Raw genomic sequence first — 144,179 nt, forward strand, 5'->3', positions numbered from 1 at the left:
AACCAGTATGACCACTCCAAAAACACACAAAGCTTATCCAGGAAGACCTGTTTTGGTTCAAAGCTATTTATTTATTTGTTTGTTTATTTTTCTTGCATCTATTTGTGATTTTATTGGCAGCAATCAAAGTCAGCCCACAGATCTAGGTGTTGTGTTCTAGTGTTAATATAGATTAGTGAGGTAATCTACAGCACTGTGTAATAGGCTGCACAGAAATACACAGTGCTGTTATTCACTGAAAGGCCGGCTGTGGTCAAAAAGTATTTTTTTCTTTCATCACCACTTAATTTAATCTTCTTTTTTAATCTTAAGAGTCTGAAGACACTGAACTTATGAACTTAATGTCTGTGCCCAGATTGCATTTGTACCACAGTATGCGGTTCATTACAGTGTGTACACATTTGATCTCAGCTATCTTGTCTTGATTGTTTATGAGATCAGGATGATTCTGGACATTATGAGAAGCAGAATGTGTAGAAAGAGAAAATAATTTAGACTATATAATTTTTTTTTCAAAAGAACCTCACACTATAGACGGTAGAGTTGATGGACTGGAAAGCAAATACTTATCTGTGAGGCACAATACTGTAGCTGAAAGTGTGATGAGAACAGTAACCATGATGACTCCCTGTGTTGTGTCTTTGCTCTGAATTAGGACAGAGTGGGGGTGTGCGTCTCGCCTCCTCCGTTTGAGCAGGCCACATCTTTCTTGTTGACTGTAGCATACTTTGTCTATTAATGATGTCTTGACATAAGTGATGAAAGAGCGCACTCTAGTGTTCTGCATCATCAAATCCTCTTTTAGATTTTGTTCAGCTGTTCCACCTTTCTCTCTCACTGTGTCTTGCAGCTACACAGAAATATGAACCACTGTCATCTGCTGTCAGGTTCATCACTGTGAAAGATCCATTTGAATAATGTTTTTTCTCAGCTGAATACTTCTCCTCACTGAATGATCCAAAATCAGGTTTGTTACTGGTCATTGTAAACACTATGAGGGTCAGAGACTCTCGCTCCCGTTGTCGGTACCAGTACATCTGCTGGTAGTTTGAATTCAAAGTGTGGCTGCAATTTAAATGTGCAGAATGGCCTGCTAGAGCAAAGATTCTGTTGGGAGTCTGTATAACATCACTTGAACCTGCCAAATGAAGACAGAAATGAATCAGTTTAAAGAAAAATAACACTCAGTTTAGATGTAATACCTTCAGAAATCAGTTACCTGGAGGACAGTGCAGATATGCAATCAATACTATGATAAATCTTTTCATGTTGGTCCTCAAAATAGACAGTCCAACACAACATACAGAACCTTGTTGATTATATGTTTCACAGCATGAACAGGATGTGATGTCACAGCATCAGTAAGATTATATTGCCAGATGTTCAGTATGTTGAGGAACACTGTAGATGTGGTGAGCATGTACGTCCTTCCAGAGACCTCACATCTCATTGTATCTATTACACAGGTGTGAAAGAGCTTCTGTTTGGGGTAATAATACAGTATCGCAGAGTTTTTGTGCAGAGGTGAGGTCATGTGTAACACTGTGGAAGCTGGCAGCACAGAAATACACTGCAGTATCATTTACTGAAAGGTCCCCAACGGTTAGGGAACCGTTCGTAGTTGCATCTCCTTTCAAAGTGGTTTTATTTCTAAATGCAAGTTCTTTATTTTCACGATTATCCCACAGATATCCCAGTAACACAAATTCTTGGTCTGCATTTTTCTTGTACCAGAGTATAACATTGTAATTTGGTATGCTGTGAAGACACTGAAGCTCCACAGAATCTCCGCTGGTTGTAATCACATCGGGAGGGCTCTGCTGAACTTTGTTACTGAAGACAGAATCTGTAAAGGGAGAATAAGTGCGAAACTCTCTGAGATTATATTTATTGTCATAACACTGCATTTTCAACATCCATCCATCCATCATCCAATACATACATACAAACATACATACCTGTCAGCCAGAACAAGGAGGCAGTAATGAAGAACAGAACTCTGACCATATTGCCTTGTAGGACTCAATGAAGGACTAAACATTTTCCCAGTTTTTGCAAGGCCTAGCAGTGTTCAAGCACTTGCTGAATGACTGCATTTCCTCTCTTGCCGTTTGAATTCTTAGATGGAGCATGAGCACCCTCTACCTAGATTACTGATTTGTGCACTGCTGCACGTTTATGTACAGATGTAAGGCATTCACTAACAGGCGGTAGACATGGTTTCATAATCAGGTGGTTGATTACCTGTGAATCAGTAGCTGGATGTGTACTGACTGCACAAAGTCAAGTTTTTTTTTTTCTCCTCTATCAAGTCAAGTCAACTTTAGTCGGTCAGTGATGCAAAGAATGGTGCAAAAATTGTCTTCCTATTTATGATCAGCTGTGGTGATGTAAATAATGGCTGTTGGTGGCCAGATCTGCCTTTTGTAGTGAGCAGAAATGCATCTGCACAAAGAGTTTTTGTCTTGCATTTTTTTTAGGCAGTAGAGACATGACCCCTGGCACTGGTCTAAGTATGACCATGCAAGGGAAGGGGTAAAGGTCAAGTGGAAGAGTATGAGCCAAAGGACTGAATTAAGAAATATCATTAACCATTTCCTTATTTTTAAATCTAAGCTTTTTAACTTTTCTTGTCTTTGTTTCTTCTATTTTTCGATTATCTTATTATTTTCAATGTAAGAGATTTTTGGTTATCCCTTACATTTTCATTTCATGAGTCTTTAGGGTGTGAAAATATATGCCAGGTGTAGTTTTCTTTAACTGTGGTAATTTAGTATGCAGGTATGGAGAAGTCTGCTGGTGTGGCTTAAATTACATGTCTTTTGGAATTGATACCATGACATTCACCAGGGTATATTTTGGTTTATCCATCTGAATTTACATGACCAAATTAAGGCAAATTATTCAGTAACTGCACAAAATAACTGTAATTTTTTATATTATTTATTTATTTATTATTTGTAAAAACTCCCCTCAAATTAACAGAACATGTGTTTTATGATCGTACACATATTGCTATATGCTTACAATTTACTGCTGAAAGTCAAAAATCGTAGACGCTCTTTGTATTATTTTATAAAAATAATTTTTACAGAGTATATCACTGAGGAGACGCCATCTGTTTATAGTTTATAGCCCTGATTTGTGGAAAAATGGGTCAACTTACAGTAGAAAGAAAAATTATGATTTCAGCTTCTTTTATTATAAGGGTTTAAAATTACATCACCCATCTATTTAACTGGAAAGAAGACAATCACAGCTCTCATATGACACCCACCTTTTGAATGTAGCTTATGAAATATGAAAGTTATGAAGAATATGACAAAGTGCATTTTGGAACCACTGGTAGTCCCAGGAGTTGAAAAGGTTAATTCATGTAATATGATCATTTGTATAAAGCAAAGGAATTGTTCAATTTGTAGTTTTATATTAATTATATTGTTTTATATTGAACATTAATATTATGATTTGATTAACTTTGGTTTTATCACTATCAAATTATTATTATTATAGTAGTGGTAGTAGTAGTAGTAGTAGTAGTAGTATTGTGGCCACTACAGTTTACAGTTACATTAATGTGGAGAGAACAGATGAGAATAAAGTACTGGACTACTCAGTAGAGTATAGTAACACCTCACTGCACTGTAAATTCAAAACAGACCATCATCTCCCCTATATGTACCACTTAAAGGCATTTCTTTGCTGTACGCTGTGGTGTTTTGCAGTGCTCACCCTACAAATGGACTAAACTATCAGATCATTACATTAACCTTTTATGATGTTACTTTTACATCATAAAAGGTGTAAAAGTCATTGGACGAGCAGAGAATTATTTTGCTAGACTGTTAGACCACATAGTCCACCTTTCTTTGGGTACAATTCTGTTGTTTTGTACTTCACCCTTGTTAAGATGAAAGCCATTTTGTTGTTCTTCAGGCTGACCTCTGAAAAGTACAACATGTTCGATTTGCTATTTTTAACCAGAGTTGTTTTAACTAGAAACTTCAAATTCGATTAAGCCTCATCACTATGATTGGCTGCTCCTTTCCATAGAAAGTAATTAGACACAGCAAGCACATACTTTACATAACAGAGTGAGAGGATCTCCTCACGAAAGGTAACCGATAGTTACGAACGGTTTTCATTACTCACGTAAGAGAGTTGAGAAACGCTGCCATATTTTACAGGTCTATTTAATTGAGCTGTAAAAATTCAGCGGCTTCTTTCGAGTGTTTCGTTTTTCCAAAATAGAGCTTGTGCTTGTTCTGTCCTTTTTAATGGATCTCCACTGCTAACGAGAAATTCCCCCACTTCGTGTAATCCTCTAATTACTTGAGCTTGTTATAGACAACATAGAACACAGAATACAGCTGATCCATCTGTTGTGCTGCTACGTTCATTATGTGTTTACCATGTTGTGGCATCCATACTAAGGTGGTTATGGAATTCGACCTTTCAGTTTGTGTGCACAAGTTCATCTGGAGTGCTGATCCACATTGTTTCACTTAGTAACAGAATCATTTCTCAAATTACCTACATTAAACACTCCCTCTAGTGCAGATTAAAGTAATCTTGTAAACTGGATTTCTATGTGTAAAACTTCCACAGCAACACTTTATGCCTCAGCCTCATCTCAGTTACTGCTCTGGGTCCTTGATGAACATTTGAGTTTAATGAAAGGGCCCATTTTATGGAAACCTGAACGTGCACGGAAAACTGAACTGAGATCCATTGTAGTAAAACTTTGATGTAGTATTTAAAATGTTTGAAACTTCACCATTCACTCCTCAGTGTATATAGCTGATTAACTGTGGAAAGCAAAAACATCCATTTGGATTCACTGTTTTTGTGATGCCATAAAAATTAACACAGCAGGCTGAAAAGGCAAGTATGTTGTCACTGTTCAAAGAAAAACAACTCCAAAATGGCAACTTTACAGGAGAGGGTAAAAATTTTCTTTATTTTCAATGTACGTCAATGTAAAAATATTTTATTGAAGTAATTTTAGAGCATTGCTATTGGTCCATGCATCATTAAATTTTCACACAATGTAAAGGACAGCCACCGTGTTTAAATGATGCATAAAACAAAAAATCGACAAAAATGGAGATGCATATTTTTCTTTGGACGTCAACGATATGTCTCATTCACACTAAAGAGTGTTTAGGCCTAAACTGCATTTTGAATAAGCCACATAACAAGACAGCCAATCAGAAAAACATATATCAGTCTGAAAGGCACAGTGATCAAAACAGCCTGTTTTATTCTGAGGGATAAAGAGAGGTAGGATGTTCATATAAAATTGAATTAGGACTGTTAATAGCACATACACCAATAAAATAAAGAAAAATGTAGGATATGGGCCCACAGTAAGATACTGTCCGTGCAGTAAGTCAAACTCTTACAAGTCGTTTATTCTTCTCTTTGTTTTCTGGAAAAACTGTATGAAAGGCATGAAGCTGTTGTAATTCCTAAACAAATGTCATCATCTCACCATTCATGAAATCCTATCAATTTTGACTGGTAGTGGTGACATGAACTACTGTATTATCATACTCTTCTATTACATTCACATCAACATTCAGACAGCACAATAAAAAGACCACCACTGTAGGGCACACGTTCAACATCATAGATAGTAATGTTTACTAGCATCACATTTACTGTATACATCAGTGCCAAATTGCTTAAACACCAACCCCTCAAGCTCTTTCTCCTATAGAATTTGTTACAGTAAATGAGGCTTGCCCACACAGGGTCCTGTACTCTTTCTCTAAGGTGGGCAGGGTTTCTTAAACTTGGATGGCCGCCTTATCCACAGACAGCAAAGTGCAGGCAAGAGAAATGTCAGATTTCACAGGCAAATAACAGCTTGAAAAAGTCACTCTGGAGAGGTGAGCCAAGCTCCACAGGAGGAGGCATGTTTATTGGTGAGGTTGCTCATAGGTCTTTGCTTTATGGATACACGTCTTAGGCTCACTGGGTTCAGGCTGGTGATTAAACACAGAGTCTTTTCTATTGTTTTTTTTTTTAATCCTTGAATTCAAATATGTTATTATATTTTGTCTTATTCTTGCATTTTGCCTGCTGCTTGTTTAATTTGCTCCTTTCCTGGATACTTTCAACTATATTTCATTCAATGAGAGGTGACATAAGTGAATTAAGTTATTTCTGTTTTGTTTTACTGAATCACATGGAATGGACTGATTACAGGGACCTGAGGGTCTGTGCTCCTTCTATTGAGTCAGAAGAGTTGTGCTGTGGTCACTGAGTGGTCAGGAGAAAGTATTGAAAGTCGTCTTGTTATGCAGTGGAATGCCCTCAGCTCCACGGAATTCTGCAGCAATATCATCGAAGGTACGACCTTTAGTTTCTGGGAGGCGAAACATCGTGTAGGTGAATGCTATCAAGGCCATGGACATGAAGATGAGGTAGACATAGGCTCCACACAGTTTCTGCACAGGAGAAACACAAATTCAGAATGCATTCAGTTACTACAACATGGGAATAAATTCAGAAATGTATAACAGAACAGTTAAACTTTTAGTGATGACATTTTATAGAATAATTTTAAAGAATAATTGATTTGTATCATTTACCATCTTTGGTGGATCACTGGTCACACAAAATGCACACCATGTGACATTTCCATGGCATTTGTTAGGTGATCTTCTCTAGTTCAAAAAGATGAACATACCAATAATGGTGGGAAAAGCAGGGCTAGCAGGAATTTTCCTCCCCAGTTGAGCATGCTGGTAAAAGCCATGGCAATGGGACGGGCAGGCTGGTCAAAGAGTTCGGCAGCAATGAACCATGAGATGGGCCCTGGTCCCACCTCATATGCTGAGATCAGGAAAAAGATCACCAGCACCTGAATGCTGCGAATGTCTGGGGCAGTGTCCTGAAAAGATAAAGAAAATGGGGGAAGGGGAGGAATGAATGCATAAACTTAATACAATAAAATCTTAATAAGTGTTTTCTCCAAAAACAGCCAAACGTCCAAAGCAAAAAGAAACATTGATCTTACCAGAATGGAGTCAGTGATGGTCATAAGTAAGTTACAAAGTGCTACTGACAGGAAGCCAACAAGGAGCAACTTCCTGCGTCCTGCTCTCTCCACCAGGAAGAACTTCGAGGGAAAAGGGAGTAAAACAAAAACTTATGACAAAATTATAAATACTTCAAAGCATATAATCTTGTAAAATGGAGATTTTAATGGAAACTGGAAAACAAAGAAAACAAATCTGATTGATACAAACACTGTAGAGAAGTTACTCTAATGAATTTATAAAAGAAAGTAATGTACTATATTCCAGAAAATACTGCAACTTGTTGCAAAAACAGGTCAAGAATCTTGTCAAAGAAGTTAAAATGTCAGATTTTACAAAAATTAGCTACTATTTGCACAGCATATTGAGAAATTGTGCAGTTTTTAGCAGCATAAGTTTTGTAGAGATGGGGACGGAGCTTTTCAGCCTTGTAGTTTTGTTAGCTTCTATTAATTAGCTTTTATCTTTTTTAACTCTAGACAGATAGATGGATGGATGGATGGATGGCTGGATGGATGGATGGATGTAGAGAGTTGACTTAGTGTTTGTTAGCAACTTCAGCCTTGTAGCTCCAGCAAAATTTGAACACAAAACATGTCTTGGCTGATTGAGTTATAGAGGAATGGATAGATAGACTCCTACTAATATCTTTATACTGAGAGGGACAGAGAGAATGGGAGAAATTGGCGCAGTGACAATGAAGAACAGGTTCAAGCAGTTTAAACTTATGATAATGTCATAATGGCTCATTGTAAGTCTAAGGGGAAAAAATCTTACTAGTTTTTCTTTAATATCTTAAAAAGTGTGAAGTGTAGAAAGAATAAAGTTATAGCCATCATGCCCTTTACAAAAACTACGCAACAAAGTTTGAATGACATTTCTAAGTTTGGCAGTTCTTGAGTTACTGATCCTGGAAGAGGAAGACAAAGTAGAAAAAGAAGAAGAATACATCTCTTCATAACATGCCAATCTGTGTTCCAAATCACACTGTTCCCTGCATATAATATAAAAAACACTCACAGCCACTATGGTGAAAGCCACATTAATGGCTCCCACTCCCAGCGTCAGATAGGTTGCTTCCTCAAATTTGGCCTTGGCAAACATTTTAGTTGAATAATTTATGATCTAGAAGAGAAGTAAGAGACATGAGTGGGAATATTAACAAGACAAGGTTGCATTAATATTCATGTATCTAGCTGGGATCAACTACAAGCATGGTAGTTCTTCATTCTCATTTGCAATTAAATTTCTGAAATATCGGAATATTGGAAATATCTATACTTTGCAGTAGATCCCTCTAGCAACTACGTAGGTACATCATAAAGTTAAGATTTTTGTAGCTTTTTTACCATGTCAAGCACGACAAGCCAAATCTAATGATGAATACTCCGGTGAGCTTTCAGCTTTGCTATGTGAAAACTAACCGCATTAAATCCGGATAACTGGCTGCCCAGGTTTATGATCAGAACAAGTATTATGGGTTGTCTGTAGCGTCGCTTTATGAAGAATTCTCTGATGGTTACTCCTGCCTCGGTGTGGGATGCTTCCTCTCTCATCTCCTCCATTTCCTGCATCACCTTGCCAGGGTTCCTTCTCAACCTTCTCAAGGCTGAAAATGTTCAGATGAGATGTTAGATGTAAATGTTTCAAGTGACCACTGGCTAATTGCTATGCCTGGATCTGTGACCTTCTATATCTTCTTATACCCACCAGCTTCTGCTTCTTTCTCTTTGCTACGGTTGATGAAGAGGTAGCGTGGGCTTTCAGGGCAAAAAGGCAGGGTCATGTACTGGAGGAGGGCTGGGATGAGGGACAAAGAGAGCATGATAGCCCAGTACTTCTCTGTGCCCAACACTGTTTCTAAACCCACCACCTGAAACATACAACTGAGCAGTCAGGCTTGCACTTATGAGAACCAGGCCACAGTTAATTTATTACTTATTAAAAGCTAAACAAGAGATGAAAAGAACATGTGTGGTCTTACCATGCCCAGAAGAATCCCAGAGGCAAAAGAAACCTGGTTGAGAGTTGCAAAGGCACCACGGAGGTTAATTGGGGAGACGCCCTGGATATACAGGGGGTTCAGACTCATCACCAGACCACAGAACAAGCCAAAAATCAAACGGCCCACAATGAGAACTTCAAAGGACTCAGCTGCCTTGCTGATGAACATCAGGCAGGCGCCCACTATAGACAAAGCATTCGCAATGAGAATGGAGTTCCTCCTACCGAAATAAAGTGAGAAAACAAAGAAAATCAGAACACAAATTCAGGTAAATCAACAGAACTGTCATACCAAAACATTTAATATAAAATAGCTGTTGTATAAACATTTCACAACTAATGGACCAATAAAAATGTTTCAAAACTCTGTAAAGGGAAATCTGGTTATATCTAAATACATTACAGTTAAAGGAATGGTTTGGCACGTCTTGTGTCCAAATTTTGCTTCTTTAGTTCAGTACTAAACATTAGTTCAGTAATGTTGACAATAAACACTAGAAATCAATAGTCCCTTTTATGTAAATACATCCCCAAAACCTCTCTCAACCTGCTCAAACTGCATTCAGGTCTTTGTGCAGGTCGCACAGACTCACTGATGTGCATTAGGACACTATATAGCTTACTGTGAGTTTGAACAGAGCTTAACCATGAAGCAGAATGCAATGGGGAGTCACAACAAGCAGGTGCTATATTTGTCATCCCGCATAATCTGACTCCCTTCATATTCACACATGGTGCAGGTACATGGATACATGAATGCTATATTATGTTCACGATTTGTGTTGGTTCTATTCAGAAACATATATCATCAGTTAAAAATGAAGATTAACAGTTGTTTATAAAAAGAAACAACAGAAATTGCGAACCTAGCCTACATGACATCACATGCGTGCAACTGAAGAGAATTCGGCACACCTGTTGAAATGGCCTCTCCGTTCAGCTACATGGTGAAGTTTTGTTCATTTTTAGAGTTCACAGTAAATCATACTGTCATAACATCAGCTAATCTGCACAACCTTAAGACAGGATGAGGTATGAGCAGGTTGACAGAAGTTCTGAGAGGGCATTTACAGAAAATATTTGGGTCACTATTAACATCTAGTGTTTGTCAGCAACATCAGCCTGGTAGCTGCAGCTCCGGCAAAATTTGGGCACAAAACTTATCTTGGCTGATTGATTATATCTATGGTAAGTGGAAAATATTGTAATGTTTGCATGTTTATCGAATCATTCCTTTAAAACCATTTACCATGAAGAGAATTTCTTACCTCCCATAGGAATCAGCAAGGCCTTTGACCCCTAGTGACCCTAAAAGGGCTCCAAAGTCCTTAATGCTGACTGAGAGAGACCACAGAAAGGTGAGACTATGGTCTGGCATGGATTCATTGTTTCTTGATTTCCATGTTGTGTTGAAGAACTCCTCAATGATCTGAGCACAGAAAGAACAGCGAACAAGAGAGAATGCAGCACATCTTCTTTGCCTAGAAGTTGTTGTCATTTACACATTTACACTAAACTACACAAAAACTCAAGCAAGCAATCAATCATTACTCAGTTACTCAGCAATATTCTTAGACAATGGATGTGAGTATACATTATTAATGTATTAATGAGGATCCTTATATATTATATCCTTATGTATCTAACAGAAATTATATAGTTATGTAGTTGCAATATGGGTAGTACAGCTCCAGTCTACTAGCACTTAGCTTTGTTCAACTCTTGAAACCTTATCTGAGCTTTCGCTTGATGTGCTTCTAGTTCTAGTGCTTTAAAATACAGACGAGACAGCCTACAGCTCCTTAATAACATACAAAAATCTATTGCATATTACTGGAAAGGTTGTAAAGGTATCGTGTTTTAAGAGTGCACCACAATGAGTAGTTTCTGGATGGATATTGCAGTTGTGACGTCAGATGCCATTTGCCTCCCAAACCCAGTAAATTTAAGAAGCTACTTTGTGAGACTGCATTTCACCCGCTTGACAGACATGACTAATAGCTGGGAAGCCATCCTGATGGGTTTGGAACAAAATTCCAACTGGAGGGGGCTGCACACTATCCCCACACAGAGCTGATAAATCAACAGAGTCCAGACATCATAGCTACCTGTCTGTAAATAGAAAGCCTTCCAAAACCACAACGGCTGAATAGAAACATTTCATAGCTTTGTACAGTTTACCCAGTGTTTTCTGAGGACAGCGAGATGTGCATGCTAGTGTGGTTGCCTCTCTAACCAGAGTCTGTCACTCTTAATCTACTTACTCTGGCTGGAGAGTTGACATTGCCAGTGTGATAGCCAATCTGCAGGGAGCCAAACACCGCTGCCACCACGGAGGTCAGCAGTGTCGCAGTCAGCTGACTCTGAGCACAGGTACATATATTAATGCATTTAGTAAGCCAAATACAAACATGAGTCAACTCAAGTTTGTTCTCAGGAAATTTCTCACCAGACATCCTGTTTCTAAGCACATTCAGTTTATTCTGTGCAAAATTTCACACACAGTGCATAAAACATTTGTAATTTAAAGTAGTAGTTTTAACCACTTAATGGCCAGGACCAGCCAGTGAGTCCAGGCTTCTGTTCTTCAGTCCTAGAGCATAAAAAATAACTGAGCCTGTTTGTATTGTGAGAATAACTCAGCCACTTCTATGTAGTTGTTAAATAATAAGCCTTATGATATATTAAAGCCTGAGAATTTAAGAGGTTAAGAAGTTACATAAACATGTTTTAGCTGTATATTATACCCAATATTGTTTTACCATAATTGTTACCACTTTTAATATTACTTAGTCACAAATAAATAAATAACAACAATGACAACTTAATTTTGCTATTCATTTGGTATGCAAATCAGCAATTTATAAAGAAATACTAACATGACAAATGGATCAACACTAACCTCTTCGAATGCCATCAGCCTTCAGACGATTCTCGCTCCCTGAGGAAAAGTTGATAATCTTTCTTTACTTTAGATCTTGAATTTCCAGCTTAACCACCTGAAGTCATTCACAGTAACACACACAATTCATATCCCATGTGACAGCTATGCAGTGTTCACTATGTATCAGAAGTAAAGAGAACATTGCATATGAATACATGAAGCAGCATTTTTAAGACTTGAAGTTCACTAGTGCATACACATTCTTATATTCTTAAATAGAAGATTTGGACATGATGACATGACTAAGAAGATCACTTAATTAGTATGGAGCGTTTACATTATGTGGAGGTTCTCTAACCCTTACAAAAGGTTCTTCACCCTCACACCTCCTTTACAAAAACGGTTCATTGAAGAATCAACTGAGAAAGTGATTCTTAATGTCATCGCTCCAAAGATGACATTTTGAGAGTTTAATTCTTTTTAAGAGTGCACTTGTATGCGTCCCTTAAATTTTCCTTTGGATATAAACTTCCTGGCTGAAATTAAAGCTTTTACAGGATAAAATCAAACTCATACTGAAAATGGAATACCTTTTCTGACAAAACGTTCAGGCCCTTACCTGTACGCAGGAGTGGGGAGCAAATATAAATGTCACAAATTCTGCTCGAAAACAGCCTATTCGACATCCAGATGTCCTGTTTTTCTTAGTACTTCTTCTGTATCTATAGATTTCATCTATGAATTAATACTATTCAGTGGCTCCTTCAGTGGTCCTTCATTTCTACCCCACCCCCTCGTGCCCTTCTCCTGCTCCCCTCTGCCTGATATCTCTCCAGTAAGCCATCACTCACACACATGCACCTATCTAGGGCCATGCGGCTGCCTCGAAAACCCCATGTGATCTATGATGAAGTCACACCGGCTTGGTGAATTTGAGCTTGGTCTGAAAGAATGGCAGCGATGGGCCCTCAGTGGGCAAGTTTGGGTTGTTTCAGGCATACAGACAACTCCCTCTCTTTGCCTCCAGAAAACACATTCAGTGTATGCTTCCAACTGTGTTGCTCCTTTTTTCTGCTTTTTTTGTATTTAAAACTTAAAGACTTTATAAAAGAGCTGCTTTAATCATTGAGAAATGCTGCAAGCTCAGTTCCATACTTTTCCATTTTCCAGAAGTGTGCTAAGCATCATGTTCAAATGGAATTAAACTGTGTGATGGTCACTGTCTGCTGCCTTTCACATTGTCGCATGCACTTGTCAGAATTCACAGTAATTGGGGTTTAATTGACTGCTTCCAGTAATATGTGCTGAACATCCTTACATAGGTCTGAGGAAGCATGTAGGCGTGAGAGAAAGAGAGCGAGAGAGTCTGTTGCCTTGTTGAACTTCTGTTTGGCAAAATCATGACTGCAAATGTGTTATGTGTATTTTCATATACTTGTGTTTACATGAATTCACATGATACTCTTTGTGTTATATACTATGATGTGATATAACATTGTGTTTTGTTGTCATATCTTTTTTGTTGTCTATCCAGCAGTAGGCTTGTTGAATATCTTTGTGGTCATTAACATTATAACAGTTCTCACCACATCTAAAGAGAGCACTCACAGAGCAGAGGGGCAAAAATAACCTCATGGTTTTAAAGAGTTAAATCATTAAAATCGTGAGGTGTAGTATTTCCCTCTGTCAGTTATTTAATACTATTTCTCGGTCAGTTATTTCCCTCTGAAATCAGAATACGGAGCCAGTTATATCAAAGACATGACTGTTAAACGCCAGAGGGCGCTCTCGCGACTGAATGGGGTGAATAGAGTTAAACAGCTAAAAACAAAGAGCTAAAATAGTTTCTAACCACGTCAAATGACGTATTTCACAAAATAATCAAAAGAAAACCTACCTTCATGCTTCTTTTTTCAACAACAAACCGGTTCTAGGCAGTAGAACGCTAGCATTACTGCTATTGAGTACTGATTGCTTGGTAAGCTGGAGCAGCTCTTTGGCAGAGTGAAGCGGCTCGCGCTCACTAACATCATAAACGTCTATTAGGCGCTGTTATAAATTCATATAATCTGGAGCTCAAAAGTGCTTAAAAGATGTAGCAGCAGTGTTCAAATGTTTTGTGCTGTTCTGTGTTCACGAACTGAACGCCGTCTTCTAGATAAAAATAATTCCATATTAATTTATTCATTTTGGACGCGTTCGCTGGGGAGCGCCCTCTAGCGTCTAGAAGACATTACTGTTTTGATTAAATGCTCCATATTAACCCATTCGTTTTGGACACGCTCGTTCTCTGGCAAAAGCTGGGCCTCGTCACAACGTAACCGTTTCCGGAGGATGGAGTCAAACCTTCAAATAATGTGAAGCATAAACATTCATCGGTAAAAGTAAGTGAACTCTTTTGAGCGTGTAACTATCACTGTATTGTGATGGGGATTAGCTGCAGTGTAATTGTAAAAGTATGTGTCAAATAGCCAGGTTAACCATGAACTTACTGGAATGTGTCTGTGGTCTTATCAACGTCTGTCAGTGATTTTTCATCATAGATATTCCATCTCGTTTTCGAGTCTTCCAGTATTTCCGTTATGTTGCGGCCCACTTCCGTTTTGTTGTGACTGGCTCTGCAGCGTTTCTGAAGCTGCGTGTGTTTTCTGTGTTTGTGAGTTTGCAATGCGTTTTTCATTGCACTGTGTCTTAAAAAGTTCTCATGCGAGGTCACTGCAAGAGTATAAAATGTGGAGGGTAAATATGCCTGGGTAATGAAGCTGGGTGTGGGGGCATTCCTATGTGCAGACCACATCACAAGTGGGCCGAGAAACCACTACAGTAAAAGCTGACTTAAATACTATAAAACTGAAGTGTCCTGTATTTGCCCTCAGAGTTCCAGGTAATCCCCTCTGCATCCCCCCAACTGACTTCACACACAAAAAATGATTCATCGCATATCCTCTCTCAGAGTGACTAATACAGTTAAAGGCACACTTAAGATACAACTGTTTTGTGTTTAACCCCAATTGTTTATTGAAATATAGTGTTCGTCTGTGGTCAAAATGTCAGAAATGATTATTAGACACTAAACAATGTCATAAAATGGTGTAGTGCATTTTAGGAACAGTTTGAAGAGAAAAAAAAACTCTTGTTTTTCTTTCATGTTGCCAGCAGGGGGCTCACTCTTACACATAACCACGCAAGGATCTTTGGTTGGTCCAAAAAAGTAGGATTTTTTTTTCCTTCCCATGTAAAAATAATGGTAACCATTACCTTTTTGCAGTGCCAATGGACCATGAATATAATAGCATTTATTGCTTTGTCTCAACACGAACACAGTAAATCAACCATTTACAAAATTTTATTTAAACCTTATTATGAATCTGCCTTAACACGCATTCAGAATGAGACTGATCTAAAGTCTTATAAAAAAAAAGAGTTGAGCGCATGGACAAGAAAGTCTGGCCTAACTCCTAATGATGGTTTTGCCCTTGAAATTAACAATAAGAAATGTAGTGGGAGGAAAAATCTCCAAGCTTTTATAACCAGCAGCAGTGGAAAAAGGCTGGAGTTCAGAGTCAATCAAAACACAATCAGTGCTAATCCAAAATATAATAGAAAACAGACGCTCCTAGGCCAAATCATATGGTGAGTAAGGCCTCACAATAGAAGTGCATATACTGTTTCACTGACATATCATTTTTTGTACATTGTTCATATTTAGTAGGATAGTAGCATAATTTCATGCAGACCGTACAAAATTCCACAGTTCAGTGCAAACTGAGAATGCCTCACACAACTCATCGCAAGAAATGTGAAGGAAGAGGGGCAGAAAAAAAGGCAGACACCTGCCCTGATTAGGCCAGCTGTATTCTCAATCATTCATGCCTTTCTGAGACTTGACCTTTGATCCTGGGCCTTGGCCTTCTGACAGGTGACCTCTGGGCATGGAGAGCAGGTGCTGCTGTAGAGAGTAAAGCAGAGTATCAGCCACAAATGGTTCACACTGCATGGTCTGACTTCTAAAGACCCCTTGGTCCCCATAACTATTAACAATGACTGCCTTTAATAAGTTCTAATGACCGTTGAAATATCCTTAAGGATTGTTTGGTCTTGGCCTTTTCTAAACGCCTTTGTTTCTTTCCAGATAGGGTTAGTGAAATGGGTACAGACTACTCAGCTTAAGAATTTCCTTTAAACATTTCTATTTCATTATTATTGGTAGTGCTAGTTGTAGTTATTTATTTATTTTTAGAGAAACATAGAGCTTTCTTTGAAACTTTGAAACTAGACATTTGACCTATTTCTAAATATACTGTTGTTCAGTTGAACTACTGGGCTGATTAAATCTCTTGTGCTCTTGTGTCATTTAACAGTAGAGATCAGGTATTGACAAAGTACTGGTATTCTTGATTTGACTGAATAGAAAAATAATGAATACAGTACTGTGCACAAGTCAGACTGTGCTTTATTTACTTTTCAGTCAAAAAGGACTTTTAAACAAAAGGTATTCCTTTATTAGCATCAGAAAACATCTATTTATAGAGAATTACACAGAAGCCTCAACAACTAAATATAATATGAAATATTTCAGTCTGTATTGTATCCACACTTTGTCTTTGTTACAGCTTCCATTGTTTTCAGGGGGCTTGCTTTCAGTTTTTCAAAGAAATCTGCAGGTATATTTTTCCTCCATAGTTCAGTCTTAAAAGTTGGTTGCCTTTTCTTCTTCTCAAAATCCAGTAATCCCAAATGCATTCAGTAACATCAAGGTCTGCTCTCTGCGGTGGTCAGTCCATTGTTCTGAGAACAGATTGTTTGTTTAATTTACACATGCTCGTTTTTGTCTATTTCCTTTTCTCAGTAACGGCTATGCATCCTTTTGGACTTTCGGAGTGTTGGGTTGTCTTCTCACAGTAGAAAGATGGACAGAAACACCTGTGGATTTTTTTCAGATCTGGTGCAAAAATGGACCTTGATTTTCTCCTCTCTCTCAAAGGTGAAAGCTTTAAGTACTGTTTATCTGGGAAGAAGTTGCCATTTTCTCTGCATCTTTTATTATTTTTTATCACATTTTGAAATCTCCTGAAAAAAGAATAGTTTGTATTTGGCTGATTTGACTTGAAATGAAAGAAATACAGGTAGATCTCTGACTTCTGCACAGCACTGTAAATAAATAAATAAACTCTTTCTACCTCATACGCTGCTTCAACAACTTCACCACACGCCCGCACACTCTCACATCTCTAAGCAGCTGCGTCATTATAAAACTCTTTTGAACTTCACACTGGAAGTCAAATGCCACATGTGTCAGTGTAAGACAGATGTACTGCAGCTGCCTGTAAGCTCCCTTTTTTTCATCTACCCACCCACCCATCTCCTTTCTCCAGCCCACCCCCATCATCAACACCCTCAAACTCACCTCCGGCACCACCAGCATCTTTATCTGCAGATACAAACCAGCATCACTCAGTAAGGCTTTGCCCTAAGAGCTCTATTAGCACTTTTTGCTCTGAAGACACAGGGATTTTACTCTCAGCTTCAAACTGTATTGCTTGTTCATGACCTCCATGTCCAGTTTTCCAGGCATAGTATAAGTTTGGTCATAGAGTGAATTAGAAAGTTGGGGCTAAGACACAGACCTGGGCTGAAAAGGCATTAACTTGGGATGGGTAACTCATTTAGGGGACTATCTAATAAAATATGAGATAAGAAGAATTTTAATTCTGTACATGCTTAAAAACCAAGTGATTCTTTAAGGGTTCTTTAGTAAAGGCAAGGGTTACATACTCAAAAAATGAACTGTTGTATGAATTTAATTATGCCACTTATTTCCATTCAGTCAAATTGAGTAGAGTCAGTATACATAAACTCTACTGCCTTAATATAAAGTTGAGTTGTTGATGGAACAAAGTTGAAACATTTCATTGCAGTTTATTTGGGTTTGAAATGTTCTTTGTATTAATGTAAATAGTTTTCATTCATTAACATGTTCTTTTATACAGTTTTATTCATTTTACGTAAACCAGCTACTTTAAGGCAACACGACTCATTTCTTTAATGTCAACACATTTTCAGTTTGTAGGTCATACTACTCTATTGGTTTATTTTTGAGTGTATATAGAACCACAACAGCTCAAAGAACCATGGGAATGCATATGCAGTTCTTTATATGGTTGAACAGTTCTTCTCTATGATGTAAAACCTGTTGTATACCTTTTATAAATGTTCTGTTAAGCACATAAAGGGTTCCACTATCATTACAAGTCATTGTTTGTTTTTGGTAATGGACAGAACTCCTATTCTAAGCATGTACACTCCAAACTACAGATTAATACCTGGACTAACTCCTGCAAACTAAATGTAATTTGTGAATTTCTGAGGGATTCTTCTGCTCTAATGTGTGTTATTTGTGTTGTGTAAATCATGAATGGCTTCTGTGTTGGGCTTCACTCATGCTGATACATGATACTGTTGATTAAAAGTGATTTTAGTTCTGATTTCTTCTAACTCTGGTGGAAAGGTGGCTTGATATTAATCAGCTGTGGGTATGTTTGAGATTTCTGCATCCTCTTCCTGTAACTTTGACAGTAATCTATGTGCCTTCGTCCTGATAGTTTGATTAGCTGTGATTGCAGCCATTCTTTCTCAAATGATTCGAAACGTTTAGAGTGAGATGGTCGCTCAGCTGCGGTCTGGAAGCACTTCTGGGGGCACACAGACCTACTGCTCCAGGTGGGGGTTGGAGAAAATGGAGGGCAGCTGTGAGCAGAGGTGTGGCCTTCCTCTAAGGGTTTACCCACCAATAGCTCCATACAGTAAAACCTAACTTGATCTTGCTTCGTACATATGTGTATCTTTGGAGATTGTTACTACTTTGCTCAGTAGTTTGTATGATTATATTGAGTAACACAGCATGCAACTGATTCCACTGAAAGAGATGAGGCCAGCAGCATAAATGAGAAAAGCTCCCAACACAGAGAAGCAGAGATGACTCATCAAATATGCACAGAAACAATTTAGAATAAACAGACGGACAAGAAGTTACATTAAAACGTGTATTTTCAAATGACAGTCATTTAAACGTGATGTGCAGAGTTTGAAACAAATTTATGATGAGAGCAAAACATTTTACTTACACAGGTAACTCAAGAAGTCTCTAAATGATGTTGATGCTGTACTTAGAATTGCCAAAGATTGTTGCAAGACTGATGACGTAAAAAGGAAAGACCGAAAGCACATATGATACATATTTACAACTTGAATGTTTCAATTTTTCTCTTCTTCCACAAGCCAAAGCAATGGCGTCCAAGGATATGTCCATAAACAAACAAATACGCACAATGGCAACCAACAACAAACACACACATACACAAACATAAACAATAACAAACCTCATCTTTCCTGAATTAGAAAAGATAATCACATCACTGTTGGGAGACTTTATTTTACTGGGTTCTGGGAGAATTGCCATATTGATTTTCTGATGGGGAGAGTATTATTATTATTATTATTATTATTATTATTATTATTAAACTCTTTCACCAAGTACTGATATGGGTATTGTACTATAAGAATATATTTGTGATTTAGTTCCATCAAATCTGAAAAAGAATAAAAGAGAATTTCAACTGTAATTAAGAAATAACACACCAAAGGCCAAGTTGAATCTACTCTGGAATAACCCGCCCATCAGTGACAAGCCAGACATGAGCACAGGGCTGTAACCATGTTCTCTCTTGCAGGGCTGATCTTGGGTACAGACTGGCTGAGGACAAAACAGTTTTCAGTCTATATACATATGGGACCCAAAAGACCATCAGGCATCTCTGCTGAGTTTCACTACAGTTCATAGCACATCCCAGACTAAGCAAAAGCATTGTGGCTCTATGACTATAACATAACTTCATCACCTTCATAGACATTCATTTTTTAACCATAATTATGGACATTTTAAGGCTTTTTTCTAGTAAAGTAGGAAAGTACAGAACCTTTACTTTTGATTTTATAACAACAGATCAGTGTAGTGACTTGTATATGAATCAACATAGTCATATCCACACATTCTCTACATTTTCCTGCAAATTTAGTACACAATTTCTATTTATTTGATTTTAACATATTTTCAATAATAATAATAATAATAATAATATAAAACTTTTGCCACATGGCCACATTTTATGCCTTATTTTTCCTCCAGTATATTAAATTGGTCAAATAAACAGTAACTATGCATTAAAATGTGCAGAAGTGTGTTCTCTGTAGAGGATGTTTTCACTTATTTCCACTTGGAAAATCAACAAAACATATAGCAGTTGTGTCAAAACCTTAGTATTAGACTGTATGCAAACAGACATAGAAATTCCAGAAATAGATGGAACCACAGGCTCATATGATACGTTAAGATACCTTATTATCTTGAAGAAAAAAAGATGGAACAACACACCAAGAACATAACCTACAAAACAGAGTAAAGCTAACAAAATCAATTTCTGTAACATTGGGATGATTAATTATAATGTGTTTAAATCTGAACCTGCAACTACTAAAAAGTTTTAGTTTGTATGTTCCGACTATGGTAAAGGAGATATAAGATGTACCCCAGGCAAACCGTATTGAATGAGTGATGATAAACCATTTTCTGTTCAGTTTATGACCACCAAAAATGCTCTACTAGTTATGCAACAAAATAAAAATGAAAACAACATCATATAACAAACTGGCCATGTGGATCTATTACTGAAAAGCCCTAAGAAACCAACTCCTGGACCCTAATTTCAACAGACTACATGGAATGTTAATGACTAATGACTTGAATGTTATGTATTTCTGTACTGTATAATACTGACTAGAACTTGTGAGTTTAGTTTTCTTTAATAAACATAAGAATAAAAGAAGTTGCGTTTTTTGAAGCAGGTAGTCAGTCACATGTACGAGTGCCATATTACACAAAGTTTTGTCAACTTACACAAAAATTGTCATATTCATAAAATGTTTACAACACAACTAGAGACAGAGAAAATGTCTACCAATGGGAGAAGAAAGTGCAAATATTTTGGCTCCATGTTATCATTTCATTGTTTTTTTTAGGAACCTCTTTTTTTTTCTTTTTTCTTTTTTTTCACTCCAAAAATTCTCTCTCTTTCTGTTCAAGTCGCGAGCAGATGCCTTCCCTCTGTGCCTTCCGCTCTTGGCTCATCTTCTGGAGGCTTCTGTCCTCACACCAGACGACCTACTGGGAACACACCGGGTAAGAGATGGAGTAAAGAATACGTTCACATCACTGGCCGGCCAACAGATGCGCTAACACACTCATTGCGTGACAAGACATCAGCATTCCTGAGCCAGCCATACCTCATGCAAGAGAACACACACACACACAATTGTTTTTGTACATATGTCCCATCTGTACCACTGTAGTGTCTATATGTAATAATATGTCCCATATGCAGTATATATACAAACCTCAATTCCATAAAAAGTTGGGACAGTATGTGAAATGCAAATAGAAACAGAAAGCAGCACTTTGACCTCTGTTTGAACAAAAATAGTATAAAGACAAGATATTTCAGCTTAAGAAAATGTATGCTGATTCTGAAACTGATGCAGTTTGGATGCACAATTGTTTGAACCATTATTTCAATTGATTGAAACATTTTAGTTGATGCGATCATGCTTGAGTTTGAAAGGATTATCCAGGAAAAGCCTAGTCCTTTATGAGCAAAGATGGGTCGATGCTCACCACTTTACCAAAAGCATCAGTGAATAATCAAGCAGTTTACGAACAATGTTCATCAAGAGGCAATTGTAAGAATTTTAGGTATTTCATGTCATCAAAAGATTCAGGGAATTTGGAATAATCTCTGTGGATAAAGGGCTCCACAACCGAATGTCAGTGATCTTTGATCCCTCAGATGGCACTACATAAAAAACAACATGCGTCTGTGATTGATATCATGATATGGGTTTGGGAATACTTGTCAATAAACACTGTTTTGTACACACAGTAGAAGCCATATGTCAACAAAGTTCAGAAACACAGCTTACTTCTCTGGGCTCACATTTGACATTGACATCTGACATTGATTGACGCATGGTGGCAACATGTATTGTAGTCTGCTGAGTCAATCTTTCAGATTTTTCAAGTTTATGTAAATATTAATAATAATGTTGTGCTCTTGAGACAAAATAAGAAAATGACCATTCAGGATGTTACCAGCCTGAAGTCCAAAAGTCAGTTCCTATATGTAAAATGTCCCATATGAATTACATATATTTAAGTACTCATATGTAGTAACAATATGTCCCGTATGTATTTTACAAGCAAGAATCGAATGTATATAATAATATTTCCACTATGCATTATATATTTAAGTATCTATATGCAATAATAGTTAAACTAGCCCTAACTTTAACCTTAACACAGACAAACTAACCTCAGTAATGTTCTCCAAAAATGTGGCATTTAGGGTGAAATAAAATTATTCTTGTCAAGATGTTCTTATAAGGACCGTCCAAATGTCCCAGTCCTATCATCGTGAAGACATTTGGTCCTAACAAATGGCTAAAAACAAAAGTGTGCACACACACTTTCACCAAAAGGACGCTACATCTGAGAGTGTATTACACAGGCAAACAGGGAGAGAGTGATGGGACACTGCTGACCTGCATGCTGACAGGATGAGAAGTTGCTACAGGGCTACTGTGAGTTTGTGGGATACGGGAGGGCTTTGGTTCTCCAGATGCACACGCTGCACATGAACCACACTCCTCATACAGGATGAACCCATTGACGGCAGCTCCCAAGATGCACTGGATCCGAATGGAATGTACTGAACGCATTTACATGTTGTCTGCGTGCGTATGCGTGTTTCTGTGTGTGGGTTGTGCGAGAAAGGAGGAGGATGAGAGAGTGTACTTTCTCTCTCAGATGTCATGTGGGAAACAGATCGTTCCTCTGTGGTGAAAGCGCAATTCTTTCTCTGCCTTTACCTTCCTGTGCTTATCTCTCTCTCTCCCACTCTATCTCTCTATCTCTCTCTCCTGTTTGGGCTCAGAGACTCGACTTTGTGCCATGATTTTAAAAAGTACTGATAAAAAATTCAAATATGTACATCATTTCCACATAAAACACTGAATAAAACACAGTTCAGTACAGCGCAAAAGTTTTAGGCAGTCACAGATATAGTTTAAAAATGTTTATCTCAGCAGTAAATGTGTTTTTGCCATTACATGATATTTTTTGTTCTTTAAGAAGTTATCAGTGACTTGGTTAGAGGAACAAAAGAACAAGTTTGCTTCCTGATTTCTCAGTGTGCATGAATTTATTAAATTCTATAAGCAGCACATATTTAATTTATGGAGAACTGATTAGCCAAACTAAAGCTACAATCAAAATCACTCCTTATAATAGACATAGTGCAGTGCAGTATATAATATATTCATGTTTTTTGAACAGATGAATGCTTGCTGCCCAGATAAATAGCTTTCTCAGATGCAGACTTATGCACCTAACTGTATACTGTTACATCAGCACAATTTGTTTTTTTTTGTCTTTAATAATATTTGTGTTGATATAGTATTTGTATTCATGTGGAAATGATATTTGGAATCAAAGTAAATTCAGTGCATCACTATTTTCAGAGAAAAGGATGTTTAAAACCTTGCCACTGTCATATGAAGACCTTGTAACCATGTATTTGAAAATACAAGCTGCCCTTTACATTGTGTAAACATTTCATTAGGGTGGGCCAGGGGTCGGCAACCCAAATGTTAAGAAGAGCCATTTTTCCTTTCAACAAAAATCAAAGCACCTTGGGAGCCAAAACATTTCATGTCCATTTTTACTATTTTGGCTGTAAACATGTCTCAGTATGTGCTGATGTCCTAGTATAGACTGAAAATATAAAGGAAAACGCAGACTTACTTTGCTCTGCTTTAAGCTTTAGCTCAGCTATAGCCGCTTTTCTTGCATCTCCGGCAGGAGACTTATCCACAAAAGTGGAATAGTTTCTTGTTAAGAGGCTGACGTTGCTTCTCATTTGCCAGCTTCTTGTTCGAATTTTCCTGTTCCACCTTAAATGGCGCTTGAGGCACCAGAATGCAACTGCTGCACAATTTAAGGTGGAACAGGAAAATCTGAACAAGAAGCTGGCGAATGAGAAGCTCTTCAGCCTCGTGACTTTATACTGTTTGACAGTTTCTTGTTGCAGATTAAATGTATCAGGATTCCAGCTGGAGTGATTATAAATGCCAATAAGTCCAATCATCTCCAAATTATCCATGTTCATCTTAAATCTTTCTCTTTGCATTTTCATTAGCTACTAGCTAGGCGAGATTCTTTTCTGCATTGCTATGGTAACCAGCAGTCTGCATGCTAGTCTTAAGGGTTAAAGGTCGGTGAATTAGCAGTTATACATTAACTCCAGAATTTCAGAGCATTTGTTGTTAAAACTGTGTTAGAACGATCAGAAGAGCTTTATTTTACTTTAAAGGATGATTATTTTATTTTTACCTAAAAATCTAAATCTGCCGTGGGGCTGCAACAGGGTAGTAACAGAGCTGCCTGTTGCTGACCTCTAGGCTAAGCAGTTCCCTGCCCAGGCAAGTGCACCAGTCTATAACAAGGCTCCTGACACTACATTTGCCTACCTGTGGTTAAATGTAATGAACTTACATTAAATTTCTCCTAAAAAATTGCCATTTAGAAGGTACATGTTTTGTTATGACAGCAGCAATATTTACATTTGTCAAAATATGATGTACTGTAAAGTATACAACACATGACAAAACCAATCTTGTAGAAGTACCATCAGAGTCAGCAGGATGGGGCATGGGACTCCTTTTGGGCCCATTAATCACAGCAAAGCTGAGGAGATAGGTAGGGAGCCCAGATTGCTTGCAGATGGGAGTAGGAGAGTCAAGCCCCCTCTCAAAACATAGCCCATGGGGGAAGGGCCTGCAGGGTAGAGGGGTCTTTAGCCCAAGAGAGCCCATCAGATGTCTAGGTCTATGTGTGTGTGTAGAAGAATGGAAGGTTAACAGCAGGTTTCTGGGGGTGGGGGTTATGCAGGTGTGCTCCCAGTCAGATCCTGGTATGTTTGTGTTTTATTACACCAACCAAATTTACTGCTTACAACAACCTTAGCTGAAATGTAGATGCTTTGTAGATGTATCGCAACAGACAGTGCCATCAAACACAACTATATATTTAAGTCATCACACGATAACCTGACTTTTATATCCATTATTTAGTGTGATGGCCTTTAGAAGCTTTCAGAGAGAATCTGAGAGTTTGTCTCATTTGTCCACTCGCTCCAAGGATCCTCTGAGGTCTCTGTTTGAGTGTCTGTGCACTCAGTATCCTCTATAGCCCGTTCCCTTCTAGCAATTAAGAGGCTCCAGCAAAGCAGTCCACTTTGGCCTCTTCTCATTCAGCGGGGTAAAGTGGTGAAATGACTGTGCCATTAAGGACACAAAGCTTCTCCCCGGACACCCCGGCCCCTCATCTGATAAAGCGCAGAAACCAGATCCATTGTGCCTAAGAGCAGCCTCACCTGACTGCTGATCTCTGATTAGAGTCCAGTGCAGGCCGAAGGCCGGGAACAGACACTGCAGACCAGTGCAAGAGCACGGATCAGTGACACTAAAGCTCAAGAGCCCTATGTTCAACATATTATTCCAATATCTGTAAATGTATAGGAACACCACAAAGGCTACTTTCAGACTACGGGCGAATCAGATTTGCTTTGAGACAGGTGTCCGCACTGTTATTGCAAGAGATCCAGGAGATTTTTATGTCCAGACATCACCGACCTGCATGGGTTGCTGTGTATAACAACGTAGGCATGAGTGACTACGAAGCTATACTGGTGACGTGGATTTCAAACGCAGATGCAGGAGAGATGGAGGAGCATCATCGCACCCTCCAAACTCTCCAAAATTCTCTGGCATAAGCAGGAATCTTTGGCACCAAAGATACTTTGAAATCTGATTTGAGCGGCCAGAGCGGCCAAACTGAGATGCGTCTGTAAAACCATCTCCAAATGTGGTTTGGATTTAATTTGTAAAAACTGGATTTCATGCAGTGTTTTGCTGTCCAGACTATCAAAAATCAATCTGGATAAAACCTGGATATGCCAAAAATCTGATTTGGACTGTCAGTCTGAACAAATATCAGAAAGAATATAGTGACAAGTCACAAACATCAAATTTGTTTTACAGTATTTTTAGTAGAGTTTAATTAGAGAATAAAAAATACTCATGTGATCTTGATGGTTTATAGTAGAGATGTTAATCTTTGGCCTCAGAATGATTTGATTAGATGATTATTTTTTAAGAAACAATTGACTGTTTGCTAAATTGTGATTGACACGTCTTAGCCAATTACAAGTGTCTCTAAACACTACTTCCCCCAACAAGCAAAGGGAAAATTCTGGCAGAAGTTCAAAGAATAAACCTGCAATGAGAACAGCCTTGACAGTAAGTTAAACTAAGAAATGGTGAATGGTGGCGCCATATTTAGGACTGTTCCTTGGAGAGGATGTGTTAACATTTTTTTACATAGAAAATCAGCAAAACATATATTTTGGCTAGGAGTGTTGCAATTTTTCCATACAAATGTACAGTGCAGTAATGCTTAGAGGAGTCCACATAATCAACAGAAGAGACTCAATTCAAAATAGCTTAAATACCTTCTGATCAGGCTTACAAAGAACTGTAGATATTAAGTGAGATTTACTCTCACAAATTGCTGAATATTTCAGGTAAGACATTTCAGCAAGCAGGCCGCTTCCATTTTCATAACTCTGCAGCATACATCACCATGATGTCACTCGTAATTAACAGAAAAAAGTCTGTGAGGCAATTGCTACCATGCAAGTGCGTCAGTGTCTCTGAAGCTTTTGGGCTGCCTGATGCATAAAGCTTCTCTTTCATGGGGCTAATGACCAGAAGCCAGACTCTGTCTGTCTCTTACAGGTACATACACTCACTCGCTCTGCCACTCGCCCTCTTTCTTCTTTCACACACATGCTCCCTAAACGCCTAATGTCTCTAGCTCAATAAATCAAAGTAATAAGGTTGGCATTGGCCCTCTGATTTTGGTGGTACTCTTTTTGATGATGTATAAAGTATAAAGTAATATAAGAGCTTTGCGTAAGAGCACAGTCTACAAAGCATTTCCAGAAGTTTTTTTGTTAACTTTGTTAAAGTACCAAACAGTAGTAAGAATGCACCTGCAGAAACTATGCAATGTGTAGTGAAATGTGCAGATGAGTCACACACAGAGAGAGAGAGAGAGACAGAGACAGAGAGAGGGGGAGAGGGAGAGAGGAATAACTCCCAAAACAAATGGTCTGGAAGGATTGGCCACCCTTGTTTAACAGCCCTCCTAATTTCCACTAAGACATAAAAGTTAAGCTGTCCCACTGGAGGATAATAATTAATGCATTTAGTGGTCTGGGTTTCTGCACAGTAAGACGAATGCACAGTCTTACAGAGATGATGAGGTGACATTTTGTCCAAATCGTCCCATAAGTTTGTTACCATGACGCATTATGACAAAATTGCATATACAAATACATACAGTACTGTGTAAAAGTCAGAGACCACCCTTCATTTATTTAACTTCCAGTCAAAACAGCCATTATGTTATTCATTTTTTCAGGAAATATTTCTGTGCAGATTAGATATAAGCCTATAAACTTGCACAAGGAAAAGGAAAATCAAAGAAAAATCAACGGAAAAACAGGAGGTTACAAAACATTATTAGAAGATATTGAAAAAATTGGACTCTTAACAATGTGCAAGATCTGGCAGACCACCAAAACAGTCACCATCAGATAAACAGTACTTAGACCTTTCATCTTTGAGGGAGAGGAAAAACTCAAGCTCCACTCTTGCTTCAGATCTAAAAAAAAATCCACAGGTGTTTCTGTCCATCCTTCCACTGTGAGAAGACAACTCAACACTTTGAGTCTGAAAGGATGTGTCACATCAAAACTGGACATCTGAGTGGATTAAGGTTTTGTGGACTGATGAGTCAAAATTTGCAATCGGGACTATTTGTATCGTGAGAAGTAGAAAATGCAACCAACTTTGAAGACTGAACTTTGGCAATATTGAAAATATAACTGCAGATTTCTGTGCAAAACTGAAAGCAGGTCTACTGAAAAGAATGGAAGATGTAATAAAGGGTGGACACACCCTAATTTTGTCATTTTCTGTTGAATACTTAATGACTGTTTTGACTAGAAAGTAAATAAATGAAGCATGGCCTCTAAATTGAGCAGTTTTATAAGCTTTTCTGTATAGTAATCTTTAACCTTTGATAGATAAACTCCCATCTATACATATGTCGCTGTTGTCGGACAAAACCTCATATCTCGAAAATGGTAACTTTACAGGAGAAGGAAAAAACCTACTTGACTTTTAATGTAAGTCAATGGAACCAGACTTTTTTCCAAGTAATTGTGGGCCATTTCTTTTAGTCCATTCATCATGAAACTTACTCATAATGTAAAGAGCCACAGGTATTTTTCAAAATATGTCAAAACTTGAAAAATGACAAAAATGGAGATAAGTCCTAAAATAAATAGACGTTTCTTATCAACTTAAATGTAAATTGAAAGCACTTCAGATCAGCTTGACATGACTGTGTAAAAAGCTCACCCAAGGAAAAAGGTGTCTGTTGCTTTTACATGTACGAAATGTGCATCCTTGACCCTTCTGAGCTAAGAAATCATATACTGATTGGATATCTTGGGTGTGAGACATGAAGCTGTAAAAATTTATCTGCACTGTGGAGTTTGGTGCTATTTTCTGTCCACAGTAATGATTTAAACCGACTTCCTTGCTGTGCTCAGAAACACAACAAAAGTGAATGCTTTGGATGAGTAATGTCTTGTGATATATTCTTTGTCAAATTCGGCTGCTGCCAGATAAGTTCAGGAAATGTCTATTGGCTTCCATCATTGTTTTAGATGTTTTGGCAGGGGTTATTACCCAAACCCCGTCTACGCTCATCAATTTTAAATTCAGCGTGCCTCAGCGACATGACATAAAACTGTCTTTTAGAAGAAGCCTGGCTCAATTTAGGGGGGGGGGGTTGTCTGTCCAGGGGGGTCTAAAGCAAACCCTTTAGCTGGGGGGCAGAAGAAGCCCCCTCAGCTCTCCGAACAAGCCTGATGTTTATTCTGGCAGTGCTACCCATGGTGCGCCGGGCCTGACGTTATGCCCACTCCCAGCCACTGTTTTTCAGCTTGAAGTGGGCAGCGCCAGGGTAAACACATGATCTCAGCCCTCGGCGGGCCTCTGCTGGGCCTCCGCTGGCCCAACACGGCCCACAGGCCAGGGTAAACAGCCGCGACGCGACTAATAACAAGGGAATCCCACCAGAGAGAGAAGGAGAGGGGCGTGTTGTGGGCTGATTGCCTGTCATCACACAGTAACCACCTAAGTATGAACAAGATAGTCAGCTTGAGAAAACTAGACTCTCATATGATATGAAAAGAAAAGAACATATAGTGGCTTCTTACTTACATTATTATTCTGGACAGTTAGACGTACGAAATGTTTATCTTCAGATCATCAGAAAAGAAAAAAGACAAATCCAAACTGTAAACATTCACTCCTCTGTCTTAAAACTAAGGTGGTTCTTCGGAGTGATGCCAGGAACGAGCATTAAAGAACCTTTTGGTAATGCTTTACAAAAAAGCCCCTAAAAATAGCAAATTGATCATTATCTAATTGTTAATGATTATTAATGATAAAATGCAACAATTACCATTAGAATTATTAACCATTCACTTTCATTCAAATAACTAAAGGACTGAAAATGCTTTCCAAAAATGTTCAAACTATGCAAAAAAGTAAAAAAAAGATATGTTAAATGAAATGAAATGAAAAATGATGAGATTATTACATGACAGCAACGACATGTAACTTCTGTATAATTATTAACAGTCATTAACAAGCTATTAGATAATGATTAAGTTGCTGTATATTATGGCCTGTTATTCTAAAATGTTAGATGCTTTGTTTACAATAAATAAATAAATAAATAAAGAACCCCCTCAAATTAAACAACGAGGCCCTTTGGTGAACCAAAAGTCCTTCTTCTTTGACATCGCTCCAAAGAACATTTCTTAGCACCTCTGTTTTTAACAGGACTCAGTGTGAGCTCTCAGCACTGTATTGATGATGACGTCTTGGAGACATCAGGGAAGAGAGAAAATCAGTTCCTAGATCAGCACTGTTACTCAGAGAAGCCCTCTGAATACCGGCCCAAGAGTAATTTCAGGATTGAGAGAGAGAGAAGACAGAAGACAGAAAAGACAGAAAGAAAAACATATCAAATCACAACTGCGAGTCGTTTTTTTGGAAATTACATCCTCATGATTTTGGATTTATGATAGTGGAAACATTTTACTGACACTCTAATGGTCTGTCATTTCTTATCTATGAGGCAGGACAAATGAACTGTGCCGAGAAGAGTGCTCCGCTATGAACACGAGCAGGTTTTAATCCAATACAAACTATGGAACTTTTTTTCTTATACCACAGCCAGAAATGTATTTTTTCTGTCGTAGAGCATTTAAGGCATGTTACCAGTCAAAAATATGATTAAACCTGATTTCACCCTTTAGTGGAGGAGCAGGTGCATCCACGTCAGGCCTGCCAACCTGGTCAGGTCAACTGAGGGCATGATCTATTCATTCTCCAGCAGCAGAACACATGATAATCCTGTCTCACACAGTTCCACTACCTCACTGCTCAACAAACTCTGGGCCTTCTGCACTACTCACCCTCACGTCACTTTGTGTTTACCTGCATTTTTCTCATTTGATTCTATGTATCGCAAAGGGTCAATTATTAATCACTCTTTTGGTTGCACAAACAGTCACAACGTAATCTAAGCAACATCTTTACTATGACACATCAAAATATGTAAATAATTGTTCACAACATTCACATATGCACACACACTCGTCAGCTCAGTTAAGCATTGGAATGAGGGCTTGACCAATATGAAAACTTAATAGCCGATGCCAATACCGATTTTAGGGAGCTATATAAATTGTATATATTTTATACATCAATAGTTCTGGTTAAGCAGTACTTTACTGATAGATATGATTATCAGTGCTCAATGGTCACTCTTCTTCAACTCAAATAAGTAGCAGAAACACACAGTCTTTAGTAATAAATTATAGCTCTGGGGGGGGGAGACTCTTATTTTGTCATATATTTTATGTTTCATCGGTTTTCTTCAAATAAAAATAAGTGCTTTTTGTGTTATGTTATTTTCAGTCTAAAGGTAAGGAAGGCCCAGATCAATCCGTGTGCCCAGGGGCCCTGGCTACTAGGGACCTCCAGGACCAACTATGACAAAATCTAATCTGTCTTGACTAATTTGTAGCAGCGATTTAGCATCTCTGTGAATGTACTTTGAATTTGAAGCTCTAGATGTTCAAAAGATGTGCCTGGGAGTCCTGTAAATGCGAGACCTGATACCCCAACAGAGTAGAGGACGATCATTTTCAAAATCAGATGCAAAATGTGGTGTTGTTGGCAGTGATCTGCGAACTGCGAATCTACCAGTTAAACGTGTCTGTAATCTCGCTATTGTTATGTCTGGATTGGAAAAAAATATCAGTTTATAGTGGTGACGTGCTCAGCACCGTGGTTAGTATGTGGCCGTCATGGTGCTGCACAGCCCTCATGTGACCTGCTGTGATATCATAAACATTCCTTGACCACCAAAAAAGGTAGCCAGTTATAGCTCAGGGGCCGATACTTTGGCCTGAGGATTTTTTTGTAATATGTGTTCAGATTTACCAGTTCAGCCTGTAATGTTATCATTTCCTTAAACAGAGTGTGCCTCATACTGTCTAAGATTTTGCCCTATCAGGAGAGTGAGAGTTGCAGTCTTGGTGTTGCTCTAACCAGAAAAGAGGTGCTAATTATCTGCAATATTATTGGCCGATACTGATAATACAGTGGGTGACTGTCATCAGCTGATATACTGGGCAGGCCCTCCGTTGGAATATATATTGGCAATATTACACACTTTACCTCAGTGTTGATTAGCATTACTTACAAGTGATTGAGAATGTTAATGGATTATATATGGAGCCATCTGCAGCAGCTGAAGCAAATGTTAGTGAAAGCGATTAGTGGGGCCTTACTGAACAAATTTGTCCCTTGCCTTGTCCCCTGACTGCTGGTGCTGCTGGTGTTGCTGCTTGTTGTAGTACCTGCAGAAGAAGATAGACATGTGAATTAGCCCATGCAACACACAGAAAACAGATGCACATACACACATACACTCTGCCTGGAAGAAGTATTATGGAGCATTTTTTTTTCCCAGGCAGGTCCTCTTACTATCAAGACCTTTTCCATGAGTGCTGTTTTCCACTAGTGAGATGAAAATGTTCATACAAAGATGCCAGTGTGCAAGGATTTCACTCCTGGGCTCTAGTCACTGTTAAGGGCCCAGGAAACCTCCAGAGGCCTTCTTTTCCAGTTTTCTTTCCTTACCCTACATTATGAAGCATTAATTGGCGGCTTATGCGACTACTTTTATTTTCTAGTGATGCTGAAATGAAGGTTCTGTAAGTGGTAGAACCATCCTAATTCCTAGAAAACCGCACTAGCTGATTAATCAATTCACATGTTTACTTGGAGAGGCACTCGTGGCCAAAAAAAAAAAATCTGATCATTGCTTCATCTGTTGTAAATATAGCTGCTCGCCTCCTCTGATGATGTATATTGAAGGTCAGAGAATTTTTGAAAAACTACAAGCATGTCAAAGTGTATTTTTAGGAGGTGGGCATCAAATTTTCATTTTTAAAAGAATTTATTTTTTCCCACTAGCTGGCTAATGCAGAAGGAAACCAGATGCTACAGCTGGGAAGCCTAATGCCACATCAGTGTTTATTAGCTGTTACATCAGTAGCATTCATTCTTTATTGCAGCGGAGGGTTTCCCATTGGTTATAATATAATTCATACTGGGGATTGCTGTGATGCTGTGCCACAAAGTATTATATAACATAATAAAAAACTTATTAAATGCTAGTTTTATGGTGGAATGTCTTTTCATTTCCGTTTCCATACAATACCTACGCATTGTCCAATATTTCTGACACCATGTTCTTATTTAAATGCGCTTACAGGAATTTCAAAAATCATTTGCACAGATCTCCTTCATTTAACAGGTTATGTCCATTTATCCAATAAATACTTTCATCAACAGTCATCACCTTCTTTATTGACCCCAAGGCATCCTTTCAGCTCTTGCAGAGAGATGGTCTTGTCCTTATTGAGGTCGCAGTAATCTGTGAACTTGCGAGCACATCGCTTGGGCTTGGCTTTCTTTTTCACGTAACGCTTGAAGGGCTTCATCTCCTTTTTGTTGATGTCATGGCTGCCGTTGTTGTCCAGCTGAGCGAAGTACCAGTGCACTACCCGCTCCTCCAGCGTGTGGCTGGGGTCAGGCTCCACAAATCTGCAGGTGAGAGGTGCTGAGTAAGGGCGAGTCGTGCAATATATACACATTACACATGAACTGCTGGGTCACTGAGTTGTGCTACATAAACCATTTACTCAGACTACACAGAAAATACTATCTAAACATTATTTGTTAACATATTTGACATCAGTGAGTAGAGTGTGTGCAAATTCATATTTCATAGTTGTTTTAGACTACATAATACTGTACCGTACACATATAAAGTTAACAAATGACTCATATTAGACTGACTATAACCTCACATGTTTTTAACAAGATTTCAAAGCTTTGATGGCTCTTCTTACCTCCCACCACCAGAGGGAGTTGGCGAGTTAATGGCCTGTACCATGTCTGTTGTGAGGGCATCCAACAAGCTGGTTATGAATTCTAGCTTCTTTCCCTCTGGACAGCCTGTCACATTTAAACAAAGGATATAAATGACCACAAGCTTACACTGAGGGCTCTAAATGTCTAAATGTCTTTGCTCTGAACACGCTGTCTTTGCTACAGTAAGAAATGATGGCCTTGAGCTAGAGCAGCTTAACACTGAGCATGATTTGTTTCTTTCCCTCTATGTGCTGATCTATATATGTGGTCAGGGGGCCTTCTTGTTGCCTTAGAAATATGTTTGGAAAGTGCAGCTATACACATGTATGAATAAAGTATAAAAGAGCTAGACGTGCAAGGTGACATAAGTGGTCGTCGAGCACCCAGTTAACTTTTACAATGCATTGCCAAACACCTTGGGTAGCAGCTTTTAATTGCCCCAGATGCAGGGCCATAACAGCAGTCCACCAGTCCAAATGTTCCCGTCTTAACTGTGTCTATTAAAACATAACTTCAAACAGGAGAATGTAATAAGCTTGTTATTTAGTTTTACATTTTCACCTCTCTCTCAGTCTCTTTTGCTTAATCTGACATGCTCTCCACTTCACTGTTGCCTCCTCATTCTCCATTCTTTTTTTTTTCTTTTGTCCTCCGGCAGGCCCAGGACACTGTGTGGGCGGTGGGGTCTCGTGGCATGCCAGGTGAATTCAGTTAGCATCAGTGGGGCAAAGACAAGCGCTGTGACGCGCCGCCTCACTGCCTCTCAACCTGGGTGTTAAATCAGAGCGCGTGGAACTGAACCTATCCATTTTAAACCCCTGACACTTTTACAGTATAGTGGAATAGCGGATGTGCAGAACATGAACTCAAGCTACATTTATAATTTTACTTTCTACAACAGTCAGATTACCCAGCTCTTAGTCCTAATGCCATAAGAATGACACCACGGAAGCTGTGGAGCTCTGTTGTGAAGTGGCGGAGCATCAGCAAGAGTACGTAAAAATAATTCCCCTCAGCCCCCCACAGGCAGCGACACCCCACTCGATCCCCCCTGCTGCAGCCCCTCTCCACCGGTCCAATGAGCCATAAACCATGGCACACATCTGCTGCGCAGTCAGGAGCCATGTTTTACTCTGTAAATGTACCAGATGGGGAATTAAAGAGGGGTTACAATGAAACTTTAAATGAAGGGGAGAGAGTAGATCAACTAAAGTAAAGCAACAGAAAGCAGTGAAAAGGGTTGGGAACCTTGTGAAAGCCTCTCTCTTGAAAAGAAGACCACCTTGAGGTGGCAACACATGGGATGTATAATCTCATAACTCTTTGTCAAACAATGTTCCCGAGCACAAACAAATACTGAAAATTCTTACTGAATTCAGATGTTCACAATTAAGACCAGCACCAGTAATATTCTTCAGGCCAGATGAACTTTCTTAACCCCTTATACAAAAGATAATCGTCAGTTTGGACTTTTTCTCTGTTCTTCTTAAGCAACATGATCTCTAAATGCTGTCGTGTGCCAGTTCTTCAAAGGCAAGAAAATGGTCTAACAAAGCCTAGAAATCCTAGATTTCTGTGACCTTTCTGAGCAAACAAATGAATGCATAGCAATTTATTTAGTCATTTCCTATTCTTTCTCTGAGTATGTTTCCTAAATCTAAGGTGATCTGTTCATAACCTGAACCCCAGTCTTATGCTGATTCAGAAACAGTTACACTACATCTAAAACCAAAGGCACAGCAAAGGCTGAGGCAGCATTATGAATTAGATCATGTGAATTAATAAGTTTCAGTGCCATGAAAAATGTACTTGTTGCCCTCCTGATTTTTTTGTGTTTTGTCACACTTGTTTCAGATCTTCAAACAAAATGTAATATAAGACAAAGACAACCTGGGTAAATCTAAAATACAGTTTTTTAATTGATCAATTCATTACTGATAGAAAAAAAAAGTTGTCCATGTGTGTTGGCCATGTGTGGAAAAAATAACTGCCCCCTTAATTACTCAATCAACCAAGTAACCTTGATTACTGCCAGCCGTGTTGAATAAAATAGAACCGGCATCTACTCCAAAAGAGGGTCTGCATGAAGAGGATATAAACTAGGTTTACAGTGAGGGATTTTGAGGCTTCTCTGCTCACCTGTCAGGTCTCTGTCTCTGAAGGGATCCTCCATCTCGGACACCCGGGAACGGGCTGCACTGTCACATTCTGGCTTCTTATATCTGAGAGAGAGAGAGAGAGAGAGAGAGAGAGAGAGAGAGAGAGAGAGAGAGAGAGAGAGAGAGAGAGAGAGAGATTAATTCAGCACTCCTGGAGCAGTTTTGAACCCACAGAGACTCAGTGTCAAGTGTAAAATCCTGGAATCCAAGAAATCAGGGGAGGGGAAAGAGGAGCCAAAATCATAAGAACACAAACCTTTAAATCTTGTTATACCGATTCTGAGAAAGCAAACTGAGACTGTTCAGGCTTTTTAGGAGAAGCTGCAAAAAAGAACAGCTTCAGTTTGGTTTGCAAAACCTGGTTTGCCTTAGTTTTACACTATCATTAATACTAACAGAGGGGGAGAGAGAAACAAATCATTCCCAAACACCTCTCTGAAAAGGGGGAAGTGTGAATGAGCGCGTTCCTTGTGAACACGGCCGGTAATCACTTGCGTTGAAGCTTTGCCGGGGCATGTGTATTTCATCTCACAATTCGATCAGTGGGATTGCTTTGGTTTTTTTTTTCCTTCTAAACCTTCACTGTGTTCCAAAAACGAGTGTTTGAAGCATGAGAATGCAGTTTGTCTCACATCTGGGGTAATGAGAGAGCTAAGCTATAACCTTTAAAAGATCTGTCCATCACTTCAAACTCTCAGCACAAGCGGCGGGGTCGGCTCAGTGCCTGAATTCAAACTGCAAACTGCCTTTGCCTACATTTAAAATGCAACCTTTTAAAACACACTTCAGGGACTGTTTGTTCCAATCAGTCTCGTGGGAAAAGGCATGTACTGTGCATTTCTCTTCAGGAAACTCTAAGTGATAAAAACCTGTTTTAATTAATTCTGTATAAAATTAGGTTGCATATTTTGCAAGTTTGCAAGACTTGAAAAATAAAGAAAAATAGTAGAAACAAATAGTAGAAAACATAAAAATCTACAAACAAATTTAAAAAAAAAGTAATGGACACATGTAAAACCTCTAAAAGAGCCCATATCCTACATATTTTCTAATATTTTATTTTAATTTCTTTACCCTTGAGGTCTGCTTAGGAGTTTTGCATGGATTTATATATCAAAAAGTCATAATTCATTTTTGATCATTTTTTTCAACTTCTCTATCTCTTAGAAGGCTGTTTTTGTTGTTGTGCCTTTAAAATTAAGTTCTGTTCTGATTGGCTGCCCTGTATTACGCCTCTATGATAAAGCCCTACAGGCTGAAACACTCCTTATAACTTCAACATGAAGGGGCGTGGCTCATCTTCTTAAGATGAATAGGTGTATATATGTAGATTCGTTGAATGAATTTGAAACAGACTAATTTGCATCTTAGTTCCAATTTATGGACTGTATTGCACTTTAACAACAGTTGTTTAAAACAACTGATGCTTCCTTAAATAAGTCTTTATAAATGTTAACATAGGTTTTTATTGGTTGTCATAGGCTTTTGTAGCCTTATGACTTACATTCAGTAAAATGTTACTCCTCATTGTATATTAGTTTCATAGTAGTTAGTGAATATCTAATTGAAACTACAGAAATCTCAAAAATAATAAGAGTAATAAGCCAAAGGAGTGAATAATAATTTACCGCTCTGCAAATGTTGTTTAAACCCTATGCTTACCTGGCTGAGGTTCCAGGTATGGGCCGTCCTGTGTCCACCAACACGCACCAGCAGTAACCAGTGGACTGGTGGCACTGGACAGGCTTGTACAGGCCCAGAGGCCCACAGTCCGGGATGAAAATGTCCTCTCGTGGGTTCTGTCGAGCCTCGTCTAGTGCACTCTGTCTCTCCTGGTCACAAGAGGGAACTTTCTCTAGAACCACAAGAAACACAGTCAAACCAAAGTGTGCTGACAGAGGCAGATCTTGCAGAAACAGAATGGTCCTAATAAAAAGAAATTACTGGAACTTGAGAAACTGCAGTTAAAAAGGACAAAAAGGCCATCTCTACAATATAACTATGCAGGACACAGGGGTAGAATGTTAAAGCAGGGCGCTGAACACTGCAGATCAAACTGATACAAATACATGCAAATTTACTACAGGGCCTACATCCAAGTCATGATTACGCAACACGTAACTATACATTCCTTACAGTCTACAAAGCTGTTGCCTAGCCCATATTGACTAAATTACAGCTGCCAGATGAAATCCACTGTTGACACAAAGCGTTTGATGGAAAGTGGAGGTGCTTGTTTAAATTAGGACAGGCAGAAGCTCAGTGATGGAAACGCTCTTGAGAGGCGTCTTTGACCTTTCTCCGAGCCCTGACACTTCACACAAGATTTCGGCTCTCCGTTATTTATTAACGGAACGGACACTTGAGAAACGTACATTTAAATGCTTTAACGCCTTGTCTCATAAATCTCTATTTATGTTGAAATCCATTTAGCGCATCACTCACTTATCATAGTAGGGCCAAGCACGTTGCAGCTAATCCAGCTAGCGCTGTGCTGAAGAGGGCTTTTTACCACCCCTAATTCATGTCCTTTTTAATCAAGTATGTTTATGGAGAATTAAGCTATAACAACAGCCCTCTGAACCACTTTCTCCTGCAATGCTCTCCCCCTCTGCAGAGGCTTTGTGACAGAACACATGGTTCGAGCTGTTAAACAGGTGGACCAATAAGACAAATTTGAGCTTCTGAAGTGTGTACAGACAGCATGCACATCCAAGATCATCCCCCACATCCATTGACAAACACACTAACTCACCAATTCCCAAATCCCTAAAACAATTCTAATCTAATGACCCCAATCATGTCATACTAGCTCACATTACTCCCTGGAGTTTGTGTTGTGGCTAGGAGAATTTCTCGGATAAAGAGGGGGGATAAGGGGCTGACTCTGGACTGTGGGAGATTTAAATGGTAAAGCATGCCACGGTCCAGCCAAAGGCTGCAGAAGCCAAGGGTTGTCTGAGCCTCCAAATGAAAAGCATGATATACAACCTCACTGGCTGTAACCAAATACTGTTGTTTTTGCTTTTGTGTCCTTTGCAAACAGTTCTGGTACAGGGACTGACAGTGTTGGCATGCTCTGGAACAGGCCTGGGGCGTTTTAAGTGGGACCTGGCTAAAAGAAGGTGGGGGCGTGTGTGTGTGCGTGTGGGGGGACCTGTTTCCAGCAAGCGTTTGCCATCGGAACGCCAGCGTGAGTCAAAGCTTGTGCTCTGCGCTCAAGTGTGCTGAGCTGCTCTCACTTCTGGCCAAGGCTCTTCACATCCAAATTATTTAGCAGTGTTTATTATAGTGGGGGTATACTGGCGCCAGGCAGCTGCGATTCCCAAAAGAAAATAGTTTTTCTTATACACAGAAATGAAAAAAAAATTGCTGGACAGTTACAATTCAATCTTCTCTTCTTTTTTTTCCACAGTGTGCATGTGAAACCTCATCTGTGACTCTTCTCCTTCTGTCCTTCATTTATTTCTTCACTTTCTGCCATTTTGGTGCCAGAACAAGAGATTTTGAAAGGATTTCTGTGCAATAGTGTACAAATAAATAATGAGGGAGAGGACGGCTGAGGTGAGAACTCATTGCTTCATGCTTTGTCTCTGCTGTTTACAGGCTTGAACTGATTAGTTGATACGAAGCAAACTGTCTGTAAACCCTTCTGATTCCCTCAGAATCGCTGTAGAAAATCTGTGCCAAATAAAACAGCTCTGAAGTCTGAAGTGCTCAGACTTATCAGTCTCCTGTAAACATAGTGTTCTCTCTCCTTTCCTTTCCTCTTTCTATCTCTTTCTCTGTCTGTCACACTCAGACACATCCTTGCACGCTCCAGGCCTCTCATTCCTGTACTGTCTGTCGAATCATTTTCAGCTATTGTCACTCTGCTCTTGTCCCAGTGCTTTGTGGAAGCAGGCGTGGGATGGTAGAGAAAGAGGGATTAGGCTCATGAGGTGCTCACAGATGTGTGGACGATATAACTTTTTTTTTTTCATCTTTTGCAATGTTCTCCACTGTTAACCTTTTAATTACCTTTCGTTTGTCAGGAAAACCTTGCTGCTGCAGGAGCCTCCTGGACAATATTGGCAGCAGCACATATAACAAATTGTTCACAACATAGATGAATAAAACATAACATTAGACTAAGAACAAGAAAGTCAACCATCATAAAGCCATAGCCAAATCATCAAATCATTGAAAAGACTGCCAGCAGTTTGGCCCACTTCCATTCATATATTGCATATTAAAGTGCTCTGCCTTGTGTGTTGTAATGAACTCAATTTGATCCAGTAGTGAATCATGACTATTAGAGCTAGGCCTTCAAAGTGAGCAAAAGGCTAAGTTCTGCCATGGGAACACCTTATAGGTTTTTCAATAGTATGTTAGCTCTAAGCTAATGCTGGTGCCCAATAACATTTTTTGCCCACTCAAGAAGAAAAACATTTTATTTGAAGCTTGTAACAGACACTAAAATATATATTACCTTGTATGTACTGGTTTAACACTGACACTTTCAGCAAAGAGCCCTCAATAGATCTGCTGCTGTTTTAAACTGACTGAAACCTGGTTGGACTACAGCTTGTATTTGCAGTTAGTGACATCTCTAGGACTTCCAGATAGCCTAGAGTGATGTTTTCTTCTCACAAAAATGGGTCCCTCCTATTGGATGTCCAAACATGATTGGCTGATTGCACTGTCACTTTCTAATTATATTGATAGTCAGTCAAACACATAAGGCCTTTTGTCCAAGTCCCACACTTGACGTCCTAACCAATGAAAAAGATCATTTGGCTTAATTCCACAGGTTCCTCAAGGTCTTACATGTTTGTTTTAAACCTAACTTTAACAATGAAATAAGAGTATTCCTGCAGAGTTTTACAACAAGGAAATGTGAGGGAATGAAGGTAACTTATTTAACATGACCCCAGTTGAATGGGAATAAATAAAACTACCACACATAATCTTCAGCTCAAAATCTAAATGAATGTGAGGAGAAAGTTTTCCACTACTATAACTACTTAACTTACAAAAGTTCCAAAATAGTTACTGAATAATTTAGAACAGTTGCTGAATAATAAGTCTGCAAAGTAAGTGGTAAAAATCACCCAAACGATGGCAAAGTGTGAACCACCTCTTCGCCCTGGGCTTTGGAGCATAAACCTGACCCAAAAACTACCAGCACATTCCCAAACTGAGGGCTGATGGTTTACTGTCTTTGTCCTCCCAGGACACTGGATGCTAATTAGAAGCAGGAGGAGGCTCAACAGGATCCCAAACAGCTGTCAGTACAAATCAGTCTCTGACTGTTTCCTGCAGAACAAAATGCCCACTGTCAAATCATTGTTTTCACTCATGTTTTTTTTTTCTGTGGCAGAGCGAGGAATAAACATCTCGGCTTTCTCTCCACCTACTGAGCCATAAACACATGCGGCAATACCACCGTCATGTCTAAGAACAAGCGGTCTGTTCATGTGCTACTGGAATCGCACACACACGGACACACGCTATAGACACGCAAATGCAGTACAATCACACACATGCACCTCTGCTCTCAATCATGAAACCCACACATCTCCTGCACTTCCATAATTCAATCCCCTCTCCTACACTTTCCCCGCTCATGCATGAAACTCCCCCAGCTCTGCGGAGCTGACTAGGCATGCCCAGAGGGTGCCATGTTCATCTGAAGGAAATTGCCGGGGAGACACAGAGGGCTAAACAAATTACACCGAAGAAAGCTGCACGAAAGACAGGCGCCATAATCCGAGTGGAGTTAGGTTTCACACTCCTGGACTTGTTCTATATTGAATCAAAAACATTGCGCAATCAGCATCACTTGAATGTCTTGGCATGGATGCCATTATGTAGATGCTTTGAAATATGTCTATAGGAGCAGAGCTGCATGGCTGCGAATGTGTCAGCACAAAGTTTGATCCGCAGACACATGCGTTACTGTTACTGCTACTGGCACTGTGTAGCAGTACACTACAGCTTATTCTCACTAACTCAAATCAGCACAAAATAAACCAGCAATATCAGACTACAGTGTTTACTGTGGCGTCAGGTAGTGCATTCATGGCGAGTAGTCTTGTTTACAGGTATATTAAGTTTTTACAACATTTTTGTGGGCACATTTGCTTCTGGCTGTTAAAATAGCTGTGCCCATGCAGGAGCTTGTCATACAATACGGATAGTAAACAAAAGCTTGTACTCCATCCATATCTGTAGTAAAACAACCATGAAAAAGTGCTCCATTTGGAACATTTTTGCTTCTTTTTTTCAGTTTTTTTGTCTTTTGTTTCACCTAAGAAGCACACTGCAAAAAAATGGTATATTGTAAACTTAATTTAAGATTATTTAACTTATTCCTAGACATTCTTTACTTGTTTTAAGTAATTTTATCAGGTAAAATGATCTCACTGTATTAGCAGATAAGTTTGCTTGTTTTAAGAAATGTGCTTGAAACCAGCAAAATTATCTGCCAGTACAGTGAAATCATTTTACTTAATAACATGACCTAAAACAAGTAAAAAAAAATCTGTAAATAAACTAGATAATCTTATAATAAATGCACAACCATCTCAAAATGGGAAATGTTCGATATATCGACTAGATTTAAGATTATTTCACTTGACAAGATACCATTTTTTGCAGTGTATGATGGTTTTTCTATTCTAAAAAATAGTTGTATCTTTTAATATGACAATTTTACCTAGCTTTATTCCACAGAATTTAACAGGATGTGCCTATAAGACTTCAACACTGTTCATTTTGAAACTTTAATAGTGTTTACATATTACATAAAAAACCTATTTCAAAAGGAGGAAGAAAGTTCAGTTTTCCATGATATGAGCCCTTTAAAATAAATAAAACATTTTTTTGCACAATTTTCATGATGAACAGACCAACTTTCCTTCTGTAAAGTTACTTTTTTTGGAGATATGTTTTGGTCTGACAGTGACGATGTGCAAGATACACATACGCAAGAAAGAATGAAGAATAATGTTTAAACATGACTATAGCGACGATTACAGTGACTACAACAATGAAACAAAGTGCTGACTTGTACCTGGCCTTCTGCTGCTGGAGCTGTTCTGCTTGTCTTTGTAAATCAGCTGCTTGATCCAAAGCGTAGGGGCAGTGATTTCTGTAACCACCAAGAAACAAAAGGCATGGCACATGGCAAATGCACAAATAATTCAAGACCACAACAATAGTATTTTAATTCTTATTTGGGAGTTGTACTTACCATCCCCCTCTGAGAGAACATGGGTCTCCATGGTGGGTGTGGGTTTGGAGCCATCATCTGGATTGAGAGTCAGAAAGAAATGGAAAGAGACTACCATTATTGAGGTTAATACAATCTACTCTCCAGAACTGTTGAATGGTTGGGATTTGCACATGGCCCGGCCAAGAGCACAGAAAACAGAGAGAGATAAAGGGTAGGAGGTACAGAAAGAGAGAATATATAGATAGAAGATACAGAGATGGTTCAATACAAGTCTACACCTTTCTCACACACTCTATATACCTCACTTACTCACTCAAACACTCACACAGACACACAACAGAGCACACAAATAAACCATTTGTAAGACCTGTAAGCCAATAAGTCTCTTATGGTGGAGTTTTCTGTCTTTTATATGCAGATTCAATTTAGCAATTCATTAAAACCTATAGCAAATGTGCTGTATCATGGCTGTAGTGTCCTACAGTACTTACCCAGACATGTGGCATTGCATTCGGCCCTCTCTCCTTTTGGGCCCCATCAAGCACATGCAAGCCCTGGCAAGGGAGCGGCCATGCTAATGCTAAGATCAGGTGGTATAGGAGGTTGGGTCACAGAATATCATCATTTAAATCTTAAACATGCCACTCCACTGGAGGACCTCACAGTGAAAAACACTTTTTTTTACTAGTCTATCACCAAAGGCAGTAGCAGTAGTCAGATTTAATCAACAGCACTCATATTTAATATATAATTAGACCATCAAAATGAATTGAACAGACAGACTCTAAATAAGCTACACTATGTAAGCCTTGTGGATTTAGAGATGTCTCAAGTGGAAATGTAGAATTGCATGCAACATGGGGAAGAACATTGTCGGTTGTGCTTTGAGCCCTTCCCCAAGGAGATGAATCTGATGATTGTGAGCATGGAATCAAAGAGAACTCATGTGAAAGACGTGTCTTCTGAGGATGTGAATGAATCATCTACTATTATCATCATATCTTCATTAGTATGCCGTTGATTTTTGAGATCTAAACATTGAACCAGACCTTCTTCTTGTGACTGTTCATGTGATGTTTATGTATAAAGATGTATAACGTGGCCCAAGAAACTCACACGAAACCTAACCCAACGCCTCTGACTTTTAAACCATTATTTTAGGCTTTACAGGCCGACTTGCAGCAGCGCACACATGCCATATTTTAGCACTTTCTTTCCTGACTCAGTAATGTTACTTCATCTAATTGTAACAAAAAAATATTTCATAGTGCAGCTCTAAATATGCACTGATAGCGGGACTGTGGGCCGATGCTGATATCCAATATTTTTAATGTTCATATCTGTCCATACTGATACATAAAAATGTAGAAAATGAGAATATATCCCCCAAACTAGATTAATGGAAAAATATAACAATTTGTTTCTGTAGAGTTAAAAATGAAGTAAAATGAATTATTTTAGCACAGTAGCCCCACATTGCTTAAACATTCTCCTCTTCTGAGATGCAATATACATTATAAAATATTGGTTTGAAATATCTGTTCAATGCCACTATTTTTTAACCAAATATCTATTGGTATTGATATGATTCCACACATTCCCACTCAAAATGACAAAACATACTGTATTTTTACTATTTTGGTAACCCCATAACCCCATCTAGGATCATTATTCAGTTATCATAAAGCAATAAAGTATTCATACAGTTTTCCTTTTAACACAGATGCTTATCATCAGCCAAGACATGTTTCATGTTGAAAGTCTGCTTCTTTAATTCTACACCACAGCTAAACAGGAAGTGAAGCCAACAAGGAAGAGAAATGTTTTACCACCAACTAGCACTTTGCAAACTGCATGCGTGAATCATTGCATGCTTGTCTCAAACTATAGATGCATGATAATATTAGAATCTTGTTGGTATCAGCAGATATTTACTTAAAAACAGAGATGTTTAAAATTTGTCTGATATTTTAACTGATGTCTTTGATGTACTCCAAAAGAGCAAAATGTTTCAGTGATGCTGAGCTGCTGTGCTAAACTGTCAATATAATTTGTTTGTTTCACTGCAGAAATAAAAGTTATATTTATCTTTAATGCTAATGCAGATAAATTCCAGATCCAGATCAATTTTATGAATACAGTTTTGTTCCAAGATGCATTATAGACCACTTTCAGAATTCTCTGTTTGTTGTTGGGAGTGAGCTTTACATTTACAAGAAATAGCAATGGTATATAACGATTAATACCAGCATTTTTGGAGAAATAAAAATGTTCTCCATTTTACATCAGCTGTTATTCTTTCCAAAAACTTCTTACAAATAAAATTCTTAAAATTCTTACAAATAGATACACAGCATTTTGGAATTAAGCATTTCAAAAGTTTATGAATCAGCATTGGTAGATATGTACATGAAAATGTAGGATACTGGCAATGCCCATATCGGTGCATCCACACTTCAGACCATTCTGTTCCAGAGTTATTAAGCAACTTCAAATAGGGCTTCCTATGTCATTTCTGACACTGTATGACATACTATTATTGTGTCCATTTTTTAAGTCTGTAAAGTGTGTCATGCAGTGTCAGAAACCACATAAGCAAGTCTATCTGACCCCTGTGTGGTTTGAGGCAAGTATGTGGTAATTTACACATGATGCTGTTTGGCATAAGCTTTTCATAAGCTACCATTACTTGTTACTTACAATAGCCTTGTGGATCCAGTGCAAAGCTAAATAAGCAAACATTAAACAACAAACATGACTTTTAGCCATTTGACTATGTTTGGGATAAAGGGAAATACTGTAAATTAGAGCAAGCAAGGCTTATTATTCAGTAACAAGCAAGTCTGGACCTGCTGATGATTCCTTACTGTTTAAGGGGGAGCTCAGTGAGACTAGGCTGAGAACAGAAAGTGCTGCATCATCACTGTGTGCCTGGCTGGTAGTGTCATCTGTTTAACGAGCGCTCAGCCACAGCCTTGCTCTGAGAGAACAGCATTATGTAGGCAAAGTGTAACACGATCTGAAAAATGAGAGCCAGAGCCAAACCCTGAGTGCACTTCACAGTCGAAACCCCCCTCAAACACATAGATGCACCCCCTTCTGCCCCCGTGGAGTAAACCTCTGGCCACACTCGCACCCCGCTACACTGCCCCTGGGGCCTGTAAACGACAACCTGGCTTTCCAGAGTTAAGAGCTGAAAGGCTGCATCCCGCTGCCGTTGCTGTTAACGTCTGTATTAGTGGTTTGAGATTTCACTGCTGTGGTGGGGACTGGGGAGGCACTGGCAGTTGTGGCAGAGAAAGGGGAAGGCCTGCAGATCCCAGCCTTTGATCAGAGCTAAGTCTTCACACTGGCTGTAAAACCTAACAACTGGAATATGTTTTCATTGTTTATGGCCCCAAGAAGCCAAGCACCTACTTACAGAAACTCAAGCCTGGAGTCAAGCTTTGACACAAATAAGCTGCTCTTGTCAAATAGGAACAGCATAGCAAGTTGGATAAATTAATGTGACAGGATAAAAGAAAAAAGGCCTCTTTTCCTGCTAGATCACAGCCTACAGTAAACACAGGGAAATTGGTACACTGAAAAAAAAAAGGGGGTCCATTAAAGTTCTTGGTCAATGACTCTCCACTTTAACTTCCCAGTGTTACTGTAACAAATAAATCAGACCAAATACATTTATAGACGCACACACACAGACATGCGCAAACACTCAAACTTACACACACACACACACACACACACATAAAGGCATGCGAATTCACATGAGAACACACTAGGCCCTGGCTGATATATCGGTTAGACGATCACATTGGCTGATACTAAAGTCCCATTGACTTGGTATTGGCTTGGTAAAATTCCTACCAATAAAACCACTTCTGAGGCTGCTTAGCTGATGCTTATTAATACGAGTATATTCATACGCGTGTTTTTTTCTGAAACCAGAAGCTTTGTTTGACAACTGAAACCTGACACTGTGGTCTGAAATCTAAAATGTACAATATATATTATATATATTTTTTTGGTTTTATACACACACACACACACACACATATATATATATATATATATATATATATATATATATATAAAATGTTTACTGATTATCTTTAGCCTCTTACAATCGGTATTAGTCACAAAATGAACACATCAGTCAGGCCCTAATGCACACAGACACACACATGCATACACACTCACACAACACACACAAACACATCTAGTGGCATGCACATAAACATGATCGCATACATCACACATACACACACTCACAGGAATACACAGCACAGGCTCTGAGGATCTCAACTCACCTTTTCTGCCAGAGCTAGGGGGTCCTGGAGGTTTATCAGTTACTGAACCTTTAAAAAGAGAGCACAAGTTTTATAAAGCCCTTAAAATGCAGGATTTACATGGATTATACATTTTGGAAACAGAAACATTGATTAGAAAAGTCCCACATTTGTACAAATTCACATTATGAAGAAGCATGCATACATTCTACTATAGTCAAGAAAAACAATGTTTGTAATATCTGCAATATCATCTGGAACTTGACACAGACAAGACACGAGCAGGCTTAAAAGAAACTGATAGAACAATACAGTTCTTTATATATAACAGACTGTTATGATTCTGCCAATTCCACCAGAGTTCTCTAAAATATGCAATATCATCTGGTTATTTATCAAAGGGGAGAAATGAAAAGGAGCAATAATACATTTTGTCATCAAGATGCTGGACACCTGTCACTTATTCTAGTAATAATACTTATTTTATTCATGATACATAATCTGAGACAAAATACAACACTGAGGAAAACATACTGAGCACAGACAGTTATAATATTTACAGTTACTATGTTCAAGGTCAGCAGTCAGTGGACAGGGATCCAGGTACGTGCAAGCATTCAAGTTGGCATGCATGAATACACCAAATTAGACAGTTACACCAATTAGAATGCGAAGGAGAGAGGAATTTGAATGAAAGGCGATCTGGAATGAAATTTACTACCTGTCAATCCATTTGTCCCAGCATGAGTTCCCATAAATTCACGGAAGTTTCCTGTAAACGTGTGTGAGATGTTTCACTTTTGTTATGATTCATTTCTCTGTTTTTTTGTGACAGGTGTCCATCATTTGAAATAATAGCTGGATTTAATGAACTTACTGGAATGAAAGATCTTAGTTACAGGATTTAGAGCGTAGTTTTAACTAAAGTTGTGAAATACAATATTGTTCTTGGTTCTCAATGTTGATGGAGAATGTCTTCGAGAGCACACATATAAACTGCTGAATGATTCCTTTGCAAGAAACAATAATGAAATTATTGGATCTTATGCAGGAAAGCAGGGTAACAGGTAGACTGAGTTAGAGCTTACTCCAAAACAGCACAACCTGCCACCTTCAAAGTAGTTGGAATACTAAATTTTAAGCAAAAAGCTTTAGAGGTGTCTCTGACCCACAATGTGTGCAAACATCATGAGGTAACACTTTACTGAAGGGCAGCATTTTGTTGTAAAACACCTACATAAGCAGTACATGACAAGTGACCTGTATAGATACACTATATAGACAAAAGTATTGGGACACCCCTCCTAATTATTGAGTTCTGGTGTTTCAGCCACACCCACTGCTAAGAGGTGTATAAAATTAAGCACATAGCCTTGCAGTCTCGACAGACAAACACTGGCAAAAGAGTGGGTCGTACTGAAGAGCTCAATGACTTTAAACATGGCACTGTCATAGGATGCCACCTCTGACACAAGTCAATTTGTGAAATTTCTGTCCTGCTGGATCTGCTCCTGTCAACTGTAAGTGCTATTATTGTGAAATGGAAGCATCTAGGAGAAACAACAGCTTAGCCACAAAGCGGCAGACCATGCAAACTCACAGAGTGGGACTGCAGAATGCTGAAGTACACAGAGCCTCTGTTCAGTCATTCACTGAACAGTTCCAGATTGCCTCTGGATGCAACATCAGCAAAAGAACTGCATGTTAGGAGCTTCACGAAATGGGTAGTGTAAAGTTTGCTGGAGGAGGGATAATGCTATGGGGTTGTTTTTCAGGGGTTGGCCTAGACCCCTTAATTCCAGTGAAGGGAAATCTTAATGCTTCAGCATAACAAGACATTTTGGATGATTGTGTACTTTGAACTTTGTGGGAACAGTTTGGGGAAGGCCCTTTTCTGTTCCAGCATGACTGAGCCCCAGTGTATAAAGCAAGGTCCATAAAGGCATGGCTGGTTGAGTTTGGTGTGGAAGAAGTTGACTGGCCCTCACAGGGCCCTGACCTCAACCCCTTCTGGATGAATGGGCAAAAATTCCCACAGACACTCTCCAAAATCTTGTTGAAAGCTTCCCAGAAGAGTGGAAGCTGTTATAGCTGCAAAGGGGGGAACTTACTCCATATTATTGCCTATGGATTTAGAATGGGATGTCATAAAAGCTGGGGTAATGTGCAGGTGTCCCAAAACTTTTGTTCACATAATGTATTTATAAAGGCTTATTCCCACATGCATCAGCTGTTAAAACACTTGCTGAGGTGAAATGACATCAAAATGGACAAAGGCAGCCTTGGAATAAGCTTTATATAGATTTATGGCAGTTGCTATGAAAGGCTTACGTAGGTGTCCATAGCCTACAGATGCTGCCTTTTCAGTAAAGTGTTACCAATCATGAAGTAGTCCAGAGAATCTGTAGAAGCCTATATCAGTATAAGATATCCCATCACTACAACATGTATAACCACACGGAAAAAAAAGAAACTGGACTAGAAACAGGTGCTCCAATCATAGTGCAATCTGGTTCTGGCAAGGGTCCAGGGTATTATCTTCAGCAGGGAAATTATAGCCATTACAGTAAAGTATTCCCATTCACTTTCACAGAGAACGGCTCCCCTCACTCCAAGCATCTTCCTCGGAAAGCAGTTGCACGTGTGCGTATGTGTGTGTGTCTGATGGTAAAGGGGGTTGGAGGAGAAAAGTTATGGAAAGAAACTCTAGCGTAGGCAGATAGAGAAAAATTGGAGAGAGAAATGGCTGAACATTTTAAGTCCGAGAAAATCCTCCAAGAGATCCATCAGTCCTGGACGCAGCGCACAAACAGAGGACATGTAAAATAAACACAGCAGTAGCTAGACTTTAACAGCTTACTGAGTCAAACAAAGAGCAGAACCTGGAAAAGTCTAATAAGTCTCAAAGTTATGATGCACAGACGCTGCTGCTATGCTACAGCAGACAGAGCATTCAAACACAAATGCAGTAAAATCATCAGTGCTGAATTTAATATAAACTGAATCAAAGCCACTGTGTACACTGTATCCTGTCGTCTATCCACGCACGCACTGGAGTACCTGAGCACACTGGAGTCTTGTTGTGCACCGAGGACCCGCTGACAGGCTTGCCATCTGTGGTCACACACCAGCAGTAGCCTGTAAGAGTGTGGCACTGGACCTGAAAGCACACATACACACAGAGGTGAAGGGAATTCAACACTCTTTAAGCCTTAAGATTCTTCACACTCTTTTTCAAACATGGTTACCTTGGGAACCAAAATTTGAGTGGAGGTGTGACTTTATCTCTTTTTTTTATTTATCATGCATTTTCTTTAACATTCTTTAAAGAAAGATGCAGAAAGGGTTTTTGCATTATGGCATATAAACTACTTTTGGTTTCCCTAAAAAACGTTTCAATAAATGGGATGTGTGAGTGCCATACATCTTTCTAAATAATATATATTCTAGAAGAATTCTAGGAAGAATCCTTCTAGAATATACATTAAAATACATATACATTAAGTTGGTATAGAACCTTTATATAGGTTCTTAAGTCCTTAAAAGTTTCTTCACAATCGAAAATCTCTTTTTTAAAACTTTTTTTTAGGGAACCAAAACTGGTTCTTCTGTGTCATCACTTAAAGAACCTTTGCGGCACCCTTTTTAGAAAAAGCATAGGGCTTTACAATATATTGGCGATTGGCATTATTTGCTGATAAATTGAAAAATATAATAATGATCATTGGTCTTATGTTGAAATTACAGCTGATAATCACAAACTTAGTGCCTCAACACCATCCTACCACTGTAAGACTAAAGGTTCTTCAAATCATTTAAAGGCTCTTTACACACTTAAAAATCTCTTTTTCTAACATGATTTTTTTAATTTTTTAATGAAGCAAATGTGCTAGGCACAAAGAGCTTTTTTAAGAGTGTAATATAAATATGATAATATGGTAAGATTGATAATAGTAGTATAGTAATAGTAAATAGTAGAGTTTTGACTTCTTTCTTATCAGTCATTGTTATTGGTACTGGGCACAAAAAAGTGCTAATTCTTGTTTTAATTATTATCAACAGAAACTGTTTGAAATTCTATATCAGTGCATCCTAGCAAGCTGTCTAGCAGTTCCTACACAAAACTATGTGAAAAATTCTGCTGAAGATGTTCAGCTAAAGAAGAGTAACTTTCAGTGATATGTCTTATTCACCAACAGCTTGTCTGGACCTGGCAAGCCCTGTTTGACAAATTAATACATGAATGGACTGAGTGGCTCTGGCAGGTCTCTAAAGTGAGTTAATGCACACTTTTCCACAAGCATTCTCAAAGTTCACTTATTGATGAGAAATACAGAAAAGCTCCATGTTCCTTGGACTGAGATCAAGGCCCTGAGCGAATCTCAAGTGGCTCATTTCTCCTCCACAAAATACTCTGCGGACTGCACCGTGTTCACTGGTGTCAAAGGTAATCTATAGGACACGCTGATCCAGATACAGACCTGGGCGAATGTCCCATCCTCATTGCACTCTGGGATGAAGATGGACTCCTGGGGTCTTTTGGCCTGCTCCAGAGCCTGGCTCCTCTCCACCCGGCACTTTGACTGGCCCGCGTCTAAAAGACACCAACAGATGGATTTACTCAACGGTCTACAACTCTTATAAGCTGAAAGAAACACATTGGAATGATATCTATATTACAGAAAGACTCCAAATACACACATGATGAATACCCTAGTATGGCAAGTCTGAGGTGTTAAAAAGTGTTGCAGTATTGCACCCAGAAACTGGCAGTTACAAAAATTAGCCATATGCAAAAGTTAAAATTTTATGCACAATATCTATTTATTTGCTAAGGGTAACATACTGGGGAAAAAAGACATCTATTAAATATAAAATACACAAAAAAGAATATTTGCACGGGCAATTTTCTTTTATTTTGATGGTGTGCCGAAAATTTAATTGAATTCAATAAAATACCAAGAAGTTATTAAATGATAAATAATATACTGTAATTATCTTTTTATAGTAATTATTTGATAAGTTAATCTGCTTTGAGACTTGATCAGCGCAATTCAAATATGATGGATTTTGGATGTTAATTCTATTCTCTGTGTTATACAGCTTTTTCAGTCATCTACAGCTCTGTACATCATTCTGGACACATTCAAATTTCTTCATGTTTGACATCTCCCCACAAAGTAGTTGAAACCTATGAAGTTGTTAAGCAAAAGGATCAAATGCCAGCACTTGGCTGCTTAATACATGGTGATGGTAGGTTATTTTGGACAAATAAACAACAGTTAAACCCTGGATCACAATGCTGGAGCACTCCCAGAGTGAGGAGAAGCTAACTACTATAATAGCAGCTAATTTTCACCATTAAACAAACAAGTTCAGCCTTTTACAAACTGCTCACAAATTGGTAGACACACTGAAGGTATGTGTATGTATGTGCCCTAAAAACAAGACATGCACTCACAAACACACACACACACAATCTACACAAGTGAGACACTCATAAATTCATGCATAGAAAGAGAAACAAAGAACTCTTGCTGGACCAGGCGTGTGGAGTGAGTGAGTGGCTAAAAACAGCAGGTTGCAAGAGGCAGCTCTAGACTTGGTTTGGACGTCTACAATTCATCTGACAAGTATGACCATCGTTTTCCTCCTGTAATGATCTAATATATTAGGAGTTTAAAGCTGTAAGAGCTAATTCAGACCAGGAGCAAGGTGGAACTCATTTGGGATGCTCTTGACTGGGTACACTGAAGGATAATTTAAATATAATTTACTACTGCTTCACCAGCAAATATTTCCCATATTACCAGCAACAAGGACTTCTTTTGACAGGCAAAATGTAATTGTCAACACCTCGTCTAAGTCATAGTTCTCACAGTTGCAAGTTTGTAAGGATGTAAAGGATCCAGCTTGAATGAAAAGCTACAAATTGTCATCAAAAAAAGAAATATGTATTTCCATTTTTCTCAACCTTTATTTTTCTACATAATTTGATCAGTACAGCTGCCCCATTACATTGTGTGAACTATGATGATGAATAGACCAATAGAAACACTCAAGAATTACTTGGAATAAAATCTGCATTTTTTTCTTCTTTTTCTGGGAGACTGTATTAGTCCAAACAGTTCTGTTGGACTGCCTAGACCAGTTGCGCTCAAGATGAACTACACTAGAGCACCACGCAGCCACCAATACACCATTAATATGTGAACAAGACCCCCTTTGTCCTCTGAATCTCTAGTGTGATTGGTCTTCTTAAAGCATATACATGATATACACATAATACATAGTATTTTGGAGTGCTTCTATTGGTCTATTATCACTATAACTCATACAGTGTAAAGGACAGGACAACAGCTCTGATCATATTATTTAGAAAAATAAAGATTGAGAAAAATGGAGATATGTGCTTCTGCAGTTAGAATTCAGGAACAAACCTGTGTTCTTCAAACTGTATTCATCTAATCAACATATGAATACCTTCACTGACAAATACGATTCTTTTCCACTGCACCTTGTGTTTGTGTTTATTTGCTTTTATTTGTATTTATTTCAATGTTATATAACAAACCAAATAGTTAGTCTAACAAATATTTAACTTTAGATGCTAGTGGGTGGAGCAGCATGCCTTGAGACATAACAATACTGGTTGGAAGAGGAATTAAATGTTTTAAATCCTAGTTACGCCACTGGTGCTTTGCATGCCGTTTAACTTTCACAACATCTCTCCATCAAGTCTTCATCTCAGAACTAATGTTGCACACAGTATGTGGACCATAAAACATCTTACATTTTTCACTTTGATGGCCTGGCCTGACCCTGTCCAGCCTAAAGCCCATGTACTCCACAGCACACTTACGTGGCCCACATGAAAAAAACCTTCTCACTTATAAGCATACAATTATGAAATCTGATAAATTGTTCTAATCTAACCCTATGTAGCTTATGATTGCATATTTGGTACTTAACTACTTTTGAAACCTCAATTAAAACAATGTTAAAGACAACAACCTTGGAACCTTGTAGATCTGAATTCAGATGCATTTGCTATTTTGATTACAGTTCACCCAAGAGAATACATTCCATTTGCGCTCGCCCGGAAAACATACTTGAGACAGGAAAAAGAAATAAAATAATGTTAGAGGCCTAAAATGCTGATGCATAGCTTTTTCTGCTTTTGGTCTGAAATAGCAATACATTTTGATATTCACTGTCTTTTTATCTAGACAGGCTACTTGAGTCGGTGGCTGTTAAGGGAAAGGCAAGGTGAAGAGCTAAGGAGAGTCAACAATCAGTGGTTCCACTTATTCTTAGGTCTGATGGTACTTATTTGGCTAATTCTGATTTTAATCTAGTACTTTAAGAATGCTTTGTAAATAATGTTTTAGAGATAAAGTGAGATGCGAACCATAGCTTTGAATTCCTTCAATCTTTGGATGAAATTCCTGATATCCAGAGGTCTGCGAGAACATGGTCTGTAAACACTTACATGCATACCAATGGGCATAAAATGAAAACCATGCTCTACTCTGGTAGTTAGCTGTAATTCTCTGGGGACTGCATGTTTCCTCTGATCTAACACGTACATCTGGACACCTGTCTTGTAAAGCCTCAACAGCTGATGTAGATACAGCTTCCTTTGCACTGACATAACCTCACACACCTTCACTCTTAAAAGAAAGATGATTCTTCAAGGGTTCTTTGAGAAAAGAGAATGGTTCTGTTTAGAACCATGAGTTCCGTATAGAATCATTTCATGCTTAATTGGTTCTTTGCATTGTATAAAGGCTTCAGATTGATGGAGAATGTGTTGCATATGGTTCTACATAGCATCAAAAAGGGTTCTTTTGTTGCAACAAGCTTGGCATCACAACAATAGCAGAACCCTTTTTTGGGCTATATGGAACCATTTTCAAAAAGGTGCTATATAGAACCATATACACTCTTAAAAAAAGTTGGTTCTTCAGGGGTACTTTTGTAAAGAAGATGGTTTTATACAGAACCATGAATGCTCAAAGAAACCTTTGCATGATTAATGAATTTGCATCATGAAATGGTTCTTCAGGTTGATAGAGAGTGTGCAGAAGGGTTGTACTATTGTAACAGTGTCAAGTAACAATAGAAGAACCCCTTCTGGTGCTATTTAAAACCCTTGCCAAAAAGGTTCTGTATAGAACCATATACAACACATTCTCCATCAATCTGAAGAACTGCAAAGAACCCTTTAATCATGCTGTGTGTTCATGGTTTTACATAGAGCCATTTTCATTACTAAAGAACTGTTAAAGTGCCAACTTTTTAAAGTGTGTACAACACATTCTCTATTAATCTGAAGAACCATTTCACTATGCAAAGAACCATTTAAGCATGAAATAGTTCTATATAGAACCATGTATAACACATTGTCCGTCAGTCTGAAGAACCATTTCATTCTTTGAGTGTTCATGGTTCTATATAGACTATATAGAACCCTTGAAGAACCATCTTTTTAAGTGAGTACAACACACAAGAACCATTTCACCATGCAAAGAACAATTGAAGCATGAAATAGTCCTATATAGAGCTCATGGTTCTAAATAGAAGCCCTCCCTTTACTAAAGAACCTACCATGATCTGAAGTCCAAGTAAACCCACTGAACTCCACTGAATGTTGCATTTCTTTTGTATCAAGCATTTCAACATAAGAACACTAAACTGAGATCAAGTCTCATTATTTCTTTAAATTCTATTCAGTGTTTTATAAAAGTCAATAAGCAATCTTACTCTGAGAAGTGTGATAAATATGGGTTTAGGTGTGTTCATACCTTTAAGCTCCAGCTCTTTCCCCTCTGAAGACAGTGTCGGAGCAGGAAGCATTGGAGGCTGGTCAATTCGTGGCCAATTTTTACCTTAAATGTATTAAAACAATAAAACCATCAGAGTCTGCAGTTCTGCGTTTAAATAATGTAACATAAATAGTCTCCTAAACTGTAGGCTAATCCAGTAATTAATCTCAAGCCGGTATCTACTATTCAAATGATTAGAAAGGCTGCACAATATATTGTTTTCAAATCATTATCATGATATTGGTATTTAAATAGTAATGCTACAATGCTGCGCTATACAAATGAGCCCTCTAACCAATCACATTGTTTCTTCACTGTGTGCTGTAGGCATTCTGACTAAGGTTACTTTTAAAATGTACAAATTTGGATTATACCTACCTGAATTAGCATTATGGAGAAATATGAAAAAAAAAAACATACATATTATATATTGCTGCTGTCAGAACAAAAGCTTGTATCTCCATTTTTGTCATTTTTAATTTGAAAGGATCCATGGTCCTATACATTGTGTGTAAATTTCATGATAAATGGACCAACAGAAATGACCCAAAATTATTTGGAAAAAAGTCTGGTTCCATTGACTTACATTAAAAGTAGAGTATGTTTTTCCTTCTCCTGTAAAGTTCTCATTTTGGAGATACAAGGTTTTACTCTGACAACAGTGGTATGAATAAAATGGAAGACACTTAAGTACAATCATCCAATATGATGCCTAAATGTTCTGCTCTTCTGGAGTACAATCAAAACGTCATGAATTATTGCATTGAATTATTGCCCAAATCTAAGCAACTGTCAGTTGCTAATTTTTTTTTTTTAACTCATTATCTGCCAATATCATTGTTCATCCCTATTTCTGAACAATCACAACTCCAGATTAGTGTAAGTTGAAATGTGGGCCTACACAGGGTTTAAGGGGTTAATATCCATGAGAACAGATGCTTTCTTGTGCGTAATTGTGAGACTTGAATATGTAGTTACATCTGGGAGAATAACACCCTAAGAAAGCACAATCTGTGTAAATACCCACCTCTGCATCGGCCCCTGTAGGCTAGCGTGAGAGTGCGGTCTTTGCATTTTGCCCTCTGCAGGTCACAGCTAGTATCATAACTGCGTCCATCTGAGCCACACACAGGCTTGCCATGTGTCTTGGAGCAAATGATCGCACACTGGTTCTCTCTGTCTCCAATCAGCCACTGCACATACAGAGCACAGTTAGACAGATAGTTTGATACAGATCACCAAATATGGCCACAATATGTGTATGTGTGTATGTTATTTATTCCTTTTATTACAGCTTCTATTCTTTTCGTGAGACTTGCTTTCAGTTTTTTCAAAGAAAGCTGCTGGGATATTTTCTACACCTCCAAAGTTCAGTCTTCAACGTTGTTATTTAGAAGTACTTTCCCAAACACATTCAATGATGCTGAGGTCTGGGGTGGCCAGTATTTTGTTCTGAGGACATCAAAACCTCCTTTGTTTAATTTGCAGTTTTCTCCTTTTTTCTCTTTCCTTTTCTCAGTCAGGGCTTCTTTATAGCTACACATCCTTTCAGACACACTACATTGAGTGGAAGGATGGACAGAAACACCTGTGGATTTTTTTTTCAGATCTGAAGCAGGGGTGAGGCTTGATTTTCTCCTACTCTCTTAAAAAAGATGGTTCTTCAAGGGTTCTTTAGTAAAGAATATGGTTCTACAAAGAACCATGGACACTCAAAGAACCCTTTGCATGATTAAAGGGTTCTTTGCATCATGACATGGCTCTTTAGATTGAAGGAGAATGTGCTGTATATATGGTTCTATATAGAACCTTTTTGACTGTATAGCACCCAAAAGGGTTCTTCTATTGTTACAAGCTTGACATCATAACAATAGAAGAACCCTTTTCAAAAAGGTTCTAAATAGAACCATCTACAGCACATTCTGAAGACACCCTTCACAATGCAAAGAACCATTTAATCCTGCAGTGCTTTTTTGAGTATTCAAGGTTCTTTATAGGACCATTTTCTTTACTAAAGAACCCTTGAAGAACCATCTTTTTTAAGAGTGTATCCTTCAAAGATAAAAGCTTTGAGTACTGTTTATCTGACAGTGGTTTAGTGGTTTACCAGGCCCATTTGTCCCATTTTCTCTGTATCTTTTAATTATTTAATATATTTAATTATTTTTGTTTTGGAAAAACTGTTTTTTTTTATTTGTTCTTTTGACTTTTCCATTTTTATGCAAGTGGATGATCTTATATCTAATCCTCCTCAGAAATATCTCCTGAAAAATGTGTGCTTAAGGTGGTTTTGACTGGAAATTGAATAAACGAAGGGTGGTTTCTGACTTTTGCACATTACTGTAGCTTTTACACAGGTGTGCAATAAAGGAACAACAGAACACACAAGTACACGCCCCACATGAATGTGGTAATGTCATAAACAGGCCTTCACTGAGGGTATGAATATTGAAATAACAAAGCATGAGGTAGCTGAGCTTTAAAAGACCTTAATGAGTTGCACAGCTTTAAAAGATTTCCAGTAGCAGAAAAATCACTCTCATCCCATCCATGCAACTACCATTTAGATGAATCATGCGTCTGGGAAAAGCTGAAGCAAAATGATGCATAGTGTTATTATGAGTGATGTATTGAGAGTTATCAAAACAAAACAGGAGATTTACTAGCTAGTCAGGCAGTTCTATTAACGTCAGACTCCAACAGAGATGCAGGCTCATATGTTTCACTGATTCACACAGCACGCTTAAACTTTCTCCAACTACAGACAATCCAGCAGCAAGATAAAAGGCTGCAAATCACCCAGAAGACAATAATAATAGCACTTTTCTCTCCTCCAGATTCGTCTTACAGCAAGGCTATCATTCCTTGTAGACTTGTTTTCCTGACAGTAATGACCATATATTGTTTTATTCTTTTCTACTCTCCTGTAGTCACCTCAGAGCCTCAGCGTCCAAACCTCCAGCGTGAAATCCAATCCCACCAACTCTGAGTTGCTGGGGAGAAAGGAGAAAGCGAGAGAGAGGTGGAAACACACTGTACTCATGAGGGGTCAGTGCAGGAGGGTGCTAGCCAGCCAGATTAGCACCACACTAATTTGCTTTGGACCGCTGTCCAGCTGTTAGCTGATCATGCAGCAGGAGTCAAATATAATAGTGAACTCACAGTCCAGCAGGTAGGTCACACTAACATGCACTGGTGGAAGAAAAAACACAAAGCTGACCCTTCCTAACAAGAATTCTGACACACAAACACACACACACTCTCTTCTGGGCACCAAACAGTGCTGAGTGTTGCTTAGTTACTGATCCTCCTTATTTGAAAGCAAATCAGTAAGTACAGATATGCCAGACAGCTTCAGCCAACTTGAAGTATCATCAAAAGAGGATTCATGACCAGTGATAAAGCTGACCACATACAGTACCTACTTCAACAGTACCGACTGAAAACAAGCAAAACATATCACTAATATATTTTCGCTATTGTGACAAAGACTTAATGGTACTTTTATAGGAGGAGCAAAATAAACGTTCTTAACTTTAACGTACGTAAGTAATTCTACATCCTTTCTCTTGGTCTTTGTCATCATGGAACGTGCAGCTGGTGTTTTGAAGTTTATATCTCTCATATTTCTCATTAGTCTCATTACATATTTCTTATTTGTTACTCTGATTGATTGAACCTCTAACAGTAGCATTAAATAACTAGTAGTAAATAACATCCCTGCTAACACAATAGCAGTAAATAACATTGGTTATCAGTGGTTAATCTAAACACTTCTGACCAATGATAGGCTCATCTCTTTTGTTTATTCTATATTCACTGTTGTATAATAATTGTCACATTTATTTATGCGTTCATTTTCATTTTGCTCTTGTTATTGTCATTGTTTTGTTCTGGTGCTGACCAGAGGAGAATGAATTCCCCTTTTGAGTCTTGGTTTCTCTCAAACTTTCTTCCTCTGGCTCTTAGGAAGTATTTTTCTTGCCATTGTTGTCTTTGCTCATCTGGGGCTTGGATCCAGATTTTCTGTAAAGCTGCCTTGTGACAACGCCTGTTGTAAAAAGTGCTAAATACATCTTGAATTGAATTGAAGTCAACCTGAAATGGAAGTAGACCTTTTTATCCTGTTAGTTGATGTCTTCATTTTGAATACTAGGGATGGAATAATACTGATACTTGATCCCTCAGTGTCTGCCCATATAAATCCCAAGGTCAATTCTAACACTATCTAACATAACTACTCAATAGGTGACTATAAATCCTGACACAATTTCACTTTTTACTAAATGGTTTCAGAGCTACAAAAAGTCACAGTGCTCTTTGGCATTGCTTATCTTTAAATAATACTGGCACTAGTACAGAAGCCATAGATTCACCTTTTTGTTACTCATCATTATCATTACATAAGAAATGTCAGATTCATGACGTGTTCTTAAAGTGCAGAATTGTTGGCACCTTTCTGCTCTTGAGTGTGTATAGATTCTGTTCTTACCTAAGAACAAACCCCAAATATCTTTGTGAAAACTGTGTAAGTGGATTTTGAGAAGAAATTTCTTCTTAAGAACGGTTGGTGAATGAGGCCCAGTATGTGTTATGTTGTGATAAAGACATGAATAATTTGAAAGCAATATTCGTTTTGCCCTGATAGTCACATACATATCATGAGAACTCAAGAAAACAAATTATCACAGAGAAATTGTGTAGGAAAAAGCATGCGAATCCATGGTCTTTGAAGGCTTTTGTATTTTAGAGATTTTGCAGTGAGCATTTTTTACTGCCAACACGTTGCTGACCACAGTTAATGTTCATCTACTTACATGCATGTTTGTGTCACATCAGAAATTCTCTATTGTTGATACTGATACTGTAACAGCCAGTATTAGGGCTGATATGGATACAGTATTAGTGCATCAGTATTAACCCATTGATGCCCATTCAACAATCTTTAAATTTCCTAAACTACAGCAGTTTTTAGAACTTCATTAACCACAAATCTGAAAATGAAGCCTGCATTGTTCAAACGATTTGGCTACAGTGTCCGATTGTCTTATTGTACTTTTTCTTTTGTATATATAAATAGGTTAAGCACAATTCATCATATATTTAATATTTAAAATGTTCTCATTTTCCCACAATCTTCGATTGAAGTGTAATGACTTTTACTTTTAGCTTCAAAAAGCTCTTCCCAGTTTTCATTAGCATGACTGTGCACCAGTGGGTGGTGAAAAATAATATCATCCAGTAACACTGTATTCTACCTCCTCTTCCCACCACCTCCACATATCATCATGTGAAAATATTCTGCTGTCTCAGAGACCCTCTCTGATCCCCTATTTCTCTCCAAAATATGCCACTGTACAGACAAAAAAAGTGTTATCATTTCTGATTCACTGGGACTTTAAAATGGTGTAAAAAAAAATCAATGGTATATTTACCACACCATTATGAATAATATTATGTAACCATGGCATAAAGCTACACCCCGGCTAACTGTCCTATGCAGTTATGAGAGATGCTGTATGGGAGCCAAAGCTAGGCCCCTGCTGTCGACATCACATGAAAAATAACGACTGCGATGAATAAACGTAAAACACATATAATTCAAATTAATTTATGGGACACTCCTCTCCACAAACACTGGCTGATTGTTCTGTCTCTAGAGTGGCTCGTAATACCCTCAAGAGTACAAATTTCATCCTCATATGGCTCTTTTTCAACTAAAATAAAAATATGTCAAGAGCAAGGTAAATGTGGTAATGGATATTAAAGTCATCTCTTGGTGAAGTGGGAGCATTCTGTTGAGAGCAGACAAAATAAAACTGAATTACTGCTCCTACGGCAATGGACGGGGGGAAGCACTGCCCGTAATTTCACTCTTAATTTTTATATCTCCTTACTGGCTTCGGTCAAGAGCAGATAAATTAAAAACGTAATGCTAAGGCAACCTGAAAGCCCTGTCTGAGGCCAGCCAAACTGTTTTAGCGAAAGTCTGCCCAGTCTAAACGCTGGGCTATAAATGCAGCATCTGAAGCAAGCTGTTTTAAAAGGTGAGTGAGAACACTGTGAGCTTTCATCTAGTGGGTGATGACTGCTCCTGTTGGTGTGTGAAGGGAGAGAAAGAGAAAGCAGAGGCGCCTTGCACCGACGCAGAGTTGTAAGGCCCCATGGGACCTACAGCTGTCTCTGGTTTACCACAACCAAGACTTTAATTATTACAGTCAACACATGTTGACTATTCTAATGGATAAGAACAATCAACAGGGTGGTGAAACTAAACAAAGTTGTTTGTTTGTCTGCCCTGTCTGTCCTGTGTATCCCATGTTGGCCTGTCTATGTTGGCTTGTCTAATGTCAGTCTGTCTGTGAACACTTACTGTGAGGTGGGAGGGGAGGGAGATTGTTTGAGCTTATCGCTGACTTTTTTTTCTTTGTTTCATCTGTTTTTTTTGGGGGGCGGTCTGCTTGTGGGTAGGGCAGACAGTTACATCACTGCCTGTACTATATCACTCTGTACTTACACAGCTTTGGAGAAAAGAAAGAAAAGTATTATTTGTCCCCGAAGAGGGGGGTGGTAGTGTGGCCAAGGGATATTGGTCTAGGCAAGAGAAAGAAAGAAAAAATGTGTCTCGGAAAAGTAGCAGACTGTGTATCTGATGGTTCTGGTAAGAATGATAAACTAGATATCACTGTTTACCAACAGAAATGCAAATTACAGACAGGCAAGACCCAAATGGAAAAAAAAACACTTTTGGGTCCCTAAAAGAAGACATTTTAGACATGGTTCTTCAGGGATCCAAAAGTAGTTCTTCACTCAAAGAACCTTTGGGGGCACAGACCTTAGATATTTATCAGGATTATATTGTAATCTACTTAAACTCAAGGAATTAATACAGATAGTTATGAGCTAAATGTATAGAAAGTCATCATTTATTAAGTTCTTTGTATTGGGAGGTGTCTGTCCCAAAACCTAACCAGTAAATTTCAACATAATTTTAACATTTTTAACATGTTGTTTTTTTAAATATCTTCTTGATTTCTTTTTAAGTTGAAAGATTTAGATTTATCATGAGTTTATTTTTAAACAAACACACCAAAAAAATTAAAAATACCGCCCTATGTTTTCATGTCACTACCAAAACAATAAGAACTTTAGTCCATAGGCGGAGCCTTATTTTAGCCACACCCCTGCATTTTAGAGCAGGAAGTGAGACTACATCCCAACCCTGTGTCCCCAAGTCTCAAAATCACTGTGAAACGATAAGATTTTTCACAACTGAAACACACATTTTCTGTAATTAATTTTCATGAAAGATATGATGATTTTAACTGTGTTCAGCTGTGTTTGCTAGTTATGTAGTGTCATATGTATTAGTTAAAATTGTCACTATCGAAACAGTCACTAGTGAAACGTCGGTTAAAGTTTCATAGAATTTATTAATATATTGGTATTGACAAAATGTAAAGTTCAATCATTTATTTTAATAAAATAAACTTTCCTTGAGGTCCACTTATGACATTTGTGTGGATTGTTGATATTAAAAAAAGACATAATTTATTTCCACTTAGGATTTTCTTCTCATTATTCCTTAGTGTTACATTGACTGTTTTGTTTCTGTGCCTTTAAGACTGATATATTTAAAAGATCTCTGTTCTAATTGGCTGCTCTCTTTCAAAAAGCAGCCAGGCTAAGACACTCCTTATCCCTTCAGTGTGAATGGATGGAGCTAGACTGCTATATGTTGAACAGGCAGATGTATGTAAATGTATTGGTTTTCATGGCATTACAAAAACAATGAATTCACACCAGGCTGTTTTTGCAGCTTAATATTCATATATGGATGATGCAGACTGGTAGGTGAACTGTACATTTAGCAGAATTTAGAACAGCGTAAATTTTACACACCATATAAAACTCTTTTGTATATCTCTTTTATATAAGAAATGAAAGAGAAATTCAATTTTCCATTATATGGGCCCCTTAACACAAATAAACACAGTGAAATTCATTTTTTTTGTGCTACAGGTGTCACAATACAGTATCTTACCATTGCTGCAAAAGATATATCACATTTTAAACACACTGAGCTACAATTACACTTTCAAACTTGAATTGGAGCCTAAAATTCAACAGCTGAGATAAATCATCTCCAAACATAAAATGTGTTCCTCCTAAAATAATACACACAGTCCACAGAATAACCATTCATTTCAACAGGAGGGAGGGAAGCACTCATTCATAACATAACAAATAAATACAAGCATCAGCAAAGATCAGAGTGAGACAAGACAAAACAGAAGGTGAATAAGGGAATACCCAGCCATTTTTTCAGAGAAAATCAACAGCAGACCACACATTCGGGTAAATGTGCTTAATGCCTAAATATCAGTTCAACGTTTCAACCTTTGAGTTCTGGCTAGAAATCCACTGGCAGAGTATTCAAAGCTGCAGATATGAGGCGAGAGTAAAACTTCTAACACAGATGCATATTTACTCTTGGCAGGCCTGCCGTCATGGGCGTATGTGTGTGTGTGTGCGGTAGCTATATCGTGCCAGAGTTGTTCTCTCTGTAACGTGTGAGGCGCTCATTACCTTTAGATGAAACAAAAATACCGGTGACAAAAAAAATGCCTTCTGATTGGCTTGCAAAAGATTAGCAGGCTAAAGGGTATCTGGAAACCTGAAAAAGAAGCATTAAAAGTAAAATGAAAAAAAAAACAAAATGTCAAGTGAGAGAGTGAATGATGTATGTGAGGCTTTTTTCCTTCAATGCAATGCATATAACTTAACACTAGTCCGAAGGTGTGAATAAAAATAAAGGTAATTCTATTCAACACTATTCTATTCTGTCACCTTAAGCAAATTTGAGCAGTTTATCTTCACAGTGAGAAGACAATGTAACATTATATTAAATACAAATAAATACTTTAAAGCTACAAAAAGAGAAATTAATCTTTTTTAAGTAATTGATATGTTTAGAGTTAGGTTTGGTTCCATATTTCTCCTCAGTGCCTCCAATTATCACATGGATTTGCTCAAATCCATCAGCAATACACCTGATTTAATTTAACCAAAAAACTGACTAGCCAAACCAGGTATTGGAAGATAACTACAGATAACGCTGGGCTGTCGTGTTGTAAGGTGAGGTTTGGAAAGGGTTAAACAAACACATGGACATACATGAAATGCAAAAGCGTTCACATTGCATTAATATTATTTGCTTTTATTCTCATAGGGTTTTTCATAGAAATAGATGCTCACTGCCAACTGTAGATTGCTGGCAGAGAGCGCACAACTGAAGCCATCACTCCACACATAATAGTTATTAATGGAGGTTTACATTTGCTTCCACTGATTTAAAAATGACAAGAGGATAGATTATTTCTTCTTCTTCTTCTTCTTCTTCTTCTTATTATTATTATTTTTATTATAGATATACCTATACATATTCAAGTAGTTACACTAATCTCTATGAAATAACGGCTCAGATAAACACACCTAGATTAAGTTGCATAAGTTATGACAAAAAAAATGGGCTATTTGGATGCCTACTCATGAAATGTCTTGTCACAGCCCATAAAATGGGTGTTGTTACAGGAAAACGCAGCACACCTCACCATTTTAGTTAGTAGATCCATCCATATATATATATATATCGCTGTTGTCGTAAGAAAACCTACTAAATGATAACTTTACAAGAGAAGGAAAAAACCTAAAAACTGAAAAACAATATATATATAATATATATATATGCTATCAGATCAGTGCCATCGGTACTTTGAGAACTGATCTGATACCTGATATCGCTATCAGTCTGATTTCAGAAAATGCTGGATCAGATATGAGAAAGAAGAATGAATCCAATCCAGTAACAAATCTAGTCTGATATAGCACACATTTGTAATGTGTGATGTTCTTAGCTGTGTAGTTCTGTCTGTTGAGTGGTAGAGTAAGTGGGTAGTTTGAGCATGATAGTATACTTTTAGATGCTTATCTTAAGTGAAGGGCTCAATAATTAAGCTTGTTAAAGCATAGTAAAAGAAAAAAAATGTTGTCTTATGCCATCTCTAAAGAAAGGCTTTGATGGTGAAAGCCCTGACCTTACCTCACTCACACAAGCTGACTTGTCTTAATTCTTATGCATTTCGACTTGGGAATTCCCATTGCAGTTGGGCTTACTGCTAGGGCAGAGAAAGACAGTTTAAGCATGTTTGAACTGAATATGGGGTCATTATACACCATCAGACCCAATAAAGTCTTACTGACTCTTCAAGGAAATGATAGAGAACACAATCATGAGCGTAATCTCCTTTCTAGGATTATTGAACAAACAATTTCAGAACTAAGCGGAAATCTTCTTATCGAATTTCCTTTTTACTAACGCTAATACCCAACCTGGCTGAAGAACAATCATGACAGCTCATGAGGTGCATCTCAATAATCATGAGCCCACCCAGCAAGCAGGAAGGAATCGAGCCATCCAGCAGAAAGAAATATGGGAAAATATGCAGCAACACAGAATGGCTCAATAATCTGGTGGCGAGGGATAGACAGCAGAGGAAATTCTTTGACCATTACTATTCTCCATAATGTTGGGGATTAAAGATTAGACCCACCTACACATAATGTTGGGGATTAAAGATTAGACCCACCTACGACTTCGGTTTTGTGATCCATGCTGTAAAATTGAAAAGGTGAAAGCAAATAGGAGTCTGAGTGCTTTCCATATATATGGCTTCCCATATGAACCCTGTGTAAGACACAGCTCTTAATCAAGACAGAGATTAAACAGCACAGAGGCTATTAGCCCATGACTATCACGCTCAGATTTGGAGTAACAAAACTGGCCAGAGACTCCATGTTGGACAACAATGGCCCAAAAGCAATGCTCTGGACTGCAATTAATTACACTGATTAAAAAGACTTGTGCTTGACCTTGGAGTCCATCTGTTTTGACTAAGGAGCCATCACAGCAGATCAAGAGGAGCTTTGATTGGCCACCGTTGCTGCCATGAATTAGCTTATGGATGACAGCACTAAGATATGCCAAACATAATGCAGCATTTCATACAATGTCCCCTCTCATTTCTACCATCTGTTCATAATTTATGATGTCCAGTTGTATGTCTTTGGTTAACTTTAAACAAAGCCTACAGATTTTCACCACTGTCCACTTTGGGCTGTAACTATTGCAAAGATGGACTAGTGACCAAAAAGTACACAATTTCTTCCAAGCTGTGGTTGACCAATGACTTCCCTTGAAATTATGGCAACAAACTCCTCAGCCCTGGCAGGCCTACGTATGCATTAAAACCCTCTCAGCATGTTTCGTAAAGCATAATGGGGCTTAACAAATAACAAATATGGCAATAAAAAAATAAATAAAGTTGTGAAGACACTTCTCCTGACTACAGAGTGGTGGAAAAAAAAGACTTGCTTTTATCCTGTTGTAATTGAAGGCTCTGGGAGGCTGGCAATCTCTACGGTATTTCCCACAGTGTGCCATATCATTATGCTGATACCCACTGCTATCTCTCCACAGCAAAATGCCTTAGCACTGACCCAGAACACATTCTCTGTGTCAGAAAGCCTCCCTTATCCAAATCCCAGCTGTCTTTCATTGTGTATCAAGCACACAGCCCTGTCTGTGGCCCACACAAGCTGCACAGCCTTCTATCCCCTTCTTCTCTCTCACACTTTCTCTGTCTTTTGGTCTCTCGCCCTATCTCAGTGTGGCTCTACTGTCTGCCTACTGTCTGTCGTAATTAAGCCCAAGTGCAGCATCCAAGTGCAAGCAATGCAGGGATGCTCTCATGCATTAACACATGCATGCAGTCGCTGTCATATCAACACCTCATGCAACCTGCAAGAATTTTACGTTGAACTTTACGTTGAACATATCGCTGATGTCGGATCAAAACCTCGTATCTCCAAAATGGTGACTTTACAGGAGAAGGAGAAAACAGAATTTACTTTTATTGTAAGTCCATGGAACCAGACTTTTTACCAAGTCAGTTGGGTTGTTTCTTTTGGCCCATACATAATTTACATACATTAGTTTCAAATTATGTCAAAAACTAAAAAATGACAAAAATGGAGATATAAGGTTTTGTTCCAACAGCAGTGATATGAACATTTTATACTGAATGGACCAATAGAAATAATAATAGACTTTTCTATTAAAGTTCAGAATACCTTTCCCTTCTCTTATACAATTACCATTTTTGAGATATAAGGATTTTTTTAACTACTGAGACAATATACATAGTAAGAAAGAAATGATTTCAATACATATTGCCCATATGCCGCTCTTTTAGAACATCTCTTATTTACCATCTTTCATGGAAACCACTGTCAATGACAAAACTAGTCATCCTGGTGCATCCTATCAGAGCAAAGTGGGTGGGATTCTATCTTATTCAATTCGATTTTAAATTTATTTGTTTAGCACGTGCTTTTTTACAGAAAGCAGCTTTATACAAATCCAGTTCCAGGCCCTGAGTGAGCAAGCTGAGGACAACAATGACAAGAAAAACCCTCACAGAGCAAGAGGAGCTTTGAGAAAAACCAAGACCGAAATAGGGGAATCTGTGCTCCTCTGGTAGACACCGGATAGCAAAACAATAATACACCAAAACAATAGAAGTTTTGTAGTACTGTAAATTTTAGTGGTTGTGATTTTTGGGGTTTGTTTTGTTAAACAGTGGTGCAACATGCATTGAAAATGTTTTATTTATCTAAGCCATAACAATCTGTGTAGTATATAATTAGAGCAAATTAGAGCTCTGTAGAATCAAGGTAATTTTAAAATATCACAAGTATAATAAAATCCTGATCTTAGAATCAAAAACTTGTATCAAACTTGAAAATGTGTGTTGTTATATCCCTGATACATATAATCGTATGCAAAAGTTTTGGCACCCCTGGTAGCATGAAATGTTTGTTGATTTTTCTAAATGACAGTAAATACACATCCTCTACAGAGAACACACTTCTGCACAATTTAGTGCAAAATTAATGTTTGTTTGCTTAATTTAACATATTGAGAAAACATAAAACATATAATATGCCCTGTGCAAAAGTTATGGCACATTTTCTATTTCATTTTTTTCAAATATGTTAAACTCAGTAAACAAACAGAAACTGTGCATTAACATTTGCAGAAAAATGCTTGTTTATTCCCTGTAGAAGATGTGTTAACTTTTTTTCACTTCAACAACACTTGTAATTTGACCGGGGGTGTTCAAACCTTTGAATATGACTGTGTGCATGTAGAACATTACAAGCACACACTTCAACACATACACTTGCAGCCTGCATGTGACGTGAGGTTCTCTAATAAAAGGCAAGGTGGGAAGGGGTGCTGGGACCAGGCTCTGATCTTTAAGGCTGGGAGAATGCAGTCTTGGCACAGGCCATGGACTTGCCAGGCTGTGTTTGTTCTTTACACACTTTTACGAACCTTTTTGGTGATGCACTCACCCAGGTATGCTGAAGGCTGTGCATCTGAGCTCATCTCCAACAGCCTTTGTGAATTTCACTCATTATTATCCTTAATAGCCCAACACAAGCTTCTTTCTCTTGTGGGTACAAAGTATCTATTCAGCTCCAAGCAATTTTTTCAAATACATGCCTCAGGAAATGTGTGACACAGACAGAGACCATGTGTCGACCACTCTGCATTTAAAACAGTGAGTGGTGAGTCAACCTGTGGCTCAGAACTGCAATGCAAGGATTTATATCAGTGTGGGTTATAGAATAAAAATGGATTGTTCAATGGTCTCTCATAGGAGGTTTCACACACTGAACAGACTTCAAATGGCAGGAAATGTTTGAGGATCCTAAGCAGGGCTTGCATATGTCAAAAATGTAACTGTTCTTGGGAAGCTATTTTAATCCATGGGCAGTTTTTATATAGCGTCTATATACGTAGACAGTTTAAGGTTAGTCTTAGTCCAAGGCTTCAAATACTCAATGGGAAATCCCCAGTTAAAATCTTCTAAGGTGTCAAAATCAGACCCAAATATTGATAAAGCGTTGTCATAGTTCAACAACAGCTGCTGTTGCTTGCTAAGGGTCTCGTTTGTGTTCATATATATATATATATATATATATATATATATTTGACACAATTTGAAAATGCCTGTTGTCCTTTACATTGTGTATACATTTCATTATGATTGGACCAAAAGAAATAGAACAAAATGACTGAATGAATTCTGGTTCCATTGACCTACATTAAAAGTAAAGTATTTTTTTTTCTTCTCCTGTAACGTTACCATTTTGGAGATACGAGGTTTTAAAAATATATATATGTTTTATCATTATATTACATTATATTTAATATTATATTTACAATTACATTTTATCATTATCAATATATTATCAGCATAACAATTTGAGTGAAAAGTTTTTAATCTTTTAAATATTTACATGTCGGAATTTCCTAGCATTTGCTAATTCCCCAATTCCCCATTCTTCACAGACTCCACAAGTTTGTGCAAAAGCCTGTGATGAGTAGATACACTTCAGAGTCATCTGAACACAAGCTTTAATACAGGAGAAAATGCAAAAAAAAGGAAGTAACACAGTCACAAATTTGCTTTACTTTGAATAATAAAAAAATCCTAGGTTTTTAATGGGCACTCAGGCTTTTGGACACCCCTGTTTGTTTCTAGTATTTATTCTAATGTTATATAGTGGTTGTACTGGCAAAGACACACCAACTGGCAAGAGAAACAGCTTTAAATATTTTTGTGGTTGCCTAAGACTCTTGCCTGGTACTGCAAAAGTAGCACCAGGCTACTTTCTATATTTATAATGTACCAGAATATTCATTTTCTGACATTGGCTCAGGCATTAGTAATACTTTGACTGGGGTCTTTTCTTTGATTGATTTTTCAGATGTACTCACCCTGGCCAGCTGAAATACTGTATGTCATTTTTCATTTTATTCATTTTACAGCTGGGTGCTTCCCAAGCTGGAGTTGAGTAACATCTCCCAAGGTTACAGAACAGACAGCACATGTGGTACTTGGACATGTAATCCTCATATTTCACTATAAATCAGAAGTACTACATTCTGCCTGCCTTTTGCTTTGTAATGCTTTCTGTCTCTGGTTGCTCACAAGCTGGATTACTGTATGTCCTGTTTCAGGATGTTTGGAGTGAAAACCCACATACGCTGAATCACAGAGTGTGCCTCGGCATATTAAAACTGATCATGATTACGAAGTAAGATAAGTAATCTACTACATAAAATTACTTGTCCTATCGTGTAATATATGCAGAATATTATTTCAGTTTTCAGCACACAATACACTGTTTGCGTCCTGCTTTCCTTTTTTGGACTCTTTTACCTGACTGGCACTCTGACACCACACAGACTCAAGGGTCATGTTTGCCAGATCGTGGAAATGGGTAAACAACTGTGATCGTTTTCAGGTGGCCTTCATACATGACCGGTTTGGGCTAGATGTTTGAGTGGACAACAGCATTCAGCTGTTTCACTACTTGGCTAAAGACATGCAGACTCTTTTCTCACTCTTGTCTTATGCTGTGAAACCTCAAAAAGGCCAGGTGAAAGTGTTTTGGGCCTGATTTATGATTAAATATAGACATGGAAAGTTACTATTCCTCTGATGGCAAGAGAAGCTTTTTAAACCAATCAAATTTGGCAATGTGCAGAATTCTATTTTTGGCCCAAACGCACCTTCCAGCACAGCAGCCATAACTCCCCATAAAGCTTTCCATTCTCATGGCTAACTGAGAGATAAGTTAGCTCTAATGAGGCACAAAGGGGAGGACAATGTTTAAAGCACTTAACTTCAGCTTTTTTAATATCATAACCTTGCTGACCTCCTGTAATGATTACACCAGGGCATTTTAGAAACCTCTGAGGCACAAGAGGGAGGATGTGTTTAGCAGTGTGGACATAGTTTCTCAGCTTTTCCCCATTTATAGAGTACATCAACTTGTCTCTCTCTCTCACACACATACCACCTGTAACTAGTATCATTCTTTCTTAGACAGTCCAGCAAATGCCAAAAGTGAATCTAAAAATAATAACAAATATAAATTTAAAAAAAATCTAAGTCCCAAACTGCAAGCCAGTATGTGAAAACATAGAGACCACTCTTCATTTAACTTCCAGTCAAAATGGCAATTAAGCACAAATCCATCTTTACGCAAAAGAAGAAAAGTAGAAAACATATTTAACAGATAATCACACAGAAACTTCAACAACTAATATATATATAATAACAGCTTGCTCAGTATTTAATGTGTCCACAATTTGCCTTAATTACAGCCATTTTTCAGGATACCTTAGACACTAAAGTTCAGTCTTAGTAGTTGTTTGCCTTTTCTGCTTTTTTCAATTCAATTAACCCCAAACACCTTCAGTGATGTTGAGGTCTGGACTCTGGGGTGACCAGTTCATTGTTCTTTTTTGTCTCTTGCCTTTTCTCAGTGAGGACTTCTTGACAGCTACACATCCTTTCAGACCCATAGTGTTGAGTCGTCTTCTCACAGTGGAAGGATGGACAGAAAGTCCTGTGGATTTTTTCAGATCTGAATCAAGAGTGGAGCTTGATTTTTTCCTCTCTCTCAAAGATGAAAGCTTTGTGTTGTTTATCTGATGGGGACAGTTTTGGTGGTCCACCAGGTCTTGCATGGTTGTTAGGAGCCCCACTTTCTCTCTATTTTTCTCTTTATCATTTTTTAACCCCAGTTTCACTTGAACATATTTTCCCTTCCTCATGCAAGTTGATTATCATATCTAATCATATCAGAAATATCTCCTGAAAAATGAGTAATTTGTAATCAATGAGCTGGAAATTGATAATTGATTAAATAAATAAAGAGTGATCTCTAACTTTTGCACAGTACTGTAAGTGCACACTTACTGTACATTAGCTTCATATGAGGTATCAATATATAGTAGTTATCAAGTAAGAATTCTTAAGATAATAAAGGGATTAAAAGAGGTTGTGTGAAGAAATATTGGAAGCAAATTTAAGTTTAGTAACCAAATGAGGAGATATGCTGTGCTGCTGTCACTATGCTCTCTCTTTTGCCTTATAATAAAGGCTTTATGATGTCTGTATGTATGACACAGTGAATTACTTGCATTCTCTGTGACAGCCTGTTTAAAATATAGTAATAGCCGATTGTAACATGCATGAGCTGCTTTTGGTCCTGTTGTTTTTTTCCTCAGATTTTCAGGGCCATTCTTCAACAGGCTAATAAAATGCTCTGGTACTCTATAACACTGCTGGAATGTGTCTATTAGGACAACATGATAATGAGAGTCTATGTTGCATATACTTTGGTTTACTCTTGTGGCTCTGTAGATGCTCACATACAGTCAGAAAGCCCATTTACAGACAGTCCATTTTTTCTCATCAGAGTAATGTGTGAGTGTATCACAGATTCATCTATGAGTCACCACCCCCTCAGACCACAAATATGACAGTCCCTCTGCGCAATGCACAAAACCCTTCGCTCTTTTTCTCTTTTGCTTTGCGTCCCGTGCTCTTTCTTTCTCATTTTCACTCACTTTCACTCTTTCTCTGCGGTCTCTTCGGACCATTAAACGGACATTTACCGAATGGACAAACTTGCCAAATCATTCTTGTGCCTGAACTGCTGTCAGGTACTTGAGGTTTTTCCCTCTCTCAGATGGAAAAAATGCTGTAACTGGGGCACATTTTAGAGTTTTGTCTGGCCAGTGTCATATCATTGATTCAGAGTAGAGAGAATAAAGGGACGGAGCGAAGAAGAAAGGAAGGGAAAGCAGGGAGAGAGTGAGGGAGGAAAGAATAAAGCTCATCACCATGACTCAGACTTTCTCACTTGTGAGAAATGACAGCCTGACAAATGAATGAACAACAAAGCTTGGCAGAGGGAAAAGTATGGGTTTTAAATACAGCCATATAGTGCTACTATTGAGGACCTCCTTCCCCCCGTCAACTGATTCAGCTGTGAGGAGGAGAGAAAGAAGAAAGAAAAAGAAATTCGTAACGTTGTCTTTGTTGGAAATGTATAAAATGCTGTGCTGGAAAGGCAATGGCTCACTCCTTTCTTGCAACCCAGAGGGGTGCAGAGAGAGCAAAAGACCTAAGCGACAAAAGGGCAATGGGTGCACTCAAGTATCACTGACAAACCCACAGGACAATGCGACTCCCTCCGCACACAGCTGTACTATTCAGCCTGTTCCATACACTAAACCATTCGACAAAGTTTAAAACAGGGAGCGGTGGGATTACACGGTAATCATTCTGTCAAAGCTGTTATGATTTTCACGAATCGGATGAAAATCAAGCAGATTCTGTTAAACGGAGATACATAGGTCTGTCACAAGACATTTTAGCTGATAACCAGTTGCCATATAAATGAGTGTGATTAACAATTTAATTGTCTCTTTTGTTCATTTTTTACTTTAAGCCTAAAGTGGCCAAATGGCCGATTAGCTATCTTGCTTACTAGCTGTCGATACTTAGTAGCTCCCAACTGACAATAGACACAACAAGCTCAAATAAACAAACATCACTCACTGCCACCCTCTAAACATGTCATAGCACCAAAGTTACTGTTTCAGTTGTTTCCGTAAGGCGCATGACGTGTCTCAATAAATGCATTTTTCAGCTTTCTTTTATTTACATGTATTTGCGCAACCCAACTAAAGAAAATGCACCCATTCACATTCTGTTTGGATTCTGTCTGTGGAAAATAAAATAATATATAATTGCACCCAGCTCAGATAATTGCAATCAGACGATTACGTAATAATTATGACAGGCCTGCTGAGATATGTATTCATACCTCTCAGACTGAATCATGCTGGCTTTTATTTGAGAGGTCTGAATCAGACTAATGGTAATAACAATAATAGGATGCCTTATTATTTTGCTGTTTAACATCTTTACCTTCATAACCTGTTTGTCATGCCTGATTTGTAAATAGTTATATACATTTAGGCTAGATATAGAGCCATATAGTTATAGCTCATATAGAGTTTACATTCATCCCATGCCATGCTGTTCTCAGACAGACAGACAGACACACAGACAGACTTCTAAGAAAGAGCAGGTTTTCTGATTCATCACTTCAGGTCCTGACAACTTTCAGTGACGCAGACAGGCCAACAGGTCACGTGACAAATCAAAGAGTCATCGATATGCCTTGAGCTCTGATCTCTCTCTCTCTCTCTCTCTCTCTCTCTCTCTCTCTCTGACACGCGCAGTAATCGATGAATTAAGCTGAGCGCTGAGGTGCAGCAGCCGCTTTCCTCACTCACCCGCGAGCCGTTCGATTTCTGTGCGGAGATCCGCGGCAGCGAAACCAGCGCAAAAGTGCCCAAAAAGACGAACAGGAGGAAGTGATGGAGAACCATGTCGCCTGTCTTGCCGCGCGCTCGCTCTTATGCACGAGCAGAATACCTAATTGTCAGTTCCAAAAAAAGCAAAAAAAAGCAAAAAAAAAAACAAAACAAAAAAAAGTCAAGCTGCAAAGAAAAAAATCCAAAATTGCGCTCTCTTGCCCAGAATTCGTCCTCAGTGGCTTTGTCTCTGTGTATATAACGGTGGATATTCACATAGTGCCAGGAGCCGCTCACTCACGCGCTGCCGATCGCCATAGTAAACTTTATCCACTGAATGAGCTCATACGGTCCTTGCGATCGCTACAGGTTGAATAGTTTAGTTTCCATTGGGACTCATTTAAAAGCCCGGGAGGTGGGCTTAAAGAACGTGACTGACACTGGAAGCGTCCAATGAACCGCCCACCCTCGGATCTGTACGGGGGAATTGGTTCATTTGGAAAAGACACATGGCGCCCTCACTTATATCTGCTGCTGGAATTAACTGGAAGATATGGCATAAATGCGGGGTCTCGTTACAACACTTGTTCACTGATATGTGCAAATTATACCATATTTCTATAGCCATTTATATAACTGATAGTTATTTTATAGAATATACTTGTTATAACTGATCCTTAATCCAACAGACAGAGACAAGGACTAAAAATTAGTGATAACCATCAGTTAACCCCTTAAATGGTCAAGTTATATTACACACTTCTATAACCTAAGAATAGCTCAGCCAGTTTGCACTGAAGTCCCTGTAGTTACTGAATAATAAGGCTTAGTATATAATAAGCCTGGGATGTTTAGGGGTTAAGTCAGAAGTGCTGACCAATAGGAAGAGAATACTTGGAAATGTATTATTACCATTCTTTCTTTCTTTCTTTCTTTCTTTCTTTCTTTCTTTGTATTACTCTCACTACTTTTTTTCTCTTTGAGTGTATGTGAGTGGTAGGTGTGTGTTTGAGAGTGAGAGCAGAGAAAGAGGGGCTTTGAGCTCAGTGCAGGTGTCCTACTACACACATTGCCCCCTCCTTCTCCCTCCCACCCACCCTCTCTCCCCCTCACAGAGAGAGAGAGAGAGAGAGAGAGAGAGAGAGAGAGAGAGAGAGAGAGAGACAGAGAGAGAGTCACTCAGAGGGACATTGCTTTAAAGAGCTCAAAGACTGTCTATTCTTCCTCCAAGAGTTTTTTGACAATTCCAGCAGACCTCTCTTTGTCCTCTACATCATTCAGTCGTAGGCCTCGTAGGCCGTGACAGGGCGAGACTTTTGGAGATCATCACCGAACGGGTTTATAATTAGAGCCATTGAGAGCTTAGAACTGGCACAATTAGAGTGAGAGTTAACAGTCTCTGTACTTGTTTCAACTGGAGGGATTTTCTCCCAAAACAATGAATCTATGTGGTTGGAGAGAGAGAGAGAGAGAGAGAGAGAGAGAGAGAGAGAGAGAGAGAGAGAGAGAGAGAGGGAGAGAGGGAATGTAGCTACTCTCCTGGAAGAGTAAATTTTTCAGAACAAACTTTTCTGACTATATTGGAAAACAGTCCAAACTTTGTAAAGTATTTTTTACAAAAGCTCTATAGTTCTTTTTTAACCACTTTAGTTCACAGATCACCCTTCATTTATTTGATTTCCGGTGAAAACAGCTATTAAGTGCAAATTCATTTTGCAGAAGATATTTCTGAGGAGATTAGATATAACACCATCCACTTACATAAAGTAGGGACATGTCAAAGAAAAATGACTCCAAAAGTGGGAATAAATAAATGATTAAAAGATATAGAGAAAATAGGAAGCCTGACATCCACCCAAAAGACCTGGTCGACCACCAAAACTATCGTCCTCAGACAAACAGCACTTATAGCTTTCATCTTTGAGAGAGAGGAGAAAATCAAACTGCTTCAGATCTGAAAAAATCCACAGGTGTTTCTGTCCATCCTTCCACTGTAAGGAGACATCTCAGTGCTATGATTCTGAAACGATGTGTAGCTGTCAAGACCAAAAAAGAGGACAAAAAAGAAGACAAACAAAGAAGCTGGTGGTGTTCTCAGAACAATGGACTGATCTCACCAAGGTCAAGACCTCAAAATGACTGACTGTGTTTGGAATTACTTGAATCATGAAGCAGAAATTGCAACCAACTTCTAAGACTGAACTTTGGAGCATATAAGAAAATGGAAGCTGTAGACAAAAAATAGGAAACTGGACATTATATTTAGTTGTTGATTTTCTGTTAAATGTGTTTCCTGCTTTTTCCAGACACTGAAAAGTGAATAGCTTGAATTTAATTTCCATTTTGTGGAAATTAAGTAAATGAAGAGTGACTTCATGCCCTGATATAGTATCAAAACAAAAATGTGTGTGTTATGAGAGAGAGAGAGATAGAGAAAGAGAGAGAAAGATAGAGGGAGCAGATATAGAACGAGAACAAGACACTCAAGGCCACTGGGAAATGAGATGTCCTAATAGGGCACAAAGTAAAATGTTAGGAAGTTATCTTAGGACAGCTTTACAGATGGACTCATAGAATAATAGAATACGTGTTGTGCTGTTGCTATCAGGAGGTGCGGAGAGGTGGGCTGTACCCCGCTGGATCTCTCCCTGGGGGCTTGGCTGGGCTGTGCTACTCCCTCACCGTGCCAGCTGGTCCACTGCTGGCCAGGCCTGTGTGAAGTTATTCTGGGGGAGGGGAGCAGCAGTGTCTAATGGAATGTTAACGAGATCACTTTATGTCCTGTATCCACTTTCCCTCCGCTCTCTCCCTTAACTATGCCCTAGCGCCAAACAAAGACGCGAGGGCTTTCTGGGGTGTGAAAACTGTTGTTGGAGAAATGTCGCCCGACACAGACCAGTGTTGTCACTTGGCCGGACATGAAACGGCCACCTGACAAGGGCTAGACAGAACAGAGTAAAGAACAAGGCGGAAAAAACGGCCTGTGGCTGCCCAATTATCACGCCGGCCCTTTCGATAAGTCCTCAATGGCTGTCCACTGACTGTTTACAGCAAACAAAGCCGACAGAAAATTAGCAGGTGTCTGTAGACAGGACCGGCCAGCCCAAGCCAGCGGCACCCTGCCGGTTTTGGGTTCAATTATCGCAAGGCTGCGCACATTGCATGCCTTTAATCAACACAAATGTACAGAGGAGAGGCTATCCCCCCCAGCCTGTGTATTATTTTGATGTCTAAGATAAGCATGACAGGCTCACTTCATGTTAAGTGACCTTAATACCTGCATATTTTATACTGTGTAGTTCTCACTGCTGTTAAACCCAGTTGTGGCTTGCGTAATTAGACATCTGGACCAAGCTTTATTGTGGTTTGGCCAGATCAAGGGGAAAGTTTTTCAGTCCAGCCTTTTTCACACTGTCTGGGAGATTCCTGAAGTTTCCTTAATTGTTAATACGTTTTTAACAACAATAACCCCCTCCGAGGCACACATACCCTCACCAGCTTTCTAATTATACTGCAGGCTGCTTCAGTACCAGCATGTGGTGCAACATCTCAATTCTACACGGGTTTGGAGTCCATTTTCCTTCATTATCGTTACAGTGATATGCAATGTCCTGATAAGTTGCAACAGCTCTGACCACATTCTCAGATGCTCTTCTTTTCTACTTAAAAAAACTTGTCTTTGATGTGTCAACATGTTACAGCTTTAACTTGAATACCGTGCGTTTGAAGGCTTGCGAATTTTTTAAGACGAAGGTTCGTATGGGCACCTTCCTCATCGCCAGGATTTCATGGCCTCAAGCATTTCATTCTGTATTCATTACCCATACCAACTTGAACTCACTCTTCCTTGTCGTAAGAACAAAAGAAAAGGAGAAAGGTGGGAGAAGAAAGGGAAAGATGGACAGACAGGGGAGACTTCACACAGAAAAATGTGAGGTCAGAAGGAGAGCCCACTCCCTTTAAAGTCTCTCATCTGGCTTTCATTTGATGAATTCCACATCTTTTACATGTACTGGTTGCAGTGGGCTCTAAATCCTGGATCAGTGGAGCCCATCCATTCCAAACCAGGCAAAAAAACATCCATCCATTCATCTTTAGCTTTAAAAAAAAAGCCTGAACAAGTACGCTTTTAAAAATAAAGGTGTCTAAATGGTCCTCGCTCAAACATACAGTTCTAGGGAAAGTAAGTAGACCTTTACATTACTTTCTTTATGCTGTTAAACAGGCTATTTTGAATTAATTGTTTTTGTGATGTCACAAAAAAGCAAAGCATTTACATATAGCCACCTATTCAGCCTACAGCAGTTAAGCTCCGCCTATTCATCAGTGTTATAAGGAGTGTTTCAGCCTGTATTTTAAATGAGGCGCAATACTGGGCAGCCAGTCAGAACAGAGGTCATTTACATAAATCAGTGTTAAAGGCACAGTGACAAAAACAAACTGTTTAATTGTAAAGAATGAAGCGAAGTTGGACGATGATCATGTAAAAATAAATTATGACTAGTTTTACTATATAACAGCAGACAAATGTTAAATGTTTACCTCATACAACAGAAATGTAGGATATAGGCCCATGTACTTACTGAATAATAAGTCTCAAGATGTAATAAGTCTGGAATTTTCTGGGGTTAAAATGAGATATGCAAGTGTAGTTTCTTACACTTGCATATCTCATTTCCAAATATAGTTCCACAAAGAATCATCCAAATATCCCCTTGTTGACACTGATACTTTAAAGAGTATATATCAACACTTTTGAATACTAACACACAAACACAAGAGCTCCCCAACCTCATCATTCTTGCACCTCATCATGTGTTAAGAAAGGAATAAGTGAGCGAGAGTAAGTGAGAGTGAGTGAGTGAGTGAGTACAGAGGGATTCCGGGTGTGAAAAGAGCCATTGAGACAGGGCTTGGGTGTCCAACACCTGCGCCGCCTATTCACCCAACTGTTTATACACTGTCATCCACAATTAATGGCTCTCAGGGGTAGGGCTGCCTGCCCTCCGCTGGGCCCCAGGACCCTTCCTGGGCCCTTATGGGTGCCTAATTGAGCATACCACCCTCCTGATTGAATTAACAGCTTGGTCTCTGGGACCTTTCCCCCACCAGTGAGGGGCTTCACTCCTTCTGTGCCAGCTCCGGCGCAGGGGGGCGAGGGGTTAGGAGCACAGAGTTGTGAGTTGTCAAAACTGTCAGGAAAACGTGGCCCTTGCTGTTGGCAAAGCCAAGCTGGAAATGTGAACTGGGGGCAAGCAAAGGTCCCGGTCTTCACGAGGACAAGCCTGCCTAGAGGACACAGGGTCCTAAGGCTGGCAAGATAGTTCTGCTTTATTTGTCTTCCACATATTTACCATTTTAATTAATTTATTCAGTTAGTTAGCTTTTCTACATACTTAAAAAGGTACCTAAATAACTTTTCAGTGAATTATTCTTTAAAGAACCATGTTGTAAATGTGATGAGTGTGTAGAATTATGTAAGGGAACCAATATTATATCAGTGATTTATGTGATTTACAGGCATTGAGTTCAACAAGGCCAGCAAAACATCAAAAGCCACCAAAAAAAAACATCAAACATTCTTGAATACAATGTGAAGTCTGGACTACAATGTGGGAACACACCCACTCAGCCTTTGGTCTGTCTCTGAGTTCCATAACTGCACCATGCAACTCACCTCTCCATGACCCCCCAGTCCAGCTCCGGGGGCATACCCCTGCACCAGTGAACTGTGCAGTGGCTGCACCCCTTGCAACCCCCTGCCAGATCCCATGCCCCCAATTTACAAGGCAGCCAGCACGTTCCCTGTTGTCACTTCTTACGCACTGCTCCTCTGATATAGCCCACGGGCGGGGTCAATTAAACTCGCACTATTCCCCCAACAGGTCAAGAGTTTAGTGGGTCACCACCACAGATTCCACCAGTTATCTAATCCAGTTCCCTAAGGCCACAGGCTGCCTGCACTCACAGGGTGGCCCTAAAGGCACAGTGAAAGACAAATGTATGAACATATGTAATAACTAGGCTGCAATAAACCAAGCACTTTAAAATCAGTTTAGATAATGACTTGATTTATCTAACTAATGAATAGCTTCATTCTGGAATAATCCACATGGTTTAATTGATCAATCAGGTGATGTATTGAAAGACAGAGAATAAAAGGGTTCAATTACAAAGAAATTACTAATTTTTCAAGTGCGGTGGGTAGCGCTGTCACCTCACAGCAAGAATGGTCTAGGTTCGATTCCTCAGCCAGGCGAACAGGGTCCTTTCTGTGTGAAGGTTGTATGTTCTCCCTGTGTCTGCATGGGTTTTCAATGGGTGCGCCAGTTTCCTCCAAAGACATGCTGTCAGGCCAGTTGGAGATACTAAACTGCCCCTAGGTGTGTGTGTGTGTGTGTGTGTGTGTGTGTGTGTGTGTGTGTGTGAGACTGTGTATGTCCGTTTGTCTGCCCTGTGATGGACTAGCGGCCTGTCCAGGGTGTTTCCTGCCTACTGCCTAATAAGCACAGGGATAGGAGGATAAGTGGCTTAGATAATTAATAACACTAATAATTTAGTCACTGTACCTAAATTACATGCATGCATGGCCTCTCTGAGCACTACTACGTGCTGTCTGTGCTCTAGATAACGAGGTAAATAACCAGCCTCACTGAAATACAGTCCAAGGACGTGTACCTTGTATCCATTTCACTGAATTTCAAATATGATCCCATCGAGACCACAGAACACAACAGTTTACAGCTGGTTGCCTGGTCCACTCTCTGGGGCATCCCTACTGGAGAGAACTCTCACAATCATATAAACAGCAATCATGGGTTCCTGGTCTATTGGAAAAAAATATTTATACATGCTCAGATTGTTGGAATCATTTTGCATGTTGACAAAACAAAAGAACGAATTGGATTGAATTTCTCTTCCTCTAATGCATTCGGTGGACAAAAAATGCAACTCATGGTTCTTTTATGGAGGCCACCAAAAATACTGCAGTGGACTGTAATAAAATAATAAAACGTATGAATTCGAGCACCTCTTCTAGCATCGGTCCATTAAAATATGGCTAGGAGATTAGAGGTACACATATTTGAATTTGGGTGATGCTGCAGGGTTTATCACAAAACCAGAATCAAGTGCTTTGGCAAATATAGCCCTAAAGTGAGCACTGTTTAGTAAGACTGTGCCTTATCTTTTATACTACTTGGCAGTCTTGATATTTGGGCTTACGTTATCTGGCCAAATGGGTAGTCCTGCTTTGTGAGATCCAGTCCAGTCACTAGGGAGAATAACACTGACCTGGAGCAGAACTGAAGCAAGAAGGCTTTTCACATGTGCTGTCATGAGCATTTGGCGCCCCCTTGTGTATGCTTTGGCTGACTACAACATCCGTTGCGCTGGGCTGAAAGCAGGAAGAGAAAACGATCTACTGATGCAGGTTCAGATTACCTGGAAATTAGGTTTAACTTAGTTATGGACCCCCAGAACCCCCGTTTATATTTAATGACCCTATATGATGCTCCAAACACAGGTCTCTGAAAAGATCTGTCTCACGTGCAGACAAATCTGTAAGCTATAGGATAATTTCGCTTTGTTTTCTTATTATTATATTATTTTACAGCCTGAGTCAGATATATACATCACTGATGAACGTCCCATCTCATTAATAAAAACAGGGGGAACATTGGCCATTAGTTTAACTAACCCTGTTCCCGCATCCCGAGAGCGAGTGAATGAAGGGGCCATATTGAACTGACAAAGGGGAGAAAGTGCTCGATATTTTTAGCCTTCTGTCACAGAGAGGCGGAGCATGGACGCAGGAGATGCGAACGGCGAACAGCAGGTGGAGGCGTTTGAGCTTTTCCCACCCGTGTTCCGGATAGCCACGCCTCCTGAGCTGCGATTGGTCAGTAGCACCCGTCTCTGCGCTAGGATTGGTTAGGAGGCGGGCTGCGCTGAAATATGGATACTACTGGCCAATCTCGACGTAGAAAGAGTTGTGAAACTAGCCAATCAGCTCGCAGGAGGCGGGAATGGCGGAATACAGGTGTGTGAGGAAAAAAAATAGCGCCAGGAGGAGACTGATGCGAGAAAGAGGGAAGAGGAAAAGGACCATAAACGAGCTGCCGCCACTGAGACCTTTGACAGATTTTGCGATTTTGCTATCCATTTGAACTCGAGTGAGAGTCGTGATTCATTCAGCTCAGGAGGAAGAACACCAGCGCAATGCACCCCCTGTAACCCCCCCCACGGTTATTATGCAGGGTGGAAGGGGGACTGCATGCATCTGCTTGGATCAGATCATCACAGTTCTGAAAACATTCGGCGAGCGGAGAGGTCAGTTGTGGCTTGAGACGTATTTCTGATACCGTTTCTTCTCATGAACACTGATCTGAGTGTTGTTTGTCAGGAACGGCTTTGCCGTGGTGCTGCAGTTGTGGGTCTCAGTGCTGGGCCTGTTTGGCAAGATGGTTCACGTTAGGATGTTTACAAGCTTCATTTCGTGCGATCTGAGTCCACTTTAAATAAATATAAACAATATGTCGTGTAACCTGTTTAGTGTGGCAAATTTACACCTATGATATATAATCTAGATTAGGCTAAATCCGAGATTAAGATGCTTTTCGTTGGGATGAACGCAGAAAACGCAAATGGTGTTTATTATAGCGTATATAATTCGTTTACGCGCGAGTGTCTTCTGACGCATTGATGTGGAGTAGATTGTGTGTGCTAACTGTCGAGTGGGGGATGCTGTGGATGAACGGATAGATAGATAGATAGATAGATAGATAGATAGATAGATAGAGAGATAATGTTAAACATGTTTAGAATCCAGTGACTCCAAAAATAGCACACATATGACTTCATCACCCTTGTTGTTGCCCACTGTGCATGCAGACTTATGCATTTATCCTGAGGCGGCTAGGCCTTACTAGCACATTAGACCGTAAAAATGCATGTGCAAGCTGGGCCGCATCCCTTATCCTTGGATTGCATCAGCCTTAAGCTCTGATCTAGCCAGAACAATATAATCCCTGTGATTCTCGCCTGAAAATCTGTCTGTTTGATACACTTCCATCACTGAAGTACGAGTAGCAAATAAGCTGTCTTTCCTCTTTACTCACCTTTATTCACCTTATTCTACAGCCCACCATGGTGGATCCACTGGAACCAGAGGACCAGAGTAAGATCAGAGACACTCAGCTTGAGACCCCAGCTGCAGCCTCTGAAGCACCTTGTCTACCTGAGCAGGGTGATGATGGAGAAAAAGAAGAGGCTACTCATGGCAGCACGGAAGAAGAAGCGAGAGTTGAACCAGAACAGAGCCCTCAAGTTAGCCGACCACCAAACAGTGAATCCGAACACCCTAAACTGCACCTGGACCTGTATAACTTCGACTCACCAGTCGCAGAAGGCAGCCGCTATGTGCTCACCAGCCCTCGTTCACTTGAGGCATGTGCACGATGTGGAGTCAAACCTGTGGAGCTCCTGCCTCGACCGCTGTCTGACTTTGCTCGTGAGGCACCTGGCCGTAGCATGCGTGTAGCCACAGGGATGTTTGAGGTGTACGAGAGGGACCGACATGCTAAACTGAGACAGTGCAGGGAGGAACGCGAGAGGATAGTTCAGGAGGAAAAGCGAAGGATCCTTCAGGCAGCGCTCAACAACAGCAGCAGATCAGTGGCTTCAGAGAAGCCTCAAGATACAAACAATGCTGGATTGTCTCAGCAAAGCAGTCGTAGTCCTGCTAGCTCTGGCCCTGTGCCCAAAATGTCACCTGCTAGCAGTGGTCCGTCAAAAACGGCATCTTCACGTCCCATCTCAAAAAGCACGCCTCAAAGCTCAGAATCTTTATCAAAAACGCCTGCCACAGGTGCAAGTTCCTCCCCTAAATCTAGTCCAGCTCAGTCCATAAAAGCTAATCCAGTAAGTTCTGGCCACACAGTAAAGCAGTCGAAGTCACTTGTTACTGAAGCGGCTGTAAAAACTCAAGGATCCATACATGCAAAACCAGTTCAGCAAACAACCGGGGCACCCGTATCCAAAAAGACTTCTAGCACAAAGTCTTCGAATACCTTCCCTAGATCAACACCAAAGCCCTCCTCTTTTCCAAGGATGCCAACATCACTGGCACCAGTTGTATCAAAATCTGCAGCACAAAGTCCTGCCAATGGCATCACTAGTCCATTTGCCCAGCACAATGGACACATTATGTCCAGATCAAAAGTCAGAGAAAGAAGCCACTCTCTAGAATCCTTACAAAGAAGACGGGAAACAGTTAGCTCCTCTACTACTTCGACCACTACCACAGCTACAACCACTTGTGCCTCTTCAGAGTCAGCATCCTCCTCTTACAGCTGGGACGGAACTCGAGATTACTGGGGTAAAACTTCCAGTCCTCGTGCTCGTACCTTAGCTACGTTCAACTCTCTGATGGGTCGAAGCCTAAGCTTGGGAGATCTGAGCCACTCTCCACAGACTACGCAGAAGGTGGAGCGCATCGTGAAAGAGGTCAAACGACGTGGCCTCAAGGCCGTGCCAGAGCGTGACCGTAAGATTGCGGCACTCATGCTAGCGAGGTACCAAGAGGAGGATATTATGAGCCAGACACGTTATGTTGCACATTTACAGTGGGACAGTGAACGCCGGCTGGAGGAACTGCGGCGTGAACGTGAGGAACGAGAGAAGCAACGGGTCATGCTGCAGTGCCAGAGAGCCTGGCAATCTCAAGTTTCTACCAGGCAGCGCCGACTCAGCCAGCAAGAACGGGAAGCAGCGGCTGCCAAGTTACGGCAAGTGGCGGAGAGCGAGGAGCGCTGGAGAGAGTTAGCAGAGCAACAGGAACGAAGCAGGCTGCAGAAACTTCAGCAGGCTGCTCGTGAGGAGAAGCAGAAGAAGGCCGCACAGGAACAGAACCTCAGAGTCATGGAAGAAGAACGTGCTGCCATACTGGAGCAGGAAAAGCTGCTTCTCAAGGAGAAGTTGACCATTGCAGAACTGAAGAGGCAAGAGCGCGAGCACCAGATCCAAGAGGAGCGTCGTGGGCTCAACCGTGCAGAGAAGCGGCGCCATGTGGCCCTCATCCAGGAGATTGCACGGCGTGAGGCAGACGAACGTGAGGAAGCACGCAGGTTGGCGAAAGAGAAGCTGAGCCGCTCCCTGGAGAACTACGAGCAGATCCAGGAACGACGAGGACAGGAACTGCGTGAGAAAGCCAAGCGTGAGGAACAGCAGATCCAGAAAGCGAGGAAGGTCGTTGAGCAACGCGAGCGGCATCAGAAAGAACAGATGGAGGCACGCGCAAGGGAGGCGGAAAAGCGCTCGCAGCAGGCCGCACAAGTTGCAGAGGACAGGGCAAGAGAGAAGGCCCAGCGCGCAGTGCAGAGCAGGCTGGAGAAAGAGCGTCTTCAGAGGCTGAATCGTCAGAAGGTGGAGGAAGAAGAGCAGCAGAGGCGGCTTGAGCTGCTGCAGTCCATTGAGCGGAAACTGGAGAAAAGTGAACAGATTTTCCGTGAAAAGCGTGCCGTGCTAGAAAGTGCCCGGTCAGTGGCACGTGCCTCCTTCCATGTGAGAGACCGAGTGCGAGAAGAAACAAACATGCGTACGTTTGACAAGATGGTACTGGAGGCGCAGTTAAAGGCTAGTTTGGACGAAAAGTGAGATGAACACTGTTTACTCTTCCCATCTACTTGCTGCTGGTAATGAGCTGCTTGAGCTTCCATGGTAGCCTCATCACTGAAGTAGGCCCACAGCAAAGCTGGATGTGTCCTCAAGTATCATATCTCATGTCATTGAATCATGGTTATTCCCAATTGCTGGACCATTTATCATTTATGAAGTATTTTCCCTTTATTTTTATTACCTGGGCCCTCAGTGCTTTGTGATTGTGTGGATGAGTTGTTTGCTAGGACATGCCTGTTTTTTGTTTTTTTTTTATTTTATTATTATTTTTTTTAACTTGGCAAATAGCCAAATTGAACCAAGGACTGTTTCTAAAGAGATAAATGTTTACTAGTGAGCTGGCCACCGTTACATCTTTGACGGTGTATTTTGTTAAAGAGCAACAAAAGAGAAGGCAGACCATTTCATAAGACTGAACTGAATGCACGACCCTGCTAGAAGTCCTAGAGATTTCCTTTTGTAAAATCTTTGCTGACCACAAACCGTGACTTGCCTGTGTGCGTTATACAACAGTGAAGTGCTGACAGAGCGGGTCTTGAGTGGTGACATGGAGAAGAGTGATCTCAGCACAGTCCAGCTGCTGATGAAGCAGTTAAGCCTTGGTTCAGCATCAGGATCCATGAGCCTGCTTTGACATTCTGCATTGTGTCAGAATCAGGTATGTTCTACTTTTATCTGCTTCAAGGAATGCTATAGCATTTTCAACTGAATCTCTATCAGCCACATCTGTATCATTTGGTTGATTACCACATACAAAAAGTTTGACGCATTTTCCTGTACAATGTGTAAAGAAAAAGACAACCCGCTGACTCAGAACACTCTTATAATCAATGGAAAGGTGCTGAAACAGCCGTCCACTAGCTTATATGATAAGTGTTTTTGATCCCCCAAAAGCAGTGGATTTTCTGTTTGTTTCTAAGTACAGGATAATTAATGTCCGTGATATTCCACGGCTACTGCTACAGATCAGTGGGGAACCGTGACTGTTAGAGCTAGGCCTTCAGTTGGGTTTACAAATCCCCAAACTCGGCCAAAACCTAGAAAAAACACCTGTATGATAATGGTAATTTCTACTTTGAGATTCTAGTAGTTTATTAGCACTACGTTAACGGGAACACATTTGAAGCTTGTAAAGGTCATTCCGCTTTTTACTTTAAGCTTATAACAGACATCAACATATATTTCACCTTATAGCAGTTTTGCAGTGGCTTCTTCAATAAAGAGCCCTGGCATAGAGGTGCCGCTGTTTTCCATTTATAACATCTGACCAAAGTGCATTCATTAGGCTAACGGTCAAACTCGCAGTCAGTGCTATCTGTCTGTCACTGTCAGTTCTGAGAATGTTCTAGGTACAAACTCATACCACATGCACAGTACTGAATATAATAGCATATAACACAGCAGTATAAGCATGTAACACAGAAGTACATTCCTTCAGTACCTAATTATTTTAATAGTTAATCTGACACATTAGGCCTTCAATACAGCTCCTGAAGTCCTAACCAATGGGAGAGCTCACCTAACTGTACCTAGATAACACAGAGTTTTTCCTGGCCTGATTGGATGGTTTTCTGTTGGGCATATAAAGAAGGTAAAGATTTTGTTTCTAATCAAAGCGTACAATACTTCCAAAGTTTTTAACAAGCATAGTGATTGTATTAAATAGAAATAAAAATTAAAGATTTATTATTTCTAAGGAATCGTTCGGCATTCTCTTAAGCTTAAAATTCTCAGAGGTTTCCCTGCTGCTGCAGAAAGAGACCAGGTTGAAAAATGCTGGAGTATTCCTTTAATTGTCCCTTAATCATCACATCACATCAAGGAATTGCTCCTTTTTGTTGAACTGACCTGTATTTCTCTAAAGCAAATTTCTGTTTATCTTTTCACCCTACATTCCTCCCAGCTCAGTCACACCACTCGTCTGTCTGTAGAGCATGAGTGTACTGTTCACTATTTGAATACCAATTCAGTTGCATTGTGTGACCTCCATGCAAACAGAAGCAACCTACCTGCAGTCAGATAATTCCAGCCAAATTATCCAAACAAATCTGCAACAGATAAAGAATGACTGCACAGTTTCTTTTTTCATTGACTGAAAAAAGCAAGACAGCAAGAGTGTGGATAATGAATTGCACTTTTATACAGTAGTTGCCATAGCAATGTGCGATAGAGCCGGTGGCCCAGGCTTTTGATGAAATCACTAGGGATCATGGGAATGTGAGCGGGTTGCCAGTGAGGGAGGAGTGGGCGGAGCCTTACACAGCTCTTTCTCACCACGCAAAGCTGAAAGTGCCATCTCATCCTGGCCCATTTTTAGATGGCAGGATTGGAGGACGGCTTAGATTGATATCTGTGGTAAAGCACTGCACTCTGCATTCCTGGACATGACTACCAGTGAAATCCTATCAGAGCATGACCCAGCATGATCCCGGCTTCACTGTCCTTGTGTCATGGGCATTAAACCATTCTTTAATCCAGATTGAGGGGAAAAGGGTGAAACATTTATTTCAAATTTATTTTAGTAAATTAGATACATAATCCTACTGCATGCAGACTGTTTTGTAAATTTAAGAATGTTTTGAGTCACAATCAGTTCAAATTTAAGCATAAAGGATTGTAGATACGCTGAAAAAAATCTTGCACTTAATTTACTGGATTCAGTTTAGATCAGATGAACTTCATTGTTTTATCGTCTGTGAAGGAAATTGGCTTTGGACACAGACAGGGCCACTCCTGTGCAAAGGCCAATAAACAGTATATAAATAAAACATATTACATCATCATGATTTTGTCCTTCAGCATACTTCTTTTGGGCAGTAACTGTGTTGATGTAATATATCTTATTTGTAAAGAAGTAATGCACATATTTGAATCAAGTAAATTCAATGTAAGGTCCCTACTATAGCAGTTTTTGTCATTATGCATGTCACATTTGCAGTAGGACATGGCAGTATTTAGTACTGCACAAAAGTCAGAGACCACTCTTAATTCATTTAATTTCCAGTCAAAGCATCATTTAAGTAAGTTACTCATTTTCAGGAAATATTTCTAAGGAGATAATCCACTTACATACGGAATGAAAAAGCCAAAGGAAAATGAGTAAAAAAAAAAAACAGGAATTTGCAAAACAATATTAAAAAGTACAGAGAAAATAGGACTCCAAACAAGTGCACTACCTGGTAGACCACCAAAACTGTCCCCATCTTATAAACAGTACTTAAAGTTTTACTTCAAACTTCACTCTTGCCTCAGATCTGAAAAAATCCATAGGTGTTGTCTTCATCCTTCCACTGTTAGAAGACAACTCATCAAATCATCAAATCTGAATATTGGGGGCCACCTAAATCATACTTTATATAGATGAATGAAAAAGAGGTTTACTCAGGAAAAAAGTTTAATAAACAGAGTAAAACATCAATACACTAAATAATTATATTTAAAGGGGAAATAGAATCTTTAAACCACTTAGTTGTCTATATAGATCAAATGAATCAATTTTCAGTGATATATACTACATACTCATAAGATATTTTTCTGTCAGTGTACTACATACTAATGGGGCCCTCGTGGTTTGGGTCCCTAAATGACCACTTATACTAGGGTTGGACAGTGTAACAGTAAAAAGGTATACCCACAGTATTTAAAAATGATGGCATTATTTCAAAATTATAATGTGGCCGATTTCCATTCCGTGTCTGAATGGCCAAATGAACACATACTACTTATTAATGTTTTACTGGTCACTGATGGGTGGTGTGGGAGCTCACCAATAGGTGGTGCTGACAGAAAGAGGGAAAAAATCAGAGCCAGGAAAAACCTCCCTTCTGAAATGCTCATCTAGTGCTGGTTCAGCTGGTCACTCAGAATGTTCATGCTAGTTGACCAGCATACCAGCGTCCAAAACACAACATATGCTGTTTTTGCTGGTCTATGCTGGTTTTTCTAGCAGTGCTCAGAAAAACTAAGCAAGATAGCGGCGCAATGATAGCGAAGAGCTACACACACCAAAGAACACATTTGATGTCGGCTTTCACTCTAACATCAGTCACTGGACTTTGCGCTCTCAGATATCCTCTAATTTTAGCATCAGTTAGCCGGAACCAAGCCTGTGCTGTGTGGCACGTTTGGCCGTTGGTACCGTTATGGTCTGTAGCCTGCTCACTAAGCTAACATTGTTAGCCGATCAAGCTACATATTCAAACACCACAGAACAAGTTTAGTATTGCCTTTATGTCCCTTCTGTGCCAGTTGCTCAACTTCACTCCCTCAGATTTGACTTATCATCATCTAAACTTGTGTCAGTGCTTTAGTTAGCCAGATGTTCTTTGGTAAACAGAACTGTTATCATGCTAGCTAGCAAGTGCCAACCAGCCCCTCGTGTCCTTGTTAGCAGCACTGTTTAACTTTTATCAGTTGTTAGTTGTTTGATAGATGGTTTGACAGTTATTGAATTATGCTTTGAAAATAATGCAGTGTTCACCTATTTACTGACCATGTAAGCCATCTTTGATTTTTTCCAATTTTGAAATAAAGCATGATGAGACGGCAAAAAAGCATCATCAATGCTTTCGCGTCACTTACGACACCTCCCCCACCTCCCTCCCAGATAATGGCCTATACTGGGTTAATATTTGGAGACGATTTGAAGGTATTAAAAAAGTGGATACTGCACAGCCCAAGCTTATACCACTAGCAAGCAACGACCCTGGATTCAACCCATGAATAACATAGTCACATTCCAATTCATCTGTTAATGGATCTGTAACTTTTATTTCGGTAAAACGTAAATATTAAGAGACTGATCTGGTTTGTTTCTCAGGCTACATGTTTATATAGAAGTGGAGATGATGATGAAGATGGCATCCATCAACTCATCTGACAGACTGTCCCCAGTGAACACGCTAGAATGCCTGTGATCCCGTATTCCTCTCCTGTATAACTGGTGATTAAGCTAAGTGTGATTTAAATGTGACTTTGATAAGCATTAAAACCATATATTTTTTGAAGAGCAACTACAGAAACAGCCATTGATGTAAACAGTACAGGACAAATAATTGGAAATACCTTTTTCATCTGTACATTTTCATTTCTGAGCCATTCATTTCTGTATTTCTGTTACAGTTTTGAGGATGGCTAACTGAAAGCAAAAAAGTGGTGCTTGGTGAAAAATGTATGCTGTAAAATAAGGCTTAATTTCATATCATGCATTATGCTTTTGCAGTTTATATTGACAATACAGGGTATTTTCAAGATGTACAGTGAAAATGTGAGTAATGCATATACATATAATACATATCTTATATTCCCTTATGAGCAAAGTAGAGCAAAGCCAAAAGAATGATTAATAAATGTTATTATACCTGGAATTATTTGGTTCTCACAATAGGTAGACTGAAATATTCCATAATAGTATCTGCTGTATAATTAGCCTGACAGATTGTGATAATATTACAAGTGTGTCAGTTGAGGTGCTATACTTTTTGGCCTAGCACCACACTTTTGCTCTTTTTGTTGCTGATCGTCATAAGAGTAAAAAGATTAAACTCTCTTCAGCTTTTACCAGTACGACAAAACCATGGAAGTGCACAAGCAGCGACATACAGATTGATTTATTTAAAATTACAAATGCTGTTTTTTGAACAGGACACACTGTAAGAATGATGAAAGAAAAATAAACTCAGATCTTTTTCATGAGTGGTATTACGTGTCCAGTCTTTTTTGGATTGTTTATTGGAGATATCATCACATGTTAACATTTCACATCTAATTTAATACTCTTAAGGGAAAATACAGTACATATGTTTTAAACTGAAACAAAAGAGGATCATGCAGTTGGCTCACTTTATATTTTCTAGATCTTCTGCATTAAAACAGAAACATTATGTAGGCTGCCTGCCATTTTTCAAGCAGTTACAAAAGCCTTTACTTGTCATCAAAATATTAGCATCTTAACTAAGTGATTATATATCAACACATTCTGGGTGGCGGAAAGTCAAAAACAGAAGTTTTTAACAGATGCTGATCCTAACAAACAGATGATGACCCTAATAAATAGACAGTAGCTCTAAGCAATCTGCTGCTTCCAGTCCACTGATTTGGCCTTGTATTGCACCTGCTATGTGATTTCAGTTACATTAAGCTAAACATACTGTAGGCTTATTGGTTTTGAAACAGTGGTGGAGCTCCTCCTAAAGGGGCCATATCAATGAAAAAATGCCTTTTTCAATATACGAGTTTGGTGTACTATGTATAAATGTTGTTAAAGTTTAAAATGTACCATTCAAACCTGGTCCACACATTCATATATGGAAACTACATTTCTATACAAAGTTTGGGCACCCCTGGTCAAATTATATATTTTGTTGATTTTTGAAGTGGAGCTAACTGTTGAAAATAAACTCAAAAAAAAAGAATAAGAATAAAATAGTAATTGTGGCATGTGCAAAGGTTTGGACACCCTACTAAGTCAGCACTTAGTAACACCCTCTTTGCCAGAAATCACAGCTTGCAAAGGCTTTTTGTAGCCAGCTAGTCTTTCTGTTCTTGCTTTAGGGTTTTCTGTTCTTCACGTAAGTTTTTCCACGTTCCTAGTTCTAGTTCTGTGATATTTTGTAGAAGCCAGCCTCTTTTCAGCTTCTATTTCTTGACTGACTGTGTCATGGTTGCTTCCAGAAATTGCTGATATTTTGTGGAATCCAATCTTCGATCTACATGTGCAATGTTTCCTGTGCCACTGGCTGCCACACAACCCTAAAGCATAACAGATCCACCCCTATGCTTGTCAGTTTAGGCCTGATTAATTATTTAAGTATAAGTAAAGTAATTGTGCATTTGCAAAAAAGATAAGTTTGTTTATTTTTTAAATGAAAATAAGTAAAGTATGTTTGGCCAGGGGCACCAAAACTATTTGAATTTACAACCCCATTTCCAAAAAAGTTGGGATGCTGTGCAAAATGTAAATAAAAAACAAAATGCAATGATGTGCAAACTATTTAAACCCTATATTTAATTGAAAATAGTACAAAGACAACATATCAAATGCTGAAACTGAGAAATTTGATTGTTTTTTGAAAAATATATCACCATTTTGAATTTGATGCTGACAACAAAGTTCCAAAAAAGTTGGGATGGGGGCAACAAAAGACTGGTAAAGTTGTGTAATGCGAAAAAAAAAACACGTGGTGGTTAATTGGCAACAGGTCAGTAACATGATTAGGTATAAAAAGAGCATCCCAGAGAGGCTGAATCTTTCAGAAGTAAAGATGAGGAGGGGTTCACCACTCTGTGAAAGACTACACGTTTAAATAGTGTAACAATTCAAGAATAACGTTTCTAAACATAAAATAGCAAAGAACTTTTGCTTTTCATCATCTACAGTACATAATATCATTAAAAGATTCAGAGAATCTGAAGAAATCTCTGTATGCAAGGGACAAGACCAAAAACCAGTTTTGCTGGCCATGATCTTTGGGCCCTCAGGCTGCACTGCATTAAAAACAGACATGATTCTGTAGTGGAAATCACTTCATGGGTTTAGAAACAATTCTGAATACCACTGTCTGTGAAAACAGTTCGTCGCTGCATCCACAAATGCTAGTTTAAACTCTAAAACGCAAAGAAGAAACCACATATAAACAGGATCCAGAAATGCTGCCACCTTCTCTGGGCCTGAGCTCATTTAAGATGAACTGAGGTGAAGTGGAAAAGTGTCCTCTGGTCCTACAAATCAAAATTTCAAATTCTTTTTGGAAATCATGGACACTCTGTCCTCCAGGCTAAAGACCACTCAGCTTGTTATCAGTGCAAAAAGCTAGTATTCATGATGGTGTAGGGGAGCATTAGTACATATGGCATGAGTGCTGTGCACATCTGTGAAGGCACCATTAAGGCTGAACGATATATACATGCTTTGGCAACATATGCTGCCATCCAGATGACGTCTTTTTCAGGGAAGGACTTGCTTATTTCAGCAAGACAGTGTCAAACCACATTCTGCAATTATTACAACAGCATTGCTCTGTATTAAAAGAGTCTGGATGCTAAACTGGCCTGCCTGCAGTCCAGACCTGTCACCCACTGAAAACATTTGGTGCGTTATGAATTGAAAAATGAGAACAAGGTGACCCTGAACTGATGAGCAGCTGAAATACTATATCAAAGAAGAATGGAAAAACATTCCACTTTCAAAACTATAGCCGTCGGTCTCCTCAGTTCCCAAATGCTTACAGAGTGTTGTTAAAAGAAAACGTGATGGTAAACATGCCTCTGTCCCAACTTTTTTGGAATGTGTTGTTGGCATTAAATTCAAAATGGGCATTTATTTTTCAAAAACAATAAAATTTCTCAGTTTCAACATTTGATATGTTGTAGTATTTTCTTTTACAAATATAGGTTACATGATTTGCATATCATTGCATTGTATTTTTATTTACATTCTGCACAGCATCCCAACTTTTTTGGAAATGGGGTTGTATCATGGTGGTGACATCACAACCATGATGTTATTTACATATGACTGTCCCTTCAGTCTACAGCAGTGTAACCCTCACACAGCTCAGATTTAAATGACAGCCAATCGGAATTAAAATGGTCTGTTTAAATCTAAGGGACAAAGAGATTGGAAAATAGTCATGCAAAAATGAATTATGACATACTCGTAACACAAACATTACAATTGAACGTCAGGGAAAAAAGAATAAATGAAAACACAGAATATGGCCCCTTTAACCGTTTACACTGTAACTGATTCTACAACTGCTCTTTGGAGCATCTTTCAACAGTGGATTTACACTCTTGTGGACTAAAGTGAACCACAGTGAAGGTGTTCACCTTTTTAAGGACCCCCTACCTGTCAATACGTCATACTGTTCTCAGTCTTGAGACTGTACTGTGTCTTGGCGGGTGATGATCGTGTAGACGCGTTGTCTAAAGCAGCTGTCTGAGGTCAGACGCCGGGCAGTCTCTTTCAGGTCCTCCAGGCTGGGAGCCTCGCCATGTGGGCAGACAAATGACTTGGAGTGTTTCACTGCACACAGGAGTAAATGGAGGACAAGAAGGCGGGGGGTGGGGGTGGAGTGGGAGTTAAGCCAGTGGAATGAGTTCATTTCGCTGACTGAAATCATTACATTTAGCTCTGAATTTAATGAGGGCGCCGGAGCGCACCACCAGAAAATAGTCTATCATAATGCCAGTTCAACAGTATTCAATTGCTTTTCTAGGTGATTCAATATAAAATTTCCTTTTATGATTCCAAGTGGAACATTAAGTAACACTAATATGTCACAGTGTGAATGAGTGTGCAGGGGAGAGAGAGAGGGAGGGAGAGAGAGAGAGAGAGAGAGAGACAGAGAGAGAGAGAGAGAGAGAGAGAGAGAGACTCACGCCAGTGTTGCCTGGAGGCATGTCTCTGGACTCGACAGCTCTTGATGCGGCGAGCAGCAGCTTTATGCAGATATACAGCGTTCTTCATGATGGCGGGCAGCTTGGCCTCAATCTCCGCTGCACAGATACACTCCTCAAAGAACTCTGGAGGACAAGAACTCACAATTTTTAATCCAAATGCTTTAACAACAGAATAGTAACACTCTGAGTCATTTCACTTTTAAAAAGATAATGTCCAGAGCTCAGTTTTTAATAAAGCCTGGTGAATTATGAATCCTTCTTTAACTCCCGAGGTGCAATATGTAATTAAACATATTACAATGGAACTAGTCCTGAGGACGTTTTATCTCTGAAACACTTTGCAACAGGGTCTGCAGAGAACAGTCATGATATCACTGTAATTACATAAGAATTCAAGATGTTTAAGTCCCCAAAAGCCCTAAGAATCCATAACTAGGACGACACAACAGACAACTATATTCCTTACATTTTGTTTTCATAGCAGCCACCAAATGAAGAGTGCCGTTCTATTAAACGACACTTTCATGAATTTTCATTGACGAATATACACACACACATTTTCTAAGACGCAGGGGGGTGCTGGAGCCTATCCCAGCGGTCATTGGGCGGAAGGCAGGATACGCCCTGGATAGGTCGCTAATACATCGCAGGGCAATTGAAGAATATAATATAGCATAATTTGGCATTGAAACATAATAGCATAATATAGTATTGAGGAAATCAATGCTATATTACAATTAATACCATTACTAGATGATTAGAAATGTCTTTTTGTCTTTTTGACAAAATCAGCCAAGACTCTTCTTGTTACAAATGGATAAACAGCATTTTGGAATGAAACTACAAGTAATTAATTGTAGTTAATAGCATGCTTAACCCCTTAATGTCCATATCTGACATGTTACATTTCCTCAAGTCTATATGTTTTCTGTGCTTGCCTGATTATAAATCAGAAAAAAAAATCAAATAAATTAGATTCCAATCACATAGAATTTTAATCCGTTTTAATTTATTATAAAAAGTATGCTTTTTTGGCACATGGGACAACCAGCACAATACAAAATGTGATAAAAGTAAATGTAAAAAGTAAAACTGAAAATTGTGTGTAATCAAAAAATTCAAAAGGGTGCAGTTAGATGTTCATCCAAGGTAAACATACATTTCATCACTTTATACCAATCAAAACAAGCTGTGGCATTTTTCCTTATACTACATTTAGTTGTTGGACATGAATAGGTTAAGATGAATAACTACATTCATACTACAAGTGTGTACAAAACAGACACATACACACACGGAAAAAAAAACAGCCAAATACGTTCCAAAGACCTAAATACTTCACATCACACACATCGAGGTAGAATATGTAAAACTGTGCTTAAAATTATAAATGACATGATGTTTCTCTGTCTGGCCCCTTTGTTCCTTTCTTGCAGTCGCTCATATCATGAAACAATACATTTTCCTTGTTTTTATGAGACAAATTTGAAGTAGTATGTAGACATTTATTAGGTTTCTGTTCATGTCTGAGTCCATAAGATCCAAATGTGGAATCTAAGCTGCAAAAACAGCCTATTTAAATTGAATGTTTTTGTGATGCTAGACTAAAGCATTTACATATGCAAGTCTTTTCTGCCTACAGCAGATTAGCTCCACACATTCACGCTGAAGTTATGAGGACTGTTTTGGCTCAGAGTTTTTGAATGATGCACAACACAGGACAGCCAATCATAACAGAGATCATTTGCATTTACAACCAGCCTGTTTCATTCTAACAAAACAAAGAGAAGTTTAAAAATGGTTGTGTCAAAAACAATTAAGACTGTAGATTCACCACACAAATGCTATAAGAGGACCTCAGGGGGGGGAATGAATACAAAAAAGATATAGACCCTTTAAAGCATGAATTACTAACTCTAAAGTTAGTCTGCCTGTCAACAAGAGGCAGCCAGCACTGAGATGAAACCATTCAGGAATTCTGGAAGAGGACAGAGAACTGATGTTATGAATATGCATGGTTTATTATGAGTCAACTCACTGCGGAGGTGGCTGACATCTCCTCTCATCTTCTCATCTCTCTCGTGGCTGCGCTCGATGCAGTTCAGACCCTGCTCCAGATCCTTCAGGGCCTCCTCAGCCAGCTTCAGCCGCTGCTCTAACTCTGCACGGGACTCCATCTCAGCCTAACATACACATATGCACCCACATGCAAACACAAACACATCGAACACATGACTTGTGTCCAATGTTTAGCGACACACCTGATCGAAAGTATGTTTTTGATCATCTTAGAGAAAATTGATGCCTATGTATTAATTATTTCCAAAATGAATATATATATATAAAATAAAATATAAATAAATATATATATATATATATATATATATATATATATATATATATATATACACATATATACAGCATCACCATCATATTTTTTTTAAATGCGCCCCAAAAATAGATTTCAACAATGTCCCCAAATTTATTTATTGCCTTTATTGTCTTTTGTGACTAGAAACTGTCCTTTACAATGTGTGAACATTACATGACAAAGGGGTTCAAAAGATTATTACTTACATTAAAAGTTAAAAAAGTTTTGCCTTCTCCTGTAAAGTTACATATAATTTTGTGTTTCAAAAGAGAAAGACAGCAAAACAGAGTATAGAGACTTTCTACTGATTGCTATTTCACTGAGAAGTAATACAGCAGTGGATGTGCTGACACAGACAAGAATCCATGTAACCTGATAATACAGTATGGTAAGATACATCTGTATATATAATAATACCATCACAGTCTGACAGAGGTGCATTAGCACAAAGTCTTACTGCACTCTATAAGGTCTGTATTACTGGCAGCTGACTGCAACTTGAGAAGACCTGATTTTTCTTTTGCTTTTGGTTGCGTGCACTTCACATTGGGGGAAGAAAAAAATTACAGTAATTATATTGTAATTCTATTTATATATAAACTCCGGGAGGGGGGCCTTCTAGATTAATGATGTAATTTTTAGTTTATTTTTGTTCTGTTACAACCCCCGGTCGTGATAGCCTTTTCCCTCTTTTGTTGCATTATGAGTAGGTCTGTGATTGGCCACATGGGGGCGCTCTCCTGTATAAAGGAGGTTAAACGTCTTTTACAAGCTTTAAATGTCCTCATTTTATCTAGAGTGGCCAAAAAATACTCTGAATCGCTGACAGCTTAGTGCTAATATACTACTAGCAGCCAGTCATTTCTGGCCAAGTTTTGCCATTTATGGCCCAAAGGCCTACCTCTAGTAGTCATGGTACACCACTGATATAACCACATGAACTATTATGAACACAAAGCATGATCCTACATCTACATCTACAGTTATTCGAGACATATTTTACAGCTAAAGAGTATAGAATGTTTAAAACTATGATAAACTACACATATAAATATGCATACAGCAAATGACACTAATTGCTTTGTAGGTCGGTTCAGTTGCCAGTACTTTACAAGACTATGAGGGATGTTTACTCACTGATGTGAGCAATTTTTTACAGTGCACTGATTCATTAATTATCCAGTTGTTTTTCTTAAATACTTTTCTCTCCAGTCCTGTGCTGTAATAGGATGAATGATTAGACAATGATTAGTCACTGATGGCAATAATTATGGAAAAAGCCGTTGCCTCAATCTGTTGTTTACTTAAAAATAACAGCACTCTATAACAGTCTGTGACATTTATATAATACACCCGGTCATTGTGACAGATTACAGAACATTAGAGGAAGAGTTATGCGTGACATGACTTCTGTAATTCTGTTGCATCATAAAAGAAGAAAATATTTGCTGTACAGACAGAACTCTGAATGATGGTGATGCTGTGATGAGGCAAAATGAGAATAAACTGCAAATGGCACAAAGGTTGATTAATTATTTAATCAAATTATAGTCAATAAATTTATAGACTATAAAAATGATCATTAGTTGCAGCCCTAAACTGCAGCCTGCCTCTAACTGACCTTCAGCTCGCCTTCAATCTGCTGCTTGTCGGTTGTGAGCTGGCTGAGAGATTGCTGGAGGGCCTGAGATTGAGAGGAGTAGAACTCTCTCTCCTTCTGCAGAACCTGTGCCCGCTGCTCGTTCTCCTTCAGCCTGCAGGGGGGACAATGAGCACTCACTCACAGGCACATCCACATACTGCAGAGGGGAAAACTGGTGGAAGCATTAATAAACAAGTCTGCACACCATCTGTCAGAGACCCCATCCACTCTACATTTTGGCTTTAGCCATATAATCAAAGTCTAAAGAATGCTAATTGGCTGAGGTGTGTTAGGAGCTTAAACATGACTGAAGTGTGGACTGGATTAGAACCTCCTGCTGTACGGTAACTCTTTTCGGTGACTCTTATGATTTTGCCCTAAGCCAAAGTTCTCTCTGAGCATTCCATCGATTCAGACTCAGAAAAAAAAGCAGTGCTCAAGATAAAAAACAGAAAATAAGGGCCTGCTGAAGCTGAAGTGCCATGGACAGAATACCAAAACCCCTTTCATGATTGTTGGAAAGGCTTTCTGAATGTACAGTACTGTGCAAATTCAGAGGTTACTTTCCTTTATTGAATTTCCAGTCAAAATGGCCATTAAGTATAAGTTACTCGTTTTCAGGAGATAAGATATGACATCTAGACCTCCAAAGATATGAGATCTAGACCACCAAAACTGTCACCATCAGATGAACAGCACCTTAAGCTTTCCTATGAGAGAGAGAAGAAAATCACAAACTCCACTGTTGCTTCAGATCTGAAAAAAAAATCTGCAGGTGTTTCTGTCCATCCTTCCACTGTTGACAACTTAATGCTATGGGTTTGAAAGGATGTGTAGCTGTCCAGAAGCTACCAAGAAAAGTAAATAGACAAAAAAAAGAACATTTTTAAATCGAACAAAGAAGCTGCTGATGGTCTCAGACTGATGGATTGTCCACCCCAGAGTCCAGACCTTAACATGACTGAAGGTGTTTGGAATTATTTGGATTGTGAGAAGCAGAAATTTCAACCAAGACTGAACTTTAGAAGTATGGAAAAGTATCCCTGTGGATTTCTTAAAAAAAAAAAAAAACTGAAAACAAGTCTTCTAAAAAGAATGGAAGCCACCAAAGAGTGGACACACTAAATACTGGAAATATTGATATTATATTTAGTTGTAATTTAGCATAATTTTCTGTTAAATACATGTTTTCATCTTTTATCCTGATGCTGAAAAATAAATAATGGTGACATTTTATTTTGAGTGGCGCTTTTAGATTAAACAAACACTCAATGGACTCTCAGTAACATGTCAAAAACATATGAGGGAGAGGGTTAGGTTTTGGGTTGAGGCTAAGGTTAGGGTTAGGTATTGGGTAAGGTTAGGTTTTGTGTAATGGAAGTAACATATTAACAAAACATCTACTTAATGTACGTAATGTATCAACAGAACATCTACAAGATATTTTCTTCAATGTATTCAGATGCTTCACTACTGCTACTTCACTGCTATGTTTTTTATGTGTTACTGACAATCTGTTAAGAGTTTATCAATCATGCACAAAGGACCACTCCAAATAAGGTGTTACCTAAATAACTTGTACTCAATGGCTGTTTTGACAGAAAATTATATAAATGAAGACTCTCTGACTCTAAAAGTCTCTGCACAGTACTGTAAATAAATCTGAGCAATAAATCCACATTTACTGACTGAATGAACTGCAGAAACACTGAAAGGCAGCTTACAGTACATTAATATCAGCCCTTGCTTGATGGGGCTGCAAAAAACTAAGCTTTCAAATCACTAGAGAGTCACTAATGTAATAAATACATGAGGTACTTTGCACGGCTTGCCACAAAAACTCTGCTGTATGGTAATTAATCGCCCTGAGTAAAAGCACTGTGAAAAATAACTAAAGCTCTGTTAAGTGTTATTACTGCATGGAGCTCTCGTGTAAATGGTTCATGAAATAGAGCTTCCGCTCACGCATGCCATGTATATAAGGTCATTACTAGCCTCTAGTCAATCTACTTCCTCAGTATTGCGCGCCACTCACTGGTGTCTGATCAATATGATTGCTTGTTTGCAAATCAATGGACATTTCCACTTAGTGGCCTCCACCCTCCATTAACGCTGATAGAGCCTGGGGTGAGGCACTGGGGTCTTCACACATCTGTCCATTCCTTAACACACATTTTCAGAATGAATACTTTCAAAGGCAGCACATTTATATAAAAAAGGACCAGTGTTTCCTCTACTACCAAAATCAATAAAAGACCTAATTTTGTGCAGAAAAGGCTTCCGTTGCAAGCTAGTCTAGAGTTTTCCATTACAGAAAGAATGTTTGGCCTGTGTTAGAGCACATATCTCATTGGACTCTTACCTCTCTTCAGCCTGCTGTTTTTCCCTGAGCACACTCCTCATCTGCTCCTCGATGTGGCGCAGGTTGCCCTGCAGCTGCTCCTCTGGTGCCTCGGGGCGCTGAGAGTCTGGAGAAGAAGGCTGAACAGCAGTGCCCAGCTCAGCTCCAGCCAACCCGCGGTCTCTGAGCAGCTCCAGAGTGCGCTGCTTCTCCTTCGACAGCTCCTGAACAGGCACAAAAACTCTTCATGCACCACACAACTGTCTGTCTGTTTGTGCAAATATAATCTACTTATCTGATTGAGGTTCTGTAACTATTTGGTTGATTTGGTATATATATATATATATATATATATATATATATATATATATATATATATATATATATATATATAAATGAGGGTAAATGAGGGCTAACAACACATTTGTTATGCAGAAACAAATGGACTAATCTGTAATTGCAGAACTACAATGTGCTCCTATATAGTAAGGGAGCTGATAAAACGGAGTAGAAGTGTAGGTACAAGGTAGGTGTTCCTAATAAAGTGCTCAGTGATCGTATATTAATATAGTGGATATGTACATACAAGCTTGTACCTACGTAAGAGGCCACCCTTTCATTTATTCAATTTCCAGCAATTAAGTACAATTTATTCACAGTTATTCAGTGTCAGAAACACTAAGTATACTATCTATCAATATTTAATTTGTCCACTTACTTTTGTGCATCTACTGTGACTTCTTTAACTCTTCTATCTTTCCAATCTTAAAACAAAACGAATCACAGCTGCTTCTTTCCAACACAATTTGTTCTCACTTCTTTTCAACAAAATTTCTTCCCAAAAGAGTCATTGACATTCACACAAGCAACTACCCATACACACCTTAGATGCCTTGTGCATTAGTGCATTGATGCATTAGTTCTTTTTAATGTGCATCTAAAACCAAAAACGTTTCAAAAAAGATATTTCTGAGGAGATAAAATGCAACCAACCGAACAAGACTAAACTTTTTATAGGCCTTTTTGTCTGAAAATTAAATTAAAGGGTGGTATCTTACTTTTGCATAGTACTGTATCTATAGTGTATATATGTACTACTGCTGTGCATAATGTATATATGGAGGCCTTCTGGTTGATAATATATAATGGTAATTTATATTATATTATATATCATGAGTATCATCATTGAGAATATCAGTCAATCTGGTAAACAAATTAAACCAGTTTTGACACGTCCAACTTTCTGCACCTCAAGAGATTTCTGCAGCAGGATAGTGAGATTATGAAGCTCCTGTTTCTCTGACTCCACTCCTTTCAGTGACTGAGCTGTCCCATCCAGATCCCTATCAACACACCACAGGGTTACATATGGACTCTCTGGTTCTCTTTATATTAGCTGCATTTTGCAAACCATGTCCTTAAAACCTAATTATGCTGTGGCACAGTTTACCTCTGCAGGTACTCCACTTTTAAATATAAACGTTCCAAAAATGGTTCTTTGGTGTGATACTTTTGGTGCCCTAAAGAACCTTTCAGAGGTTCTTTTATTACATTTTATTAAATGAAATGTGGGAGCATAAAAGCACACTTAAAGAACTTCCACATTATATAAAAGTCCTTTATAATCAAAGGTCTAGAACTGTACATTCAAGCCAATAACAATTTAGAAACTTATATTTTTAAGAGAATGTTCTTCCCACATGACATGGTTTCCAAAAACACAAAGCCAGCAAGATAAACAACTAAAACAAAAAAAGGCAACTAATTTCATGCAGTTAGAGCACATGCAGCGCATGAGTACTCAGAGTAAAGCTTACAGTTTAATCTGCTCCTGCTCTGCTCTGAGCTCCATCACCACCTCCTCAAACTTCTGCTTCTCCTCTTCCAACACCTGGTTCAGCCGCTCCAGCTCCTGCAACGTGTGTACACACAAACATTCCCTCACAAAAAGCATAAGCATGAAGCATGCAAAGAAATGCCTTTGGGCAAATGTCACATTTGTCATGCGATGTTTGACACAGAAAAGTGTGTGCATGCACACATATGCATACACAAAACCACACACACACAAATCAACCGCTTGACTTGGAACACTACAAACAGAACATTTACTTTTATATGTACCTCTAAAATAAATAAGAGCTACAAACTAACCGCCTTCTGTTCTCTCTGTAAGCTCAGTTCTTCAGTCTCCTCCATGAGTTTATCTGTAGAAACAGAAACACAGTCAGCAACGTGGCAGCTAAGCCATTATCTCTGCCAAACCGCCACAATCTTTGTGCTAACTAACTATGCTTGCAAAAAGATATAATATATCTCACATATATATATGTGAACACTAGGTTTTGCTCACAGCAGAATGTTCTGTGTTCTATGTTTAAATATGTTCTAAAACACTGTATGTGCAAAGCGAATGGCCAAAGCTTTTCCAAGCATAATCCACTCTAACTGAAGTCTCTTTGCTTCTGATGCATTCATAAGACTCACCTAGGTACTCCTGTTTCTCCTTGGCTAGCTGTAGTCCCTGAGCCTCCAGACTCTCAATCATAGCCTCTCCCAGCTGAGCATTCTTCCAAGTGCTGAGGACAAATCAATAATACTTTAAAAAACACAATGTGTTATGTTATATGCTTGTATGCCTTATACTGTACATGCTGATGGTTTACAAATATAAATGCACTGTATGCTTTATTAGAAACAACACTGTATTTCGACTTTGTACTTAACTCACTAGCTGCCTTACAGGTCCACATACAGTCGTTTGCAAATTTTTAATGCATGAAAATTAGCTCAAAATAATATTAAACCACAGAATATTGATTTCTGTGTATTCTTTGTCCTACTCAGAATTTATTCAGTAGAAAAATCTCAATTCTTCATTTTTAATTTTTATTTCTGTGATGTTCAGTCATGGTGTGCATGAAAAACAGTGTGTCACAGCAAAGACCTCACAGACGCTGAACATCAATTTTGAATTGAATTTTTAAATATATATATAAAAGTGGTCCTTCACTAACTTTGTTCAATATTGTACATATTACAGTTCAGTTACATATTAACATTTATACCCATGTGCACAATTACAGACTGCAGCCCATCTTTTATCATTTGAAAGCCACCATTGGTCAGTTTTCTGACCACAGAATGGCTGTTGAACAGGCATTATTTGTGTGGCAGATCTTTCTCAGCACAACAGTGACACTAATATGACTATTGTGTGTGGTGTTGGCAGACACACCAGTGTTGATGTGGTTTTTACATGTTAGTGTCACTGCTAGGTTGAGAGTGGTCCACCAAACAAAGCAACCCAGTCAAGAGCAGGGCTAGGTACTGAAAATGCAATACATTTATGGTGCTGAATTATTTCAATTTCACCAAGTATCATTCAATTCTAAATTTCAATGCTTAAGTAGTCAATAAGCATACATGTTTCAAAATCCAGGCTGATGACTGTCTGTCTAAATCACATCCCATAATCATATTATTAACATTACTTCTTGATTCTGCAATCTGTAAATATACCCACTTCCAGCACCGCCTAAGCCAAGAGCAATCAGCTATAGAATAGCTAACAAAAACAGTGCATCAACAGTCTCTAACTGTACTCAATCAAGAGGCGTAAGGTTGGTGTTTCCAATAAACCGGCCATGCAAGTTAAAGTTGTTCCTTACACTTTCCCAGACTCTTGCAGCATCTCCAGCCACTGGATCTGCTCGGACTCTGACTCTGCTGCTAAGACTATTTCCCCCTGTGGAGAGTAAAGGCAGCCATGTCAATGCAATGCTCTGACTGCAGTATACTCAGTAGTGTAGATCATAAGAAATGGAGCATACAGTGAAATCTTCATGGTTGATAGCCATGGCAAAAGGCATGCCCTGGTCTTCTTTAGCCTCAACCACACATCCACCTAGAGGAATAACACCCTGGGAAAAAACAATAGACTTATCAGTGGCTCCAGTATTACAGGCTGATGTACGCAGTATGGCCAAACGTTTGTGGACAACTGACCGTCACACCTATATGTGCTTGTCAGACATCACATTCCAAAACCATGGACATTAATATAGATTTGAGAGTTGATCCTCCACCCCCACCACCCCCTTTGCAGCTGTAACAGCTTTCACTATTCTGGGGAAGCTTTCCACGAGATTCCACAAAATTGGACTCATATAAATGCCTAAAATTTCTTTGTATTTTGTTGTATTACCATTATCCTTCACTGCAACTAAGGGCTGAGCCAAAACCCCAAAAAACAGCCCCAGATCATTATCCCTCCATCCATCAAACTTTACTGTTGGCACTATGCATTCTGGCAGGTAGTGTTCTCCTGGCGTCTGCCAAACCCAGATTAATTCATCAGACTGCCAGATACTGCGGTTCATCACTTCAGAGAATACATTTCCACTGCTCTAGAGTACAGTGGCGGTGTGCTTTACACCACTCCAGCCGACACTTGGCACTGCACATAGTGATCTCAGGCTTGTGCGCTCCTGCTCAGCTATAAAAACCCATTTTATGAAGCTCCCGATGCACAGTTCTTGTACAGAGGTTAGGTGCTTTTTACATTACATGCTTCAGCACTCAGCGGCCATGGTCTACTGCTTTGTGGCTGAGCTTTTGTTGCTCCTGGATGCTTCCATTTCACAATAATAGCATTTAAAGTTGACTGGGGCAGATCTAGCAGGACAGAAATTTCATGAACTGACCTGTGACAGTGCCATGTTGAAAGTCACTAAACTTATCAGTATGACCCATTCTACTGCCAGTGTTTGTTTATGGAGATTGCATGGCTATGTGCATGACTTCATGTACCTGTTAGCAATGGGTGTGGCTAAAACACCTGGCTTCAATAATTAGGAGGGGTGTCCACATATTTTGACCACATAGTGTAGATCTATATTGTTAATTTCAGTATAGTCTCAGTAGGTGGACTTACCTTTGGATGAATATTGAAGTACTTATTAGTCTCAAAGTTTCTTTTCTCACTCTCAGCATAATAGAGCAAGAAGCTGTCCTTAATGATGAAAAACCTGTTCAGTGTGAGAGCACATGGTCAAAAAAGCCAAATGAGACAGAGGCCAAATACGGGGTCTGCAAAAAATGGCAGTTTGGCAAGTGAAAATCAATATATCTAATATTTCTCATTTGTTATAAGTATATTATTAGATTAACTAATTTGTTGACATTGTATTGAGTAAAATTCTTACTCTTATCCTTTGTCTTTCTATTGGTAGATAATTTTGCTTGTTTTAAGCGTTATATCTGCCACTTGAATATGGAGTTTCTCTACATAAAATGATTTAAAACGAGTAAAACATGTTGAAAAGGTCCAATGTTCTTAAAAGATTTAATCTTATAAGAATTAATCTCATGTTTGGTGCATCTGGTCAAATGACATGTTTTGTTGATATTTTAAGTAAAACTAAATGCACATTTTAATGCAGAATTACTGTTTATTTGTAGAAATTAACATACTGAAAAAATTGAAACCTGAAATGTGGCCCTTGCAAAAGTCATGGCACACTTTATACATACTTTGTTTTCCAAATATGTTAAACTCAGCAAATACATAGAAACTGTGCATTAAATGTGCAGAAAGTGCCATATTTCAGATATTCTTTCCATATTTTTTCATTTGGAATTTGACCAGGATGTTCAAACTTTTGCATATGACTATATATTGACAATGTTTTTCATATGCCAAGATATCATTTTTAGCAGCATATGTTGTTACAAACAAATGCTGCAAAATGTCTACAATGTAAAGCATAAGGGTTATGTTACTCAGGAATGGTAAGAGGAAGATAATGACACATTTTCAAAGCCAGAACATTAACACAGCAGACTAGTTTACAAATCTCAACAATTGTTTGATGGAAACCATAAAAACTCCACAAAATCGACACTGAGAATGTCTCAGCAGTCTTTCTTTTACTAAACAAACATACACCACAAAGTTAAATAAAGAAATAGTTTGTCTGGAGTGGTAAAGCACTGATTTACAAAGAGAGTGATTAGTCTTCACATTCCGAGTACAGTGGATAAACTTAGTGTCTTCCTATAGAACATCCTAATGCATTTTTGTAGCTCAGCACAACATTACATTTAAAGCATGCAGGTCAATAAGGCTCTAATGCATTTTCTATCCTCAGCCTCAGTGCATAGTGAATGGCGCAGTAAATGGAAGACATCTAGTTCCATTTTACTCTCCTCTGAAATTATTTCTACCAAATACAAGATTTACATTTTTCATGTTCAGTGCTGAAATTCAATCAAAGTGCTCTACATTTTTCAACAGGAACATTTACATCATCAAACTTATCAAAGCATTGAAGAAAAGACTTAATACTGGTTAACAAATGTAACAATTAAAATTGTCCTACATACTTTGATGCTCCAAACATCAATCTTAGCAAAAAGCAAATGAAATCCTAATTTTAGCAAATCCCATATCTTTTCAACAGATGTGTACAGTGGGTGCCACGCAATACCTTCGGGACCACTTGGCAGATGGTCTTCCAAAGGGTCTTTTCCACAGCACCCCATGCAGCTGCACCTTAGTGCTGATGTCCAGGACGTCTGAGTCAGCCTGCTCCATGGAGGTCCAGGGGGAAAATAAAGAGGGTTTGGACGAGGAAAACATGGCACTTTCAAAGGGGGTGGGGGGTGTTAAAAATAGAGGGATACGCTTTAAAGCAAACAAACAACACACAAAGCCAATGAGGAAAACTTCCAATAATTCAGTGAGGTGGAATGATGCGTTTGCCAATAGTGGCATCAGCAGCTGGCATCGGATAACATGAACATTAGAGCAGGGATGTGAGAGAGAGAGAGAGAGAGGGGGGGGGGCTTTAAAGATGAGTTTCTAAATCCGAGGAATGGTCAATAGACGTTTCATATGAAAAGCTGTTACTCGGATTACACCACTTGCAACACTTTAAGCAGTGGGAGGTGGAGATCCCAGCCTACAGCAACACCGACGCTTACATAAAAGAGCAATCCGTCCACTTACACAGCGCATTAATCTGCTTTACGGCCCTTCTGCGTGTCAGGTTCACAAGCATGTTTCTGCCTGGTTGTTTTTCACGGATGTACATTAAAGACAGAAAGGCGTGCCATTCATCCTTGTTTACAGCTTTTAACATCACAAATGCCAATAGAACATTCACACTTAATATATGGCACACATCTGAGAGTATTTGGGGCATTCATTCATCAGGGATTAAGACCTCTGGGCTGTGCATCTAGTGGATTTGTGCTGAGTAATATTCCAAAACCTGGCCACTGTATGAGATCTACCTACCTTATAGGTTCACTATATACACTCACAGGCTACTTTTTCAGAAACAACTATTCTGTATCTAGTTATGTATCTAACAATTTCAAATTTCTGTATATTATTTGTAATCATTTTGATATATACTTTTTAAGCTGCTGTATAATGGGAAAAAATACATTTTCTCAAATTAAAGTGGTACTAATCAGATTAAAGCCTTGATATTTCTTGTACATATAAAGCCCATTTCCAACAATGTATATGAGAAAGTTCCTGAAAGTTGTCTGTAATGCATTTTTTAACAAAACCTTTCAATTACAGACTGTAGCTTCTCTGCGTAATTTGTAACCCCAGTCAACAGTGGTCAAGACCCCACAGGACCACCACTGAGAAGGTATAATTTGCAAGATGGATCATTTTCAGCGCTGCAGTGACTCTGACGTGGTATTGTCATGTTAGTAAGTGTTGTACTGGTTTTTAAACACACCTACTGTCCACTCTATTAGACACTCCTACCTTGCTGGTCCACCTTGTAGATGTAGATGTTAGAGACGATAGCTCATCTGTTGCTGCATAGTTGGTGTCAGTCATCCTCTAGTTCTTCATCAGTGGTCAGTCTCTGGCCACAGGACGCTGTTCACTGGACACTTTTGGTTGGTGGGCTGTTCTCAGTTCAGCAGCACTGCTGTGTGTCCAGCAAACACTCAATAACATATCACCATGCCAGTGTCACCGCAGTGCTGAGAATGATTCACCACTCAAATAATACCTCCTCGATGGTGGTCCTGACCACTGATGAACGGGGTACAGAAAGGCTAACACATTGTGCAGAGAAACAGATGGACTACAGTGAGCAAATGTAGAAATACAAAGTGTACTTATATTAAGCTGATAAAATGTACAATGTGTGTAGATACAAGGTAGATGTACCTAACAAAGTGGCCAGTGAGTGGTGGGTGTACAATTACAGACTGTAGGCCATCTGTTGTCATGTACAATTTGTCAACCACTCCCTACCCCATTCATCACTGGTCAGTCTCTGACCACATGACTGCTGTTGACCAGATATTTTTTCGGTGGCAAACTATTCTTAATACTGTAGTGACCTAGTAGTAGTGCATGTGTTGCTGGTTCAAGGTGTTTTACGCACATCAGTGTCACTCCTGGGTTGAGAATGGGCCACTACCCAAAAATATCCAGCCAAGAGCAGCTCTATGGCCAGAAACTGACCACCGACTAAATTGTGTATCAAAAGATGAGCTAAAATCTTTAACTGTACATCAAAAAGTTGCACATGTATGGTATAGGTTTCTATAAAAGACCAGTGAGTGTATAATCTAGTAATGGGGGGAAAAATACCCCAATAAACACAAAATCAAAAAATAATAGTGAAAAACACAGTCAAGAAAAAGAAACAGCAGAATCTTCTTCACTGACTGATCACAATTCTTCCTCACATTCGCTGTGTCAATCTAAAGTTCCATCACAATGACACTATCATCTCTTGCAGTAGTCCTGCGCAAATGACCGCAGTATTTGCCATATTTCCTCTTGCACATCTCCGCCTGTCAGACTGCGATGAGATCCCATAAGGAGACCAAAAGGAATGAAACGGAAAGAAAAATAACATCTGACTACCATTTGCTTTTACCTCCCTTATAAACTTTTTATATCCATAAAATCTTTAAAACTTAGTACAACTGCTAGTCAGCATAAAGCATCCACACACCCCTGCATATCAATGGGGAAAAAAGTCCTCACTTTTTTGATATTAATATGTAAACATTGTTAAAGTTTTAGATGTACCACTCTCTAATCTATATGGTCCATATATGAAAACTACACAAAAATACAGCCTGTTTTGAATTCAGATCATATAATTTACATATTTTCACCTATTCAGCCTACAGCTGGATAGCTCCGCCCATTCATACTGAAGTTATAAGGAGTTAAGTTTTTAAGCCTGGACTGCTTTTTTTCAGTAAGGCACATTACAGGGCTGCCAATCAAAACAGGCATAGTTTACATATATCAGTCTTAAAAGCACAATAACAAACAAAGCCTGTTTAAGGAATAAACAGTTGGTCATGTAAAACGACATAAATGACTTTTTTGGTATAGAAAGCCACATAAACATTAAGTGGACCTCAGGAAAAAAAAACAAATTACAAGAAAAATGTACGATATGGGTCCTTTAAACCTCCATATACATAGACTGAGACAGTGCCAGCACACCACAAAAGAGGGCGCTCAAGAGCACACTGCCAAATGCCCTAGGAAATGCAGTGTATTTACCAAACTGACTGCTTCAGGAAAGTTATTAATAATGCATTCATTCATTTCTGAGAATCTGTCTTTCAGTAACTCAGAAAGCTGGTTTCAATGATGGCAACATAAACAATGTCTTGAGTGTGACTCAAGATTCATTGGTGTTACACAATCGATACAGTCCAAGTGTTTCCATCTTACCAATCGGTTAAATATTAAGCCACACATTTGAACTGTAACAGCCTCTTCAGTTCTCATCACAACTATGCTTGACACAAAAGAATTCACAACCAATAAAAATGTAGCATTACTGTGATTCTTGTAAAATATTTATTACATTCCCTACCCACTGTTTGAACCAACCCCACACCCTTGCCTTTTTTCCACATTGGCATTCTAAACTGTACTAAAAGACTGAGTAAAAACTCAATACAGGATGCCTAAAAGTAAAGCGAAGTTTCCATTAAGCCCAGTTGATTGTGATTTGTACAGAATACACTATATACACAAGCTCTGCTTTGGGCAGGCACCACAATAGTTACACTGAAAACACTGCACGCCCTGACCACAGGAACGGAGCGCAGAGATGCTTCAGAAAGAGATGAGCAGCTAAACCGGTGTGAGAGTGACAGGTAGCAAGCGCAAAGGAGAAGAAGCTTGAGCACTTCTTTCAAGTCAACTAGCTTCAGAATTTAAATTGTTCTTAAAATAGTTTCCAGACAATTTGGGAAACAAACACGCATCCTGGCCACTTAGAAGTTGCTCCGGGTTCTCTCCATGTCCCTGGCATTTTCTAAGGAATGTAAAATATCCTAGATATATGCTAGAAACATACTCTCCATCCTACAGTCATCATCTACTTAACATGAAAACATGACCTGTGGTCCCACATGAGTATAAAAGACAATTACATCATTTCAGTTATCACCACCAAAAAAATAGACACCATTTTTGTCTCACTAGTACCTATACATATTTAAAAATTAAAGAATTAAAGAAAGAAAATCTTGTTTGGCAGTAAGAAAGTTGAGTACGTTAAGTGGGCACACATGAAATCAGATCATAAAAGAATCAGGTTCATGAACGGATGCCTTTTTGGGACCAAAGCTAATATTCTTCTCAAGTCTTTTCATTCAAGATGGCCTCCAATCAAAACTTGTGATCTTCTTGACTGGCAGCTTGCTTGACAAATCAAGAAGATCAGAAAAAAGTAATAGCACAGAAAATAAATACCAACCACAAGCGGCATGTTGACAAGGCAATATTGTTGCACTTATGTCTACAGGTTACTGTCCAGATGTGAAGTCTTATTTTAGACTCAGACGACTAATACTATAAAGCATGCTGGAATAACAGACATACTGTTATTCATCTTATGCATACTGTTACGTGCTCAGAAATGTATAAAAGAAACTATTAAGCTATGAAAACTGCATTGCCATGATTAAAAAGTTTTCATCGTGTGAGTCAAAATGTCTGCGCAGATCTTTATATCTGTCCCTCATTTCAAAAATTCAAACAGTGATGGTTTTAGTTAATTTGATACATTTGTTGTTAAAGAGAAACTGATGAAAACCCATTTCCAGAGTACATACTGGGAACTAACCACTGCCTGGCTTAAAACATAAACCATAGTACAGTTGAAAGATATCTAGAAGAGGTTTAAGAAGGGAAAAAAAAAAAAAAACACACAAAACCCAACATGAACCCACAATGGCATTCACTTGTGTATGGTTAATGCCAGCTGTTGGCATACAGTACTCTGAGGAAGAGAGGAAGGGGTTATGGTCATGTATTCACACTGTTGTCCCGCCCTCTTCCATAAGTCCACTGCCATGCCACAGATTCGGTTCCCACTGAGAGGCACGCCGAGTTGAATCTATTCAAATCCCTTCTAACCTCCAATTTGGTTAAACAGACAAACATAATTCAAACCTGTGACATGAGGTGTTTGGCCACCATTGCTAAAGGTCTCATGTTTGCTGTCAACAGTTTTCCACTACTAGCCACTCTAGTGCTGGTGGCCAATGGAGAGCACCAGTGGGATGAGGCAGCCCAAAACCAGTGCCAGCACTTCCACTTTGCTCAGTCCTTTCCCACCGCTGCCTCCAGGTGAGTGGCTGTGGCCTCCTGTGCCCCCCACCTCAGGGAGGACGTGCACGGTGGCTACATACAGGAACGTGCCAGCAGAGAAGAGCATGGCCACTCCAGTGGCGTTAACATCAGACAGTGCCTCCTTACTGCTCTGAATGGAAAAAAGACACAGGAAATGTTAGATCACTGCTTCTATTAAACAATAAATGCTGAATCCTTAATTATAGCTGACCTACAGGCTGTCTACACCAGGGTCTCCAACCTGTAGTCTGCTCACTATTAGTACACATAGTTGTTTGCAGAGAAAACATCGGCTACTTCAGTAAACTTATATTTAGGGCACTTAGACCCATGTGTCTCTTATAACCCGGAAAACTGTTAATAAGGTCGCATCTTCTAGGCAAGGAATTATCTTTGATTTACTGATAGACATTGGATACAAGTGGCAATAAGGTTGCCGAAAAATATTATGTTCAATTTTATTAACAGTAAATACCAATAGCTTGTACTGTATTTTCACATAAGCTAGTCACAACATCACTGCCTTTTGCAGAAAGCCCAAGTGATCTTTGTAAACATAACAGTGAGTACTTTTAGGAAGTGCTTTGGTCAAATAAAACAGGCACTACTTCTTGTATTTACAAAACTGTGTTATTATCCCAAAACAGAGAATCCCAGGAACCAGACAGTTTAAAATAATATATATCACATCCCCAACATTTTCTAAAATACTCATCTCTGACTTATGGCAGTAAATACATGAAATGCAAAGACTACCAGAGCTATGTTATTAAACAACCTTAGGTGTTCCATTACTTTTACACATCAATTCTGTTCTAAAGCAGAGAAGCCCTGAACATATCAAATGTTTTAACACTGGCAATACCTTCCGCCAATAAAGTAGCCTTTTGCTGTACGGATACACCCATAAAACTGTTGCAACATAAGATATGGCTCAGCTTTTCAATATCTGCCAAAGTGACCCAGACGTTGTTTTGTTCCAGCCTGTCTGTAAAGCATTTCACAGCACATCATCTTGTTTACTGAACTGTATTCTGTTTGTGTCAAGCCAATTCCAGTTTGTTCAGTTATTCCACCATCAAAGTCGCCAAGTGAAAAGCCTGCTTAAGGGCAACATCATGATCATAATTTGACATAGGCCTGCAGTAACACTTCTCTTTAGAATCTGAGCAAATGGGCTGCAGATAACATTGTCTTACAGATGCTAGCTAATGTGCTCCTTTTCTATTTTTGCATGTGCTAAAGTAGAAACTTAGCAACAGTTAATTGCAGCACAAAGTAAATCATTACTTAGCAACTGCTGCTCAGCAGAGTGACAGAGGTAGAACACTTCTCCACCAATCAGATTATGTCATCAGAACTAACCGTTGTAAAATATGCATTAAAACACAAAACAACGATAAAATCATGGTCAAAAGTTGAATTAATACTTTAATACGGTGGTTTTGGTAAATTATTTTTGATAGAATCAGTAAGCTAACAGGGTGCAATAAAATAACCAGATACTGCAAATAGGGGCATTTTCAGTTAGCATTGCTTTCTCATTACTCTTTCATTTAAGTTTGAACAAGTGTCATACCTGGCTGAGGCCTAGAAAGGTGAGCATAGCCAGAGCAGGGGCGGCCAAGGCGAAGACCAACAGGTGTTTGCGTATTCTGTTCCTCTCTAAACCAGCATGCATGAGAAACGAGACCAGGCCGAAAGCAGCAGGAGCCTGTAAAGTGGAGGAACATGCTTCTGAATCAGAGAAACATCATACAATGAAGAAGAAACTGAATATGCTGGCAAATGCAAAATAAGGAATATATGTTTTTGGCATTCTTAACTGGACTAAAAGACATAGATAAAAAATCATAACAGCTCATCTAAAATCGAAGGCAAGCTTTTATTAAGCCAATCTGACTGTGATTTACACAGTATATGTTATATACACAAGCTGCGCTTTGGGCAGGCACAACAATAATACTGAAAACATCCACCTCTGAATGGAGATAAGGACTGAAACTACTTTTAAATTATAAAAAGCTATTGATCTTAATGAAAAATCTAATTAGGCAAACTAATTTAAATCCATAGCAAGGAAACGTCTAACAGACATCACATCTGATCATAATGCAGTTCTCCAACACTTCAGCCTCTCTCTCTCTCAAAAAAAAGATGATTTCCGCTTATCTACAAGACTATGCATTAAAGTATTAGTCTACAACACGTCTGTGATGTAAGTTGTCTGTACCTTATGAAGCATGATGGCCACAAATACAATGAGCTGGACACTAGTTTGAGAGGTAGAAGCTGCTGCTCCAAGTGCCACACCATCGGCTAGAGAAAAAAAAAGGTCAGTCATTTATAGTCAAAAAATGTAGACGGTTTAAAGCAAAAGCTAGCAAACCTATCACCATTACATAGTTCCACAAAAATAAAACCACATAAAATGCATTGAATATTGCAAGTGTCTTGTTTTGCGACTATGTTTGGTACGTTCCTCCTCCCATGATTCTATTCATTTACCTGCAGCATGGACGACCAAACCAAGAGTAGTGGTGACTTTAGAGCTAGCGGCCCTCGCTGCTTCTGGATCTACACAGGAAGAGAAAAATAGATTTACAAACTGAAACTGATCATATCAATTATTAAAGATCTGAATATTACACTGTACCAGAGCCTAGATTAACACACTGACCATCACTGTTGTGCATGTGGGAGCTGCCAATCTGGTCCACCAGCAGCATGAAGACAAAACCCAGTACCAGAGAGATGCCTATGTAGGCATGGAGCTGCTCATGACTGTGGGCATGTTCACCACTGGGTCCTACCACTCCTTCAGCGACTTTCTGCTCAGGCACAGACACCTCAGCATGGCCATGAGCATGCCCAGCTGCAAATACAAAAAATATAAGTTAACAACATTTTATGGTAACTTAATCCTACACACTTGGCAGATGATATAAATATATAATGTTTTCCTAAGGGTGTAACAATTTAATACAGTTTCATTAAAAATAAAAATAAATAAATAAATAAATAAACGGCATCAGACAGGTGTTTGACTAATATTTCAAACTGATATTTGATGATCTATATGCTGACTATTTAGGCAATGCTGGGCTACTGCACTGTATATGGTTATAGGATACTTTACTCTCAAGTTTACTTATTTTAGAATAAACTGATTTTACTTCAATCATGAGTTTTTTCAGAAGAGAAATTTGTAAAAAATGTGTATTTTCTTCCCTTTACTGCATTTATTAATTTAATCTTTTTTCTCTCTATAACGCTAATCCAGGTAGATATAGTCCCAATATTATATGTGTTTACTTTACAAATGTTTATGTATCAGCATTGGCAGTTACGCACAAGAAAAACACTGGATATCAGCATAAGCCCATGATTCCCATTTTGGTGCCTCCCTAAAAATTGTAGCTTTCTGTGGTAAACTAATCTGTGTGATATACAATTAGAGGTCTTTAGAAGCAAGATATTTTGAAAACACAAACTCAATATGGACTTCTACATCTAAAACTGTATTAAATCTTAAGATCTCTGAAGTAGGGCTGAAGGATTTGGGGGGAAATCTCTCACTACAATATTTCTGAGTAATATTTTTATTTAAATTGTGATTACATTCTATAAATTACGGTTCAGGCCTGTTTTTTGGCCAAGAAGACCAGAATATCCACCTTTCTGGCTTGAGGTTTGACCCCTGAATGCAGTGTGCGAGACCGCCAGTAACTTGTGGGTGTGATGTCACAACACATGGAGGTTTGGTTAGATCTGACTGGTCTAACTCATCTACAGGCAGTTCACAAATTTAAAATTAAATTTCCCCACTAATAATGTAGATTTTTAATTATGTGGCCGATATAAAAATGGTTGATCTTCCAACCCTACTCTGAAGGTACACCTTCAGTATTAAACATTCTGTTGATGGAAATCAAGGACCCTTTTTTGTGAGAGAGAGACACTCACCTTCCAAAACCTCCTCATACAGCGCATGGACTCCCTCAGGAATAATTACAGCCAAAGCAGTACCACATAACAGACCTGCCCCTAATACAGTCACCAGTTTCAGTTTTTCCTGGAGAGCAGAGCAGAAGAGAAGAGCAGTTTTAAACATGTATGCAAAAGCATCATATAAACCCACTGAAGCATTAAAACAATATCACCACAACCAAATACTAAAGCAGGACTTTGGTTTAAGCCCATGAAACCTTATATAACATGAGCTGGCAGGGTCACGAGAACATGGATCAATATTTTAAAGCTTACAGTGACCTGTCATACTAACTGTATACGTCGTCCCTAAAGTTATGTAAACGTTTTTGTAGTATTATATGTAATGTATAAATTCAAAAAGCACACAACTTGGCTAGCACATCAGGCTACACCTAAGAGAGGCTGCGTTAACAGAGATAAAAGACAGTAAACAGCTTCGGTGTTCAGCTTCGTGTTCGAATTTTCCCGGTCCACCTTAAATGGTGCAGCAGTAACATTCTGGCGCTGCACCATTTAAGGTGGAACGGGAAAATTCGAACAACAAGCTGACAGCTTCGTGCAAACTTCTGTGGTAGCAATTGGCAACACCAGGGAAATAACGTCAGCTATAGAAACAAGCTAGCTAAACAAACCCAACAATTTGCTGCATAACTCACCTCTGAGAAGTTGACAGCCAGCGGAATGGTTCCAGCAACATAACAGCCCACTAACATAGCCAGAGAAAGGAGACATATCGAGCTGAAGTCGTCCATTTCAAACGCTGGCTTGCTTGCTTGCTAGCTAACTACAAACTGGCTTACACACGCCTGCTAATGCTAATGCCAATACAAGGCTAGCTAACCTAGCTGTAGCTAACTTCGGTGTCTTATTTATAACAGCACAAAGCTCGACAGTAAAACAAGAGCATATAATTGACAAGATACGTAAATTAGGATTGCGACTGGTAGTGTGTGCTACTAATTACAGCAACGCCTCAAGGTAAACAAACTGACGACTGATCAAAAAATCGGCGGCAGTTATTCGATATGCCCGGTTAGCCTGGTTAGCAACGCAAGAAGAAGCGTTTGCCTGTTATCAAGCTTAAGGTAACGTCAGCTAGGTGTCGTCTATAGCTCAGAGACGAAACGGCTTCATGAAAAGACAAAGAAGACATTAATATTCCTCGCTGGGCTCCACTAAAGCCAGGTCTTGGCTTTCGGCACATTGAACCCGGCTGCACAACCGCGTCTCTCCGATGCTCGATTCCAGGTCCTGCCACAGTGGCAGAAACCTCCGCTCTAATTTAGGACCACCTAGCTAACAAGGATAAGTCAGATCAGCTGGCTGGCGAGAGACGCGTTTCATCAGTCAGTTCTCGGCTCTGATCGACTGCGATTATAACGACATTATGCAGTCCGAGGTAACTTTTACATGCTGGCGCCCCGCGAAGCAGCTGAAAGTCTACAGTCCACAGTAATGGGTTATCTGCTCACTGCTGGCTTCGCCGCTAACGCCAGCTGTGTGCTGTGATGTTGGCAGTCTGAGGTGAAGATGTCCGGGTCAGATTATGTTCAAAACAAAAGTCCCTCATGTATGTCCGAATGAGTTCTGTTAACATTCACCGCAGACACTTTCCGTAGAGATATGCGGTTTCGGTTTAACAGACAGTGTTTTTGTGCAGCACTGATATTCCGTTTAATCCGACATTTTACGAAGTCTTTGTTTACGGATGTTAAGATTTTTCTCACCCACCTCCCCCAAGACGAAAATGAATCACTGAATCATTGAATCAGCCAGTGCTTTGAAACGGACACTTTGAAAGAATCGGTTCTTTCGTTAAATTGAATCAAATGAGAGCTTCGCAGTCTCAACCTCATTTGCATACAGTTTGACATTCTAGCAGCGTTGTCTAGAAACGTTCTGGGAATGTGGAGAGATCTGGTTTAACTTAAAGGGGAATTCCACCAGTTTTTCAAAAAGTTTGCATAGTAAACAAACTCAATCAGAATAGTTTGGTGTGACCTCAGTGGTGGTGATAGCAACCAGACTTCCGAAGTATTTAATGCATCTGAAAGCTTCTGCACAGAAAGTGCTGACACAAAATATACAAATACGTTTTCACATACAAACACTGATCCAGTCTCCAGAGATACAGTTTTAAGATAAAGTGTATGTACTCTGACAAGTAGATGACATTCATTAAGGTGTGGCACACTATCTCAACAAACACCAGCAGTCTAATGTTGTTGGTTCTTTTAAATTGTAAACGGGAGGAGGATATCCTAGAATATTATCCAGATAATATATATATATTTTTTATTACAGACAATTAAACATCCTATGAAGTTTATTCTTAACATCTCATTAACATTATTTCACTCTGCAATTGTTCGACTGATTTCTCTTAGACCTGCTTTCCTGTTTTGGACACTTTCCCTAACAGGGTTTGAATGTACCACAATACAAATATTCAGAGCACATATTGAGAATACAGAAATGATGTATTAATCAGGTATCGTTTACTTTTTACTAAAAGTATCAAGAATATCCACTAAAATATATATCAAAATTAAATAATTAAAGAAAAAGGAAACACAATTAATACTTGTTTATCTATTTCAAAGTTAGTGTTAAAGTTGGCATATAACAAAAGTGCTAGTTTTCACACTCTAAAGAGGAACTTGACAAATGGCTTCTATGCACATACTGTTCCTGCTATACGACTGAGTAGACCGATAAATCAGTGTGATGAGTCAGTTATTTATCTCAGCATTTCTAAACTCCTTTGAGAGATGATCAAGCCAAGCACTCTCCTCAGTAGTAGGCACATTTGTGAGAGATGAGATTAGCATCAGTGCTGTACTGGACTCGTGTTCGGGGGATTGTGGTAGCCACAGTGGACTAAAAAACAGGCAAAGGGAGAAAAAAAAGTTGACTGCTAGCTAGTAAAAAAGGGATAACATTCTGAACTAAGCAAAAATTAGAACAGCAGAGTTTTCCCCATGTGCCTTATTAAGTTGCATTCTAAATGTATTGAAAAAAAATGTGTTCTGAACGCAGGACTTTTTCATGTAATAGAATACATTACTGAATGCATTTAGGTTATTCAGATTTCGGCCATCACTACTTCTTTGTGGTTTTGCATGCAGTGCTTTTACATGTTTTAGAAATGAGATGAGCACATAAACATGCACAGCACACAAGCAGGGACGATTTAATGCACAGGCTCACCTGGGCTGGGGGGGCCCTGAGTAATTCAGAGCCTCTGATTAGCTGTTTGTTTTTTTGTTTTTTTTTTTCTTTTTAACAAGATTTATTTATTCCCTCTCCACCCAGCAACACAAATACACCAATAATTATCTTCATATCTGTGACTGTTGATTGGCTTTATTTATTCAAAATATCAGCTTTGATGCTGATTGATAGCTTTATCAGGTACTTAGAAGTTAGAATCAGGTTCTGGTACATACTGGTAATGTATGAGAGCAGAACTCAAAATAAAAATGCTCAAAAAGAAAAGGAAGAACCGTAAAAAGCAGATTTTTATTTAAAAGTTTCCTAGAATAATGCTTTTCTAGTTCACTATCTGTGGTGTCAACATCAGCTATGCTAGTATCATTGGTGGTGAAAATGACTAGCACTAGATTAGCACTTTACATTGAGTGCCTTAACAGTTTACATTTCAAACCTTGACCATCTATGGAGTTTAGCGGTCTAGTATTGGGTCTAAATTAATGCATTAATAGAGATGATGAATGAAAGTGTTGGAAGCTTGAAGTCACTTACTGGCAGCAGGAGTGAGTGCACTTTATTAAAAACAAAGGTTTTGAGTTTTTGGTCGCTCTGTGTCGTTCATTGCACAGTAATGAAGCATAGATTCTGCTGATTGTTAGTCATGTGACTGTCTCTTTCCATGCTTACTAAAGCCTGTGTAATTTGTCCACATCAGTCTGGAGGGAACTCAGATGTGTTGTGTTGAGTTGTACTGATTTTATGGATCTTAACTACACCTATAGGGCCCACAACCACCTGTGACCCCAGGGCCCAAAAGCAGGTTAAACTGCCTCTGCACACAAGTACGCAAAACTGCAAGTGTGGCCTTTTGGACAGGCTATATAATTGAAAGGTCTTCAGCCTGCCATGTTTCAAAAAAGTGTCATCAGAAGAAGAAACAAAGACAAAATACTGACAAAAGCAGTAGGGCTTCAGTACCTTTTTTTGCTTGAACTCCTTATGAGAAAGACGTCTTATGAAACATTTGCAGACAAGAAAGAATTCAACATTGGTGGAAATAAGTGCACCTGAAATAGGAACATTAACATTATAGTGCTTGAAGTGGGACACTAGAGGGTACTGCAGTATTGTTCGTAAATAGCATAGGCCTACCTGTTGGAATACCTTTCCCTTTTTTCATTTCTTAGTGCTTCTGTTTGCACTGGAGGTAAGTCTGAGCCATGCAGACACTGGGCAGATCCTATGATCCGCTTAGCACAGGGCTATACATGCCTCATTTTACAAGAACCTGATAATTATTTGAGGATCAAATATGCAGAGAGATGTTTTCATAGACCTAATATATGCCTGCTGCTGTTTCCTTATCTCCTTCATCACAGTGGCTTCCTTACATGTCAGTATCATTAAACCTCAACCGTATCTGAGAATATTTTGTGCCAATTTTCATGCCTTGTCCTTTAAATTTATTCAGTCTCTGTGGTTGCATGAAAGTTGATGCTGAGTTGCAAAAAAGGAAGAAAGTATGGACATTAATAACACAGCAAATGTTTAAATATCACAGAAAGTATTCTGAGGCTGTGATGTTTGCGAGGCTGTAGGAACAGATATATAAGAACACTCATTGTCTTATTCTAATGTCAAGATTCCACTGGCAAACGAATTGTGTCCCCCTTGATCGACTTGATCACTGAAGACGAACTATTTGCTTCAGAGGAAAATTGAGGTAGATCAATTTTTCTTTTTCTTAAGATTTTACTTCAGTCTGGTGTCAGGCTAATGACAGCACAAGCCACAGGACAGCAGTCGTTCATCAAAGCTGTTTTAGCTGAACTGAGGAGCCGCTTCTCTCTCTCTCTCTCTGCTCATTAGTTTCAGCTAAATTACTTCTGAGGTTTACCAGTATATCATTCAGGCTGCGGAAATAAAGGCTAGTGTAATCCTTCTGAGGCGGTCTCTAAAAATAATTACATTTATGGCTAAACTGCCTGAAACACCTGCTTATGTTCTTGGTGCATTACATATGATAATGGTAATAAAAGGTGCATGTGAGCCAATGATGTGGATGAAGGCTACAAAAAAAAAAATCCATACAATATTATCAATTTTGTTTGACTACAAAACTCCAAATCTCTGTCTATACTATAGTCACCACCTCTAATTGTTGGATTCAGCTATTTAAGGTGCACCCATTGTTGACACAAGTGTACAATTGCACACACACAGCTTGTATAGGTGCCATAGAAATTCAATGTCAATAGAATAGAATGCCCTATAGCAGCTGCAAAACAGCCTAAGGTCACTGTGTGTATTCTCAAGTATTGTTAGGAAGTGTATAAAGCCCCCCAGCATTGTGCTGTGGAGCAGTGGATCTGTAATGATGGAATTCCATACAATACCTTTGGGATGAGGTGGAGTGGCATTTTGTGATCCAGAACTAATCATCATCAAGTACCTGACCTCACTAATGCTCTTGTAGCTGAATGAAATCAAATCCTCACAGCAATGTTCCAAAATCTAGTGCAAAGCATTCCCAATTACTGCTTTGCTGTTATTGCATCAATAACAGGGAACAACTCCCTTTTAATACTGTTGATTTTGCAGGAAATGTTGGATGAGCAGGTGTCTACAAACCATTGAACATATCATCACTGTCCAAGAAAAAAACAAATATCTCATTTTGTTTCAAAATTTATTCTTATTTCTATATTTATTTATTCAATATTTTCTTCATAAGTTGAGCACAGCAGCTGCCCTCTACATTTTATGAAAATCTTTGATGACTGGACCAATAAAAATGCTCCAAAGTTGCTTGGAATAAAATCTCTTCACATTTACTTACATTGAAAGTAAAGAATGTCAGGACCCCCATGGACCCTCACAGAGCAGGTACTGTTTGGGTGGTGGATCATTCTCAGCACTGCAGTGACACTGACGTGGTGGTGGTGTGTTAGTGTGTGTTGTGCTGGTCTGAGTGGATCAGACACAGCAGTGCTGCTGGAGTTTTTAAACACCTCAGTGTCACTGCTGGACTGAGAATAGTCCACCAACCAAAAATATCCAGTCAACAGCATCCTGTGGGCAGCGTCCTGTGACCACTGATGACTGATGAAGACTAGAGAATGACCAACACAAACTGTGCAGCAGCAGATGAGCTATTGTCTCTGACTTTACATCTACAAGGTGGACTGACAAGGTAGGAGTGTCTAATAGAGTGGACAGTGAGTGGACACAGTGTTTAAAAACTCCAGCAGCACTCCACTCATACCAGCACAACACACACTAACACACCACCACCACGTCAGTGTTACTGCAGTGCTAAGAATGATCCACCACCCAAATAGTACCTGCTCTGTGAGGGTCCATGGGGGTCCTGACCACTGAAGAACAGGGTAAAAGGGGGCTAACAAAGTATGCAGAGAAACAGATGGACTACAGTCTGTAATTGTAGAACTACAAAGTGCACCTGTATAGTAAGTGGAGCTGATAAAATGGACAATGAGCATAGAAACAAGGAGGTGGTCATAATGTCATGCCTGATCAGTGTAGTGTACATGCAGTCCAATCCATAAGCAATTGGACATTGGCACAGTTTCTGTGAATTCAAATCCAATGAGCAAAAGTTAAAAGACAGCTTTAATCTGAATGTGCATTCATAAGCTTGGGATGCAATGTAATAGTATTAGGAGTATGTATTCAGAATACAGATATTAAGTGTCTGTATTCAGTCCAAGTTACATTTCATAAAGGCAGTATTCAGAAAATAGTTACCTTTAAAAGTTTTTTAGGAGAAAACCTTTAGAATTCTCACCCACCAAATGTAAAAATTTGTAAGAAATACTATCAATGCTTGCTTTAAAATCTTCGAAAGAAACACCGTCAACACTTTTTTAAAACTATTTTAGAATATAGCACATGGTAAGTAGCAAACATGCTACAAGATGAATTCTAAAGAGAACGTTAGTTAACAGCTTCTTTACAAACACTGAAGTTCTTACTAAAGCCTGAGTAGACTGATAAACCAAACTGTTGAGTCAGTTATTAATCTCAGTGTTACTGAGCTCTTTATGGGGATGATTAAATTAATAATCTCCTCAGTAGTGGACATGTTTGCAAGTGAGACATTTACCATCAGTGTTGGACTCCTGCTTGAGGGATTGTGGGAGTAGCAGTGGACTGAAGCAAGATAATTGTCTGAACTTGGTCAAATGACACGGTTTGTTGGGTGAAAATAAGGTCAGTTTTCTGACTAAATAAGGGAACAATCTTAATTAGAGAATTTGTCTGCAATTTTTTTGCACAATTGCTGTTTATTTGCCAAGTTTAACACAATGTATAACTTTTGCACAGGTCACATTTTATGTTTTATTTTTTCCAAATATATTAATTTTAGCAAACAAAGAAAATCAAACAAAAAGAAAAGAAAAGAAAAGAAAAAGAAAAAAAAAAGAAAATGTAATTTGACCAGGATCCCCCAGCTTTTGCCTGTGACTCTCTATGCATCCACATCTGCTGAACTGTGTAGGAATCACACTTTAGGGGATGAAAAGTAATTAGACAATTGACTACTCTGTTGTTTTTTGGCCAGCTGGTTTTAATTGCATCATTAGTTCATGCACAAGAGAGCTAACAAAAGGTCTAGAGTTGATGCCAGATGTGACACTTACATCTGGAGTCTGCTGCTGTTGTCTCTCAGCATGAGAACCAAAGTCGTCACAGTGTCAATAAAGCTAACCATTGTGAGGCTAAAAAATGAGAACACACTAATCAGACATATAGCCAAAACATCAGGTGTGCCAAAAACTGCTGTTTGATACGTTGTTGACAGGACCTCACTATATATATATATATATATATATATATATATATATATATAGAACGCACCTGTATGACCTCAGAGCATTTATTAAAAGATGCAAACCACTGGTGAGCCTCAAGAACAAAAGGACAGGTTACACTTTGCTAAAAAGGTGCATTCAAACCTGTAAAGTTAGGCAAACCCATATGAAATGAAGATTATCATAGTGATGGACAGGATGTGGAGCAAGCAAGATTTAGAAATAAGCAGCAAGCAAATGTCTGCATTATGAGTCTGACACAGCATCACCAGGGAGGACACCCAGCATCTGGTGATGCCTACACAGTGCAGACTTCAGGAAGATGTCATTTGCAAAGAATATATGGTAACACTTTATTGTAGGGTGCTGTTCATAAGGCAACATGACACCTACATAAGCTTGTCATGACATTTGACGTAACCCTACATAACTGTTTATTAATGCTTGTTCCAATAAGCGTCATTCGCTATAAAGGTCACGTTTGGCAATTTTGATCAAAGTCAGCCAAAGTAGGCTTTATGGCAGATGATGCCTGTTGTAATAAGCATTTATAAACAGTTATGTAGGGTTATGTCACTTGTAATGACAACCTTATGTAGGTGTCATGTAGCCTTATGAACAGCACCCTACAGTAAAGTGTTACAGAATTTACCAACAAGTACTAAATATGACAATTGTATTTAATAGTCTATGAAGTTAATTTTGTGCCAAAAGTTTCAAATAAAATAATAAAATCCACAAGTATAAAGTATTAAAATATCCTAAATTTATTGCAAATACAAATAATAACAGCTAAATTAAATTTTTCAAAAAGATCACTACTTTTTTCACTTGTTTTTACGTGTTTGCTCTTTTGCTCTTCTGAAATATTTCCTTTACTTCTAACTTTGTGCACATTTTTCATGGGTGGGTGGGTCTTGGAAGAGGGTGTCCATCAATTCATCTATTGGTCAACTGATTTGGAGTGACAGGTCTTCTGAACATGTAGCCACACCCACTTGCTTGTGCTGGCATGTCGAACATTATGAGCAATGTTTGTCATATTTTTAACGTAACACATGCTCAGAGTTGTATGTCACTCTGTGTAAAATATATATTTTGGAAATGGACATATATTAGGTAAAACGAAGGTGTACCAAAGTCCTTAAGGCTATACCATCCTTCAGATTTGTAGCTGCTAGCACTAACTAGCCTTGCAGTGTCCACTAAAGGGCTAAGCTAACAAGCATTGCAACTGTAAAAAGAAGTGCTTCTTAACCCTGTATCTAGAGACCTACAGCTCAGCTTGTTTCAACTATTCCTTATCTTAAAACACTGAACCAGCTCATCAGCTGATTTTCAACCCCACTGTGAGCTGATCAGGTGTGTTGAGTCAGTTAAGCAGTTTAGTTCCATACCATTATGGCTAGCTTAGTTAGCTCTAGAGGACACTTTTAGGCTAGTTAGCAACAGGATCGGGATGTAAGAGAATACTTATCCAATAAATAATAAAAAATTACAATCTTTGAAATAAACACCATGAATACTATTTAACTATTTTAGAATCAGCATATAGCGTGTAGCAAACAGGCTCATTAGATGAACTCTAAAAAGGACCTCCATTAAAAGCTTCTTTACAAACACTGAAGTTCCTGCTAAAGCCTGAGTGGACTGATAAATCAATGTGATAATCAGTTATAAATCTCAACAATACTGATCAAACTAATAATCTCTTTCTCAAATCTCTCTGCTCTCTTTTTATCCCTCCTCCACCAAACTTTGCTGGTGCTATGCATTCTGGTAGAGAGAATTCTTGCTTAAATAAAGAAGGCCTTCGCTGTATAAAACGTCACCTGGGTGGCAGCATATGTTGCTCCAAACCCTGTATATATCATTCAACATTAATGGTGCCTTCACAGATGTGCAAGTCACCCATGCCGTGTCCACTAATGCATCTGCATACTATCACAGCTGTTGGCTTTTGAACTGTGCGCTGATAACAAGTTGTATGGTCCTTTTTTTTTTAGCCTGGAGGACACAGTGCCAAATTTTGATTTGTCAGACCACAGGACACTGTTTTGCTTAAATGAGCTCAGGCGTTTCTGGATCCTGTTTATATATGGTTTCTTCTTTGCATGGTAGAGTTTTAACTTGCATTTGTGGATGCAGTGATGAACTGTGTTCACAGACAGTGAGTGTTCCTGAGCCCATGCAGTGATTTCCACTAGAGAATCATGTCTGTTTTCAATGCGGTGCTGCTTGAGGGTCCGAAGATCGCGGCCAGACAATATGGATTTTTGGCTTTGTACCTTGCATACAGAGATTTCTCCGTATTCTCTGAATCTTTTGATGATATTTTGTACAGTTGATGATGAAATCTCTGTTCTTTGATACTTTATGTGGAGAAATCTTAAATAATCTTGAATCTTGAACTATTTGCCTGTGCAGACGTTCACAGTGTGGTGAAACCCAATTTGTTTAGCACTACACAACTTTATGTTTCTTTTGTTACTCCTGTCCCAACTTTTTTGAAATGTGTTGCTTGCCTCAAATTCAAAATGGGTATTTATTTTTCAAAAAACAACAAAACTTCTCAGTTTCAACATTTGATATGTAGTCTTCATACTATTGTCAAATAATTATAGGGTTTAAATGATTTGCACATCACTGCATTTTGTTTTTATTTACATTTTGCACAGCTTCCCAATATTTTTGGACACAGGGTTAAATCTCTAAGCGCTATTTTTTAACTGACTTTTTGGTATATACATCATTTAAAATATGCTTACTACACTGTGCTTCAAACATGTGTTGCAAAAGCTAGCAGTCCTTCGTCATGAAACCAAAGAATTCTCTCACATGATAGGAAATAAAAGTAGGCTCAGACAAAAGAGACTTAATGAAAGTGAAAAGCAACTGGTAGGATGTTTTTTATTATAAATCAAAATGTTTTTGTTATGTCATTTATAAATTATTCAGGACAATAATTACTCACACTCTTAAAACTGAAGGCTGCTAAAATGGCTCATTGCTGAACAGCCACTTTTGGTTTCTCAAAGAATATTTTAATGAGAATGGGTCTATAAGAACCACTTTTGTAAATGAGATGAGATGAAAACCTTTACATAATGTAAAAGTTCAAGGTTTTTCCTCAAATTGCGCATCCAAGCCCAGAACCATTCAGGAACCTTTATTTTTAAGTGTGAGTCACTTGTAATGGATGGGACTATGTGTAAATAGGACTGTAGATCATATATGGTTTACTTTATGTTACATAAATATCCTTGAAATTAACCTGACATGCTGCACTTTTGTTTGCCCTTTTTGTCCATTTCAAGTCCAGTCCAGTGTGTTGGGGAACAGTCAATGCAACAACAACTCAGTTGCAGACTGCAGTGTATGTTTTGGGTGGCCTATTAACCTCATCAGCAGTGGAAATGATTTTTTGCTGTTCTCAGGCTCTACAAGCTGGAGATTGGAACCATCGAGCAACACTGTGAACCTCAATCAAACATTCATTACCCTTGGTGGAAACTAGGCCAGTGTCTTAGCTGGAGGGAAGGCCTCAAAGCCTGCAAAGAAACCTCTGACAAAAACTCATCTAGAGAAGGCCTGCTCAAAAGAAGCAACTTGTACAGCTCGAAGCTCAACTCAAAGGACGCGAAGACTTATTTCAGTGGAAAGAAAGGGAGTGTGACTCTTGGGAAGTTCAGCAGTTGCCTGAATTTGAAATAATGGCCCAGTCTGGCCTTGCTGTGTGTATTGTACCAACACTCTGTGGTATTAAAAATGTAGTTCCACTGTTGAGAAAAAAAAAAACTTTCATTTTTTTCGCACTTTATAACTCCTAGACATTTCATAGAATGATCATGCTTCCTTTTATTGTCTATAAAGTTCTATCCAAGTTGGGTGAGTGAGTAGTGCAAACTCCAGATTTCAAGTACTAATTAAATTTATACTGAAATCTCTAACAGGTTCTCTGTATTAACTGGGTAAGTTAAGTGTGTGGTACTGTGTGATTTCCAGGCCCAGATCATCAAGTTATCAGCCCCTGGCCACAAATGCTTTGACGACCTTTTAGGGTGGCCAATGATTTTTTTTTTAATGATATCACAGCAGCTTACATGAGGCATATGCAGCACCACAGTGGTAGTACACTAATCACAGTGTTGGGCATGTCACTGCTATAAATGTGATTTTTTTCAATCATGACAAAACAATAACAAGATGAATTACACATTAATGAGAATACTGGTTAACATCAACCCAACAAACAGTTCAACACTTACATATTAATCATGCATCCACTCTTGATAAGCACAACATTTATAACAAAATGTTAGATAGCATAAATTAAAATCAGACAGCTCACATGTACATAAAAATGGAAAAAAGCAGCAACCTGAAACAAAAAAAACAAACAAACCATCAAGCATTCTAGCCAAAGTATACTGCCACAGCGGGCATGAAATTATGTTTTACTTATATCTTACCTCTGATGACAGTTTGCAGATCACTGCTGACAAGGACAATGCTTTTTTCTTTTTTCTTTGATATTTTATATGTGGCTTTGGAAATGGGCATTCTCTACTCTGTCAAAGTGTCATGTATTGCTATTACAGATCCTCCAGCCACATCTTTGAATATCTGGAGCATCAAATGTAAGTATATTCAAAGGAACACTAGCTCTATGCTAAAAACCTGAATGCTTGACCGAGGTATTGGTTGATAGTGTAACAGTAGCTAAGCGATGATTGGAGGAGAATATTAAGCAGACATTTAAGAAAGATGTGGAGAACATCTGGATTTTGATCAGCCGTAATATAATAACAAATTACTCCATGTTCTAACAGCAGGCGAGCGATCAAATGTAGTGTTGCATCACATTGCAAGGCCTGCAGGTTGTCTCGACTTAAAAATAAAAAATTCATAAAATATATAAAAAATAGTCACTTTACTGACGAGTTGTGCAGCTGTTTGGGGCATGTATATACAGTGTGTAACAGGTTATGTTTTAGTCCCACATTTAACATCCCGTAGTCCAAATAACAGAGTTTAAATAGTATTATACCACCCTGGTGGTGGGCAGCTTGGTTATGTAAACTTTTATCTTCTACTTAACTAATTAGCTAACATAAAACAAACAATATTCACTTCTAACTTCCAGAACTCTGGCTGTTTCTATCCAAACTCTTTACTGGAAGGGTTATAGAGATCTTTCTCTTCTCCCCTTCATGGAAGACTTTCTCTTCATCTATTTTAAGGTGGAATGGGAGTGTTCAAAAACAGAAACAAGGTCCTCGTCAATAACAGCGGCATCACCCTCGGCCGCTCTCAGCTAATGTAGACAGATTCATTAATCATAATGGAAGCATTCTGGTGTTGGTTTGTTCTCACTCGTATTGTTTGCTGTTAGGCCACAGTACTGGTTCATTTTTCCCACTGTGCCAGTAGTGAAGATCCCACTGTGAGTCAAAACAATTATTTAGATTTTCTCATAATTGCTTGCAGGGGCCCACTGGTGGCTGGGCCCCTGGGCAAACACACATACAACCCATTGGGTGATTTGTGCCTGATAATTATGTGGGGTAAAATTAAGGGAAATACAAAGACAATCCAACTAAATTGCATTGAAATGCTTTACAGGTTCTAACCATTACATTTACATTCATGACATTTCACAAACACCTTTATTCAGAGGGGCTTACAGTTTAATCATGTCACAGAGGTAAAGAGGAATAATGTCTGATTGCTAATAATATGGCTTGATTCATTTTCTGTTTTGTAGTGAATTTAAACCATCCAGATTGTGTAACCAAACTGTGCGAATCCCCTTCTGTTTGTGTAAAACAAGAAGATTTTGAACCATCTACCTTGTTGACGAGATTCTTCAGTGAAGAAAAAAGAAAAAAAAAAAGAAACAGGTTCAAGTATCCTCTGTGTCCTTCATGTTTTAATGAAGCACACCATGGTGTTGTTTCCCCTCACCAGAACCAGTTCCTTCTGAGTTAGAACATCTGGTTTTTCTTCAGTTTCTTCTGCTGAAGTTTTATAATTCCCTCTTATCAGGTATAGTTTTATTTCAGAAATATTTTTCTCTATGATCTGTTCAAACGGTGTAACCTTTTTTGTTCTTCCTGCTCCAATGTTATCTCACTATTGGTCTTCGTCTCCCTCTCGTTCTCTGTCTTTCTGTTCAGTTGTCAATAAACATTGAAGGAAAGTTCACTTGCTCTGAGATTAAGGACTAGTTTTAAGTTGAACATGGGTTTAGGCCTACATATTTCAACTTGTTTCAAGTAACAGCATAATCATCTCCACTAGTATTCATTTTCATGTAAATTATTCATTTATTTTCTTGTTCCATGGCATTGTTTGTGTGCTAAAATTAAAACAAAATACTGAATTAAGAATAATTTGCTACTATTCAGTGTATTTTACTTATTACTATGATGTAGCAAGTCTGATTTGATCTAAACATTTGCATTTTCCACTTAATTTAAACATTCAAACACTACTTATTTCTAAATTGGAACCAAGATGTCTTGTCAAGTAAAATGATCTTACTGCATGAACAGAATTTCACTAGTATTAAGTGATTTTCTCCTGAAATTCTGTGTTTATTTCTTGTGTTTTAGCCAATCTTTTTTTGCAGTGAAGAAAAGCACTTCCTGCAATAACATTATAACGTGTGGCCATAACATTTGTGCATGTAAAGTGGAAGGAAACAGCAGTGCTATAAAACTGATCAAAGCATGATTCTCATCTCTTCAGTGAAAAGTTAAGTGTAAGATAACAAGAAATCCAAGGAAGCACTTCTAAGTAGAATACTTAGAGAGGTTGCATAGACCACACACAGAGGAAGAAGTCTCTTTATTTGGCTTCTGTTGAACCTTAATTATTTCATTTAGAGGAAAATGACTGACTAAGGCCCAATCCCATTTCATCCCTCGCCCCTACCACTTAGCCCTCACCCCTCTGTTTTGCACGGTCACGCCTCCGGGTAGGGTGTCTCGATTTTAGTTGAGATAGAGGGGTAGGGTGAAGAGTTAGGGCTACATGGCCCCTCCAGACAAAGGTTTTTCGGAAGCACACTCCAAATGGAGTGTAATGTGAAAAAATGAAAAACCGGCAAGATGGCTGTGCAAACGAACAAAGAAACCCACAAATGTGAGTATTTTCTTGTCATAAAATTACAATAACAATGGTATTATCTCTATCTATAATAGTCATTTCAATTTATTATGGTCCTTGTCTTTATAACAAGCATAAAAAATTGCTAGTAGGCCTAGTATACTGATGTCTCGGTAGCTAACTAACTATATTTCCCATTCCACCTTAAATGGTACAGCAGTTCTGGTGCCTGAGGCCATTAAAAGTGGATCGGGAAAATTCAAACAGGTGGCTGTCTTCATCTTCATATCACTGAAGAATTAGGGTGGGCTATAATAAATAATTGCCCCCCCCCCTTTGAAGGCATATGATGCCTCTGCTATCCTCTGCTATCACTGCAGACTGGCAGGGTCGCCTACAGAGTACGGCTAGTAGCCTGTTAATGAAGTAATGTTCTCTGTTATTTGAGGTTTGCCCCATTTCATAGGGGAAGATTTCAACCAATTCCCATTGTAACAGTTTCAGGGGGCAAGGTGACACCAGAAAACAAGGGGTAGGGGAAAAAATAAAAAATGGGACTGGGCCGTAGAGCTGAAGCACTTCCCCAAATTCCCCTGCAATCCCTATACAGGCAGCTAACCCTAACCCTAGAATTAGAGGCAGATGTTTAAACAGCACTTTACAAGCTTACACTAAACACATGTTGGCTTGCAGTAGGAGGTGTTTGGTGGTGCGGGACCATAATGATGTTCATAAACGTCACATAAATTGCAATGAATAAGTAAATAAATTAAAAAAATGCAATTATTATTGGGATGCAAATCAGCATGATGTCCCAGCAGTCAGACTCATCATTTTAGAACACTGATATCAGACTAAACAGACCATGATATCATTGCAGCTAATACAGTTTAAAAATGAATTAATGATAACGATTGCTTTAGTGCAAGTCAAAGGTTACGAGGCGTCCCCTTCTGGATTTAAACTGATGGTTCAACATCATTAGACCAAATTATGTGAAACATCCAGTCATGGAATTAAGGACGATAAATTCTTTACGCTGTAAAGAAAATGTAGATTAATGCCTTTTGCGCTATGCTGAGTCATAATGTGCTTAACCTTAATGGTGCTGAATGGATTAACTGCTTATGAATTTGTTTATTTTTTATTTATTTACTTTTTTGATGAGGATTTTTCTCTCAAGGATTGTTGTGGGTTGTATGTGTGAGCAGTGTTAACATATGCGATGAATGGTAAACTGTAGCCTAGTTTACACACCTTATTCATAATGATTTAGATCTCTATTGATCATATGAGAGGCACAAAATGCTTATTGCAGTCACTGTCAAAATTGAATAATATTGCATGCTGCAATAATAACCAGTAGAGTTTAGAGGAAAATTAATGATTTTTATGTGTTTTAGAACATTTTAATACCATTTACTACACTTTTGCCTAGATTTCTGTGGAAACATCTCGATTTCCCTCCATTTTAAAGGTTACAGGGTTAAACAGCTTCCAGGTTCACTTTGATGTTGCAAAAGGAATTAAGGAACTTTCCAAAAATGAACATAATTATCGAGCAATTTTCAGAGACAGTCTGCCTTGATTTTTATCTTCAATCTGGGGTAATTTAATTCGAATTGAATTTACACAAAGAGATCACAGCATTTCTTCTAGTTAGAAGCTCTGATTACAAAAGTTTTTATCATAATGATTACAGTTTTAACACCATCTCCCAAATCAGACAAAAATGAGTAAGATTTCATTATTTTTGCACTTTTTACAGCATTCGCTATTTCTTCCTCTTCGCACTCCGAGACTAATTAGCTGGGTGCACACCTCATTAATTTGCCCCCATTTCCCTGAGTGCTGCATTTATACTTAATCAATACCAGTCATCATTCATAAGCTGACATCTCATGGGACAATAAGCTCTTAATATTCTGAGGCTCTTTTGAGGTTTCTTTTGCCTCTTATTTTGTAGCGCATCCAACTAGAGTAAAGTAGGCGGGGTGTTGGCTTATGGTGTGCACCCACATCCACAATCAGATGACTGAGCTTTCTGCTGAAATCTCTTATAAATTCCAAATGATTTTTATTTTTATTATCCTTCAAACATGTGCATCGTTACACCCCTATTAAAGGAATGCTTTAAAACTCTAATTGCCACTTACCCCAGATGTAGTCAACCAGACAAGATATGTTTGCTGTCCAAATTTTCTTTAGTTTAGCACTTGAGATCCAAGGCTAACATTGCTAACAAACACTAGAAGTCAATAGTCACTGAAATATTTCAGAAAACACATCCTTAAAACTTATTTCATTCCACTCAAACTTCATCCAGGTCTTCAGTAAGGTCCTGCAGACTTGTCGTTGTGGTTTAGAGTGTAGTATGACTTACTGTGAGCTATAAAAATGAACGAAACTTCACTGTGTAGTCAAACACAGTGGTCAGCCATTTTAGACAACAGATGTTGGGCTGAATTCTGCCTCCCCTGCAGAATTTGTCTGAGCGACATTAATAAAGACCTGAATGTGGGTTGAGCTGATTCGGATTGACTACTGATGTCTAATCTTTGCTAGTGACATAAGCTTCACAGCTCAGGTGCTAAAGTAAAGAAGCAAAATTTGGACACCGAACATGCTGGAGCTGGTCGACTACCTTTGAATTAAGTAGAAAGTTGTGCAAATTTGATTTTTCAACTGTTTAAAAGCCCCTAGTGTTATATGATGGAGAAAGCAGCTAAATAGTGTAACTGGTCAACTTATTCACTAGACGTTTGAACACTGCTGTGAGGATCTGATTACATTCAGCCACAGGAGCATTAGTGAGGTCAGGTACTGATGTTGGATAGTTAGTTCTGGATCACAAATGCCAACTCATCCAACTCATCCCAAAGGTAATGGATGGAACTCCATCACCGTGGAGAATGAAGACACCGTTCTATCAGCAATGCTTTTCTATTGCGATTACACACTGTGTATAATTGAACAGCTGTTTCAGCAATAGCCTTAAAATTGCTGAATTCACTAATTAGAAGGGATGGATACTTTTGGCCATGTAGTATGTCTAATTCACAGTGAAGATAAAAGCAAGAGCTAATGGCACTTCTGTTTGTTTAATTTCCAAAAATCTGCTACAGAATCCCTGTCTGAGCTCTTATGCAGCACGTGGTGTTACTCCGGCTGGAATTATTCAGAGCGTGCCGCTACTCTGAATTAACTGATAAGAGCTTAGGCTTGTAAATAATTTCTCATTAATAAAGCTCTCTCCCAGACTCTTTCCGTTCATCAGCCTCAACCTACCTAATCAAAGCCCGGGCACCTGAAAGTCTGACTACGTCCGCACACTGCTGGACCTGAGAGTTACTGCTGCCTCGTGATTAATGTTTCCTCTCTCTAATAAACAAACACTTTCATCATTCCACCTTGTGTCCTACCCCCCCCCCTCCGCCACAGTCCCAGTGATCACTACCCCAACCTTTAAAGCCCACTGACAAATTGTCACTGTTTGTTCCCGAGCAGATGGATTTTCTCTCATGAGCTGCAGTGTCCTTTCATGCAAGCTTTAGCAGCAAGGTATGAAAATGTCGTGCCTTGATACGTCGCAGTATTTCATTCCTCTCGCATCCTGCTTCTCAATTGGACTTGTTTATCTAAATCAATTCAAAGAGCCTTATTGCCTTCACTCCTCAGGTAATATCCTTGAGTGGTGATTTATTGATCCGGCTAGACACTCTTAAATTGATATCCTGAGAAGCTAACGAGAATAAGGGCTGATATTCAGCAGTTTACCACGGCGTAATCTGGCATAGGAATTGTAATAATGCAATGAAACTGGGCTCATCTCTCTCTCTCTCTCTCTCTCTCTCTCTCCCTTCCTTCTCTCGCTCCATTTTGGAGGATCCTTCAATGCATGAAGAACCTGGAAGGAGGTACCTAAAAAAGGCAGAAATAAACAAACAAACAAACAAACAAAGAAATAAATAAAATTGAAGTCATACATACATGAATCTATCCATCCATTCATCAATAAATAAATTCATTAATTAATTAAAAAATAAGCAAGCCAAAAGGCCAAAATACAGGCATATGTTTACTTATAGCTTGTCAAGAGTTTTCAGTCTTACCATCTGTTAAAGAAACACTCCGGCCATCGCTACGTCTGTTGTAAACATGCCTACTCACCTCCTACAGTGGTGCAGCGATAGTCTTCAGAGTGAGGTTTTCTGATTTAAAGACTAAAAATCCCCTTCTGATGATGTTTCTCAAGTGCTTTTGGGGGGGATTTTTTGGGGGTGGGCTGTTATATATAATTTGCTTTAGCTGGTGAATGCAGAAGGAAGGTGGATTCTTATCTTATTGCAACCGTAAAACTGTAATAGCTGTCATCAAATCATCATTACAGTGGAGAGAATGGATTACTCAAAAACAGAAATGACTCCTCAGAGGAAAACAAGCTATAAGTTTAAGTTAGCAAGGTAGCTGACTGTCTAGATACCTTACATCATTCTGGCTTCTTTTAAAAACTTGTCTCTCGCATGTGTTTTGTGCTAAAGGTGCCTTTGTTTTATTTACGACAACCAAGAGATCAGTGACTAGGCTAACAATCATGAGTGGTTGACACCACAGGGAATCCCAATGGTAGTGTGATGTATTTGTGTAATGCGTGTTGGGTGTTGTAGTGAGAAAACATTGAAGAATGAAAACATGAAAATGATATAAATTAGCGAATTCAGTCAAATCGATGAGGGATATAATGCTGCGCTACAGAGTACAGCATGGCACAAAAAATAGCTTATTAACTCTAGTTTTAGATCAGAATACTCTTTTAATAGACAAATGATGTATTTTTGGACATAGGTGTGGAGGGTGTGATTTTCAGAAGTAATGTAGAGATAATAGAATAATAAATAATAAAATACTCAACATAAAATGACTTTAAACCCAGAGCCAGAGTCTTAAGTACCTTGAATAAATGATCCAGCAGATGTAAGCAATGACTAAACACATGAGCATTTTTGGAGCCATCTTGCCCTTTACGCAGTGCAGTGGAGTAGCATGGTCAAAAACAATTTGAATCTTTAGAAGTAAAATCACACCGTAGCATTATAATTTACAAGATAGATTAAAAAAGTTATGAGACTAATGGCCAAATGCTACAGCTGCCACATGTGACCATATTTATTTAATCAGAAATCCGCATTCAGTTAGATATGCTTACTACTGTCTTTGGATTGGTAAAGGAAGCCGTAGAGAAGTTCAATTGGAGTCGCCTTAAGGGGGTGATGTTGGCTCTTGGGAAGCGTGATGTGAGTGGATTGAAGATTGCTGTGGAGGTGATAAGTATAGCACACATCCTATACCAATTTGGAGTAAACAGAAAGGAATTAAGGAATGAAGGGCATGCTAATGACAAACTTGAGTTTATTCATAGGCTACACAGAGATATTAGCCGGAAATCATTTGCTATGTTGCCATTTGAGGAGCGGATGTAGCACAGAACTAATAACGCTGAAAGTAATTGCACTGGCAGAGGCACACCATGCAATTTAGCTCCATTAGCTGGAAATAACACTTGTTATTGCACTTTTCCAAAGATTGTAAATCAACATCAAAGCTGACGCAAGTGGGAAAGAGGGGTGTTACTCATTTTCTCGGTTGTTGAATATATGTGGGCTGTTTTTGGCCTGTAACCATTTGACTAACACTGATTGAAAATAATAATCATAATTGGTCAGTGTGCATCTGAAAACTGCCCAAGGAGAGGTTTCAATGATGTTTGAGCAATATTACAGAAACATAGGTTGATCAACACAAGGGTACTTAAGTTGGATCAACAGGAAATTAAAGGCATTTAACAATTGCTATGAGGATCCACATGGTGACGCAGGAACAGCAGTCTTCTGAGCATCAGAGCGTTGTGTCGTCAGCACCGTGGATAGTTCCTGGGAGGTTGATTAATAAATACCAAGAATTCACAGAGCTAGAAATTTTACTCATAATGCTGTGGTAGCGTTCAGTCACTACTTGAGCTGTCCAGAGTGATCATTAGCCTTAAAATAACTGATAATCTCTAGACTGTTATTTAGTCAGATTCCTGAAAGTTTGCTTTAACTTCTTGGAAATGTGCTTTTTCTTCATGTCAGGGCCGTCTAGGTAACTAGCATTGCATTGCATTTGATATTACTGCACAAACTATTGTTCATAGTTTCAACTCACACGGAAGGCTCTTAAGTTCACCCTGAAACATCTTAGTTTAGCTTAAAGTTCTCCTGCCATTTTTAGTACTGCACCTCCTTAGAAAAACAATATATATTATACACCGATCAGGCATAACATTATGACCACCTCCTTGTTGCTATGCTCGTTGTCCATTTTATCAGCTCCACTTACTATATAGGTGCACTTTGTAGTTCTACACTTACAGACTGTAGTCCATCTGTTTCTCTGCATACTTTGTTAGCCCCCTTTTACCCTGTTCTTCAGTGGTCAGGATGCCCATGGACCCTCACAGAGCAGGTACTATTTGGGTGGTGGATCATTCTCAGCACTGCAGTGTTAGGGTGTGTTGTGCTGGTACGAGTGGATTGGTGCATATTATTACTGTCTCCCAATCAAGAAAGTGTGAAACCTTCATGATGAATGAACCTACAGAAATGCTCCAAAATGATTTTAAATACATTTTTGTTATGTTACCTTTTATTGAAAGTTAAGAACATTTTGCCTTCTCCTGTAAAGATTTTGAAGATACAGTGACAATATATATTTTGAATTTTCACACTAGGTGAGACTCTGTCCAGCACAGAATGCCAACAGACATTATCTGGGTCCCCAGTTCAAGACTGAATTGGCATCACCAGGCCTCAAACCCAAAATCTCCTGGGGCAAGTGTTTAGACTGTTACACCACTTAGGAGTTTGTTGCTTTAACTTTAAAAACTTAAGTAAGATGGCTGACCTAAAATTTTAAGTTAATTAAACATCAGATACTAAATTTACATGAGAGAATGTATGACTGATGTTTTGTTAACTTACTATTTTATGCGGGACAGGCACAAATAATGCCACAAATAATGTGTTTCCAATACCAAAACAGATTGTGTTAGACTAACTAAAATTAACATTTGAAATCAATATTTTTCATGTTCTTTGTTCTGATAACCAAAAAAAAGTGCTACATATGTCATCAAGTGTATGATATTAAGCGCTACTGTTACTGTATCAGGCAGCTGCTGCTTGTATTTTGAATGTCACTGTAATGCAGAATGATATAAAGCTACAACTTTATATCTCTGGCTGCATTGTGAAACCGAGAAAATTCTGTGAAATTTAAAAAAAACTCCTGTCAAGGAGAATTAATGGACTCTCTGTGAAACCCGTATTAGTTTGTCTCCATTAAAGTTAGACGCTTAGAGACCTCCACAATGACTCTGCTGCCAACACTAGTCATGCGTTACTGCCCCAGGATTTAGGAGGAGGGCTGTGTTAAGAGTAGCTTTTCTGAAATAGATCTTTTGGTAACCTTGTATCAGCTGCAGTATGCAAAACTATGCAGATGCACCAAGACTGCATGGCCTGCTTTTGTCAAGTTAATGTATTATACACAGGTTCTGAGCACAGACCTGTTCCCCAGTCAAGTCAGGCTCCTTTCAGGCTATATCGATTTGCTGACATGCAGGTCATCTCGTCATACCTGATCAAGTAACTGCCACTCTTCCACTTCATCAACCTCAAATCCCTATTTCTCTAAAGCTTTCAAATCTCTCTCTCTCTCTCTTTCTGAGACTCTATTGGGGCAATAGAATGAAAGTAAAGCAATTAAGTAAAATCAATATATTATAGAATTAAGGCTGCAGATGTTGCCAAAATGATTGATGGCTTACTGTGAAAATGAGCTTATCCATAAAAAAACTGATTTCTACTTTTTGTTGTTGTTTGTTTATTTGTTGTTTGTTCTCCCTTTTCACAAACTGGAACTTCTGGCACTAGGAAACTGGAACATTTTTGTTGTTGTTGTTGGTCATCAGCCCAGGTCCAAAGGCTCCAGTTTTGTAGTTTTTGTACCTGCTCAAGAATAGTACTAACAGCATAGTACTTGAGCAGCTGCACTTGCAGCTGAAATCAATGATAATTTAATGAATTCTTTACATTTTCCCTTTTTATCCACAAGATAAAGTCACTAAGCACTATAACATGTAATATGACCAATAAGTGCACCAGAATGTAAACTCTAAGGTATGGTCATGTGTTGACTGCTATTTTTAAAAATGTTCTTTTGTGGAAAGTTGGCTAAGGTGACAAGCTGCTAACAGTAATGCTACTATCCTTCATACTCTGAGTGAGTGTTTTTCTCATTTAAGCTTTGTTTGATTCCACACATAGTTTTGTGAGTTCTGTGTAATTGTAGACATTTTTGTGAGTATGAGTTCAGATCAGTGCAGTACCTCCTTTGTATCAGTCAAGAAGCAAAATGGTTAATCTAATTAGCAAGCAAGGTAGGTAATTAGCCAAATTAGCTTGAGTGCCATATAAAGACAGCAAAAAAACAAACAAATAAACAACAAAAAACATTTAAATTGTTAATCACAGTTATTATGCCTCAAGCAGGTGGAAAATGAACTAGAAATCGAGCTACAGAGATATGAGGGTGAAAAAAAAATGAATTAAATGTAAAAAGTCAATAGCAGTCAGTTTTTTTTTCAGACAACCATACATCAAAGCCAAACCCATTTAAGAACTTTTTCATTTAAGACTGTGTCAAGTATGGACTAAGTTAATGAATTCAATAATATTTACCATATCACCAGTTTTGAGTCAAATCTGAATTTTTGTCATTTTTTAAGATGATTTATTTATTTTTAAATAATTCAGAAAAAAAACAGCTGCCCTTTACACTGAGTAAATACTTTATGATCAACAGACCAATAGAAATTGTTAATAAAACTTACATACAATAAACTACATTAATCCCGTCAAATGACCAGGGCTCATCGGCGGGCCCAAAGTTTTACTACACACTTCTATGACCTAGGAATTACTCAGCAGGTTGCACTGAAAGTCATTGTAGTTACTGATTAATAGGCCTTAGTATGTAATACGCTTGAGATTTTAAGGGATTAACTTGCAAATAAAAGTAAACATTTTCTTTCTCCTGTAAAGTTATTATTTTGGAGATTCAAGATGTTGTTCAGGCAGTGACCGTATGCAAATTATGGGTCTCTTCACACAATAATCACTTTAAAACCACAGGAGATCATCAAAGTGCTGCAGATATATGTATATAACCATCTAGCCAAAGGTTGCACATGGATGCACTAAACAGCACCTCTAATGTTTCTTAATGTTTGCTTTGGTTTTGTTTTTTTTCATTACAGTATCATGCTGGTCTAAAACTGGAGTTTAATATGTCATTTGTTGTGCTGCGCAGTATTCACCACATTATATCCTTCAGCCTTATCAATTTGACTGAATTCACTATTTTATATTGTTTTCAAGTTTTCATTCAACAATCTTCTCTCACTACAATACCCAACATGCATTATACAAACACATCATATAACTACTGGAAATCCTTGTGTTGTGTACACAATCTGACCTACCTTGCTAACTTTAGCTTTTAGCCTGTTATTGTCTAACCCTTTAAAATCTCAGTCTTAATACATACTAATCGTTTATTATTCAGTAAGTACAGGGACTTCAGTGCAAACTGTTTGAGCTCTTCTTAGGTTATAGAGGTGTGTATTGAATAAACTTTGGGCCCACCGATGGGCCCTGGCCATGTGAGGGATTCAGTAATTCATCCTCTCCACTATAATGATAATTTATAATTTAATAAAAGAAGACAGCTACCACAGTTACATGGCTGCAAAAAGATATTTGGCTTCCTACCAGTAACATTAGCGATCTGACTTACTTCTGAATTCATTAGCTAATAGAAAAACATAAACAAACAAAAACAAACAAACAAAACAAATAAACACATTGAAACAGCCTGCCCTCACTAATCCACTCTAAAGCAATTTTAATTTCTCAAAAGTTCCTTCCATCTTCAGGACACATCACTAGAAGAGGGTTTTCCTAGTCTTTAAACTGGAAAATCTCACTGCAGAGATACTCAAACTTTTTTCCTCCTGAGGCCCCCTTGCCAGTTTTTAGAGAACTTGGAGCACCTCTCAATTAAAACAAACTTGTCAATATACAAACTATTGCAGCATATTTATAAAGTAAACCAGGTCAAATCATCCCATTTGTCCATAATATATTGTCTATTATTAACAGGGCTAACAAAACAGAATAAGATAAAAAGCAGCACATGACAATAAGAGCTTCTGTTTTATGACAGAGTCGTTTAAATATTTTTTTTTTTGCAGTTTTCTAT

The 144,179-nt window shown here is 38.7% G+C and overlaps 5 protein-coding genes across 11 annotated transcripts; 1 reads left to right on the plus strand and 4 right to left on the minus strand.

Moving 5' to 3' along the window:
- Window positions 1–5,752: 5,752 nt before the first annotated feature.
- On the minus strand, window positions 5,753–11,970 carry LOC118823619 (solute carrier family 2, facilitated glucose transporter member 1). The gene is made up of 10 exons (XM_036593332.1): window positions 11,956–11,970; window positions 11,318–11,416; window positions 10,322–10,482; window positions 9,034–9,274; window positions 8,760–8,922; window positions 8,474–8,658; window positions 8,070–8,174; window positions 7,028–7,129; window positions 6,698–6,901; window positions 5,753–6,455 (listed from the first exon to the last, which is right to left on the minus strand). The coding sequence occupies exons 1-10, from the start codon at window positions 11,968–11,970 to the stop codon at window positions 6,276–6,278; spliced, it is 1,455 nt and encodes a 484-aa protein (XP_036449225.1). The 3' UTR covers window positions 5,753–6,275.
- A 6,996-nt stretch (window positions 11,971–18,966) lies between these two features.
- Window positions 18,967–75,942, minus strand: smoc1 (SPARC related modular calcium binding 1). 7 transcript variants are annotated; one of them, XM_036593522.1, is made up of 15 exons: window positions 75,552–75,942; window positions 57,282–57,447; window positions 56,234–56,317; window positions 51,908–52,020; window positions 50,487–50,586; window positions 48,148–48,198; window positions 47,448–47,495; window positions 43,159–43,215; window positions 42,979–43,056; window positions 37,584–37,776; window positions 35,902–35,984; window positions 33,741–33,846; window positions 33,188–33,432; window positions 32,132–32,180; window positions 18,967–21,157 (listed from the first exon to the last, which is right to left on the minus strand). In XM_036593522.1, the coding sequence occupies exons 1-15, from the start codon at window positions 75,645–75,647 to the stop codon at window positions 21,118–21,120; spliced, it is 1,509 nt and encodes a 502-aa protein (XP_036449415.1). In that variant the 5' UTR covers window positions 75,648–75,942; the 3' UTR covers window positions 18,967–21,117. The 7 variants fall into 7 exon arrangements, with proteins under 7 accessions (XP_036449415.1, XP_036449413.1, XP_036449409.1 ...); XM_036593520.1 differs by having other exon boundaries at window positions 18,967–21,154; window positions 43,159–43,248; XM_036593516.1 differs by having other exon boundaries at window positions 43,159–43,248.
- Window positions 75,943–83,647: 7,705 nt separating this feature from the next.
- On the plus strand, window positions 83,648–92,948 carry ccdc177 (coiled-coil domain containing 177). Its single transcript, XM_036594116.1, has 3 exons — window positions 83,648–83,903; window positions 84,714–87,906; window positions 92,068–92,948. The coding sequence occupies exon 2, from the start codon at window positions 84,720–84,722 to the stop codon at window positions 87,225–87,227; it is 2,508 nt and encodes an 835-aa protein (XP_036450009.1). The 5' UTR covers window positions 83,648–83,903; window positions 84,714–84,719; the 3' UTR covers window positions 87,228–87,906; window positions 92,068–92,948.
- A 3,170-nt stretch (window positions 92,949–96,118) lies between these two features.
- On the minus strand, window positions 96,119–109,797 carry plekhd1 (pleckstrin homology domain containing, family D (with coiled-coil domains) member 1). Its single transcript, XM_036592646.1, has 13 exons — window positions 109,496–109,797; window positions 107,941–108,034; window positions 106,838–106,927; window positions 106,676–106,752; window positions 105,492–105,583; window positions 105,159–105,211; window positions 104,822–104,916; window positions 104,254–104,347; window positions 103,026–103,228; window positions 100,643–100,775; window positions 98,689–98,833; window positions 96,630–96,773; window positions 96,119–96,273 (listed from the first exon to the last, which is right to left on the minus strand). Exons 1-13 carry the CDS (start codon window positions 109,780–109,782, stop codon window positions 96,119–96,121), a joined length of 1,662 nt encoding a protein of 553 aa, XP_036448539.1. The 5' UTR covers window positions 109,783–109,797.
- A 3,062-nt stretch (window positions 109,798–112,859) lies between these two features.
- Window positions 112,860–120,391, minus strand: slc39a9 (solute carrier family 39 member 9). The gene is made up of 7 exons (XM_036593455.1): window positions 119,313–120,391; window positions 118,630–118,738; window positions 117,344–117,538; window positions 117,172–117,240; window positions 116,897–116,982; window positions 116,243–116,377; window positions 112,860–114,793 (listed from the first exon to the last, which is right to left on the minus strand). Exons 1-7 carry the CDS (start codon window positions 119,406–119,408, stop codon window positions 114,560–114,562), a joined length of 924 nt encoding a protein of 307 aa, XP_036449348.1. The 5' UTR covers window positions 119,409–120,391; the 3' UTR covers window positions 112,860–114,559.
- Between the last annotated feature and the right edge of the window lie 23,788 nt (window positions 120,392–144,179).

Source organism: Colossoma macropomum, unplaced genomic scaffold, assembly GCF_904425465.1.
Source record: "Colossoma macropomum unplaced genomic scaffold, Colossoma_macropomum, whole genome shotgun sequence".
NCBI classification, from domain to species: Eukaryota; Metazoa; Chordata; class Actinopteri; order Characiformes; family Serrasalmidae; genus Colossoma; species Colossoma macropomum.

What these genes read in the sequence shown, in the direction of transcription:
- LOC118823619 (XM_036593332.1), bottom strand. An exon ending in CCATCACTGACTCCATTCTG is followed by an intron (nt 6,902 to 7,027) that starts GTAAGATCAATG and finishes TTATCTTTTCAG; the next exon opens with GACACTGCCCCAGACATTCG. An exon ending in TGCTTTTCCCACCATTATTG is followed by an intron (nt 6,456 to 6,697) that starts GTATGTTCATCT and finishes TCTCCTGTGCAG; the next exon opens with AAACTGTGTGGAGCCTATGT.
- smoc1 (XM_036593516.1), bottom strand. Translation starts at nt 75,647, where the DNA reads ATGGTTCTCCATCACTTCCTCCTGTTCGTCTTTTTGGGCACTTTTGCG. An exon ending in CAAGACTCCAGTGTGCTCAG is followed by an intron (nt 48,199 to 50,486) that starts GTACTCCAGTGC and finishes ACACGTTTACAG; the next exon opens with GAAACTTCCGTGAATTTATG. An exon ending in CCTTGGGGTCAATAAAGAAG is followed by an intron (nt 32,181 to 33,187) that starts GTGATGACTGTT and finishes CTTCTTCTGCAG; the next exon opens with GTACTACAACAAGCAGCAAC.
- ccdc177 (XM_036594116.1), top strand. Translation starts at nt 84,720, where the DNA reads ATGGTGGATCCACTGGAACCAGAGGACCAGAGTAAGATCAGAGACACT.
- plekhd1 (XM_036592646.1), bottom strand. Translation starts at nt 109,782, where the DNA reads ATGCCACTATTGGCAAACGCATCATTCCACCTCACTGAATTATTGGAA. An exon ending in TACAGAGAGAACAGAAGGCG is followed by an intron (nt 104,917 to 105,158) that starts GTTAGTTTGTAG and finishes CACACGTTGCAG; the next exon opens with GAGCTGGAGCGGCTGAACCA. An exon ending in GAGCAGGAGCAGATTAAACT is followed by an intron (nt 104,348 to 104,821) that starts GTAAGCTTTACT and finishes GTGTGTTGATAG; the next exon opens with GGATCTGGATGGGACAGCTC.
- slc39a9 (XM_036593455.1), bottom strand. Translation starts at nt 119,408, where the DNA reads ATGGACGACTTCAGCTCGATATGTCTCCTTTCTCTGGCTATGTTAGTG. An exon ending in GTATGAGGAGGTTTTGGAAG is followed by an intron (nt 117,539 to 118,629) that starts GTGAGTGTCTCT and finishes TTGTATTTGCAG; the next exon opens with CTGGGCATGCTCATGGCCAT. An exon ending in TTTGGTCGTCCATGCTGCAG is followed by an intron (nt 116,983 to 117,171) that starts GTAAATGAATAG and finishes TTTTTTCTCTAG; the next exon opens with CCGATGGTGTGGCACTTGGA.